The sequence below is a fragment of the Elaeis guineensis genome, chromosome 16 (genome assembly GCF_000442705.2).
Source record: "Elaeis guineensis isolate ETL-2024a chromosome 16, EG11, whole genome shotgun sequence".
NCBI classification, from domain to species: Eukaryota; Viridiplantae; Streptophyta; class Magnoliopsida; order Arecales; family Arecaceae; genus Elaeis; species Elaeis guineensis.
The window spans coordinates 43,216,749-43,356,765 of NC_026008.2; the positions used below are offsets into that span (position 1 = coordinate 43,216,749).

Below are 140,017 nucleotides of genomic sequence, written 5' to 3' on the forward strand. Positions count from 1 at the left end.
ATTTGATATGCGCTGTTCCAACTAATGATGGACGAGACACAGCAGAGATGTTATTGACATGATTTTGGTTAATGTTCTATATTATTAGTTTTCCATATATGGTCAACGTGCTTTCCTCTTTTTGATACTTCTGACATATCCTTGATAGTCAACTTCAATATCCACCAGCCTTGAATTTTGTGGTTGGTGGATATTTGAAAACTAATTTTACTTTTGATTTAACTAGTTTTGCTTGGGTTATCTGTAAAGATGTTGACTTCTAGAGTTCAGGTAATACAAGCAAAATTTCTGACCGGCTGGTATCAGTTTGAGAAAAGCTGATCCAAATCACTTATATTTTTCTTTGTAATGTTTGGCTTGAACATGATCTCAGTATCGGTGTTTCTGTATGCAAAATACTCCTAATGAAATCCCAAATTTACTTCTCTAAAATTTGTTCCTAGATAATTTTATGATCTGAATGAAACTGAGCCTCTTCTTTTCTTAAGCTCTATTTCACTTATAGTTGGTGTTCTTCTTCCCTTTGGATGTTTGAATAAATCCACATTAGACAGGATAACATGATGCTTGGTGAAGTTGAGTTGGAGTATAATGCCGACTCCTCACCTTGATTTAACATTTTTCAATAATAATTAGTTCGGTGTCTATCTATTATGGCATCTATTTTCATCTGAGTTGCAACTCAACTTATTATGTCATACTTTCGATTGAACCTAGATTATCTTTTTCCCCCTTTTGCTTTGTTTTGTGTTTTCCTTTTTTTTTTTGTTGGTGGGGGTGGGGGTGGGGGGTGGGGTTTGCATGTAAGAACATTGGCCTAAATCTTTTGTTTGAGTATATTGATAGAAGGTGATGGTAGCTCTCAGGTTGACTAGAAATTTTTTTTTAAAAAATCTCTGAGTTTAATACAAAATCATATTTAAATTGATCTCTTTGTAATTGCAGACAAGCTGATCTCCTGGAAAGGAAAAAGATGAAGAAACTTAGGCAGAAAGAGAAAAAGGCAAAGGACTTAACTAATGCAGACAATAGGGTTCATTCACCTGGTACTGTGGAGTATACATCTGGTTCCATAGGAACACCAAGTCCAAGGGCTCCATCTGAGTCTGACTTGTATGCTCAAGAGGCATCAATCGGTCAAGACCCACAACCTTTAGAGCCTACTGGATCACCAGATCCAGTTGCAGAAACAAACTTCGGATTGTTCGTGCCCACTGAGGATGCTGATCAAAATATGGATCTCCTAAAGCAAATGGAGAATTGCGGAGGACAGCGAACTGTGGCCCGATATCGACTATCTAAACCTTCAAGAAATTTTCGGAATGGTGTCTACTCAGGTCAGGTTCCAGTGGCAAAGTCTTCCATTTTGATGAACCATGGCAATCACATATATCCGAAGGCTGCTCCATCAGCCAATTGGCATAAAATTTGGACACGGAAATCCAAACCTGACAATGAAGCAAAGGGTTCGTCGGACAGATTAGACAGAGAACATAGAGATCTGCCAGTTATCATTGATAACTCTGAAGTTTTAATTGGTTCTATCAATGTCACACTTGGACAATCAAATGATTATTGCCAGGACTCGAGCTCCCCCTGCTGTAGTTGTTATCAAGAGAAGTTGGTTAAGCCTGTTTCCAGCATGAATGATGTTAACTGCTCCAGAGCAAAGTTGTGGAAACTAGTGACTAAGTCAAGATAATTGTGATTATGCCACCATAAGAAGTGATAAGAGAGAGAACAAAATGGTTGGACGGTCCGCTGGAACTACTAGCCAGATTTCACCTGATCAGGGCGGTCTTGCTTCCGGTGGAATGGATGGTACTGCTGGTTCTGAGAGGTGCAAGGATTTATTGGCACTGCACAGAAGTGAAAACTTGTCAGGACCTATGCTATTCTCTGTCAAAGATGCGGAGGCTTTTCTTGCTCATAGTAAGGATCTCTCTCATTGACGTTTCTCTTTCTGAAGTATGTGATAAGACTTCTCCTAGGTATTCTATTGCCGCCACCAGTCACTGCTTATCAATCTGAACCTTTTGGTCTGTTGGCCACCTGATGAGAGCTCTAACATGAAAATCTCAGTCCAATTGGTTTATCATGCCAGCTTGGTGAGTGGAGTGTTTGAAATTGTTAACTTGCATTCTTATGACTGCAGGTACCATGTTCATTTGATTTTCAGCTCTCACCTGTTCATTAGGTGACTGAAACATGATATGGTTCAGAGTGATAGAGCAGTTAATAGGTGCTACAAGGATGGTGTAACCTATGTGGGAGCCTAGGCTGTTCGCTGTTGATTGGATGGCCAAAAAGAAAGTTGCAAGCCGTTATGACGTCATTCAAAGCTTAATACTCTACCATGCAATGCGAATCTGACAAAACTTTCATGTTATGCAGAGTGGAAGGAAGCCATTGCATCTGATCATGTCCAGCTAGTTCTACCCCCTGAAACTGAAGCATTGGATTACTTCAGAAACCCCAGCTGTAATTGCACGGAGGCACCAATGCAGCCTTCCAATTCAATCGGATACAGCATACTTGGTAGTGCAGAGAACCAGATGGCTGCGGTAGGCTCAGCCGAGCTAGCATTTGGTGCTTCCAAGCCCAAATCCAGACCAAAGCCAGAAAAAGAACTGCAAGCTGCAGTATGTTCCCAAGCAGAGGAATGATGCTTTAGGAGAGTAGATTCAATGCATCTGAGTTTCCAACAGAGGTTCCAGTTTTATTGAGAGGTCTTCTGTGACCATAACGTTGCCCCTTTTGGTAGAATTTTTTTGATTTCTCTGTTTTTTCCTGCTCAGACCTCACAATCAGTCTCCTTAAAGTTTATATGTTATAATTTCTTTTCAGGTGTTATTGTTCTTGCCTTTTATGCATTTCACCTTTTTTCTCTTATTTTATCAGAAATTCTATCATCTTTCATGGCCTGGAAATTATGTGTATAACTTGTTTCTGGTTTGTGGTGCTTTTTTCTTTTCTTTTCTTTCTTTTTTTTAAGATTTTACTGTCTATCATAACTTGAATGAATCTTATACCTTGGCACAAGGTAGGTCAGTTTCATTTTTCAAGCTTCACTAGTTTCTGCAGCTATACAAATTTGGATATGAGGTATGGATATGTTATTCCAGAGGAACCACAGAACTTTGTGAGGAGTTGCATGGCAGCTGTGTTGATGCCAAATTGACATACCAATCTTCATTCACAAGGACCTCTATCGTCATTTTCGAGAATAGAATCTGTGGCTTATCTGAACTCACCATTTAAAATCCCTAAATCTTCCACTTCCTCTCAAGGAGGATCCTTATATTTTTATATCAAAAAGAAGTTGCATCCGATCGTGCTATGGGTTTTTGCACTGGAGCCTTGATTAATACTATCAATTTTTTAAATCTGCATCTATCGATATGATCATTAATATTTATTTCATCTGTATGACTCGGCTTATTTTCTAGATATCAGAAAATTGTATGACTTGGATTTCCACTTAAATCATCAAAACGAATGGTGACTAATATAAACTAATGTTTTGTTGAAGATATAGCATCACATTATTAAATGAAGAAAATATAATCTCTTCATTAGGATTTATGAGAGCTAGGTTTTTTTTTGGTGATAAAATATGAGAGCTAGAGGTTGCCGGACAGCTATGACTGAATGCAAGCGGCTCGTTCCGAGGCGCACATATATATTCACATGCTTGCACCCATGGATTTCTTTTTTAATAAGCTTAAGAACAAAAGTGGAAGATAATTTGACCAAGGTCGGCATGAAGGCAAGTTTACTCACCCAATGAGTTGACACCCTTAGTTATATATATGGATTATTTGATCTTTAGACTTGTAAGGTGTAATAAGACACTACAACAACGTAATATTTTAAGTTTAAATTATCCATCATAATAACTTCTTGTTGCGGCCAATCCTCTCGTCACCTGATCGCCGGAAACGAGTGCCTGCAAAAGAAAGTCCACACTGACCGTCGGAGGGTCCCACCGACCGACCCCGCTCATGCCGACTCATAATCGGGCATACCCGACCGACCGATCGACCGACCGACTGATCGTCGGGCGTCATTACCGACCGATTAACGGCTCTCTACTGACTGAGGATATGTCGGTCGGGCAGACCTTTTCCGCTCTCCGGACCGTCTGCACCAGAAAGACCGATGGCCGACTTCCGCAACGTGCCCGACTGACCGTCGGAGGGATCCGAATCTCCACCCAATGCCACTCAGCCGGCCACCGACCTAAGGTCGGTCGACTCCTCCGATCGCCGTACTACTGCCAGAGGCTGTCAGTCCTGACAGCAGCATGCGACACTGCCGCCTAAGGGCATCATCCCGCCTAGGGCATTGTCAACCCTAGTGATTTGACAGCCCCACGGCGATGTGACACCTTCACGGCGACTCTGACATTCTACAGTGAATTGACAATTCTCCAATTATCCGCGCCATTAATGACGGCACCATACCGTGCTCCACTATATATATCGGAAAAGGCAACAGTGTTAGGGGCCTTTCGAAAAAACTCTCAGACTTGCTCCCTTTCTCTCTCTCAATTAGGGCTCTCTGTCTTCACTTCACTGTTGCCCAGTCTCCTCTCTGACTTGACCGTCAGAGGGTCCCCGTCGGAGCCGCCTTCGGTCAGTGTGGACTTTTTTTTGTAAATACTCATTCCTGACGATCAGACGATGAGGAGATTGGCCGCAACACTTCTCTATTCACAGGCTTTGCGTTCAAATCCTCAAGTCAGGCTGCAACTCTAGTTTGTATGATACTTGGCGTATATAAGCATCTCTTGCCATTAATGGGCGATTAAATTTTCCAGGAAACTTAAACCCGACAAACAAGGAATCTGATAAAAAGTAACAGGATCCAAACTCCATCTTACGGACAGTTCTTAAATTCGAATTTAACCAATTTTTTCAGACAATTACATTGGATCATGAAGTATAATTTGTGACACCATTTACGCAACTGTCATCCCACCTGACCTTTCGGATCCAATTCAGAGAAATGATAAGGCCATCTACAGCCACCAAAATGTGCACCCATTCTTCTAAATCATTCTAAATGTATTATTCCCCCTTGGCTTAGTTTCACAGCACCGTCCAATTCTAGATCTAGACCAACCTTCCCCACAAGTTTCATACTCTTGAAACTCGTTAAGATCAAAGAATTACAAGAGAATTATGAATAATCGAACAAAAATTCTTTTATGAGCAAAAATAAATGAAGTGGATGAAGCACAGTGAATTGGAGATAGATTGCTCTTTATAAATTTGGCCCCTCTTCTTCAGTGATTTAGAGATTGATCACTTGATGACTGTAGATGTTATCTTGAAAGCTCGTTTAATCAATGCTTTTGAATGCTCTTTTCTAGACTTTTATAAAGGCATTTAGTGTATGTGCCCTGGTCTAATCCATTTTAATCTTTCTGAAGAACATAAATCATATGGGGCAGATGCTGGAGAAAAAATTATAGGATAGACTACATAGTTTGCCATATTTATTTTAATATTAATTTTAAAAAATAAACTTAAAAATTAAAGACTTTTCTATTAATGACGTTGTTAATCTTGTAATTAAAAAAAATGATATTCTCTTTCTTTCTTATTTTTAGCATATATTTTTTATCAATACATACTATATTACTATATGATACACACTAAATAAATTAATCATCAAGCAAGTTAATATATATCTTTGAATAAATCGATACATAATTTCTAAAATATGGAGTTCGTCAATATATAGTATATGGTCAAGTGATATATATATATATATAGCAAATTAATCATCTAGTAATTCAATAGACACATCCAATCATATTGATATATAGTTATTAGAATATTATGTTCACCAATACACACTATATAGCCTGATGATACACATTCATTGACTTTTTGATATATTTTACAAATTATTTTGATACACATCAAATAGTGATTCTATACATATCTCTAGATAAAAAGCATGTTTTAAAAACTATGTATTGATTTATCTGAGATGCGTATTACATCATTGTGAGATATACACTAAAGAAGCTTACAATATGCATCAAAAGTTGATGATACGTATCACCATACCATATATTGTGTATCAATGAACATAATATTCTGAAAACTGTGTATTGTATTAATTCATTTGGAAGTGTGCATTAATTTATTAGATAACTAATTTACTAAATACGTATCATCTAACTATAGACTATGAATTGGTGAATTCCATATTTTGGAAGCTATGTATCTATTTATTTAGATGTGTATATTATATTATTGTTAAGTATATTAAAGGAGCTTATAATATATATCAGGAAGTCAATGAGTATCCATCATAATACCATATAGTGTATATTGATGAACATAATATTTTAGAAATAGTATATCGATTGATCTGGAGGTATATATTTGATTATTAAATGACTAATTTACCAAACACGTATCATTTGATCGTGTATTATATATTGATAAATATTATGTTTCAAAAACTAGGTATCGATTTATCCGAAGATATATATTAATTTTTATGAAGTATATTATTTGACTATATAGTGCATCGATAAAAAATATATTATAATAAGTAAAAAAGAAAGTTGTATTATTTTTTTAATTTTTAATTTTTAAACTAATTCGCTTCATTTGTGGGAGGAAATTTTTTTTTTTTATATTTTTAAAATTAATATTAGAAAAAAAATATGATAAATTATAAAGTCCATCGCGTAATTATTTCTTTAGTACCCGCGCCACATGATTTTTTTTTCCTTTACCGCCTTGGGCCCACCACTTTTCCCCAGTCCGGACTGCGGCTGCCACCGCATCTCCAAGCCCCCGCATCGCGTCCAGTCAAACCTCTACAGCGACCGTCACAGATCGCCGGTGCAATACGCCTCCTTTCACCAGTCATTGACCGCCACATAGGATGGTGATTGGGTGGTGAGTGCCTCGGTGATCCATAGCAGAACTCGGCGTTCCGCAAGTCCCACAATCCGATCAACGAACTCTATGAAATCGGCAATCGAAATCAAACAAGCAACCCATCAGAGGGAACGCAAGATAAATAAATAAATAAATAAAACTAAGTGAATACGGCAGCCAGCGACCGAAACAGTGAGAAGGGAAGAAAATAGAGGAACGGAACTTCAACAAAGGAGCAGCCAGACCTATTCCTATTCTCCGTTCCCCTTCCTTCCTCCTCTTTCCTCTTTCCCTCTTCCTCCATTATGTGAGGAAAAGAAAAAAAAAAAAAAGAGAAAATTCCTTCCTTCTAGTTCTTGTTCTTCTTCTTATTATACTTTAATTCTGCCGAGAATAGTTGGATTTTTGATGGATTTGGGAAGGCGGTGGATGGCGCTGCGGGCACTGCTAGTGATATCGGTTCTTCCCGGCTTGGTTCTCGGAGGGGATATAGTCCACGAGGACGACGAGGCCCCGAAGCTGCCAGGATGCTCTAATAACTTCGTTCTGGTGAATTTCCTCTTCGATTCGTCTCGTTTCGTGAAAATTTTTGCTGTTCTGAGAAGTTCTTGATTCGTAGGAGCTATGAACTCCGCTAGGCGTGAAGGGTTTCTATGCTTTATGACGTTTGGTATTTCTGTCCGGAAAAGTTTCTATTTTTAGGTCGATGGGGGCGGTGGTCGTGGAAATCTAGAGAAAGGATAATCTTTAGGGTAAAAGGTTAAATCCTTTTTGGAGGGTAGGGTTGAACAAAATTAACCATTATTTCCTTTTTTTTCCGACTTAGTGGTGCCTGATTGATTGGAATCACTGGATCAGGTCGTTTCTTCTACATGCATAAAGTTGTGCTCAGTTGCGTTTTCGTTTTAAATATTTCCATGCTAATTTTTCGTGTTTCTTTGTTTGTGCGATCTTTATAAGGTTTTTCCTTTTTTGGTTGTTTTCTTCCATCTTTACAGGTTATGACTGGTGCTACTGTTCTTTCTTTCTTCTCCATAAATTTTGCTTGACATGAATGTTTTATTTTTAGCCGTGAAATGAGGTTATTGTGTGAAATTGAGTTTCTGTCTCCATTAGTCATTCTAGGGATGAGCATGTTTTTCTAATTAAAGATATCTTTTGTTGAATATTGTGTAGTCTGTCATGTGTGAATGAGGAACTCCAGGGGTACTGAACGCCATTGAACTATTGAATTATTCATTGTTGAGAAGCATGTTGCCTGCTTGCTATAGAAAATAGAAAGTATAGTTTCAAGCTGACAACTGTATTGCAGAAGTATTGAATTTCGGTGAGATTCACATGCAAAATCCTTCAAATAACTTAAGTCAAGGAACAATTTAACTTGACTTTGTGGAATTTTAGGATGCTAATGGACTCCTTCTACAGACATATTTGTTGACTTTCCTAAGATAGGGATTTTCATGTCGGCTTTCAGTTCAAAGGAAAATTTGGTGGAAAATTCCCTCAATTGGTAATCATCCGCATGCAACGAATCATGACATCTTCATTCTGAGACCTTTTTAATCTTGTTATCAGTTTAAGTAATTTGCATGTTTGGTGAGAAGTCCCTCGAGCAAATAAAAGGACAGGGAGAGAAATGGGGTCTGTGTTTTATTTTATTTTATTTTTTTAATTTTCTTTTTCCCTTTTGTTCAGCTTTAATAATTTTGCTCATCTCAACTCAGGATGACACATTTTGACATCTTTGGTGGGTCCTTTATCTCTAGGTGTTAGAATCTTGAACTGGTTCCTCTTTGATCCCCATCTTTGCCATGAGCAGAGTGATTTTGAGAAAGATCTTATGTCGAGTTTGTATATTCATTTGTCTGCTTAACCTGATGTGTTCCCCTTGTCAACTTTCTTGATTTTGTGGTGGCGGCAGCAGTGGCCCATATAAATGTTTGTTAGCGTCTCCTGATCTTGGCTCCATGTCTTATCTTCTTGGAGAAACCTGGTGTTTCATTGCTTGTTTTCTCTCCACATCATTATTGATGATGGTGAATTGTGGCTGGTCCCAATTTTCTTTTTCATTTGTAGAATTTTTGTCATATTCAAGGCACAGGGAAAGTAAATATTTGCTGTCTAAATTTGCTAGGATTCTATTCATGTTCTTGACCTTGGTTCATAGGGTTGATGGAGATTGATCTACACATGAGCCCTTGGCATCATTTCATTTCATAATAATTGCTCGTACTAAGTTATTATGTTAAAGTGTATCTATAGTTGAGTCTCTTTGCAGGGAATGTGTGTTTGTCTTTTAGCCAATATTCTAGGGATAGTTCTAGTAGATTCACACAAACTACTGTTTTAATGGTAATTAGTTTAGAGAAAGTAGTATTCCATCCATTTTTCTTTCAGATATGGTGTCAATGCATGGTCTTCCATTACATGAGCTCCTGATGTCCGAGTAGGTTGGTTGGTTGCATATTTTGTATGTCAAACACATTAAAGCATGTCCAGCTTGAAGGGAAACACCGATAATACCATGTAGGTTTTAGCATATCAAGAACTTGGTCATAATGCAGTAAGTTTCAAAAAGGTTCTTGAATTGCTAGCACTCAGGGAGGTCATCTTTGTTTGTTGCTTCTTTCTACCTGTTAGGTGATAAAATGTTCTCTAAGGTTACTTTGTCTTTGGAACTGGTTTATTCATCCTGTTTCCCTCGCAAGATTTTGTTGAAACCCTGAGCTCCATCATTCTGCAACAAAGTACTTGCCAGCTGTTAGATGCAATGAATCTTCATAACTGCAGTATGCTTGTCTTTGTAGTCAGAGGTACTCTAACAGCATGTGTTTTTCTCTTTGATGAGGGTTCATATCATGTATGGTTTTTGTCAGGTAAAAGTGCAAACCTGGATTAACAACAAAGAAGATGCTGAGTTTGTTGGTGTTGGTGCTCGATTTGGCACAACAATTGAATCAAAAGAAAAGCATGCTAACCGAACTCGGCTTTTGTTGTCAGATCCTCCTGATTGCTGTCGGACACTTAAGAAAAAGGTTATTTTCTATATTCCTTTCTTGCAGTATTTTTTAACAGGCACTACAGGTGTTTGAAACTTAAAATCTGTTCCTTTTGTTAGCTTGCTGGAGATGTCCTATTAGTGCAACGAGGAAACTGCACATTTACGACCAAGGCAAAGGTTGCAGAAGCAGCTGGTGCTTCTGCCATCCTTATTGTAAATAACCGTAAGGGTATGGACTTCCTGCTCAGCAGCCAGTGGTTATATATTCCTATTTGAAATTTAATCCTGCTAGGCTAACAGTATTAGAGTGATAATTGGCTACTGAACCAGTTAGATACCTATCTACATGCACGCACGCACGCACACACGCATTCATACAGGCATACGCATGCATGCGTGCATTCATACAAGCATACCTGCATACTGGCTTACATGTATACAAGCATACATACATGCATGCATATAAAGTATATATGTATATATTAAATAGGTAGGATTCAAATGTTTCAACTATAAGTTCTATGCATATAGGCATACATGTATAAATGTATATATTTAAAAGTTGGATTCAAATGTTTCATCTGTAAATTCTATGAACTAAATTTTGTGCTTTTTAACATAATACAACATATGCTGAAGGAAAAATGGTTCTGTACAGTAATCAGGGAAATTTTGCCATTAACTTATGGTGTTTTTCACATGGTCGACTACAAAGATAATAAACTCTATTCATACAAAACCTGTTCTCTCTCTCTCTCGTGCTGTGTTGCTCTTTATACTCGATGATTTAAATGGGATTGGAGTTCTTGAATAGCCAGACTAAGGCACTATCTTCAACATAGATTCCTGCCATTCTTTTTCTTTACCATTCCCTTTCATACCTACATGGAGTATCCCATTTCTTTCAAGGGGACTTAAATCCCAAAATCCTCTCTTGTTTCACCCCTTACTCATGAACAATCATGACTCCTTGATTTCTGTCATAGTCCTATCCAATTTTTTCGTTCCCTTCTTTGTCTGTCTTAGTCTTGTATTTTTACATCGAGCTTTAATAGATGCATTTTTCTCATTTTTTTATCTTCATTTTTGATCCCTTATGTTTGCTGAATATTTTAGCAAATATGATGAAACTTGTCACATGTCAGTAGATTTATGTCATCATTTTTTTAATGGATCGTAGTGTCTGACCATCATTTCTTTTTTTACAAAATTGGAGTATGTACACTCTTCAATGGCATCTTTCACAAGCAACTGGCCCCAGCTTTATGTTCAGTTAACTTGTCTTCTTTCTTGGCATTCCATCATAAACCTTATTAGATAATCACATTATTTTCTTTCCTTGTTTTGAAATTTCAAACATGAAACTTTTATTTTAATGAAGTTTTGATCTATGTAACCTTTTCATTAAACTGATTAAATATTGTCATTATTTTCATATTGTCATTATTTTCCCCATCTTTTCAGAATACATCTCTTAAAGAAAAAAAAGAATGTATGTGAGAACAAGGTAATTGGGACTTTTCTGAAGGATTCATCTTTCTCACTATATGATGGTTTTTTCATCAGGGCATCCACAGATGTCTCTGCACTGCCCCTTTCAGAAATGTGCATAATTTTCTATGTAGTTGTCTATATAAATCTCCATTCTGTTAAAATGTTGATTAGCTAATCCTTTCTGATGGTTATGAATTGCATGCTTCCAATTACAAGTTATGCTATCTGCTTCTTTAACTGCATGTGACCTTTCAATCTCGTCTCATTTTATCGAAGATTGTTTTATGTATGCCCCAGTTGTTCTGCCTGAAGTTATTGCTATCCTCGACTTCACAAACTTTGCATTTATATGTCATTCAAATTCAGCTAATTAAGCATCTTTTTTCTTTGTTTCTAATAACATGTTGAAGTATCCCATGGATTTAGTAAACCTCTTATTCCTTGTCTCTGTGTAGCGAGTGTGGTTCAACAAGCTGCTTGGTAGAGGCCCAATTTCTGATCTTCCCATGTAGAATGTTGATTCTTTCAGTTGTTTTCTGCTTGACTTTGTCACTATTTTTTATTTTAAACTGTTTCTATCCAGCAGAATTATACAAGATGGTCTGTGATCGCAATGAAACAAACTTGAAAATAAACATATCAGCAGTTATGCTGCCACACGATGCAGGTGTAAGCTTAGAGAGCAGCGTCAGAAGTGGTGCCTCGGGTGAGTCTTCTATTTCATTCATGGTATTTAAAGTGCATATTTTATTTTGCAACTATGATCTTTGCTTTTTCTAATATATTTATACTAGAGTGCAAGATTCTCTTGTTACATGTACTAGTATCAAGTAAGATGGGACCTTTTACTCCCTTCACGTTCCCTGTCTATATGGATTTTGCTGACTTGACCTCATTCTCTGTTTAGGGGATTTCGTATAACTTTGTGATTAGTAGGAACTCGTGGTTCATATCGGAGTTACTTTAAATGCAGAATATCTCTTTATGCTAATAATGGGCTTGATATATCTTAGACATCACAAATCATGAATAGTGAATGTTGGAAGCACTTGCTTCTTCTATGCGTCCATATAAGAGCAAAAGCCATTCCTGTGGTGGTTCACTGCCAAATTTAGTTGAGGGTAGTTGTCCTCAACAAATCAAAGCAACAACTTTCTGGCTGAGGTCCTATGTACTTGAAGAGTTTTTAAACATGACAAACATGGAATAAAAGGACAACTTTCATTGCTTTGTTGTAAACATGTCATTGTGCAAATTGGTCGTTGATACAAAGGGAATATCTGAGTGAAAATGGCTGCCTCTTAGGTTCTCAGATTGAAGCGAGTGATACTCTGACAGTTGGACACCTCAGCAGTAGTTGTCAGTATCTGAAATGAGGTTATACAGTGGGAACCAGGTTCTTGGATCTCTTATACTTGCTGGTGCATATAATTGATTACAATGGTAAAAAAGTCCATATGTTACTTGCAGTTGTGGAGCGCTTGGTGACATGAAGTTCTCCACCACTATGTCCTTATGTGCCAAGCATATTTTGGAATGTTCTGATGTTGCTTCCTTCCAAGCCTACTGTTCACAAACAAGCTATTTGATGGTACTAGAATTGATCAGGATTTGAATAAGTTCTAGATTTTTTTTCCTGGGCTTTTGCTATACAGTTGTAGCACTCTTGCTTTTTAAATTATATAAGCAACTTTACAAAATTCACTATGACATTATACATACATTCTAACCCTGCTATCGTCTCTACAGTTGGCTCTTAACCTGATACCTGCCCTCTCCTCCGCCTGCCCACACCTATCTTGAAAGAACATATGTAGTAGGTTCCAACCAGGTAATGTCAGATAAAAATCTTGGAAGGAAATTTTGAGAAAGGAATTAACAATATAAAGCTTTGTTGATTGAGAATTTAACCCATAGTAATGAATGACAATAAGATGACAGATTTATAATAGGATGCAACAATTGATAGATGATAAGTATTGATGGTTTAGAACTTTAGATCTTTGCATAATATGAAACAGTGCCTTTACACTAATGTGTTGACTTTCTGATCTTTGGTCTTTCTTTCAACTAGTGGTTGCTTTAAGACATATAATAAATGAATAAACATGTATCAGTCATGCTATAACCTTGGCTTTGAACATGCTTTAGATTTGTGTCCTAGTCAAAGTATTTTGGTAACCGCAAATGGTAACTATATAGTCATGTATAATCAGCTCAAGTCTAATTGAATTCTAGTGCTTACCCTATGCAAACAAACATGTTTTTGTATATGCTTGGACCATTTAACTCCATATATATATACCTGTTTCCGCTCATGTTATTTTGTACTTATGATGACATTCTAATGCTATATTGGTTTTTGATGATAAGAATGAGTCACGATACCTCCTTCTTGCCACCTTAGCTTTGAGCATTAAAGTTCCTTTACTGTGGAACTTTTAATTTGTGATTTAATTTTTTTTCTATCTTACAAAATGATGTCATCATGACAAATGTACTATGCACAGCATGAAATTTAGTGAGTCCAAGATCTACCTCATGTGCAAATCAGGTTTTTAGAAACTTCATTGGTTTTTTTTTTTCCAAAAGAAATTAACAAAATATTTTTGTTTGATCTAAATTCTTCTTACTAGGCAAAGAGGGTTGAAATTTGACCTTAAAATGCTTCTCTATCAGAGTTATATGCAGATCTGGACCTGACCTAGATTCAATGCGAACCCCTTGACCTGTGGATTGGGCATGGGTACAAAAGGTAGACCTGTAAAATTTTCAGGTCCCACTCTAGTTTACTTAGGTGTATTAGACATGGACCGACCCCACTTGATCATATCATACATTAGGTTACTTGACTGGCTTTTGGGAAACTGACCAGGACCTGATGGTTTACTCAAAATGTACAATAAATGCAACATATTTGTACAGATAAACTTTATTTTGTTTGCATTTTGTATAATGTTTATTAATTTATTTTGAAGATATGTTATACTTAATTGTTTGAGGGTATTAAGGGATTTGGTCTTACCAGACCAAACCCTATAAATTATGGGTAGATTATGACTCTTAAGCCTTAACATACCAGACCTAACCTGTAAACTGATGGTTCTTTTGAAATCTCGTCTCCCTGGACCTAGACTCAACTCGGTCCTTGGCTGGGTAAGGTCCCAAGACCTGACATGATAGGTCCCAGAGTGATACCTCCCCCCTCTTTCTCCTCCTCCCTTTGTGGATGGACTGCCTTTTTGTCTGACTTATTGAGATCGAAAGGGAGAGTTTGGAACTTGAGAATTGTACCAATAGCCTTTCTTAGGCCTGCATCTCTGCACTAACCATCCCATCCTTTATCTCAGTGTACAGGAAGCACCTGTCTTTTCCTCCCTCTCTCCCTCTCTCTCCTCCCCCCCCCTCCCCCCCACACAAAAAACACACACACATGCACGGGCATGCATGTGCACACTCAGGCACGCACACATGCAGCATGCCTGCCAACCTGCTTGCTTATCCCCTTCTCTTCAAGCTAAAATGTCATTCTGTGCTTACGCTTGTCTCATGGTGCATTTAATGGTCAATAATATGATTTCGTTGCTCATTTTAATAATTTTCTAATAGTTCACAACTTCAGTTGCAGTGCAGCTATACTCTCCAGATCGTCCTCTTGTTGATACAGCAGAGGTGTTTCTATGGCTTATGGCAGTTGGTACCATCTTATGTGCATCTTATTGGTCAGCATGGAGTGCTAGAGAAGCATCTATTGAATATGAAAAGTTAATAAAGGTCCTTGTTAACAATTTGCACCAAAGGGATTTCATTGTCTTTGCAGTATTGGAATATTACCAAAGTTTTTCATTGTAACTGACACATGGACTGATGCTCATAGGATGCCCCAGATGAGATACTCAACATGGAAGCCACAGGCACCGGTGGTGTGGTGGACGTAAACACAACATCAGCTGTTTTGTTTGTTGTACTTGCATCAGGCTTCTTGATCCTACTTTACAAATTTATGTCCCATTGGTTTGTGGAGCTTTTGGTGGTTCTATTTTGCATTGGTGGAGTAGAGGTAGAAATTCATTAACCTTTGCCTTTATTTGTCATGATGACTGCACATGATATTGCACCGCTTAATTTCAAATTATATGTGAATTGATAAATTGTATCAACAGATCTACAAATGTTGCTATGAGCTATGATTTTGACCAAGGAGAAGCGTAGGAGGTCTTGCTACATGCTTACGTTATAGTGGTTCTGAAGTATGTCTACTAGTGGTTAAGAACTTGATATAAGCTATCTTGCTGATATGGTTTGCTAGAAGAATTAGCAAGCAATAGTTTAGCAATATGTATCCTTATAGTGGAAGTAAAAAGCAATGTGATGTCCTTGTGTCTATCATTTTCTTAGCACGGACAATGTTTCCATATTAAAGGTTTTGTATAAATCTCATTTTGGGATCCATTTTGCTAGTACAAGAATTTATTACTTTTCTCACGAAAAAAGGTCTATTATGTGATACTTATATGAACCACAACTTGCGGTATAAAAGATTTTGCAATGATGCCTTTCTTTTATGCTTAACTATGTGAATAATTCAGCAAATGTTATTCTTTCAATAATTTTATTAATTATGCATTCTTCTTTTTCTTCAGGGCCTACAAACATGCTTGGTAGCTTTGTTATCACGGTATGGCGAGTGTTTCATTTTTATTTAGCTGTTGTGCATATTATTGATTGCATTATTTAATTTAGAAAATGGAAATGACTAGATAATTGTCACACTGTTTGAGACGATCATGTAGATCCCATCTTTATTGCATCAGTTACAAACTTGTTGACCCAACAATCTGTGAGTGGTAGTAACTCTAAATCCCCCTAACCCACATCTGCACCTGCTTCTATAAAGTCATCTGTTGAATGAAGCCTTTCTTTTAATTTTATGTACTTTCAGAGCCAACCTTCAGGTATATAAATAAAATATACCATGTCAACTTTTTCCTGTTGTTTTTTTGGGTGTTCATATTTAGATGCTTCATTGGTGATTGATTTCATAGGTTTGAATCTCTGATTCTTCACTCCTGTGCCTGCTTCTTTTTCAGGTTAAAAAGCTAAACATTCCACATTTATGAGATGTACGTTATGACAAACATAAAAGAATTTTTTGAGATGTATGAGAGCAGTGGCTAAATGTTTGATTGTCTTTCACCTCTAGTTCAAGATACATTACTAGACATGAAGGTGGAACTGGGTTCAGATGCTGATAACAATGATAACATGCTGATAACTATGATAATACGCAACCCTGCAAAAGTTCCTTCATCAATTTATTTGACTATGTTATTTCTGCTAACAAATAATGTTCATCTTGGTCGAATGCATTATGGCTTAGCATCAATACTGTTATCCATATCCTGCTAATTTCCATGTTTTCTATCACTGTTTCTCTGCTCTTCTACTAATTTCCATGTGTTCTATCCAAGGTTTTCTATATCAGTACCGGCGGCCGTTTCGGCCAGTCGGCGGTACGGTACAGTATAGTTTCGTATTGTATCGAATCGAGGCGAACCGATGAAGGAACCTGGAGCCGAATCGGGAGAAGAAAAAGAGAGAGAGAGGGAGGAAGAAAGAAAAAGAGGGAGGGGAAGGAGCCGGCGGGGCCGTCGGATAGCCTCCGACTGGCCGCCGTGGCCGCCGAAGGGCGCAGTCTACGCGCGCGGCGCCGCGGGCATGAAACAGGGGTGACGCCTATGTTTCACGATTTTTTTTTTTAAAAAATCGGGTTTTAAGTGAGAAGCCGGTCGGTTTTTTTTTTTAAAAAAAATCATGAAGTCGGCAATTGGGTTGCCGATTTCATGAGTTTAAAACCCAAAAAAAAAAAAAAAAAAGGCCGTCGTTTGTTTCGAAAAAGAACAGGGCGGAGTCGGCTCGTCGGCCGTCGGCTCGTCGGCCACTGGGGACCTCACGACTGGAGGTACCGTCCGTCCGGTACGTTGCCTCCCCCCAATCGAGCTCTCTCTCTCTCTCTCTCTCTCTCTCTCTTTCTCGCTCTTTCAAGTGCCCTATCGGGCGATAACAGGGCTCGGAAGCCCTCCGACAGCCGCGGCGGGCCACCGCCGGCTCCCGCCTCCCTCCCTCTCCTCCTCTCTCTCTCTCACACACTTTCTCTCTCTTTCCCTTCCGGTACCACCGGTATACCATTTGAACCGGCCGAACCGTGCCGGTTCTCCGTCGGTCTGGTACGGTGCGGGGTGTACCGGCCGATTCGGCACAGTACAGAAAACCCTGGTTCTATCAGTGCTTCCCTGCTCTTCGATGCTGCTTTGGTGATTTTTGTAATCCATGAGCGTTCAACTTGATTTTGAGCCTTTACAACAATGGATGTTAGTTCTGTTTACTTGCTTCCTGCCACTTATTCCAAGTTGGGAGGCAAACGTTTGGGTTGCCAGGGCCTTCTTTTATCTGATGTTTTCACTTCATGATCCCTGGTTATTCTGTTGAGTTTGGCCATAGTTTAAAACTACTTACCCCTTTCACCCTGGTTCCCATTTATGGAGCTTGCTTCTTGCTTGCTGCTATTCATGGACAATGCATGCTGAAAACTGAATAGATCATTACAACTGTTAGTTCAATATGTTCTAATTTATCTCATGTATGAATTTGCTCCTTGTTATATGCATTCCAAGCCGAAAATAGCTGATCTGTCAAAGCTTGAGAGTGCATAATACTTTTGGATTGTTACTAATTATTGATGTATGAATTTTGGCAGATGGTTTAAACGTGCTGGGGAATCTTTCATTAAAGTTCCCTTCTTTGGAGCTGTTTCATACCTTACACTGGCAGTCTCACCATTCTGCATTGCTTTTGCTGCTGTATGGGCTGTTTATCACACCTTGTCCTATGCCTGGATTGGCCAAGATATCCTGGTAAGAAAAATAATATTCTTATGTTTTATCTACTATTCAAGAAGCATCATATGTTCTAGATTTGTCCTGAAAAAATAATATTCGTGTTTTATCTACCATTCAAGAATCGTCATATGTTTTAGGTATGTCCTTTTAGGATTTGCACAAATTCTTTGAGCTGTAACTAAATTGTGCTTGAACTTCTTTGCGAAGATGCTATCTATTGTCATCTATCACTTTTGCAGAGGAAAAGTTGAAACTAATTTTCAAACTATGCACTTAAATGACAATATTTGAGTTATTTTAGTCCACTAAATTGAGTGAAAATTTTGTTTGATAAACAATATGGAGTTGTGTATTACATATTACTTTCTTGATAAAAAATTATTGTCCACTTCACCTTGGAATATATTACGTGTTACTTTCTCAATCAACAATTAGCATGCACCTCTACTTTAGTGGTCTCAATTAATATTGGTAATTGTTTCTTACATAAGACATTAGTTTGTCTTGACATCCACAATTACTGTTGTTTTTAGTTGATAAGGACCCTAAGACAATTTTAAGTGATCTTTAAGTTGGATATGATGGATGTGGTATCCATGTGCAAAAACATAACTTTTTGTTAAAAGAAACAATTGGAATGTTGGAGTTTAGGGAAATGCATCTAAAAAATGCAAACAGGTAAACCTTATGTTTGTGTACTATGCCAGGAAACATAAAAGTGAACTTTCCACTGCAACAAGATCAGATGCCTCAATAGTCTTCAATTACACATTTAAGATAAATGCTATCAATTGTGAAGTGACAACTTATGTGGCTTGTGAATAATTATTTAAGTGTCAAATCTTACTGCAATGTACTGGATACTCGTTAGCCATAAAACGATGACTTATCCATGTGAGCCCCCTTGAATTGGGAACACCGTCTGAAAAATTGAGAACCTGGTTGAGATACCCATTTCCAATAATGACAGCAAGAAGTCCCTCATCAAAAAATAGGTTAAGTCTAGTTAAGGAATTATTTTATCCTTTGAGGAGTCTTGAGTCGCATCATGTTCTCCATAGAGTAAGACATTGTTATCTCCTTTATAAATCACTTCTTTCTATCAGACAATTTGAGCAATATGGATTATTCTGCATGATTCAATTGAGCTAAATGTTGGCTTACCTGTTTCACACTTTTGCTTGGACAAAATTTGAAAAAGCTGGTGTATCATTCAGTAGATGTCATAAATAAACTAGCATGCTTGAGTGGATATTACTCCATTCTTTCTGTTGGTCTTGGTATTGTCAACCGCACATGCAATTCTTGTATCCTCGATTTTCTATTGATTAAGTTTTACCTATTATATTTTGTTTTGTCAACCATTAATTTTTTTTTCTTGTTTCATGCCTTTTGAATCAGGGTATTGCTTTGATTATTACGGTTCTCCAAATCGTTCGAGTACCGAATCTTAAGGTAAGATTTTTTGCTGTCCCAATTCTCCAAGAATTACATTATTGCTTGTTTCATAAGCTATTGGCTTATTCTCTTACCATGGACTAGAGTACTTTACCATACTGGTCCGTAATCTGTTATGATACCAGTAGTAGTATGCTTTTCAGTGCTGTGCTGTGCCTGCACATGATATCATCTCACTGAAAATAATGTTTTTCTTTTTTTTAAAAAAAAGAAAGTTGCATGATGTTTATTTCTGCATTGTCTGTATGAATATAAAGATTATATCCAGTAGTTTATATAGTCTGTTACTTTTCACAAATGTGATTCAAGCTGTAAACTTGTATTTCAAACTTTATATAATATCATGTCCTTTTTTCAGCATATACGAGTATACCGTATGTATGATTTCCCGGAGATTAATGGGAAAAGCTTCCCTTTTTTTTGGTTGAATAAATGCTTGTTAGTTAGTTTATTACAAACTTAGATGGAAATGCTAGGCAATGAATTTTCAATTAGTCGTTTGGGACTCTTAGCTTAGCTCCAAGTTCTTACTTAAATATGCTCATGAGTTATGTGGAACCAATACTTTTTATTATACAGCATATTGTGAATGTATAGGATTACTGAGTAACCATAGAGAAGAAAAAGGAAAAAAAAGCTTTAGTTTGGGTCTTTCCTAAAACTGAATATCCTATAATTTGCTGTGTCTTTGAAGAATTTTGCCAGTGTAGTGTGATTTCTAGTACATTAAATCCAAGAATTCTCATAGATTTGCAGGTGGCATGATGCATACCACACCATATTTTGCTAGCATACCATGCAGCATCATGGGGGGCATGCACCGGTAGAACACTAATTAAGATCATGCGATTAGCATGCTAAGATATGCCCGGAAATTGTATAGTTACCTGGCTTGGAGGATATGCAACTAGGATTCAAGTATTTTTCCTATATTATATGCATCTGGTTTTGTTATATTATACTTTTTTCTAGCTGGAAGCACATAGTTTGTGAATGCTCAGACATGATTTCTGGTCTGCCTGTATGCTATATGTGAAACCGTTTCATTACTTATTAGCCCATCCACAGTTACGTTGGTGATATTGTCATGTGAGCCTAAACTTTAAACTATGGATGCACCATGTAGTGTAATGTGAACAAATGCTTTGGTCGTAGATTAAATTTGCTCATGATGAAGCTAGTAGCAAAGAGAAGTGGTATAATGAGAAAGTATGAGTAAGACTTGATGAGAGGTTGGAATGATGCAGTTTTCATTGGATGAGTTGTAATGATGCTTAAAAAAGCATCATTGTTTATAGATGTGATGTTAGCGAGGAGGCATGTCAAGCATGCTGGTAACCAATGCATAATGAAGGTGACCTAATAGAGTATACCTCAAGTTACTTTCCACTGGCAATGATGGCTCTTTGGAGTGGGAACAAGGTATGAACATTGGTGCACTAATATATGTCACGCATAGCAAGAACTTGTAGTTAGGCCTCCTTGCTAGAAGTTGATGAGGAAGACATGGTAAGTCTTGATGCTATACGGGTCTTATGATTTAGTGAGTTACAGGTGTGGTTGCAGCGCACAGCATGCATTGAGCTTTATCATGGACTGGTTTGCCCTGGAAGTTTGAAAATCATTTGCCATGTAGGGTGTAAAATCTTGACCTGTTTAGAGAATGGACTGCCATTGGACTTGCAACAGCCGATTCATTTGGCTCTTCTATAATCATTGGTATTGCCATTATTTATTGTAGTTTCCAACTCAAAACCAGATTGCGTCTTAGACCTTAAAAATGCAAGCCTTACTTTATATTCCAAGAAGGGGGATAAGGATGCAAACAAATTGTGATATTCCTGGTTTAGGGTACTTAACATTCCAGTGGACTAGGTCTGATCAGGCCTTTTTAGATATGACTTTGATAAGGGATCCAGGCAGGGAAAAGCTCAGCTTGGCTCAAATACAGTCCATTGTATAAATGTGTAGCTGGATATTGGCTTGAGTATTCCATAATTTAATTTTACAAACATAAGCATGAGAATTTCAGAATCTAGAATTCTAGCCACAGTTATTTTTAGCTTAATTCTATTAGTATTGGTTGTTAGACATTAATATTATTGGTGAATGTTAAGAGAGATTGTTTATGTTCAAATAAGTAGGACAAGATTGGCGGACTCGATACCGGAGCTCATGTGGGCTGGCCGGTAGTACGGGTCATACCGGATCGGATTGGCGCGAACCGACACAGAGGAGAAGAGAACCAAGAGGAGGAAAAGAGAGAGAAGGAATGGGGAGGGAAGGGGAGGAAGGGAGAGTATGGTCAGAGGAGACGCCGATGGTGGCCACAGGTAGGCCATCGGCATGCTTGGAGAGCCACCAAGGCCTCCGTTTCATCCGCCAATCCTCGACTAAGAGATAGAGATAGATAGAGGGGTGGAGGGAAAGAAAAAGGGGGAGGGGAAGCCGCCGGAGGACCTCCGACGGCTGGCTGGTCGTCAGACGACGCAATTACAGCCTTCGATGCTGTGAGCATGAAATAGGAGCGATCAGCCGTCGGACGGTGCAAGCGCGGTCTCCGATGCCGTGCGCATGAAACAGATATGATCGTCCCTGTTTCACGAATTTTTTTTAAAAAACCCCGATTACTATGAAGCTAGCAAACCCATTGTCAGCTTCCACTATTTCTTGGTTTTTTTTTTTTAAAAAAAATTCTCAAACAGTGAAGCTAGCAATGGGTCTGTTGGCTTTACCTATTGCTGGCTTCATTATTCATCTTCATTTTTAAAAAAAACTGACGAGTGAACAAGGGCGGTCGCCTCTGTTCCGTGGTCGCGGCTCCGTCTGTGCGTTTTTTGCTGTCTGGTGGCCATCCAGCGCCCTCTGGCCACCTTTCCACTGACTGCGCCTCACTCCGGTACTGTCGCTCCCCCTTTTTCTTTCTTTCTCGCTCGATTAAATATCTTATTGGGCGACATCGAGCCGCGGAGGCCTCTGTGGCCCTTCGGCGGCCTCAGCGGGCCATCGTTGGCCTCCGATGGCAGCGTCCCTTGTCTCCCTCCCCCCCTCTCTCTTTCTCTTCCTCTCTTTCCGTCTCCCTCCTTCGGTGTGCTGTTTTGCTCGGCTGAACCATCCTGGTTTGTCGTCGGGATGGCTCGGAATGCCCTGAACCGTCCGGTTCGGGATAGTTCGGCGATCCTTGAAGCAGGACAACAGTTCTTATAACTTAGAGAATTATATTATTAAATACTTGAATTAATTGTTGCAGTTCCATGTATATGATGTTTCTATATTGTTGTTCATTGGCATGTATATGTCATACACATTTGCATTTTTTACTTCTTGGATGCATCAGGTGGGTACTGTGCTTCTCTGCTGCGCATTCCTGTACGACATCTTTTGGGTTTTTGCTTCAAAGAGGTGGTTTCATGAGAGTGTGATGATTGTGGTAAGTATTAGTATTGAGAGGCCTTATTTTTGTTGGACAGTGGCAACAACTTGAAGGGTAACATACTGCATATGCTCTATTTCATAGGTTGCACGTGGTGATAGGACTGACGAGGATGGTGTACCCATGTTACTCAAGATCCCACGCATGTTTGATCCATGGGGGGGTTTCAGCATTATTGGTTTTGGTGACATTATCCTGCCTGGGCTGCTAATTGTATTTTCATTAAGGTCAGAACCTCTATATTCTGACTTTGGTTGTCTTTTATACTTTCAATGCAGGTTTTTGATAGGTATACTTTTCTGTTTTGCGTGCATAGCATTAGCAAAATTCTAGTTTTTTTAAGCCAATGATAAAGATTTTCATTAAGCGTAATCTTTTGATTAAAATGTGAAAATGATGCAGTTGGATAAAGATGTAAGGGGCATGACTCATTGGGAAATATTGATAATATCACAATTGATTTCTGGATGAATTGTAACCACAAGTGTGTTGATGTTAGCTTATTGAATTCTTATATGCATTCATTGCTAAATCCTGTTGCAGAATAAGTGTTTAATAATTCCTTGATACAACTTCCCACTTATGCTGGGTATTCATCCTCTTTCCTGATCCTCTGGTACAAACCAAAGTGCTCTTCTTTACTGGAATTCCATCCAATCTTTGCATTACAATGCCTATACCATCCCTTACGGTGCTGTTTCTCCATCGCACTACATTTGATTTGTGAGCCTCCTAGAAATGCTCATTTCTTCCCCTATCCACCTTGTTTTTACCAAATCTTGACCTTAACATTCTCTACTGTATCGAATTGATCTTATGTGCCTAGATTGCAAGATATTCTGGTGCATATGTTAAAACAATGTTGCTTGGAGATTTTCCTTATAGGTATGTTACAGTCAGACCATATTCATAGGACAGCATTTTATCCCTCTTTTTCCAATGTAGCATGTAATGTTTTCCCTCTGGTAGGCCCACAGCTTCGTTGCATTTATCAATATTAAAGGTCTAAATGTCATAGCAAAATAGTATTAACAGATTGTTCGGCATGATTCTATGACTTCTGCTTGTGCATCTGTAGATTATCTAGTTTTCTAAGATATGAAATTTTCTTTTAAAGAGCACTGATTTGACCTGCTTATTGTCCTATTTTTGTAAACCTGTTCCTTGAAGAGCGGTGATTGTGTGACATTAGCTACCCAATTCAAAAGGCAACAACTTTTTCAATGTTATGTAATTGGACCAGTCTGTGTTATGTGTCTTTAGACTTCTCTTGCCAATTAATGACCGGTATGGTTACCATAGGATCAGCTAAAAACCCTTGGGATTTTATAACATGGGAATAGCTGTTTGGGCTGGCATAGCTTGGGATGAAAATATAATAAGGAGCAATTCTGTAGGAAACTAAAAAGTGGTCTCTAGCACGATTTTTTTTCATTCCATTGAAACTACACTTTTAGTGTACTGTATGCTTTGCCCCTCAATGATGCTTCTATCACCTCCCACTCATCATCATCTCTCTCTCTCTCTGTTATGTGTGTGTGCATGTGTATTTGTGTTTGTGTGTGTGTGTTGGGGGCCTGCATGTGCCGGCAAACCACCCTGGAGATGGATATTAAATAAAGAAAAGTCATCTAGAATGGATATTGCTTCTTAAGAGCTATTGTACTATTGAATAGGTGATGATTTTTCTGCTCATATGTATGATGGTAGCACTCAATATAAATAGGTTGAGTGGTCCTCTATTCCATGTTAAAATAGCAAAGGATATGGCGTTGCCATTCCCCTGTAATGCTGCCAGTTTCCTATTAATATGTCATTATAAGGATAATCAGCTTCTAATCTTCAGTTCTTTTTTGTACTATTCTGATAGATTTGTTTCTGATGTTAATCTTGACTTCTGAAAAGTAGTGCAACTTCTTGTTAGTCCTGTATAGTGTTATATTTTAATTTATTGGTTTAGTTGTCCAACCATACAGGACTAGATATCTCCATGAGGTATCAGGTTCAGTGTATCGGATGAGAATTGGGATTCCATGGCTTTTCTTTCCCTATCCAAACAGTTCCTGTATGCTGCTGTTCTCTAGTAGCAGGTTGCAGCTTAAGTGGGATTTAGGTGTCTTCCCCTGTGGACCCCTGTTTATGCTACTGCTGAAGCATATTTTAGTATCCCCTTTTGATTCTTGTTAAAAGTTATTATATACAATATTTTTTTGTAGCTCCATAAAAGTGCAAAATAGTTTAACAAAACTGCATGTTTGCAGATATGACTTTGCTGCAAAGAAAAATCTACGAGCTGGTTATTTCTTGTGGTCCATGGTGGCTTATGGTTCTGGTAAGACAAATTAGATCTTATTCTAGTCTTTTAAGATTACCATGGAATGTCAAAGCTAATGTGGAAGTAACCAGCGGAGAATCTCATTGTTGGAACAGTAGCTTAATGGCGCAGTTATGTTAATTCATTCATTTCTGTTTCTCTGTGCACCTATAATAAATATCATTGCACATTTATAAACTGATTTTATTGGTTCAACTCTTTGAAATTGAATAGAGAGAGATGGTCTTTGCAGATCTCTTTCCTTTCTTTTCTTTTCTTTTTTTTTTTTTTTGATAAGGTGGAACATTCATACAATCTTGGTATTAACAACACTTTCATATTATTCATTTGTGCAATAGAACAGCAAGGATGGTTGTTAGCGTTCACTAGTTAGAGTATCATGACTTAAGTGTATCGCTTCTGAAAGCTAGAGCTGCACTTTATAGTGACATAACATGCATGTTTTTAAGTACTCATGTGCAGATTACCAAGATCAGAACTTCCCCAACTTTCATCCACCATCATAAATGATGCAACCACTGAAATGGATATGTGGATAATAGAACTTCACATTTTTTTTGCTGCTATCAATCATGACTTAGCATCGTGCTTGAATTTGTTTCTGCAGGTCTTCTTATTACGTATGTTGCTCTGAATCTAATGGATGGACATGGTCAGCCAGCTCTTCTTTACATCGTCCCCTTCTTGCTGGGTAAGTCGTGATCTCATGAGCACAGAAAAGAGGATGGGAGAATGACATTACAGGAATATATAACTATGGGGGAAAAATTTGAAAAAAAGACTGTACAGAGTAAATAACCTGCCTTAAAAGGAGAGATTTTGGCTGAGCAGACGGCTCTTATCATCCAAAAGCATATTAGACAATCCCATATATTAAGCACTGGACTTTATCATGAATTTGAACCATGGCAGCTTTGCGAATTTTGTTGAAATAGTCTTTTGCTTAGAGAATGCATTTTTTTTGGCTTCTGATGTCGGCTGTCGATTTCTTTGCAGGCACCTTCTTGGCTTTGGGGCGGAAAAGAGGTGAACTTGGAAATTTATGGACAAGAGGAGAACCAGAGAGAATATGTCCTCATATTCAACCTGTTCAATAGATATCTATATTTTGACAGCAAAAAAATAGATTTCTCTGTTTATATGCAACACTAAACATGTAGCATTTAACCTATAACGGTACCTGTGTAATAGTCCAGAACTGGTGGTGACTTTGGAAAAGATTCTCGTATTGAGCTTTATTCAATGTTGTATTTTACCGCTGACTCGCGTTTCAAAATTTAACAAGTTGAATTGTTTCTAACTTTCTAGCCCAGAAAAAAAAAAAAAAGGAAAATAAAAATGGAGTTGGCATGCATACTGATATTTAAAGCATGTTTCTTTGGAATCTGAATCTGGTTGCTCCAATTGCCACGTAATATTGCTCAGATATAAAGCAGATGTTAAACAAAGTCGGTCGGTACTTGGTTTGCCAGAATTTAATTTGGAAATTTATATTTAGTTTGATGGGATTTGATTATATTTTTTACCTCGTAGCCGATAGCAAGTGCCTTGCTTACCCAAAGTGAAAGAAAGGAATGTCGATGTACAAGATGTTTGTAGGCAATTTGAATGATAAATGGAGATAGTGTTGTATCCTTAAATTTTTTTAATTCTACAAGCAATGGACCACTTCAGCCCCAACATTGTAGATTAGATGTTGTTATGTGCAAATCTGAACCGTCAGCTAAGTTACTTCTAAATATGCTGATATAGAGAATTTAGTTACTTGATTGTATAAAGATAGTTCGGGGGTGTTCCTATCTAAGCTTTACATTTTTAATTCACAGGAGAATTCTATTTTTTATACAATGCTTAAACTTATTAGTTGTCCAATTAATGTTTCTGCTATTTTTTTTAAATAAAATACTATCAACTTTTCTTTAAAGGCAAATGTTTTATGTTGGGAAGGCAATTAGATCGGATAGAGTTAGATATGGGTCAGATTAAAAAATTATCAATCTAAATTTAATTTAATTATTAAATAAATTAAAAATTTGAATAAACAGGTAAAAAATTCGAATATGAATTTGATCTGTTTATTAAGTAGGTAATCCGATCCAATTCATTTAATTTATTTATTAAATAAATTAAATTAGATTAAATTAGATTAAATAGATTAAATGGATCAAAAATCGGTTAAGCAAATTTTATAAATAGATTTTAAAAAGATCAAATAGTTTAAATGGGTTAAATTGGTTTATCTGGTTCAATTCAATCTAAATATTAAACAAATTAAATGAATCGAATATCTGAAATTTAAATCCGATCAAAATATTAAATGGATTAAATAAGTTGATCTGTTTATGATCCAAATATATTTTGCTTAAATTTAAATTTATTTATGATAGGTCGAATATAGGTTGAATTGATGGATCGGATTATATTTTATCGATCCAAATTATTTTAATATTTAATAGGAGCTAGTTTATTTCTGGATTAAATGGGATAAATAGACTAGAAGAAAAAAAATAAAGTATTTATAACATATAAATTTTTTTTAAGATATTAAGTTTATTATCTTTATGCAAATTGATTATTTCATATATATATATATATATATATATATATATATATATATATATATATATATATGGACTATGTGTCTCATGGTTTTATCTTTCAAAAGATGCTTCATGTGGAAAGGATGATGATCTCCTCTTTATAAGATCCCTGATGCATGAGGTATTGTCCGCTCAAATTCATGAGTCTCATGATTTTATCGTTCAAAAGATGTCTTATGTGGAAAGGATGACCTCTTCTTTATAAGTGTGAGTTTTATTTGACTCACAATGAATGTGGGATTATTTGTATCTTCTATATTATTAGAATTATAATAATATATATATTAAAATGATTGTTTAGTTGGAAGGAAGTGGAATGATGGGACCATTGCAAACCGTGCCAAGAAACAAAAACAAACCATGCTGCGTGTCGGCATAAAAAATCTTCTATGCTTCACAAGAGATGACATCGACTCGTCAAAAATTACTTAAAACCTCTAATAATAAAACGAACACCATGCGCTCCGTCACACTCTCGCGGTCCGAATGGAGTTGCTTGTCATTTGGTTATCGCAGCACTGGGTGTTTGAATTATTCATAGGCAGAATAAGCTCATGCACTAAAGAAAAGAAAAGAAAAGAAAAGAAAAAAAAAAGAGTGGCAAGCAAATAGGTGTCAATTACTGATTGGCCAATCCGCCATATTGAGATGTGGTGGTTACACGCGGCGAAGAATGAGGTGTTGGACGGTTGGACCTCGTTGTCTTGGTCCGGTCGGTGGAGATTTTTGGTGCTTCTTAGTTCTGTCGGCTGAGGTTGGCGTGCCCCCGGGAAAGTCTTGCGTCCAGGAGTAGAGCATCGGCGGACGGCGCTCGCAAGTGACTTGTTCTCTGTATGGAGGCTTATCTGGCCCGCAAAGATAGAGAATGGCCTCGTCTTCACCACCTTCCAATCATTTTAAGCCATTAAAAATGGTCGTATATGTGGACAAGTGCCAATCATCGTTGTCCTTGGCCATCAAAATGTGCATATGGATGACATACAATCAATTAGATAAAGTAATGGACTGGGCAACTTCTTGGGTAGCTATACTTGGATGGTTGATTTGGACCGGGATAAGTTCATTTTGTCGATGAATTTAATAGGATACGCTTGAGGTGATATAAGGTTGGATTTATATGGTGATTTTGGATTTTTAGCATGTTAATTTAGATCTGATTGGCCTTCTCTGACTGGTTGCAATGTGTAATAGCTGATCTAACTTGTTAAAAGTTTAGTCTGGTTGGACCAGAAAATGATCTTGTTGTTTTGAGTTATAAATCCTGCTATTGCAAGACTTCGATTTGAGACAGATGTAGCTGTGGAAGAAAGAGCAGGAGTAAAAGTAGAGTGGAGAGTACGCTAGTCAGTATGGCTGTGGTGATAGGATCATTGACAGGAGGTGGTGGAGTTGTGCACTCTCTTTTTTCTTTGATCAGCCAATGACTTTTTCTCTAGCATAATCTATTACGATCATAGATTTATGGCTCAGTACATTAGGTATTGTTCACTTTGATCCATGAATCTTACAGTTTTATCTCTCTAGATTTTGATTCAAAAGATGCTCACATGAAATGAATGATCCTTTTTTATATAAGCTAGAATCTTTCTTGATTTATAATTAATATAAAACTAATGATATCCTTTCTCTTACACCACAACAGATCTAATTATCGATCAATCTAAGCCAACTAATGTAAGGATATGATTGCTATATTGTTAGTCAATTAAGCCACTTTCAACTAGTTTAGATGAAATGTATGCCAAGATAATACCACATCAAAATTTATGACATGTAAAACCACACTTTTTCGTTAACCATCCTTAACACACAGTAAATCCATTTATTTGATATATATTTGTTAAAGAGGAGATTTATATGCATGATTGATCCTGATACACCACATTGTCTCAAAACAAAAAAACATTTGAAGAATCAAAGGGAGGACAAACTATGAAAGGGGCAGCCAGAAGATAGAAAGAAAGCTGACCTCTAATGTCATTTGCAGTGGATAATGGAAAAAACTCTTCATTCTCTTTGTCCAGTGCTTTAACATATAAATTATGTGGAATTTTTTGTGCACCATGGACGGTGTAAAAAATCAGACGTAAAGTATACTATTTTACGTGATTGATTCACATAGTCACTGCTTTTTCAGACACATTTAATGCTTGTAGTTCTACTTTTTTGTTTAAAAATTTTGCATGACGAAAATATCTCTATCTTTTGAAAAAAATTATGATATTCTGTGACATATTATAATTTTCTATGCACAGAATGTCTTAATATGGCCCAAAAAATTATAGCATCCTGTGCATATTATGATATCCTGCGTCAAATTATGAATTTCTATATACAGGATGTCATACAATGACCAAGATATTATAATATTGTTCAGGATATCGAGGTATTTTTATCCAATCATTTTTCAACACGTATTTAATATCTGTAGCTTTATTTTTTCATTTGAAAATTTTAAATAACGAAAATATCCTCATTCTTTAAAAAAAATTATGATATTCTGTGCATATTATAACATTCTATGCTATATTATGGCATTCTATGGATAAAAATTATGACTTTTTGGAATATGAACATAGGATGTCATAATTTTTTTCAAAAAATAGAGATATTTTCGTCATTCAAAATTTTAAATCAAAAATAAAGTTGCAGGCATTAAATACATATTGAAAAATGAAGACTATATGGATCAATCGGACAAAATGATGTACTCCATGTCAGAATTTTCTACATTGCCCGTGGTGCACAAAGAATTTCCCATAAATTATACTCATCTTCATTTCTGCCTTCATTGTAAAATATTGAATAAGGTAATACCATTTTCTCCATGCATGGATTCCAAATTATTGGTCTTCCTGCTAAATTACATATCCTAATGGACCTGATCTGATTATATATACAATATCATCAAATGCTAATCATAAGCTTTAAAAAAAACACAAGAACTATAAAATACACAAAATATGTATTGTTGTTGCGCCTCTCCAACAGTGTGGTGAGGTGACAGAATGGCTAGGAGATGCCTGCCAAGCTGGAGTAGTCGGGTTTCGATTTGGGATCTGAAATCCCGCGAAAAAGTCTGAACATGTTAGAGAAGAAGGTGGAGATTCTCCGACAGAAAACTCTCCGATGGTTAAGTCAGTAACAATCAGAGAGAGAGAACAGTAAAGGAAGAAGATCAATGTGAGAAGAGTCTAGAATCCTCCCTTTTTTCTCCTTATCTTTCTTTTTTAGAAAAAAGTCCATTAGACGGTTAGAATTTGTCAGAGTCGGAGTGGTGAATGTCGGTAAGTTGTTACAGGACCAGTTGTCTACGTCTGAAAAAATAGTGGGCCATTACAACAGACTGCCAACTCACCATCCTCCATGCACTAAGAGCTTTTTGGAGGTGTCTGATCTGGAGGATGGCCTGCAGAGAGTTGAGACGGAAATGAAAATGACCTTGGCCGAAGCCTGATAATATGGATCTTTTTAGGCTACTGATCTCTCCCAGGTGATCGGTTGGATGCCAGTGTCTGAAATATTGTTCAAATGGAATGATGTAGATTACCATATCACAATATTAGATGTCTGCCAGATCTTCAAAAATTGGACGTGTTCATGGAGGACCAAATATGATAAAACATGTATCGTCCCGGATGGCGATTTGGTACTTATCTTGCAACGCCAACAAAAATGTAGCCGTTGGCTGCGTGCAAGAGCGAACCGCAACTTTTTATCACGAGCGATTCGATTTCAAAACCGCTGCTTTCCGTAACGGAGATCCAATTCTGGGGACCGGTGGCCACTCAGTCCGGGCTGTCCTCACCAGCAGTGAGCTTAAGTGACCCTTGACCCCACGTTAAAGTAGCATTCTGGTGTTTTTGTGATGATTAATTGTCCACCTTCCGCTTTCGAGTTCTCTTGAATTGTTAGTGCTGTGGAAGGGCCCACTTGTAGCTGAAAAGCAAGTACGCAAACAGGAAGCTTCGGCCACTTTTTCTCCTCCCCCTTTGGTGGAAAATAAAGCCAACAACAAGAAAGAACAGCAAAGTTAAAGCAAGATGATGAGGAGTATGGGTGAAGCAAGTGGATTAATATGGTTGCTTCCCAAACAACTCCCGAGCATATCCGTGATTTTATAAAGAAAACCCAATGCTTCACCCTTTTGTTATTGCAAAAGAAATCCACTTAATATGATGTGCATTCATTTTAGAAGCATGATATTTGTGGCTTATTTCAACTTATAATCTCCCAACAAAGATAAACCACTAAGATTGAACCCTAAGTCAGATTAGAACAGCTGCCGACCTTCTCATACAAGGTTGGATTTGGGTTGTATCTTTTGTGTCAAAGAATGGTTGATGTTGCCCTTCATAGAAATCAAAGCACTCCAAACTTTTTCATTCATCCATATGCATGAATCTTGAAGCGACTATTATATGATTCACTGAAAAATTTTCACGAAGAAAGATAAATTCTTTTTCCCGCATGAAAGATACAACCCCAATCTACAAGGTTTAGTTATCAGTCCGTGTTACTTGGTCCACAACAACTTTGAAGTTGGGTGATAAGGCTGGCATCATGTTTACTAATTTTCATATGAAAGCATAGATAAGGATAAAATTCTATAGGGTTCCTGCATAATACATTAATCCTTCAAATCATAATCATTTAGATGACATTCGTTTGAGGATACAGCTAGTTGCTTAGTAAAGTCTTTTATTAATTCTTCGTTTGGGTTGGAAGGGTTTAGTACTGTGCATGTGTATCCAAAAATTGTCCCAGGGCCATCAAGTGAAACACGAAATATTCTTTTTTTATTCCCTTTTTAGTTTATGCAGTAAATACAGTGTTATCAGTGGTTTACAATAAATTTTTTTTTAAAAAAAAAAAGCTAGCAGACATGAGATACCTAAGAAAGAACAGGAGACAAACTCTGGAGTCTAGGCCCCGTGCTGGTCTGAGAAAAGATGAGGCCAACCCACCACCACCTCCATATGTTTACCAACTCCATAGTCGATATGCTTTTCAGAACCATCTCTAAGCCACCCACAGAAACCAGCTTGTATTTAATATTAACACATACTACCATTGATTAAAGTCCTTACAAAAAATATGAATAATAATGCATAAAAAATTTGAGCTCATTTCCTTTGTTTTTCCATCTCTACCTCTATAAAAGCCCCCACCCATCCTGTATTGCTTGCATTCTTTACTGCTCAAATTTTAAGAGGAGAGATTTCAGAGAGAGAGAGAGAGAGAGGGAGATGGAAGGGAAAGAGGAAGATGTTAGGCTGGGAGCCAACAAGTTCTCAGAGAGGCAGCCAATAGGGACGGCAGCCCCGAGCCAGGACAAGGACTACAAGGAGCCCCCACCAGCTCCCTTGTTTGAGCCAGGGGAGCTCCGGTCGTGGTCCTTCTACAGGGCTGGGATAGCAGAGTTCATGGCCACCTTTCTCTTCCTCTACATCACCATCCTTACTGTCATGGGTGTGGTCAAGTCCAAAAGCAAGTGCTCCACTGTGGGCATCCAAGGGATTGCTTGGGCCTTTGGTGGTATGATCTTTGCCCTGGTCTACTGCACTGCTGGGATCTCAGGTGAAGAAACTAGCTCCCTTATCCTTTTTCTGTTTTTCTTGCTCTGATCTGGGCCTTTTGATGTCATATTATCTATATCCTAGTTGGTATCATCTTTATAGCTTACATATATTGTTGGTTATATTTTCTTTGGATTAGATAGGCAGGTTTGTTTCTGTTTGGTGTGCTTCTTTCTGTTCTATGCTTTTATCTATTTCTTCTACAGTAGGTGAAGGTGTTGGATGGATTTAATTAATTTGTACGTTGTTCTAATTTTTTTTTTACAATTAACAGATGCAAGCTATTTTTTATAAAAAGTAAAATGCAAAATTTGGCTTTAATAAACACTACTTCTTAATTTTTAAATTATTTTTTCCCACAAATAAATTTTGCTTGCTTTCCCTGTCCTCTTTTTCTTTTCGCTCCTATTATTTATTTTTTTGCCAAAAATTAATTCTTAATCATTCATCAAAATTAAAACCCTGGAAACTTACTTCCACTCCGGAAACTCTGCAGCATATTTTGCTCTTACAATGAACGCTGGTTTTGATTTAAATATTTCCTTTTGCTAAATGGGCAGGTGGCCACATCAACCCGGCTGTGACCTTTGGGCTGCTGTTGGCTAGGAAGCTTTCCCTGACCAGGGCTCTGTTCTACATGGTGATGCAGTGCCTGGGAGCCATCTGTGGTGCTGGTGTGGTCAAGGGGTTCCAGAAGGGGATCTATGAGAGCAATGGTGGAGGAGCCAATGTTGTGGCTCCTGGCTACACTAAAGGTGATGGCTTGGGTGCGGAGATCATTGGCACCTTTGTCCTTGTCTACACTGTCTTCTCTGCCACTGATGCTAAGAGGAATGCCAGGGATTCTCATGTGCCTGTAAGTTATTTTGGAGTTGGCCTTCCTTTTTCTTTTTGAAGTCTTATCAATTTATCCATGCATTAGCTTTAACTTTGTGCTATTCTTCATGTTTTTATGGACAAATTTTGCTTATATGTATTTCCCTTTGTGGTGTTTCTTTGATTCTTTCCCAGAATATTGCTAAAAGGTGGTATTCTCGTTTTGTTTGCTGGGATTTTGTAGCCTCGGGACTGTTTCTAATAATTTGTAAATGATTTTTTTAGATGGTTTTTTACCTTAAACATTCAAAAAGTTTTTTTTTTCTTTTTTTTTTTTTTTAACCTTGAATTTAAGCTAATAAACTCTGGTGAAATTTCTGCAGATCCTTGCTCCCTTGCCTATTGGGTTTGCTGTTTTCCTTGTTCACCTGGCCACCATCCCCATCACTGGAACTGGTATCAATCCTGCCAGGAGCCTTGGGGCAGCCATCATCTACGACAAGGATCATGCTTGGGATGACCAGGTAAGCCTCTTTGAGTGTGATAATAAATTATCGTATACTTCTTTCAATAGCTTTGACAACCAATAACAATATTTAACATAGGTTTTCCTCTCTTTAATTCTCAGTGGATTTTCTGGGTGGGACCATTCATTGGAGCTGCACTTGCTGCGTTTTACCACCAGATAGTCATCAGGGCAATCCCATTCAAGAGCAGGCCTTGAGCCTTCATCACCTTTACTTCTCCTCTTATGGCTTGCAGTATCTCTCTCTCTCTCTCTCTCTTGTTTGTGGCCAATTCCCCCTCCCATGTATTCCAGCACTATGGCTGTTTACCAAGTGTGTAAATTAAGTAATGGTCTATCGCTATCATCTGGTCAACTATTCTGCAGCTTTTGGAGAATATGCTTCAGCCTTTGTCTATCTTCTTTCAATACATTAACAGATCCACCTCTTACATCATCATCCTATAATAGAGATAAACTAACTATAAGTAAGTTTGAAGAAAGATACAAACTAAAGAGATCAAGATTATTTAAAACTAAGGTGATGATGGAGGTGGGTGGTGTGGACAATGATGGCACAACTTTGGGTGCGTGGTTAGCGGTGGGAACCCACCATCACATGGAGACCAGTTTGCACTTGTTATGTTGTTTCCGCTTAAACGGGATGCTTGTTTTGGCTTTAGAACTCCTGTCCACAGGTCATGTGAACAAGATATCTCTTGTTTCCTGGTCGGCAACTTTTCTTTGTACGATGGGTTTTACTCCTGTCAGAAAATTTAGAATGTTGAGATTGAAGGTCCGAGCTATGTGTTTGTTAAGTTAGCCAACCTTTTTTTCTCTCACACTTCCACGAGAGGGACAAAAAGGTGGATGATAGGAGAAGGTTGGTAGTAGGAGAAAGTTAGAATTACTTGGCTTAAGATCTGGCAAAATGTGAATTTGGTTAGAAACAGAGCTTGGTTTCACATGAAAGACGCTTGTAGAAAGGATTCCATTTTTCTACTGTTTTCCTGAAGAGATGACAGCAGAGAACAATATCACGTCTGATTAGTGGTTGATGGATGATTGTGTCCTCAAGAAAAGTTTTATTTCGTGAAGTTACCTTCATGAAATGATAATGACATTTCATTCACCACAGCTTAGAAGCAATCGATCAAGCAATGCATCATATGTGAGGCATTATCGTCATTTAGAACCTTACGATTTTATCTTTTAAAAAATATCTCATTTGAGAGAGAAGATTCTAATCTATATAAGCCATACTCTCTCTTCATTCTAACTGATGTGGGATTAAAGAAGTCCTCTCTACACTACAACAGTATCAATTTGTGAATTTTTGAAGATGATGGTGACAGGGTAATTTTCGCCGTGATGTAAGGTTCCACGATATAATGCAATCCAACATTAAGTCTAGGATCGCTCAGAAACTTTGGTTGAGCTTTGAGAAGGGGGAAATCTCTGTTGCCTTTCAAGACCTGCTGGATTGGAAATAACTTCATATTTCTCTAGTTTTTGTATCTCAAGATCAACACGGGTATAAACATTATGTGAAAGATAATATATCATGATTTTTGCCATATAATCTACGAAAAGGAAAAAAAAAAAGAAGATTAAAGAGGATTTATGTTTGATTAAAGGAACTTGAATTTAAGGACTTCCAAGGAACACGAAGGGCAGAATACAGGGGCGCATGGTTCCATGCATCATAAAAGTTGGGACATTGACAATAAAGCGGCCGTAATTTCCATCGTTTGGCCCCATGAGGTGCTTATAATTATCAAATATATTCGAAAGAAATTATAAGAACTTTTTTTTTCCTTTATCCACACGGTAAAACCTAATTTTGCCCACATGCCATGCTAAACTACCATGGCTGGTGCCTATTTATACTACCCTTAGCTTCTCCTCTTTTATAGCTCTCTCTTGCATGGTGAGGCCCAAGGAGATGAGAAGAGGAATTTTACTTTCTTGGAGGAGAAAAGAGAGGAGTGGTTCCATCAAGGGAGAAGAGCCTCTTTCAACATTTGGTGCTGCAAAAACTTCACAAGCTAAAGAAGATTATTCCAGGGTGCAAGGATCATTGTGAGGAGGCAATGCTTCAGATGACCGCCCAAGTATGTTTCTTTTTCCAGAGCTGCAAGTGACTATTCTCAGAAGTCTCTCGTATATCTAATGGTGTGTAACACTTTCTCCCGATGCGTCTCCAATCAAAACCAACATCTGTTGGAATTGTATGTACATAAGAGAGAGAGAGAGAGAGAGAGAGAGAGAGAGAGAGAGAGAGAGAGAGAGATGTCTAATATTTCATGTGATGTCCTCCTCATCCTCTCTGTACAAGCTTGAAAGCATCTATATAATTGTCAACAAAATTCTTAAAAAACGAATGAATACTTTCACTATGTCGTGTTGTAGACATGAAAGCGAAAAATATATGCCTAAAATATCTAAGGATATCCATTGATCTCGTATATTGAATAGGTGCTCAAGATAAGTGTTGGACTCCAAAAGTGCTCTTTGATAAATGTATCTTGCCATTGCTTAAATTGCTTTAGAGAAATAAAAGCATTGATGTAACGGTGAAAATTATTTTTTAGTCTATTCTTTGTACTAAATAGAGCAATTAGACATCTTCCCATATTTTTCATGATATGTTCCTTGCAAAATCTATGGACAATATTGAGGAACACTTGCTCAATTGCCATTTTCATGGCCAAGTCTTAATTAGCTAAGATGCATTTGACGTGCTAATTATATGTTGCCCTTAGAAAGGTTTCGGAGACCTAAACAATTGATTTCATGCTTTCATCTTGTACTAGTGCACAAACAAATAAAATGGACTGCAAGTGATAATTAATGTAATAGATAGTGCAAAGATATGTTGTATTTATTCATCATATACATGTTGTCAGAAATAATCACATCATTAAAGTATCGGTAAAACATTCTAGACCTTCCATCAATTCAATAGATATTCTATACACTACTGTCAGCATCTAATTGCATGACATCAAAAAAATGGATTCTCAGTTTGTAAAAATCGAAAATAATTAACTGTTATTTGAAGGTCAATATTAGATAATTATTTTTGAAGATTTAATCTAAGATTGCTTGGATCTTTTTAATGGAGATGACATTGCATATGCCTATATACAATTGTGAGATAGCACATGTAATTTATTGAGTAAAAATATTTTGGTCATGCAATCCTCCTACATAATATCTATATCGAAGGAATCAAGTTTTAGATGGACTCTAAATTAGTTTGTGAATTCGAAGATCAGCAAACATCACACTACAGTGAAAATGATAAAAGATGACGCTATTAAAGTTATTTTACGACACTAATAAGCGTCGTCAATAACGTTTACGACGCTTCAAAAAGCATCGCGAAAACGTCACCTATGTAAGAGTGGAGACGAAAAGCGCCGACGCTTTTTAAAAACGTCGTTATTCTTTAACGACGCTTTAAAGCGTCGTAAAATTCAATTATAATGGTGCTTTTTAGCATCGTTAATGACAACGCGTCCTCCACTCTACCAAGACGCTTTTTGAAGCGTTGGCTGTTAAGTCTTTAGCGACGCTTATAAGCGTCGTTAAACTTATTTTAACAATGCTTATAAGCGTCGTTAAATATTATTTGTAACGATGCTTTAAAGCGTCGTAAAATTCAATTATAACGGCACTTTTTAGCGTCGTTAATGACAACGCATCCTCCACTCTACTAAGACGCTTTTCGAAGCATCGGCTTTTTTGTCTTTAACGACGCTTATAAGCGTCGTTAAAATTATTTTAATGATGATTATAAGCATCGTTAAAAGTTTTAAAAGAAAAAAAAAATATAAATTTTATATATAAAAAAAAAGAATACATATATTTCTGTACAAAATTATATCAATTATTCAAACATAAACCTGTACAATCACCACCATTCACACCAAAAGCAAACTTAAATAGCAAATTTAATCAAACCAAAAGACATTATTTTATATAAATAAAAATAAAGTACTAATCATCCATTACAATCAAGAATAATATAAATAAATATAAGAATACAATAAAAATAAAATAATGTCAATCCGCAGGCGAATGGTCGTCGCTGTCTCCACGTGACGTGCCGCTGTCTCGACGGGTGCCTGATGTGCCAGGAGCCTACAAGAAACATATCAAAAGCATGATTTGCATATCTATAAATAAAAATATATAAATCATTAAATTAATATAAAAATATATATTTAATAATATGTGTTTATCTGAGATGGGCCATACATCTCTAATAAAGATGTAAGCCGATTAATCTGTCCCCTCATGATCTGTATTTCGGTACGGTTCTGTCGCATCTCCTCTTACTTGTCAATTTATTTTTTATAATGTATATTTTTTGCTTTATTTCCGGTGCTGATGGTCCATACATTTTGGCACGGTATCGTAGATCTTACATGAGCTTCTATATCATCCGGTATCTTGATTTTAAACTTATATATCCCTTCTTTGTAACGTGCATATTCCTGCCTTGTGATTTCATTGCCCTTGAAATATTGATAAGATGTTCCTTTCAAAACGCCAAATCCTCTGTGATATATTTATACTGGTTGTATACTCCTGTTGCTTCTTTCCGACACTTGTATACATCTTTAGGAGAAATTATTGCATGCACCAGGTAGCAAGTGAACTAGTGTAAATTCCGGAAGATATGCATGGTGGATAGCGCGCAATTGGGAATTGGTGAAATACAAGGATAGCGTGGCGTATTATCCACCGTGGGATTTGACGGGGTCCAATTGCACCAGGAGCATGCAATACGGAGGCCTTCTTTAGAGCGTGCCTAACTATGCTTTGATATTAGAGAATGATATACTCCGTCCACAACCTAAAGATTCAACAAGAGAAATGAACCGAAAAAAGAGAACTTCTTTATTATTCGAAACTGTACGAAACCTCAGGAAACCCGTGTCAAGATCATAAAGAATTCAAGAAAAAAAGGACCTAACCTGCGAGGTAGGAGGAGATGCGATGGCAGCGGAAGGGAAGAATCCAAGCGGCGGCTAATCAATCCAAGGGGCGTACATGTAGGCATCGGAGACGAGGTCATCCGCCACTGCCATTGCGAATCCTCTGCTCCTCATCCTTCGCTTCATCGGCTTCCTTCGAACTCCCTCCTCCTCTATCCAGCTTGCGATCCCAAACCCTACACGGTCATTCTTCGAGTTCTTGGAGGGAGACAAGCCTCGAGCCCCGGGGGAAGCTTTTTGGGATTAGAAATTGAATTGAGGCGGTGCTGCCCTGGAGGCGTAATCCACGTGTGACCTAACGGTCGGCCCGCAAAGTGGGCTGTTAGCGGGCCGTCGACGCATAGCGATCCAATTCAACCCATTTATTGGGTTGGGTTGTATGGTGTGCGTTTGCATCCTTATTGAAATTTTTATGAGCATATATGCACGTGAGGTTTAAAGGGATGCACGCAGAAACAGATACCCCGCACAACAGTCCGCATATGTTTCTATGCGGATTTACTTCCACAGAGAAATATTGTGCATGCGTGTGCACGTGAGCGTGCCTTGCCCCACTTACGATGGATGCTTGGGACCAATAACTGGAATACTCTATCGGGGGTCTCTTTTCTGGTCACTTTATCAAGATCAAATATTTGAAGTTGCTCCAAAGGTTGCGTGACTGCAGACTATGTGCTAAAGGAACACAGGAGATCTCGGACCATACTTTTCATTCTTTTCAAAGCTTTCCTGATGAAAAAGGATCTGAGATCCAACGTCAATCTCCCATCGTACTCTCATCACCGCCGGACAACTGTCATTCGCCTCATCGTTACTCCGATCCCGGTGTTCGTCGCCGGCACCTCCACCGCCAACCTCCCCTCCCCCAACACACACTCGCCAGGAGGCTCTCTCCATCGCTGAGGTTTGGAGATTCGGATCAATTTGAATTATGGGTCCATGCAGTTGGGCCTGACCGGGCCCTGCTTGGCGTGGCGGCCCGCCCCTGGTCTTTGCCCAGATGGCCAGGTCAGCAACTCAGCAAATAATAACGGTCGTGGATTTTTTAACATTTTTATTTTTATTTTATTTTTTTTCCTTTTTGTCGGGTATCAAAAATGTTTCTTTCTCGTTAAATAGCAGATCTTTGGATAAATAATGATTTTTTTTTTTTGGCTCCATTGGAAAAGATTAATAAACGATGGAGCACTGCAGCAACATGACACGTTATAGCTTTTCAGGAATTCCCTGTTACTTGTAAACCATTGAGACTCCTCTTTTCCTATTTCTCTTGCACATTCCCCTTTCAACTATTCTGGATGTACATATAACTCTTCTTCTACCTTAATAAATTTCACAGTCACTCATGAGGCTACTGCCCATTAGTCTACATTATTGTCCAAAAAAAAAAAAAAAAAAAATCCTCATTTTTCTAGCAATAAAACATTACCATATGTGCGTATCAAAATTATTTTTTCTCAAATTCGAAAATTATTTTTCTTAATAAATAATATTATTTTTTCATTTTGGAATCAATGTAAGCGGATATAAGACATCGACAAGGTCCTATTTGTTGAAATCCAAGATGTCTCTCCTCATAAGGTATTATGAAGGGTGGTTGTCTCTATTAACAAAGTTGAAACATTGAGTTTTTATGTTTGATTATTTAAGTTAATATGAAAAATGAGTTGCTCAAGAAAAACAGGGCATAACTATGAATTTTGTTCTTTTTTAGTGTTACTATAGTTTAATTGACTACTCTAAGCAATGATCTGGATGTCTCAATAAGCATGGATCATAACCAAAATCCAGTCAGCATGTTGCATTCCTCTTCTGATATCAAACCCCGACGTTTGGGTTGTTGGTCTTTACCTAGTTAGGTTAACTAACTATCTCTAACAAGCCCAAAACTTCAACAAGAGGCAATAATTAAGAAGTCGAAAACCATTTTCGGAGATGTTATCAGGATATAAAATATTGAACAACAATATGAAGTCAATCATGTTAGTGGAATCAAAGAGTTGGAACATCTCGCAGGAGCTCCTCTCATTCTGAGGCAGAAGAAGCAGTAGGCATTAGATAGCAAACGTTCGGACTGGTTGGTGAACAGAAGAAAGACCGAGTTGAAACTACCACAAGTTAAGTTGAAGTAGCAAGATAGGCAAGCAGGATAAGCATGCGCGGAAGCAGGTGTTGGTTGATCCTTCACATCGACCACTTTCGAACAGACTAATTAAATCCACTCAACTACTCCAACCGATTTCCTTGAAAGATCCACCAATTTATTAAATAATATCACACATCACGCCATCTCTTTTGCTCAAACTTTGACACAAGACATCAAATGAGAAATATAGTGATGTTCACTCACCCTGCCAAGCATTCAATTGTCCCAACCAAAACCAACATAAGACATTGACATATATGTATATAAAATCTTACATTAGTAGAGCTGCTTGGATGTGAATTTTTTTTTTTTTTTTGGTATGATTGGATATGAAATCTTTGAAACCTCTTTTGACCCCTCCCCACGGAAAGGCCTTCCTACACGAGGTGAAGAGAGATGCCACGTGGTAAAATTATCAAAATATAAAACGATTGCTATGGTACGTACCACTGTGCACATAGCTGAGGATAAAATAGACGGCGGGTTTTCGATTGTGACCCAGTCTCCTAATCGGGCGGCTGCTTAAAAGCAGATTAAAAACTATATTAGAAAAATAAAAACTGAATAGCAAATATTAATTAGAATAAGGGCAATTAAGTAATTTTGTTTGTTCACAACTAAACCACCCTCCCCTCATTAATAAAACCCGTCCCTTGAAGAAAAGAAAACCGCAAGAAACTTGAAGCAGAGGGGGAATCCGAATCAAGAAATGGGAAGAAGAAAAATGCCTTCCGGTGCGCCGGCGGAGCACCGTAGCTTCCCGTCCGTCACCGAGTGCGACCCCTCCGGTCGGGAGTCCCATTCCGCTGCCGCCGATCTCGACGGCACTCTCCTCGTCTCCCGGAGCTCCTTCCCCTACTTCTTCCTCCTCGCCGTCGAGGCCGGCAGCATCCTCCGCGGCATCATCCTCCTCATCCTCTCGCCGCTCGTCCTCCTCGTCTATAAATTGGTCTCGGAGGCGGCGGGGATCCAGATCTTGATCTACGTGGCGGTGGCGGGACTCCGGATGCGGGACGTGGAGCTGGCGGCGCGGGCGGTGCTGCCGCGGTTCTACGCGGCCGACGTGCGGGCGGAGAGCTGGGCAGCGTTCCGCGCGTGCGGGCGGTGGCGGGTGCTGGTGACGGCGAACCCGACGGTGATGGTGGAGGCGTTCGCGAAGGAGTATTTGGGGGCGAACGCGGTTCTGGGGACGGAACTGGAGGTGGACAGGAAGACAGGGCGGGCGACGGGAAGGGTGGCGCCGCCCGGGGTGCTGGTGGGTCGGCGGAAGAGGGAGGCGGTGGAGAGGGCGTTCGGGGCGACGCCGCCGGATCTGGGGCTCGGGGATCGGGAGTCCGACCACGACTTCATGGCGCTCTGCAAGGTCCTCACTCCTCTTTCTTTTCTTGAAATTAATTTATTTGGACGGAATTGCTCCTCGCGCGTGCGCTTTGGGATATTTATTTATTTTTACTTCTTAAATCCAATTAATAATTACAAATTATTATTAAAAAAATATCAAAAATAATTATATTTTTTTATGGACCGAAAAATTATTAAAATACCGATCTCTGATACTGTAGTTCTCAAGAATGTATCATAACTGATGGGTGTGAAGAGATAGGAGTTAAGATGGTGTTTGGCATCCATGGAATTCCCATGGAGTTCCAACAGATTATTAAAAGCAAATCCCTCTCTGTGGCCGTGAAAGGGAAAGGTGTTAAAACTAACCTACCTACTTATTCGGTGGCTTATCATCGAATTTTGTTTCAAAACAGCATGAGAGGTGGGGTCACGAATCATTCATTACTATTGTTTCTTTAGCTTTAGTACATCACGTGCAATACACGCGCTTTGCAGTTTATATAACATAATGGTTTGTCTTAATAAATAAGGTTTACTTGACTGGTAGAACAAATACAAGTAGAATAAAATTTAGGGGGTGGTTTTAAGTCGCTCATACGTACATGCAGGAAGCCTTCATGGTGCATCCAGACCCGAAGGCGGCCCGGGTCCCGGCGGAGAGGCTGGATGCCCGGACCATCTTCCACGACGGCCGGCTGGTCCAGCGTCCGGACCCGGGGACTGCCCTGCTGACCCTCCTCTGGCTCCCATTGGGCTTCGCCCTCTCCGTCTTCCGCGTCTTCTTCAACCTCCCCGTCCCGTGCCCCTACGTCCGCCACACCTACCGCCTCACCGGCATCCGCCTCTCCATCCGCGGGTCCCCGCCTCCGCCACCCTCGCGGGGCTCTCCCGGGTCCCTCTTCGTCTGCAACCACCGCACCGCCCTCGACCCCATCCTCGTCAGCATCGCCCTCGGCCGCTCCGTTTCCTGCGTCACCTACAGCATCAGCCGCATCTCCGCCTCCATCTCCCCCATCCCGGCCGTCGCCCTCTCCCGCGACCGCGACGCCGACGCCGCCCGCATCGCCGCCCTGCTGAAGCACGGAGACCTGGTCATCTGCCCCGAGGGCACCACGTGTCGCGAGCCCTTCCTCCTCCGCTTCTCCGCGCTGTTCGCCGAGCTCAGCGACCGCATCGTGCCGGTGGCGATCGACACCAAGCAGAACGTGTTCTACGGGTCGACGGTGAGGGGGTGGAAGTTCTTGGATCCCTACTTCTTCTTCATGAATCCGAGGCCCGCATACGAGGTGACGTTCTTGGAACCGCTGAGGGAGGAGCAGACCTGCAAGGGTGGGAAGACCGCGATCGAGGTGGCGAACTACGTGCAGAAGGTCATTGCTGGAGCGCTGGGGTTCGAGTGCACCACGCTCACCAGGAAGGACAAGTACATAAAACTTGGAGGGAATGACGGTAAGTTGGAGTCCATCAAGTCCTTCAACAAGGAATCTTAATTGAGAGGTACCTAGGTTGGATGTTTAATATTATGGTTAGATACGAGGTTGGAGATCGACAAGGGTCTAGCAGTTGAGATGCATGGTGGTTTATTTCATTCGACGACTGACTACTTGATGGCTTGGTGCTGTATGTTTACGAAATCCGACTGTTTGTTCTAGGAGTGTGCAAGTGTCGCGCGCAATATTAATATTCTTGTATATCACCAGGATAATATCTTCGAAGTTTGATGATAACGAAGCGTTTAATTTTTAATAAAGTACATGCTCTATCGCCCCTAAAGATAAAGAAATAGACGGGAAGGAAGCAGCTGAGGCCTAGAAATAAAAGTATAAGAATTAAAATTACTATCATAATTGTTTGCTTTCTTTTCGTTTGGTAGGATAACCATCCGCCTTTTTATTTGGGGGGTTGGGGGGGATACAAAATTCTATCTGCTTTCTTTTCTCAGGTAGCATCATCGATGTTTTTATTTTCCAAAAGAAGAAGGAAAAAAAAAAAAAAGGGTTTTTGAAACCTATAGCTAATTCTTTAACTAATATTACAATTTGCATATAATAAAAATATTTAATAAGGTAAATGCTACTCTTTAGTGGGCAACAGCGGTGCTGAAGCAGATGTTTTAGTATTCCAGCTGTATGAAGATTTCTTACAATAAGAATGTATCGCTCGCTCAAAATATCAGACAGAAGTTGTAGATCTCGATTCTTCCACGCGTTGTAATCTAAATCAGGTGCTAGTCTTTACCAGTGTGACCTATCTCAGCTTGCTGGTTTCTTGTGGATCTTTACCAGTCCAAATGACTGAAAGTTCCCGACGTGGATCCCATAGGTTACGATCTGGGTTCTTCCACGACAGGAAGATGGATCCATACTCCTGCTGGTCCACAGGTCATCCATGGTGCTTGCCACAGGATGAATCAACAATATTTCTTCCAGACGCACATTGTGTGCTCGCATTTAATAAACGGATGGTTCACTACTTATAACCAACCGTAGCCAACCAACCGGGGGGAAGCAATAATAAAAAGGAAAAAGGTAGAGAGAAAGAATAGAAAACTTTAGATGGTTAACTACTTTATTTCATCCTCTCCCATGAAATTAAGTAAACTGGATCAAGCCACTCTTTAAGACTTTGACTGAATAATCAATCCTCAATTTTCGACTAGTTACACTGATAACCTGACCTTAACCAGCTGAAAACCAGCAGCCAAACATCATTACCATAAAAGAGAGAGCAACAATAGACCACATGATTCCCAGGATGAATCTAGTTCAGCTAACTTAGGACTACCAGATGGGTCTCTAATTCACCAGCCTTAGTTGCCAACATGGTAGTTCAATGGAAGAAGCCTAGCCAAGCTTTAGAAGACAGTATCGGGGTTGCTACCATGATGACAATAGTGGTCAATATCAGATCGTTTGGGTTGTGGGGTTGCGTAAGACCAAGGTCTGAACAAACCCCAATCTGAAAGGCTTTTATCTGGATATGAAATCTATGCCCACAGTCTTGCCCTAAATCTATTTAGTCACCCAAAATTTAGGCCTCAACTAAACTGTAGCATGATAAATGAATTAAGGATCAGCAGAAGTCAGAAATCCAATAACGATAAATGCATCTTAAAGCAGCAATAGATCATGCATGTAGGTCTTCCCTCGGCAGTTGGCTTGAACATTAATGATGTCCTGGCCCAGACTAGGGCACTTACGAACGAGAATCACAGGGTGGCTTTCAGCATATCATCCTCCAAATACATAACATGAAACAATTTCATTAGATACTTGTCTGTGAAATCAGTAACAAACATAGGATGCCATTTGTCACTCCACTCGAAACATGTCGATGTTCCAAGAACATTAAAGAACAATAGAGGCAATGAAAAAAAGAAAAAAAAACAAAAAAACAAATTATATAGCCAAAATGCAAGAACCCATTGAACAGTTCCCACCGACAAAACTTGAGGGCCCAGCAGCTTACGACCTTGTGTATTGTTGAATTTGTGTTATTTTACAGTATAGAATAGGCTCGGATCACCTCGATAATGGGTGCACGGCATAGTGGGCACTTGCCTCCACCTTGAACCAACTCATTAGCACATTTTGAACAAGTACACATGTGCCCACATCTGAGGCAGCAAAAGAGCATATATGAGTATCCCAGCAAAAATACAGGTGAAACTAGTAATGCATCTCAAGTAAGGAAATACACCTGTACAGAAGTGAATCAATATGACTGTCGCAGCAGACACAGCAGGTCCCTTTCCTCACTTGGCTCCATTTGGATCCATCCTGAGATAATTCCTCGCTCACGCCTGGAAAGAACAAGATAGCACCATGTTGACTTGTGAGCACTGGATGGGTTTAAGTCAAGCAGGTGTTCATCTTGAGCTACATAAAGTTTCTCACGTAACAATGATTAAAAAGAACAAAAAACGTCTGTAAATGAAGTCTTGTTCTTGCTCCTCACTAGAAGAAAATAATCCCATGAAATGAGGGCCCCAAGCAACCTCATTTTTTCAGTATGCATACGTGGAGACTGTGTGTTATCGAAATATAGAATTCTTTCCTTCCTGCAGGTGACTATGAAATGCAAATGTTTGAACAGACACTTTACCCTGATGCACATGCTTCAGCAGTCTCAACTCTCAACTGAAAGGTTAAAGCCAGTTGTAAAACACGGGCAAACATCAGGGGCTGCCACTAACCTCTTCAAGGTAAAGTAGCCTACACCTGAAAAGGCTACTTTACCTCATCAATAATCATTAAATAATGTCTTAATAGAGCTGCAGAATAGATAAGTATGCTGCCCTGGCACTCACAACTCAAGAAAAAATAACAAGGGACCTTTTAATCAACTGACAAACTATAGATAAAGTATATCAGTACAACAAAGGGTTTTATTATGGAGTTATGTATCGTGTACTATGAAATATGGCACTTCTTTCGGCATTGACGATAAGCATGATTACCGCCTTTGGGGTAAATTGGTATGGCATAACTACAGGGCGGTGGGCCTTTAAGACTTTAGTCTATTCTTGTGAACCAGTGGATGCAACATTTACTTATATGTTGTACCTTCCTAGAAGATTTGAGATTGCTCTATTCATGCATTCAATCAGCCAACCATTTCTAGAACATGTGAAAGGCATATTGGAACTATATGGATGCCCACCCTATGCATGAGGCATCTCCAATGCACATAGATTGCATTTGATGCATCGCCAGACAATCTTGGAAGGTAATCTGAATTGCCAGCAAGATAGATTGCCATCATTAAATTGCCAGTAATGTTGATTACTGTGTTTGATACACACAGGTAATGTTGCAGTAAAATTACGGAAAATCTTGATTGACATGTTTGGAATGACAATTAGATTACTCGTAATGTAAAATCAAATTTTCAAAATACTCCAAAGTCAAATCTATTAAAAGTCTATATATTATGACTTACACTCAAAATCATCCTAATAAGAAATTAAATTGAGCAAAATATTTATTCAAGTATTCAAAAATCTAGCAAAATATTTTAGCAAAAATATCCATTAAACTGCATGTTAAAATATGGAAACAAGTAAAAAATAAATTCATTATAACAAAAAAAAAGGGGGCTAGATTTTGTGATGCAAGAGGTTGAGGGGAGAAGAGGAGCAGCTTCACAAGAAGAAAAAGAGGGGTTTTATTTGATTTTTTTGATGAGAATAATTTTATCCAAAAATTGTATTGCAAAATTACCATAGAAGTGGTATGGATTGCCTTCTGGGAGGCAATCCAAATTACCACCCAAAAAGCATACCAAATACAGTAATCAGGTGGGCCCAGTTTATACTGCCGGCAATCTGGATAGATTGCCATCTACCAAATGCAACCATAAGGAGTTGCAAAGAGAAAGGGGTAAAAGAGAGATGTGGGAGGAATCAGTGGAGGCCATTGCTCCAACAATCTCATGTTTTTTGTATACCAGAGTTCACTTGAAAAAGGTTATTATCAAACCCACTTCTTCATCCTTCCATCTCATCTCTTCAAACCTTCCCAGCTATATGTCTAAGCTAATCCGTCATCCAAACATGGCCTAAGAGAAATTAGAAAAACAGAAAAGATAAGTTTGAGGTCTTAATTGACACAGCATGCAGTGCTATTGCAGCAAATGTAAAACAAACCATAATATTTAATAGTATCCATTGCAATTTCCACTTAAATGACCATATTTTTTTCATTACTTAAAACGTGAATAATATATTCCAAGACAAACTACTACTTACGTTGTCCTCCAGCAGAGCGATTCAAAGCTGCAGAAACTTCCTGCCTGATCGAACGTTGCAGTTCTAGTTGCATATCCAGGCAAGCCTCGAACATTCTCTGCATGTGACTCATCCCTTGCTGAAGCCTAGCCATGTCCGCCCTTAAATCATTAATAATATCCCATTCCTGCACCAAAACAATAATATCAGCTTTAAATGCCAAATCAACGGATGGGTTCCTGACACATGAACTAAAATTCTGACGACAGCCTCAGCAGCTTCATCAGGCATGGCATTCATAAACCAAAACATGCCAAGGTTCTGATTACTAAGGCAGGAGATCAAGTGATACATTCACAGGTCAATAAAGGAACAGCTTCATAAACTGGAAATAAAGAAAAGTACACATTCTACGTTGCTAATGAAACCAATAGAAAGAACTATGATAGATATTGAAAGCTATAGAAGACAGAGAGCTTTAAAGGGAAAAAAAGCAGAAAAGTAACTTCCATTCTGGCATGCCTAACACGTGTAGTACCATCAGATTATTTCTCCTTCATATTACAAAATCAAGCTTTATAGAGTATTAATCAAGAAGGGAAAGTAATAAGTTGTATTGCAATTTCAGGTGCCAAATTTAAACATTAAGGGAAAGATGTGTACAATTTCTGAACGATGCATGTTCTGTCTAGCCCAATTACTATGATGCAGTCCTGAGTGCCATAGTGGTTGTCGAGGTGGAAAAGGTGGAGGTAGTAGCACGGGAGGCGGCCTGGGAACAGAAACCTGAAGATCCTGATCTGCATCATCCCTGTGCTGGTCCTGAGCTTCCTCTGGTAAAGTGGGGCTAGGCAAAGTTCTATGCAGATCCCAATCAAGGGGAGAATGTGCCTGCTGTTGAACATACGATTGTATCAACTGGTCTAAGCTTTCACGAAACCCACTGTGAAGAAGATTAGAAACACTTCTCCTGCAAAACAAGCATAGGCATGTCAGCCCATAATAACTAAATAAACAAAATGACCATTAATGCTAGTAAATTAAAACCATTATCTTGCAGACAAGCAGCTACCTGCTTAAGAGTTCTCTTAGTTCCATGCTGTACACATTATCGTCATCAGGCAGATTAAATCTATTGACTCTTCTAATAGGAATGGACCGTTGACCTCTTGGAGGATCTGAAGGCTCATCATCTTCATGAGATTCATCCTCATGCCACTCCTCCTGTACTTCCAGGAGATGACTGTCTTCTCCATCTTCATCTTCTGGTGATTCACGTGACCATTCTTGTTCCATATTTTCATGCCAGTTCTCATCAGATTCTTCTCCAGTCTCTTCATGCCAATCACTGTAACCACCTTCAGTAGACTGTTGCCAGTCTCTTCTCTCATGTTCCGTATCTCCTTCTTGCCAATTCTCCACTTGATTCATTGATTCTTGCATGTCCACAATTTCAGTAAGCATGCTGTTTTCCAACCCAGCTGTTTCCTGTGTCTCTGTTGACTGATGAATATCAATATTCTCACTCCTAAGTTGCGATTGTTCAACGTTATCATGCAGTAGCTCCACCTGAGTGCTTAGTTGAGATCGATTATTTCTAGAAGCAGTCATGTTTTGACTAGCTGAAGTATCAGACTGGTTGATTGCTCGACCACGAGCAATATTCTCTAGCCTGAAGTGGAATCCCTCTCAAGTTACAATAGTGTTATTACTTGAACTAGTTCTGCACAGATTTCTATCCAAAAAAATGTACAACATATTCTAATATGTACAATTATGATGTTCATAAGAAGTATTCTTCAAAACCAGCTTGAGTTCACAACCAAAAAAAAAAAAAAGAAATTAATTAATTTTAAAGAAGTTAATCACCCCTCAAAATGTGTATGTTTGTGTGTGTGTGTGTGTGAGAGAGAGAGAGAGAGTACAACAATGACTACATGAACTAGTGAAACACAAAACAATTGATGCAGCATGTGTTAACACTAGATAATATAAACATAATATGGGTTTAATTAAGTATGGATGGTCGAGGTTAAGACATAACTAATGAAATAATCACATGGAAAGTCCAATTTTGCATGTCTAAAACAATGAATACGCTAGTTAATATTTAACATCCAATGTTACCTAGACTCTTGCATCCAGATTTAGTAAAAAAAAAATCCACATCCAAACATATCAACAAGTTAGATAGCCTAATTACATTTTAAATATCCACATAGTGGATTAATCAATTGTTGATCATTAGCACTTCCCAAATGCACTCTGTCAATTTTATATGAAAGCGCAAACACCTTATAGATGTCATCATCAGATATTTTTAAAAATCAACAAAAACAATTTAAATGTTAGAATTGATCTCCCCCCCAGCCCCCCACAAAGTGCATCCCAGTATCTTTTTATTTTCTCCTGCCAAACTGAAAACATGGATATGGATCTTGTTGTTGCAAGGCTCTAGAGGATAGATGGTGAGGTCGGTCTTAGACCAAGCTGGAATGCTCCTAAAGAAAATTTGGTGAAGTCCACAGTAAATTCTGTAAAAGAAGTCCTAAAATTAGTGGGATACCCTCTGATTTAGGATCCTCCAATGCTTAAGTCAGCCGAGGCCTTGAGAATAGATAGTGAAAAAATAAAAAAATAGAAAGCAAAAGAGAGAATAGATGAGGAAACTCAGATTCCTTTCGATGGAGGAGAGAGTTTGGCAGAGTCTAGACTCTGTGAGTTATGATTTAACTTACCTTCTGGAGAGTACCGTGCCTCCCTTTATATAGGGGAAGCCTGCTCAGATTGTTAGACGATTATTAATAACCATCTGGAGTTTGTTATAACAGAATATCCAGCTGTAGAGAGGTTATATGTCTCTCGAGCTGAGAAATGGTTGTATTATAGCTATAACACAACTGTAATATAGCTGGAAGATAACTAACTTGAGACTTTTCTGGTTAAGTGAGATCAACAGAGTACGATGAGATCGGCCAAATCTGATGTCCTCTGCTGGGAATAGAGTAATCTATCGACAGATCGATGGTAATCCGATCTGGCTTAAAACAGCTTTGGCGAATCTTCAGATAAGCTGATGTGAAATAGTGATGCTTCACCTGCAGGTCAACTAAAAATCGATGTCCCACGAACACAACTTTGAGTAGGTCACCCGCAAATTGGTGAGTTCAATGTTATCTGATGCTGCCACGTATCAAAGATTGGTCTTCTGATGAGGTCGGCCTTCTGATGAGGTCGCTCTCATGACGAGCTTAGCCTTCTGATGAGGTCGGAGCCTTCTGATGAGCTCGATCTTTTGATGAGGTCGGCTTTCTAATGAGGTCAGCCTCCTGATGAGATTGACCTCCTAATAAGGTCGGCTTTCTAAAGAGATCAGCCTCCTGAAGAGCTTGGTCTCCTAATGAAGTCAGCTTTCTGATAAGCTCGACCTCCTGATGAGATCGATCTTCTGATTAGATCGTCCTTCTGATGAGATCGACCACATGATGAGATCATCTTCCTGATGAGCTCGACCTCCTGATGAGGTCGTTTTTCTGATGAGCTCGACCTCCTGATGAGGTCGTTTTTCTGATGAGCTCGACCTGGATTGGCTTTCTGATGGATCCATAATCCAAGGCTCACATTGGTATTCTTGTCAATCTGAGAACTTTTAAGTATGAGTCCCGAGGACATCGCTTGAGATGGTATGACCCCCACAACAGATCTAAGTCCGACATTTTTGCCAATTTGTATGTAGAATTTGTTTTATCTTCAGCTGATGAATAATGAACTCCAAACATATCCATATTTTACCCTTTGTTAATTTAAATTAAAGAATTGCTTTGAGCTCACTATCACAATATACTCAATTGTATAAATGAGCTAAAAGTATCTATAGTGTCAATCACAAAATTTGCCTTGTCCTATTATTTTGGCTATGTTTAAAGTACCTAACTCCTAGATTATGTCTGATATAATGAAATGGGACTGATGAAATAAGATGATGGCTTCAAGTGATCCTCAGGTTATAATGAGAGTTATGAAATTTTTCAACAAAGTAGCATTAGACTTCAATGAATTTTAGGTCAGTGTGTTGGTAAGGCTTGTGCATCTAAGATATGCACACAGATGTAAGCTAGTAGGAAACCAAAGATGGGTATAAATAGAAGTAAAATAAATGGAGCAATAAGTTGCACTAATAGTTGAATACAATAAAGAATTGACTATGACGGCACAACCATGTTGAATGAAATCTTCAGGAGCCTCAATAAAGTAGGGGCATGCTAATCCTAAAGGTAGAGAGAGGAGGAGGAGGAGACAACAAAATCGGGATGAAAGCTGTCAAGTTTGGCATTCTGGAAAAATTCAGCAAGAGGCAAAGATCTGAAATCTGGAAAAAAAAATCTGGACAACCCATCAAAAGTTCAGCACAAATCCGGATGACTAAGGCTAAGAAATAGTTGTAACTTTTAACAGATATGAAGACCACTAAATAATCGACATGTTTAGATAGTGTAAAACAAGCACGCAATAGACAAAAACAAAATAAAGTAGCAAAAATAACACCACCAGCAGCAGCATGTGGCATCACTAATTTGTAACTCCAACATATTTCTTGAGTTAGTCTTGAACAATCAAATACTTCATGATTTATTCAATTATTTGAAGAAGGTACTCCTTGGCAAAGGAAAAAAAAATTTAAAATAAGTCAAGATTTCTCCAATACTTCGAAGAATAATGGGATTATGCTCACTTGGAATGAATGGCAAAAAAGGATTAAAGCCAACCAAATAGATGGAAGTGATGCAAGTATTTTATGGATGCATTTCATGTTTCATTGTCAACATGCAGTGGAATTGTTAAAAAACCCTATCATGTACCATATGCCATCAAATAGCACCTCATTTCATGAGTGTACATACCACCGTACATATATTTAACAAGTGACAAATGGAGGGATACTGCATATATCTACAAGTGGGCACCAAAATATGCGCAGCATGACCCCAACACATGTTTTCATCATTATAGAGAAGAAATTATATTGAATCATAGATATGTGCAGGTTCAGGAAGATAAAAACAAGTAACCTGACCAATGAATCACATATTGTGCAAGTATTTCTTCTTCTTCTTGTTTTTTTTTTCTTTTGGGGTATGTTTTTCGTGAGGTGATCAAGTATCTCTTTTGTTAATTAAGTCAACACTCTGCTAAACATGACTTGTGTGGTATCATATATTATTTTGTATAAAACCCGTGTCCTGTAACTTCCATAGGCATCTAATAGCAAGCTTTCCTTTAAATTATACCAATTTGCAAGGCTAATAATAAGCATTCATATAAATTATAGCAAATCCACAGCACTTCTTAAATAATTAGTTTTATTATCTTATCCTAAAATCAGAAAATTCTGTTGATATTTTCCACTCAAGCCATCCACCTACACATATTATCCTATGAGATTACTTATTTAGATATGGCAATATATGACACTTACAGCTGACTTTCAAAACCAAAAAGTGCTAGACTTATGCACAAAAATTTGAAGATGACAATAGAATTCTTGTATATCAAAGAATTTAGGATAGAGCCCATTGTTCAGCTACTAGATCAGGAGAACAACAATCTTTCTTGATTCTTAAACACCCAATAAACAGCATTAAATCATCAGGATATGTCGCTCTCCTCTTGGTTTTATCTCAGTTTAAAAAACAAGTCATCTGAAATGCATTACTTGTCTGACACTCTCCCTTGCCTTGACCCTCCAAATCTAAACCAGCCCCTTAGCAGATGACCTTGACCAATTTTTCACATGGCCAAGAATCTCAATTGGTTGATCCTTGTTTATATAGGAGCAGCTATAACCACCTAAAACAAGCATAAGAAATTGACCTTCAAATAGCCAACCATCAGGGTATCCATAAACTTGCAGTAAAAAATAAATAAATAAACAAATAAGATATACCTCAAACCAGAGACAGGATGGCGTTGTCTTAGCTGACCTAATTCTTGTGCTGCCACTGAATGTGGCCTCTCCTCACTAGGTCCTCCATTTCTTAAGAATCTACCTCTGAGTAGTGACTGTGAGATGAATAAATTAGTATGCAATACCATGGTCATAGAGACATATGCCTCATGATTTATTGGATGATGATAAACAAATGCAAATGCATTTATTTAAAAAAAAATGCCCTAATGATGAATGAAGTGGTAATAAATAATGCTAAAACATCATTTTTGAGAACCACGAATTCTTATTAGAAAATAAAATAGACGTAAACATTAATACAATATCATACTACAAAAGTACTGAATGTTGAATGAAACAGAATATAGTAATTTCATAACTTATCTCATTAAAATATGAAGCTTATTATCAAAAAGCAAGGAGATGTGTCAAGACAGATCTAGATCCTCGATGGAACATCACCAATATCCAAGGAGAGGCATGAAATTGAGAAGATTCTTTTGTTTACTGTGAATTTGTGATCCAAATTTGGAGAAGGCATCCAGCGTTACATTGGCAAAAAAATATAGTCTACACCAAAGAAGACTCCATCCCTAATATCAGAAAGGATGTTGACTTCCCATCTTCCAAATGCATTATCAACATCATTCACTTGACTAGACTTAGAACTAAAATGAAAGCATCAGCTGTTGGAAAATACTTCATCATGTTGTTCGTGATGCTCAACCTGACAGAACACCTACATCAAGATGTCTTAGTTCAAGAAACATTTTGTAGGTTTTATTGATATTTCTTCCACTATGTAAATAGAGTAAGTCAGATTTCAAATTTTACAAAAGATAAGTTTTCAACTAATCATTTAGTGGAGTCGCTTTTACAAAAGTTGCTACTATAGTTGTAGCATTGTTATCCCTTTCTTACATATCAAAAACATTAAATAATACATATATTGATGTTAACATGATCATCACAAGAAAATTGTGAAAAAACTAGATGTATATAATAGAGTTTCCTTTCCTTAGTGTCATACAAAAGTAAATATGTGCATAAAGTTTAAAACTCTGACCACAATTGATCTTTGTTGGATAAAATACACTTTTGGTATCTTATCTCAAATAAATGCATGCATCAAATGAAGCTTAAGCACTCAAACCCACATAGCAATGATTAACCGAACATGCGGCCCTACAATTAGTCGATCAAACTTATTGTCTCAATTTCAGATCCACTCCTATATTATAAAGCGCAGAATTAAAACTTACAAAAGCAAACAATCCAAAAAGATCGACCGCTAACCTGAATTCGATTGCGGTGAGCAAACTCTGAAACTACCCGATGCTCTGACAAGCTCTGAAGCTCCCTTTCCCTCTCCCTCGCCACCCTCATGATCAGTTCCAGGCGAGCTTGCCGGCCTCGAAGCCTCAGCAAGTCCCTCCTCAGATGCTCTGGCTGCCCTTCCTCCTGATCCGTGCCAGACCCATCACGATCCCTCTCCATCTCCCTTTCCCTCTCTACCGTCCTGGTAGCCCGGGCATCCCTCTGCTGGCTCGCCATCTGTACCCACTCTCTCACCAACCTCACTCTTTCCCTTTCGATCTCACCAAGCCATTCTGCCGTCGGGCTTTCATTCCTCAGAGAGACCCTCGACGCTGTGTCTCCCATCCCGTTCTCCGTCATCCACCCACGAACAATCTGTCTCACCCTCTCCCTCTCGCCGTCTCCAATGTCAGGGGACTGCTCCCTGCTAGACCCCGGATCCTCCTCTTCCTCCTCGCCCGGTCTTCCCATCGAACCAATAGTTCCACGAGCCCAACGATCGTAGCCAGTATAGTCGCTCTCGCTCGCATCCTCCGAGCTGCCGCGGAGCCCCCGCTCCCGCTCCCGAATCTCAGCCCGGTTTCGGCTGCCCGCCCCCAGGGCGGGGGCGGCGCTTCTCCGCTCCGTGGCGGCTGACATATCCTCGAGCTCCCTCCACATCTGGAGGATCGACGGCGCCCGCGCCGTCACCGGCCGCTCCACCGACGAGGGCGACAGCCGGGACTCTCGGAGGAAGGACGAATCAAGCATGGAAACCGTGTGGAGCCCCGCGAGGGCCATGAGCTCGGACTCCCGATTCCTTCGCTCGATGGTGGTGATCATCTCCTCCGCCTGGCGGGCGACCCAGCGGCTAAGGATCCGGGAGTGCCGCCGCGCGGCGGCAGAGGACTCAGCGAGGTCGTCACCCTCCAAATCCGAGCGCCGGCGACGGCGGACGAGCTGGTCTGGTCCTCCGTCGCCGAAGGCGTCTTCCTCCTCGACACCGCCGCGGGAAGAGGAGAAGGCGGTCATGCAGTCGTCGAAGTGGCCGCGCACCAGCTCCTCCAGGCCTCGCCGGAACTCCAGATCGGCATCCTTCTGCCGGAAATCCGCCATTTTTTCCGCTTCTTGGACGGTCTCCGGATCGAAATCCTAGAATAGGGGCATGGCCGATATCGAATCCTAGACCTATGGTGGCGTTCGATTTCTGGATGCTCAAGAAGAAGAAGAAACCCTATAATCGGAAAGAAAGAAGAATAGAAAGAGAGAGATTAGAAATAGAAGGGGAATTCTTTTACGGAGGGTTGAATTCGTTGCTGCTGCTGCGACTGCTGACGTTGTCTTGCGCTTGGGAGGGAGGGGGAGATGAGAGAGGAGGCAACGGCGATCCGGGTGTGGGTGAAGGGGGAAGAGAGCGCGAGGTGAGTGGAAGCGGTGATTAACAAAAAAGGAAAGGAGTAACAGGGACTGATATTTTCACTCCGCTCTTTATTACTTTTCCCTTCGTCGGACTTTTCGTTGTTCCAAGGACTTTTTTTGAAAAAAAAAAGTTTTGGGCTTTTCACGCTCCATATTTTGTCATTTACATACCCTCTTCGTTATCTTAAAAATATTTTAAAAAAAAAATTGAAAAATATGTTGCATGCATACACCTTTGGAACTTCTAATGTTGCGTACCCTCAATATTTTTTTAAAAAAAACTTTAGATTTTCATCTTCAATATTTTATCATTTGCATACTCTTTTTATTATGTTGAAAATATATATTCAAATTAGTTGAAAAAAATTTAAAATAAAATAAAAATATCATTTATCAAATTTGGATCAAAAACCTTCCCCCATATATCTAAGTGGTTGAGAATATATACATACATACACACATACATATATATACATACATATATATATATATTATTGATTTTAATCATTTTAGATTGAATGCTCCTCTAACTTCTTTAATAACTTTAAAAAGAGGAGCATGTTACAATTTTATTTCAACAATTTTTGTACACAAAAATTTTAGACAAAAAATATTTTTAAGAATTTCTCTATATATTTTTTGTTGATTTTTTGAAAAAAAAATTGAAAATCCAAGAATGATGATGGGCCATACAAATTTAAAAATAAAATAATTAAATATCATCTACATTATAAAAAATATCAAAAAGTTAAAGAAAAGCATATATATTCTTATAAATATTTAATTAAAAATAATATAATAAATAATATTATCAATGTAAACCTTTGTATTCATGATTTTAGAATGAATAGAAGTAAATACCAGTCATTTGAAATGAGCAAAGCCTATCATTCTTTAAATTTGTAAATGAGTATCTGAGTTTTGCTTTGTAAAATAATTTTTTTTTGAAGAATTGATTAATAATTTATTTTAGGTTTTTTTAGAAGATTTACATCTCACCGTTCGCGTGTATCATCATCGTGATTTCATGGATAGACGTAGTAGAAAGAATATGGGGAATCTCCGATGCCCAAATGCCCGAGAGGAGGACAGATGGGTAGGGCAACAGGTACGGACTTTTCGTCACTTTAAAAAAGGCGAAAGGATTGAGGGGTAATCTTATAAATAGAGGGGTAGAAATATCAACTTCGGCCCCAGGGTGGCGCGCGTTTGCGGTGTTGCGGGCTATTTATCTTGCCGACCACGTCATACATCTGGGCGGGAGGTGACACTGTGCCACGTGGAATTGTCGATATTATAACGTGAAATTAGTAAATTAACCCCTTTTGTGCAGATGAAAGCTGCGAGAAGGCAGTATTCTTTATTAAAAAATTTTTTATGCACCGCATGCGGTGCAATAACCATGCACTGCCCCTTCTCATTGATCCACGTAGTCACATTTTTCAACTTGATGCGCTTTTTAAATATTAATAATTTATTTTTTAATTTAAAATTTTAAATAATAAAAATATTTTTTATTTTAAAAAAATTATGATATTTTATAATCTATTTATAATATCTCATAATCTGACATCATAAAATATTTTATAATTTTTATTTTTATAAAAATTTTAAAAAAATATTTTTATCATTAAAAATTATCATAAAATATTATATTTCGTACAGACCAACCACATAAAACATTATGTTTTACATCTATTTTTTTACATCGTTTATGGGTATAATTAATTTCTCATCTTTATTTGAACAGTGATATTGGTGGCCAGTAACACTCGTCAAAATCTTTCTTTGTTCTATGATAAGTTAACGATAGAAAAAATATCATATTATTTATTTAATAAAAATTTATATTTGAGTCATAAAAATTTTTTAAATGATAAAAATATTATTTTACTAAGATAAATCATAAAATCACAATAAAAATCTTTTAAGCAGTGATAATTATTAAAATTTTAGTTAATATATAAAATATATTATTAAAATTTTTATTAATATATAAAATATAACAGCTCCTCATCAAAAAACATTACAATGGCACCATGCGCCTTATATTGAGGCAATTATTTTAAAACAGTATTAGTTAGATTTGCTACAAGGTGAATCTATAACAACAAGACTATATCATCAAAAGCATGGGCATTATTATAACTATGATGAATGAGTTGGGGTATTTTTTGTGATTGACGGTTGAGAAATTTAGGTATAAAGCACAAGCCATCCTCATAATATGAAAAGAGTCAACTTGACAGCTACCTATTTTGCAATACATGAATTGTGGTCTTCATGTAATTACAAGCCATTCCATAAATACATGGATTGCTACAATTTAGAACTAGACCGATCCAAACTCAACATCAAGATCTAGAACTGGTGATCACTTGGTTGCATGAACCATTAAAAACCAAAGAGCTCGTAATTTAGAATGTTGGTAGCGGTGATCTCCACTTGGTTGCATGGATCCATAAACAGGGATGGCGGTCAGGTAGGTTTTTCTGGAGACACTGACCCATTTCAAATTTTAATAGGATTCGTCTAGCAAAATCTTATAAAATTTAGAATAGATTTAAAATTTAAAATTTGATTATATATAAGTACCAACAGAATACTCTAGCCATCATCCAAGTCTCCCACTAGATTGAAACTCCTCAGAACCAAAAAGGAGGAGGAAATACCAAGAAAAACATAGGAAAAATTTATGAAATCAAAGAACAGATGCAAAAAAAATAAAAGGTAAGACCTTTTCCAACATAGATTTCTTTTTTGTTTTTTCATTTTTTTTTTCATTTTAATTTTTATTTTGGAGATTTGTAGGAAGGGAGAGCACCTGATAGAGATTGGAGAGATTTCTTATAAAATTTTTTGCATGTATATCCTTCTAAACATTCAAATTTGCGTGAATATCTTTTCAAAATTGATATTTATGTGTATACCTTTCTAAAATACTTATTTTGCATGTATATTTTTTTTGTTTCTTATTTTTTGCATGTGTCCATATTATTTAATATCATTAAAAAATTAATAATTTAAAATTTAAATGATTAAAATATTCTTATAGGTACATGTATAAAAAAAAAAGAGACATATATAAATAGTAATTTCATGAGGATATTCATGCAAACTTGAATATTTAGAAGGATATACACACCAAAAATTCTAATTTAATTTTTTCTATTTCATCTAGATAGATTCAGACACTCTTACTCTATAATGTAGTAATATATTATATAATATAACAACACTATGACAATATTATATAATATTTTATATATTAAAATATTATATTTTATTTTTATGCAAGATAGGACGATTATGTCCATCTTACAACAACATGATATACCTTATACACTTCACAAAGATATTTTTAATAAAAATTTTTAAAATAAAATATAATAAAATTATAAATTCTTATTGTTACATAATATCCAAATCCACATCCATTCTATGAAAATGTACAAGTTATTTATCTAATATCAGATTTAGATACTGTTGAGTATAAAATAACCCCAGCCGAAGTTCGTAAGAAGCCGACCCTCTCAGGGTTCTTCCGGCTTCTGACTTTGTATGGCGTCTTTCTGAACCTCCCCGACCGTCCGAGCTTTCATAATACCATCCGGACTCCTCCAGCGGTCGGCCTTCCACAGTGTCCTCCAGATTCCTCTAACAGACGAACTCCTATCGTGCCATCTGAACTTCTTCAATAATGAGCTCCTCTATTCATCTACCGGATAGCTCCAAACGCTCTCTGAGCTTCACTTTCAGCCGATTCTCTACAGTGATCGACTACTCTCCGAATCTCTTCCAGACTTCTCCTAGCCACGATCCACTTTACTCCAAACTTCTTCGAGACTTCGTCAATGTCCGAGCTTCTCCAGCAGCAGAACTTCTACAGTAGCCAGACTCCATTCAAGTTTCTACGGTAGTCGACCGCCTTCCGAATTTCATCCGAACTTCCATGACAACCGGTCTTCATCCGAACTTCTACAGGAAGCGGACGTCATCCGAGCTTCTACAACTAGTGGCCTTCATCTGAGCTTCTATTGTAAGCGAGTTCTATCCGAGCTTCTACTGTAAGCGAATTCCTTCCGAACTTCTATTGTAGGCGAACTTCAACCGAGCTTCTACAATAAGCGATCTCCATCCGAATTTCTACAGCAGATGGATTCCAGACGAACTTTTACAACAGACGGGCCCCAGCAGTCGAATTTCAACAATGACCGACCGTCTCCAGTGTCTTTCGTACCTCTCCAGCCATCAACCTTCAATAGCGCCAGTCGGACTTCAACAGTGCCAACCAGACTTCAACAACGCCAACCGGACTTCCACAGGATCCTCCAGACTCCTCCAGCGGACGAACTTCCACAACACCTTCCGGACTCTTCTATCGGCCGACCTTCAGTCGGATTCCTTGTGCAACCGGGCCTTCCCAACAGATAAATCTTCAAACAAGCTTCTACATCATAAAAATTCTAGACGGACTTCTCCAGCAATCGGACTCCTGCCGGACTTCTCCAACAGTCAGTTCTCGTCCGAGCTTCTACAGCAGATGACTTCCGTTTGTAGCACCAACGACACCCAACAACAGTTAACCCGTCAGCAACTTCGAAAACATCCGAGCTTCTCTGAGATTGTTGAGGCAAAGAGCTATTCCGCTCCAATAAATGTCCCAACCGAGCTTCAACCGTCCGGTCCGAACTCTCTGGCAAGTCGCGATAACGGACATCACTCCACTCTCTGTAACAAACTCCACGTGGCCCCACCACTCTCTAGCAAGTCGCGACAACGGACACTACTCCACTCTCCGTAACAAACTCCACGTGGCTCCGAACGGCCCACTAACACCACTACTCTCCGTAACAAACTCTGCGTGGCCCTGAACGGCCCACTACCATATGATTACGGACGTCGCTGTCAATCAGTTACGCTCTTCCGTCTATAAAAGAGACCCCCAGATACGTTCTTCTCTAAGCTCTAAACTCTATCTCAAAACTCTGCCAAATTTTCATTTGAGTACTCCATTTCTGTTGAAGCAGAGTACTGACTTGAGCGTCGGAGAATCTTTTCAGAGCACCCCCAACTCCGGTTTAAACTTCCCTTGCAGTTCCCGGCAGCGGTCGCGATCATCTCGACTCCAGCTTCTCCGGTATCGGCGGAATTCTGTACCAATAGATACTTTTCTCAGAAGCATATTATTATACATTAGAGAAAATATGGATGGCTATGATTTATTTATTTTTTAGATAAAAAAATTTTGATCTATCATTTAATAAAAAAATTATTTTATCTATATAAATTAATAAATTAAATAAATTTATTATTTTAATTATATATGTTAATTTTTTTCTATTAGAATAAGAGAAGAATTAACAAATTAAGAGAGATATATTTATGTTAAAGATGTTTTGCATATATATCATTCTAAATATTTAAATTTATATAAATATCGTCATAAAATTGATATTTACATATATATTCTTATAAATTTTTTTTTTTGTATACATCTATCCATAAGGATATTTTAGTCATTTTAATTTTAAATTATTAATTTTTGACGGTGTTAGATGATATGGATACATATGCAAAAAAAAAAGATATTTTACGAAGATATACATGCAGATATTAATTTTAAAAAAAATATTTATATAAATTTAAATATTTGACAAGGTATACATATAAAAATTTTTTCCTTATATTCTGGTTAGGATTTCCTGTATTTGGGATTTTGTGCAAGTTGTGGCTGTGTTAGTCCCTTGAGGTTTTAAGGGCTTAATCTTGGTAGAAGCATGACATTTTGTGGGGTTTGAAAAATTTTGATCGAAAGGATTCTACTTTGACTGAAATTTTTAATTTATGAAGTTCTATTCTCATGATATTTTGGTCAGGCAAATTCAAATATCTGAATAATCCAATCCAAATAAAGGATAATTGGACGGATTCTAACACCCGCCGGGAATACCAATTATAAAAGGGACAGGTTTGAAATTTTTGTTTAATTTTGTAATCGGTTTTGGGATAGAATCGGATAGGAAGATTTTAAACGGGTTTGGATAGAAATAGGGCAAATTTTATAGGCACCTTCTCCGTTGCCATCCGTACATATTAAAGACCTGGACGTGAGAGGCTAGAAGGAATTGCCAAAGGAGCATAGAAGGCCGAAATGGGAGAGTCGGATAGACACAAACTGAGCCAAAAGTGAGGGATGGTTGTTGGACTCGGAACACAGAAGGCCGAAAGTTAGGGTGAAAGCAGTCCACTCACCATCATATGTCAATGCTTTTGAGGGAGTTGAAGTGGCCTGACAGAGAAGATGTCGTTAAAGGTACGTATGTGTGCCAATAAAATTGGGGGAAGCACCTTACTTCCCCATTTTACCATAAAAAAAATATAGATACATACATATGCTTTTAGAGGTGATAATTTTAGATAACCTATCGAATATCCGATCCGATTCAATCCAAATTTAATGAGACTGATTTTACTTGATCCGATTAAAATCTGAAATGAATATAAATTCTAAAAAAAATATTCAAAATAGATTTAGATCGTATATAGATAATAGCATACCTCATTCTGAACATAATCTAACATAATATGAATATATATATATATATATTTTTAAATTATAATAATTTTATATTATTTATATATATCCAATCCAATCTGATCCAATACAATCCCTTTCATCTATCCAATCCGATCCGAGACATATAAGACCGATATGAGTATGAGATTTTTAATTATAGCATGGATATGGATATAGGACGATCCAACCCATATTTGATCCATTATCATCCGTGCTTTAAGATTATGATACAGAGATGATGTTTCTAATGCAACATGAGACAACAAGAGATAGTGGATGGTTGGCAAGTGTTGATCACAGTCATGTATGCATCATTGGTGGTGTATGGCCCTATTTGGTATTGTTCATCTTCATCTTGAGTTGATAGAAGAAAGAATGCTATGGAGCACCGGTCCAATCACTCCTCTACAGATATTAGTAAATGGTAGAACCCACAATATATGAGATAATTGATGGAGATAACCATTGTGGTTTGTGGGGAAGAAACTCTAACGAGAGAAGGAAAATACATAACTCTTCTTTTTTTTCTTTCTCTTTCTTTCTTTCTTTCTTCTTCTTTTTCTTCTTCTTCTTCTTCTTCTTCTTTTATGTGTTGTGGGTTGGGGGAGGGGGGATGGAGATGTTGTTACAAAAATATATTACTCTAACTGGACCCCAAGTGTCACAATTCCCCTATCCATATATCGTCATGGGTCTTATCGTTCCTTCTTCTATTAATCTTTAATCTTCGACTAGCTGTGATTCTGAGACTTGAAGGATCAGCCTCTCCGGAACCAAAGACTGAGCAATGCAAAAACTATAGAGTCAAGGCAGTTGGAGCTATGAAAGCTGCCATTGCTAAATTCATGTTGCCAAAGAGAAAGAAGAGGAGACAAATATTCCCCAAATATGGCATTACCACTGCATTCAATTTCTCATCAACTTCTTCTTAACTACATAAAAGTTCGGGAATAAAATTGAAATCCCCAAAAAATTCAGAGTTTTTCACATAATTAAATGAAAAGTATGCAAATAAAGAGAAGAGAATTACATGAAGAAATGAGGAGAGTTTTTTTTTTTTTTTGGTGGAGCCTCTTTGGTAGTGAGCCATCTTTGCGAGAGTGAGCCATCTTTGTGAGAGGGAGCTAACTTCATTATTTTTGCTTCTATTTTTTTTAAATAAATTTATTTTTCTTTCTTAATTTTTTTTTCTATTTATGCTTGATTTATTTGATGTTTGTTCTAGATTCTAGATCAACACAATCAATCTACATTCCCTAGCGTGCCGTTTATGGATTGTTTCTTATCTTTTCGCTATATACCGTTCCACAAGAAGTATTTGGTGCGCTTTGAAGTTTTATCTTGAAATTGAAGAGTGCCTTCTAGGATGTATAGACTTCTTGGAGATTTTTTTTTTAAAAAAAAAATCATGCATCTTCCAGAACAATATAATCAATTAATCGTTGCTCTTTACTAGCAAATTTAGCTTGAGAGAAGCTCAAGAATTTTTCAGAGGAAGATATCTTCAGCAGAATGGTTTTATGCAAAACTCTCCGGACATTCAAGATACAAGGCAACCTTTGTTCTCTCACGGATATTGACAGTAACAGCAAAATATATAGACTCTTATCTTCTCTCCGTTGTACTCCATCCACTTAAATATACACCTCTTACTTATTTATCTCAATTTGTAAATTTTTGCACATCTTTATAAATCATTCTATGTAGTAATCTCCTGTCATTTTGCATCACAAATTTGCCTGAATCCATGTAGTCAAAGCGAATTAACGGCTTGAGCCGAACCTTTTATGTTGGTTTTGGAGGGAATTTGAAAAATCAAAATTCTTTCCACCTATTTTCAATCGAATCTCTAGCTTTCATGAAATTTAGTCCTATATTGAAAAAAAAAAAATTATTTTGAAAGTCCTTCTCTTGAGCCTATGAACATGCACGCGTGGCCCAGCCTGGCCCAATCCGCACGCATGCGATTGCACCGCGCCTGCAACGTGACATCATTTTTCTTCACCTTAGGATAATGCATTGCACGCCTTCGGTCAATAAATTTTAGTTTGATTTAATATTAATTTTATATTTATATTAAATTAATTTAATATTAATATTTATTTGTTAGTTTAATTAGATTGCAATAGGCTCTTGTGGGAAACAATATTTTCATCATTCTAAGGCGAATCCCGTTCTGATTGTAATTTAATTGCTAATAGTCTATCAAATTTTTTGATATAATAATTATTTTATCTTGCATAATCAGTTCTGCTAGTTATAGTGTAATATTTATTTCATATTAAATTTTTCATTTTGCTATAATAAGTTTGAGTTAGTAATAATGTATATCTAGTGTTTATTTTTTTGCTAATAGCCTATTGAAAATTTAATTTTTTATTATAAAAAAATTTAAATTTCTGTTTATCAATTTTATTCTGCTTTAAAATTTATTTCTTAATGTCAGTGCAAAATAATAAAATTTTATAATGATATGGAATCACTAAAATATTTTGATATATGTTTTTTGCAGCTTTTTTCTCTTATAGTCTTGTTCCTTAGTTTTTTTTGAGATTTTTTCCTATGGGTCTTGAAGATTCTCTAGTCTCAAACCTAATAGATTCAATGAAAAAGATTTTTTTAGGTGGCAAAAATAATTAGAAGCTTGATTGATATCCTTAGATTTACTATCTGCTCTAGAAAAATCACTACTATTTAAATCATCATCCTCTTATATAGATTCTAAATTCTCTGAGAAAATAGATTATCATTGTAGATTTAAAATTCTAAGTTACCTATCTCATGAATTATATGAAATTTATAGAAAACATAAGACCTTTAAAGATCTTTGGTAAGCTTTAGAAGAAATCTATATCCAAGATAATGAGAAGGCTGTAAGGTTCACCATTTCTGACTTCTATGGTTTTAAAATGATGGATAATATACTTATCAATGATCAAATTCATCAATTTCAAAATCTAATCCAAGAGATTCATAGAGGAGAATCTAATCTGCATGAAAACTATCAGATATCATGCTTAATAGATAAATTTCTACCCTTTTGATCTCAATTTGCCCATGATCTTAGAAGACCACAGACTTCCCTCAACCTTAGGTATATTCTTCAATCTATTAGCATAAAAGATCAATTTAGAATTAGAAAAATCAAGAAAACCAGCTTAAAACTAATATTAATCTAACTGAATCTCAAAACCCAAGTCCAAATCCTATAGGTTAAATTTATAGAGGTCAAAATCCAAATTTCAAAGCTAAAGAAAAGAATTTAAAGGAAAGAGTAAAGCTAGGTTTCAAAATCAAAAGCCTACATCTAACAATCAATTAAAAAAACCTAAGGAATGAGATGGTGAGAGATTTTGTTTTGTTTGTGGTCGGGACAATCATCTTGCATCCAAATGTTTCTATCGAAAAAAGCAGAAGGTTATCTATAAAAAGAAGAATATGACGAATCAAAATCAAACTAAACCTCAGGTCAACATGATAGAAGGAGAACCATCTTCTTTTAGGTTAGTCTCTTTTACTCCATCTGTTAATTTAACCTACTTAAATTTAGAGTGGTGATTAGATACCAAAGCCACCATCTATGTCCGTTCTGATAAGTTTTGTTTTTCATCATATCAGGGATCAAGTGGAGGAAGTATAACCATGAGTGACAGAACAACTGTCAAAGTTCTTGGAAGTAGAATAGTTAACTTAAAGTTTACTTCAAAAAAAATTTTAACTCTTCGAAATATACAGCATATACCCACCATTAGAAGAAATTTGTTAAGTGATTCTCTACTTATTCAATTAGATTTTAAGGTTATTTTAAAGTCTAATAAAGTTATAATTTCTAAGGGAGATGTATAATTGGAAAGGGCTTTGTATCCAAAGGGTTGTTCAAGTTAAATGTATCCTCTCCTTCCAAAATTAATGAAAGTTCATTTAGTTCCTCTCCATCTCTTGTGCTAAACTCTGAATCTTGTGGAACATGACATAGAAGATTAGGTCATATCAATTTTAGATCAATCAATAGAATGTCTTGTCTTAATCTGATTCTAAAATTTAATATTGATCAAAATTCAAAATATGAAGTTTGTGTTCAAGCTAAATAGTTTAGAAAATCTTTCAACTTTGTAGCTTTTAGAGATACTCAAATTCTCGAACTTATTCATAATGATGTCTGTGATTCTAGTAGAGGTCCAATCTATGAAGATAGTCGTTATTTTGTAATTTTTATTGATGATTTTTTTAAATTTTATGATACCTATCTTTTAAAGACCAAGGATGAAGCCTTAAACAAGTTTAAGATTTATAAAATAGAAGCTGGAAACCAACTTGAAAAAAAAGTTAAAATCTTAAGGTTTGATCGAGGAGGTGAACATACTTTAAATGAATTGATCCTCTTTTACAAAAAAATAGGATAATTCATGAAGTCACTGCTCTGTTTTCTCCTTAATCGAATGGCGTGGTTGAGTGAAAGAATTGAACCCTGCTGGATATGGTCAATATCATGATTGTAAATTCTGATGTACCTCAGAACTTATAGGGAGAAACTCTTTTATCAACTTGCTGTATCCTAAATAGAGTTTAACCTAAGGATAAAGAAAAAACATCCCATGAACTTTGCAAAGGACATTCTCCTAGGCTTAGTTACTTCCGAGTTTAGAGGTACTTGGCTAAAGTTAGAATTTCTAAATCAAAAAGAGTTAAGATAGGATTTAAAACTGTTGATGCTATTTTTATTAGCTACTCTTTAGATAGTAATATCTATAGGTTTCTTGTTGTCAGTTCTGAAATACCTACAATATCAAATAATATCATCAATGAATCAAGATATGCCATCTTTTTTGAAAATATTTTTTTTTTTAAAATTTGAATTTTTAGATCAATCATTGATCAACCATTCTCTTCAGATTTACCACCACCATCATCATCTGCTTCTACTCTAGTAGAATTAATTTCAAAATCTAAACTTAAGAGAAGCAAGAGAACTAGAATTAAAAAATACTTTGGTGATGGCTTCATTACCTTTTTAATAGAAAATACCCCTACTTTTTTTCAAGAAACCATGAACTTTCCTGATGGTCCACTCTGGAAGGAGGCAATAAATAGTGAAATCGAATCTATTATTGAAAATAATATTTAGATTCTCACTGATTTATCTCCTGAAAATAAATCTTTAGGGTGCAAGTGGATCTTCAAAAAAAAAAGGATTGATGATATAATTGAAAAAATATAAGGCAAAACTTGTTGCTCAAGATTTTGGACAAAAAGTCAATATTGACTTCTTTGATACTTATTCGTCTGCAGTTCATATGACTACTATCCGAGTCCTATTTGTCTTGGCTTCTATTCATAAACTTGTGGTTTATCAAATGGATATTAAGACTGCCTTTCTGCATGGAGATCTTGAAGAAGAGATTTATATGCAGCAGCCTGAGGATTTTTCGGTGCCAGGCCAGAAGCATAAAGTTTATAGACTTATTTTATCTCTCTATGGGTTGAAGCAAGCTCCTAAATAATGGCATGAAAAGTTTGATCAAATAATCTTTTCCTATGAATTTCAAATCAATGAATCAGATAATTATCTTTATTATAAATAATTTGATGATCGATTCATTCTTTTTTGCCTCTATATTGATGATATTTTGATTCTTGCTCCTGATATTAACTTAATCAATAATATCAAGAACTTTCTATTAGATCATTTTGATATGAAAGATTTAGGTAAAGCTGATATAATTCTTGATATGAAGATTATTCGTACTTCTAATTTGATATATCTATCCCAATCTCAATATACTCAAATAGTTATTAATAAATTTAGATATTCTGATTATACTTCTATATCTACTCTTTATAATCTATCCATCCACCTCTTGAAGAACATAAAAAAATCTGTGAACCAAGAAAAATATACTCAAATTATTGGTTCATTAATGTATATATCTAATCAGAGTAGACCTGATATTGCTTATGCCTTTTCTAGATTCAACAGATATACTAGTAATCCTAGCCTAGTTCATTGGACTATTTTAAAGAGAGTATTCCGATATCTTAAAGATACTACAGATTATTTCTTACATTTTGTAGGTTATCCAGATGTATTTGAGAGTTTAGTGATTCAAATTGAATTTCTGATATATTAGATGTTAAATCAATTTCTAGCTATGTGTTTCTTCTAAAAAAAGGTATTGTTTCTTGGCAATCTTTCAAATAAATAATTTTAGCTAGAAGTACTATGAAAGCTAAACTTGTTGTCTTTGATTCCACCTATTCTGAAACTAAATGGCTCAAAGAACTTTTATCTGAGATTCTTTAGTATCTTCTCTTATTCACCTAATACCAGTTTATTGTGATTCAAAAGAGTTGCAATAGATTTTTGTAAAAAAAAATTTATGAATGCTAAAATAAACAGACATATTAGACTAAGACAAAAGTCTGTAAAAAAAAGAGAAACTTCAAATAATTTCTTCGAACCATGTTGTAACTAATCTTAGTTTAGCAGATTGCCTTATAAAAGGCTTAAATAAAACTAAGATCCTAAAGCCATCGAGGAGGATAGGGCTTAACCTATAAAGGATCTTTTAGCAGTGAGAATCCAACCTCTGTGATAGAAAATCCTTTGAAGAAGGTTCAATATGATAATAACAAGCTGATTGATTAGTCAGAGAGCACATGTAACTTATTTGATATAGAAGTCATAGACTCCAGCCCATTTTTATAGTGATTAGTGCTCCAATATAGTAATTAAGAATAGTCTATTTCTGAATAAGATCCAAGAGGTATTCCTCGAGATGTGATACTATACATATCCCTGGAGAGACTCATCTATTTGAGAGTATCTGTACTTAACCGCGACTAGAGATATAGGTAATCTCTAGAAATTCTCATAAAATAATCAAGATACCTGCACACGGCCATTAGTATGCAAATCTGCGAAATGGACTTCTATATTCTATGTGTAATAGTAGAAATATAAGTCAAAAAAACATAGTTCAAAAATCTGTTTCACTCCACTTCCTTCAAATTGATACTATTAACACTAAGTAAAGTTAAGTCATAAAAGACACTTTACCTATTGCATAATATTTATATCCAGTAAGAAATTATTTCACATTATTAATTATATTAAAAATTTTGAGTTTTGAGAGGGATTGTTAGTTTTGAAGGAAAATTGAAAACTCAAAATTCTCTTCATCTATTTCCAACCAAACTTCTAGCTTTCTGAAGTTTAGTCCCACATTAGAAAAAAAAAAAGAGAATGGGGTTTATTTTGAAGATCCTTCTTTTGGGCCTATGAACACGCGTGAACGCGATCGTGCCGCATCCGCATCTGCGGCATGGTGGGACCTATATTTTGCTCCTTCAATCTTTATTTTTTTTGTTTCATCTTTTTTCCATTATTTTCTACCTATTGAGATTTGTTAGGTTATTTCCATCCGTTTTGCCTATCCATTGAGATTTGTTGAATTGTTTCCGTCCATTTAGACTGGATAGTTATGAGATTAACATTTTCTAATATTGGACTAGCTAGTCCGTGGATCTATAAAATGGCCCTATAGTGGAGGGATTTCAAAATAGAAAAATATGCCTTCCTCCCCTCCTTCCGATCTCATTTTTCTTCTTGTTCTTCATCAGTATCTTTTTCTAATTTTTTTTTGATTCTATCATTTTCTCCACAGTCGTGCTCATAAGAGAGATCTTAGATTGTATCTGGAGATGAATTTCTCAAGTCTGATCCTACATGAAGGTCAGAAATCGCCTTAGGACAGTACATGGCATACCTCCAGTCTGTATATTTTAGTTTGATTTAATATTAATTTTATATTTATATTAAATTGATTTAATATTAATATTTGTTTGTTAGTTTAACTAGATTGCAATCGGGTCTAGTGGGAAATAATATTTTCATCATTTTATTTATGCACATCAAGCTGGAAGAACAATCAGGAAACATGCCAGAGATAATGGAAAGGAAACACTAAACTATCTGCTTATCAAAATTAGCTGGATAATTTAGAGAACATTCCACACATACTGGAATCAAGTCATCTTGCATCTGGTTTGAGACATGTAATACACATGAATAATGTGTGCAGCAAAATATCACCTCATCTTTTTATGGACAAATTAAGAAGATCATTTATTTGACAATATTATCTTCACTTAGATCTACCAAACAAATAATGCATGAAAAAAAGCTAAATTTTATTGAGAATTCCACAACAAAATTTTTAAGAAACACATTGTAATACCCCGGTTCCCATTCAGACTCAAGCCCAAAAGATATAATACGATCACTAAAGCACTGAAAAAAAAGCAAAAATTTTAAGCCAGCACATGCTGGGCTATGGACAACCAACTGAAACTCTCGAAGGAGTTCTTTCTTCCCTTCTTTCTGACTGAAAAGAGACTTAATTTGATTCAGATTCAACTTATTTTGATCTCCAATCCTCCCAATAGCATTTATTTAAAAGCTCTAATACTTCGCTAAGATCAATCGCCTGAGCCCAGCCTTTTTTCTTTCCTAATTTTTTCTAGAGCTGAGGACTTGATTCATAGTGGTGTTTGCCAGAAAAACTTTGCTAAAGGTGAGGTAAGAGTTCCCTAAAATACTAGCTGATCTTTCTCTCCACTGTTCCTAGCCCTTAGACCTTGATTCCTATCGAGAATCGTCGGATTTTTTTGTGAAAAAAACAAGCTCATGAATTTTCCTTATTTTTCCCATATTTGTTTTTATTTTCTTCACCGCCATCATCGTCATCAATCATCAGATCAGGGGCCTTGGGTCGCACCGCTGTGGTCTGCCCTTTCGGCCATGAGCACCATCAATTGGGGTATTCCCCCACTTCAAGAAATAAGAGGATGATGATCCCCTGTTTTGTAAAGAACCCACGAGAGAAAAGAAGAAGAAGAAGAAGAAAAGAAGAGAGAGTTTCTCTCTCTTTCCTCTCAATCTTTTCTGAGTTTGCATCCCCACTTTCTTTCTCTAGAAAGTTTTTCTTTTTTTCTCTATAGATTTTCTCTCTTTAGAATTAATTTTTTTCTCTATAAAATTATCTCTTTAAGATTGATCGAGTAAAAAGCCTTCTCTCAATGATTCTAATTTGACCTTAGTAAAGAAAGTCCTGATCCACGGCTGTCGGACAACGTGTCGACATCCATTTTGATCAGATCTAGATATCATTAGGTTCAATTATCTATAATTTTTATTAAATCATGTATATACTAATTCAATCATGATTTGATTAAATCATCTTGATTACACCAATCGAATTATCGGATAGTATCATCTGATTAGCTCTGTTCCATCTTATTAATTTATTTTTTTTTAAATATTTTTTCACTATGTGATTTATGAATCCAGTGAACCTGATCTATCACTTTAAATATGAGTTGATTTAAGTAGAGGGTTTCGAACTACTCTGTCAATTAGATAACATGCCCACACCATCTGAGTTTTTATCCAATATCACAAGATTTGATCCTTTTGATCTTTATTAGATCATTTTATTTTAAATGATCCTAATTAAATAAAGCTACTTGATCAAATTAATTCTTGACTCTCAATTGGTGTACTGACTTCTACTTTGACTTTTATTGGACACTAATAGATTTGATCACCCTTGATTTTTATTGGACCATCTGCTTCTTATTCTAAGCATGATCAGATAAAATTATTTTGATTGAACTAATTAAGACATTGGATGCTACCATTTTTGATCAGTTTTGTGAGGATATCGTAACTTAGGATTTTTTATTGATTATGGTTTAAGACTGATAAAAGAATATATTTTGAATAATTGATTCTGAATGATTCTCTCAAGATTGATTGAATCTGTTCGTTCAGTGTTCTGCAAAGATAAATAGTAAACCATCTTTTCGAGATATTTCATAATTTATTTTGAATGCAAATAATTGATCTTTGAAGCTATGCATGATTTAACAAACTATTTTTTGAATGAAAGTGATTGCAAAAATTTGAGATTTTTAAAATATTATGATTTATTGATTATTGTGGAATAAACATATGTTTAATAGAATTACAATACTTATATGTTTTGTTGCAAAAGTTTTTTTGATACGGATCGAATTTTGTGTTCTCAGCCTAATTATGTTTTGGACCCTATCAATAGAAGTTATACGTTGATTTTCGAATCTTACCAATCAAGGTTATACATTGATTTTTGCACTCTGCCAATGGAGTTATGTATTGATTTTTGGACTTTGCTAGTGGAAGTTATGTATTGATTTTTGGACCCTACCAGTGGGATTATATGTTATCACTTTATTCTGACCTTGCCATAGGAATAAGTATGGTCATAATTAAAGCTACTGAGTTATATATATTTTATTTCGAATTGAATTTATGATTATGTATGTATATGAGTATTTAAAAAGATTTGATTTATATTAATTAGCATAGAATATATATTCTTTTAATATTTATAGTATTTATTTTTGAGCATCATATCTCATGATAATATCTAAGATGTCTAGTTGAGATATTTATTACTTACTGGACTATCAAGTTTCTTATCTCTTCTTTTTTTTTCAGATTCAAATTCTTAATTATGGATGTGGATATTGCTTTGGGAGTGAGTTAGAAGCAAGACTTGATAGTATCAATCGAGTATCAAAGTAGACTTATTATTATATTCTACAAGATTATTATTCGAGGTTTAATTAATGAAAGACCTTTTGAATGTTATTCAAATTTTGTAAGAGATAAAAGTTGATTTTAGTTAGTTTAATTTTAAAATTAATTTATTATGAATTCTATTGTAATGCATTGATATCATGTTTAGAATGTCTTGCATGTTTGTAGAGAGAGTTCTCCATGAATATGTGGTGGTTGTCGCAACTCCGACTTACGATAACTGCCCCCATACTCCTAAAGAACTCTCTCCATAAGCATACAAGGTATTCCAAACCCAATATTAATGCATCACAGAGAAATTTATAATAAATTAAGTCCAAAATTTAGCTAACTAAAATCAATTTTTATCTCTAATAAAATTTTAATAATATTCAAGAGATCTTATATCAATTAAACTTCGAATAATAATCTTATAAAATATTATAATAAATCCTTATCTAAACTCCATTGATACTGTCGGCTTTTGCTTCTAACTCACTCCTAAAGTAGTATCAACATCCATAATTAAGAATCTGAATCTGAAAAGAAATGAGAGGTAATGAGCTTGATAGTCTAATAAGTAATAAATATCTCACTAGATATTTCAGATATTATTATAAGATATGATGTTCAAAAATAAATGTCATGAATATCATAAGAACTTGTATTCCATGTCAATTAATGCAAATCATATCTTTTCAAGTACTCATATGCATACATGATCATAAATTTAATTCAAAATAAAATATAGATAACTCAACAGTTTTAACTAGGGCTATACTTATCCTTATGACAAGGCTAGAATAGAGTGCCAATATATAATCCCCGTTGACAGAATCCAAAAATCAATGCATAACTCCCATTAGCATGATCTAAAAATCAATGCATAATATCCACTAGCAGTGTCCCAAAGTCAACGTATAACTCTTATTGGTGGAATCCAAAAACTAACATATAACCCCTATTGGTAGGGTCCAGAACATAATTAAGATGAGAGAACAAAATCAGATCTGTATCAAAGCACTTTTGCAACATAATATATAGGCATCATAATTCCATTGAATATATGTATATTCTATAATAAATTAATAAATCATAATATTCTAAAAATCTTAAAATTTTAAATTACTTTCATTCAAAAAATAATTTTTTAAATCATGCATAACTTCAGAGATCAATTATTTACTTTCAAAATAAATTATAAATATCTCGAAAGTTAGTTCATTACTTGCCTTTATAGAATACTGAATGAACAAATTCAATCAATCATGAGAGCATTCTTCAGAATCTATTATTCAAAATATATTCTTCTATCAGTCTTAAACCATAACTAATAAAAAATATTAAGTTTTGACATCCTCGCAAAGCTAACCAAAAGCGGAAGCATCTAACATCTTAGTCGGTGCAATTAAGATAATTTTACCTAATCATACTTAAAATAAAAAACTAGTAGTCCAATAGAGATCAAAGATGATCAAATCTATTAGTGTTTGACAAAAATTAAAGTAGATGCCGATACATTGATTGATAGTCAAGAATCAATTTGATTAAGTAGCTTCATCTAATCAGGATCACTTAAAATATAATGATCTAATAAAAATTAATAATGATCAAATCTTACGATACTTAATGAAGGCTCGAATGGTGTGGACATATTATCCGATTAACAGAGCAGTTTAAAATGTTCTACTGGAATCAACTCGGATTTAAAGTAATAAATTGAGTTCACTAGTTTCATAAATCACATAGAGAGAATACCAGAAGAATGATAAATTAACAAGATGAAATAAAGCTAATCAAACGACATTATTTGACAATCTGATCGGTCTAATCAAAATAATTTAATCAAGTCATAATTGAACTAGTGTATAAATGATTTAATAGAAATCATAAATAATCAAATTTAATGGTATCTGATCTAGTTAAGATGGATGGCAGCATGCTATCTGATGATTACCGATCAGGATTCTCTTTGCTAAGGTCATATCAAAATTATTGAGAGAAAGCTTTTATTTGATTATTTTTTTAGGGATAATTTTTTAGAAAAAAATAATTCTAGAAAGAGACAATTCGTAAAGAGAGAAAGTAGAAAGAGAAAGAAAAAAATTTTCTAAAAAGAAACTTTTTAGAGAGAGAAAGTGAAGATGCAAACTCAAAGAAGATCGAGAGGGAAGAGAGAGAAAAACTCTCTCTCTCTCCTTTCTTTTTCCTTATTTGTTTTATTCTTCTTTTTATTTCCTCCGATGGGTGCTTTACAAAATAGGGACCATCATCCTCTTATTTCTCGAAGGAGGGAAATACTCCAACTGATGGTGCCCATGGTCAGAAGGGCAAATCACCCCTGGTCCGATGACTGACGGCAACGACAGCGATGAAGAAAATAAAAACAAACATAGAAAAAAAAGAAAAAATTCAAAAGCTTTTTTTAAAAAAATAGAAAATTAGGTGATTGCCGATCGGAGTCAATGTCTAAGGGCCAGGAATGGTGGATAAAAAGATCAGCTAGTGCTTTAGAGAACTCTTATTTTACCTCCGGCAAAGTTTTTCTGCAAACACAACTGTAAATCAAGTCCTCTGCTTTAAATCATTTTGATTAGGCCGATGATTATCGGATAGTGCCGTCTGATTAACTCTGTTCCATCTTATTAATTTATTTTTCTTTTGATATTTTCTTCACTACGTGATTTATGAAACCAGTAAACCTGACCTGTTGCTTTAAATATGAGTTGATTCAAAAAGAGGATTTCGAACTACTTTTTCAATTAGACAACATGCCCACACCATCCAAGCCTTTATCTAGTATCACAAGTTTTGATCCTTGTTGATCTTTATTAGATAATCATATTTTAAATGATCCTGATTAAATAAAGCTACTTGATCAAATTAATTCCTGACTCTCAATTGGTGTACTGACCTCTACTTTGATTTTTATCGGACACTAATAGATTTGATCACCCTTGATCTTTATTGGACCATCTGCTTCTTATTCTAAGCATGATCGGATAAAATTATTTTGATTAGACTAACTAAGACGTTGGATGCTACCATTTCTGATCAATTTTGCGAGGATGTCGTAACTTAGGATTTTTTATTAATTACGGTTTAAGACTGATAGAAGAATATATTTTAAATAATTGGTTCTGAAAGATTCTCTCAAGATTGACTGAATCTAACCATTCAGTGATCTACAGAGATAAATAGTAAACTGTCTTTTCAAGATATTTCATAATTTATTTTGAAAGCAAATAATTGATCTTTGAAGTTATGCATGATTTAACAATAATTTTTTGAATGAAAGTGATCGTAAAATTTGAGATTTTTGAAATATTATGATTTATTGATTTATTATAGAATATGCATATGTTCAATAAAATTATGGTACTTATATATTCTGTTGCAAAAGTATTTTAATACGAATTGAATTTTGTATTCTTAACCTAATTATATTTTGGATCCTACCAATAGAGGTTATACGTTGGTTTTCGAATTTTGCCAATCGAGGTTATACATTGATTTTTTGCACTCTGCCAGTGGAGTTATGTATTGATTTTTGGACCTTGCTAGTGAAAGTTATATATTGATTTTTGGACCCTGCCAGTGGGATTGTATATTATCACTTTATTCTGACCCTGCCATAGAAATAAGTATGGTTGAGTTATATGTATTTTATTTTGAATTGGATTTATGATTATGTATGTATATGAGTACTTGAAAAGATTTAATTTATATTAATTGGCATGGAATATATGTTCTTATGATATTCATAGCACTTATTTTTAAGCATCATATCTTATGATAATATCTAAAATATCTAGTTGAGATATTTATTACTTACTAGACTATCAAGTTTATCACCTTTCCTTTTTTTGCAGATTCAGATTCTTAATTATGGACGTGGATATTACTTTGGGAGTGAGTTAGAAGCAAGAGTCGATAGTATCAATCGAGTATAAAAATAGACTTATTATTATATTTTACAAGATTATTATTCAAGATTTAATTAATGAAAGATCTTTTGAATGTTATTCAAATTTTGTGAGAGATAAAAATTGATTTTAGTTAGTTTAATTTTAAAATTAATTTATTATGAATTCTATTATGATATATTGATATCATGTTTGGAATGTCTTACATATTTGTGGAGAAAGTTCTCTATGAATATATGATGGTTGTCGTAACCCTGGCTTACGATAACCATCCGCATATTTCTGGAGAACTCTCTTCATAAGCATGCAAGGTATTCCAAACACGATATTAATACATCACAGTGAAATTTATAATAAATTAAGTCTAAAATTTAACTAACCAAAATTAACTTTTATCTCTAATAAAATTTTAATAATATTCAAAAGATCTTATATCAATTAAATTTTGAATAATAATCTTGTAAAATATTATAATAAATCTTTGTCTAAACTCTATTGATACTATCGGCTCTTGCTTCTAACTTACTCCAAAAATAGTATCAATATCCATAATTAAGAATCTGAATCTGAAAAGAAAGAAGAGGTAATGAGCTCGATAGTCTAGTAAATAATGAATATCTTATTAAATATTTCAGATATTATCATAAGATATGATGCTCAAAAACAAATGCCATGAATATCATAAGAATATGTATTCTATACTAATTAATGCAAATCAAATCTTTCAAATACTCATATGCATACATAATCATAAATCTAATTCAAAATAAAAAATATATAGCTTAACAGTCTTAACTACGACCATATTTATCCCTATGACAAGGCTAGAACAGAGTGCCAATATATAATCTCCATTAGTAGGATCCAAAAATTAATGCATAACTCCCATTGGCTGGATCCAAAAATCAATACATAACATCCACTAGCAGTATCCCAAAATCAATGTATAACCCCTATTGGTAGAATCTAAAAATCAATATATAACCTCTATTGGTAGGATCCAGAACCTAATTAAAGTGAGAGAATAAAATTCGATCTATATCAAAACACTTTTACAACATAATATATAAGTATCATAATTTCATTGAATATATGCATATTCCATAATAAATCAATAAATCATAATATTCTAAAAATCTTAAAATTTTCAATTACTTCCATTCAAAAAATAATTTTTAAATCATGCATAACTTCAGAGATCAATTATTTGCTTTCAAAATAAATTATAAATATCTTGAAAGTTGGTTCATTACTTATCTTTATAAAATACTGCACGAACATATTCAATCAATCATGAGAGCATCTTTCAAAATTTATTATTTAAAATATATTATTTTATCAGTCTTAAACTACAACTAATAAAAAATATTAAGTTCTGACATCCCCACAAAGCTAATCAGAAGCGGAAGCATCTAACGTTTTAGTCGATCTAATTAAGATAATTTTATCTAATCATATTTAAAATAGAAAATAGATAGTCCAATAGAGATCAAAGATGATCAAATCTATTAGTGTCTGACATAAATCAAAGTAGATATTGATACACTAATGGATAGTCAAGAATCAATTTGATTAAATAGCTTCATCTAATCAGAATCACTTAAAATATAATGATCTAATAAAGATTAATAATGATCAAATCTTATGATACTAGATGAAGGCTCGAATGGTGTTGGCATATTGTCTGATTAACAGAGTAGTTCAAAATCTCCTACTGAAATCAACTCAGATTTAAAGCAATAAATCAAGTTCACTAGTTTTATAAATCACATAGAGAGAATATCAGAAGAACAATAAATTAACAAGATGAAATAAAGTTAATCAAACAATATTATTCGACAATCCGATCAGTCTAATCAAGATGATTTAATAAAGTCATGTTTGAATTAGAGTATAAATGATTTAATAAAAATCATAAATAATCGAATCTAATGATATCTGATCTGGTTAAGATGGATGCCAGTATACTGTCTGGTGACCACCGATTAGGATTCTCTTTGCTAAAGTCATATCAAAATCATTGAGAGAAAATTTTTATCCAATTAATCTTAGAGAGATAATTTTTTAGAAAAAAATAATTTTAAAAAGAGAAAATTCGTAAAGAGAGAAAGTAGAGAGAAAAAAATTAAAAAAAAAAATTTTAGAGCAAGAAAGTAGAAAGAAAAAGGTTTTTTTTTTTTTTTTGCTTTCCTCTAGTGGGTTCTTTACAAAATAGAGACCATAATCCCCTTATTTTCTGAAGGAAGGGAATACCCCAACTGGTGGTGCCCATGGCCAGAAGGGAAAACCATAGCAGTGGCCTTGGTCCAATGACTAACGGCAACAATGGTGGTAAAAAAAATAAAAACAAACATTAAAAAAAAAAAATAGAAGCTTTAAAAAAAAAAAAGAAAATTCAACGATTGCCGATCGGAATCAAAGTCTAAAGGTCAAGAATGATGGATAGAAAGATCAGCTAGTGCTTTAGAGAACTCTTATCTGACCTCCGGCAAAGTTTTTCGACAAACACAACCGTAAATCAAGTAGGCTCCAGAGAAAATTAGGAAAAAAAAAGGTCCGACTCCAACAATTGATCTGAGAGGAGTGTCTGAGCTTTTAAATAGACGCTAGTAGGAAGATTGGAGTAAAAAAATAAATTGAATCCCAATCAAATTAGGTCTCTTTTCAATTGGGAAGAAGGGAAGAAAGAACTCCTTCGAGAGTTTTAGTTGGCTATCCATAGCTCAGCCCGTGCTGCTTAAAAAGTTTCTCTTTTTTTATTTTCAGTACTTTAAAGATCGTGCTATATCTTTTGGGCTTGAGTTTGAATGGGAACAGAGGTATTACACACATTATGCAAGAAACTACAAGACGAAATAACAAATCAAAACTCCAAAAATTTATTCCATCCTCCAAGAACCATCCCATCCTACATTCCTAAATTCCACTAGTATTTAACAATAAATACCCATCATAGCTAACACATCGATGCAACACATAATCACACTAAATTTAAATTACGACAACTTCAGATACAAATTATGATTGAACAAGACAATAAAAGATCAAGGAAAAAGAAAGAAAAAGAAAAAATACCAACAAAATCGTTTCTTAAAAGAAGATTACAGGACGTCAAGAATCGGGTGAAAAAAAGATCAATGAACCTGAAAACAGTGCAGCACGTGATCTCATGGAATTTTGATCTGCAGATTCCAACAAGAAATTAACGATAACTCAAAACAAGAAGGAAAGGGGAAACAAGAAAATATACCAACAGAACAGATCCACGAAGAAGATCAAGAATCGACAACCCAAAAAAAAAGTAATATCGAAGAACCTGATACCGATGCAGCATTTAATCGCGCAGAATTTTGATTTCACAAACTCCAACTAGAAGTTAATGATGGGAGAAACCAAGAAAAGAAAGAAAAATAAACAAGAAAAATTACCAACAGAACAGATGCTTGAAATGAGATGACAAGATGCCAAGAATCGATGACCAAGAAAAGCTTAAAAGAACCTGATACGAGAGGGGAGCTCAAGTTTCTGCCGGATACCATCCCATCGCCATCTCCGATACGATTCGACCTCTTGGAGAAAACCAAGAAGCCCCAATCCGCGAAGCCAAAGCACAAATTCAAGAAGGGAAAAAGAAAACTAAACCGCTCTCAAAGATCGGCTTCCACGCTTGCGCCGGTCTCCTCCGAAGGGGGCCGGGGGGGGGAGGAGGGGGAGGAGAAGAGGACAAACGGTGCGCTCTATTGGGCACCCATCGACTCTGGGTTCCAGAAGCGGGAAGACGGCGCCTCCTGTTAATTTAACAAAGCCCTGATGAGAAGTGGTGGACTAGTGCCACGTGGCGTTTCAGGTGCGCAACATAACGTCTGGTATTTTATGTCTTCATCTCGGAGCCGTTGGATCTGCTCTGGTACGGGAGTCTTTATATGGAACGAGAGGAATGATTGCACGTGTGACGGGGCTGGCGTCTTGATCCGATGGCCCCCGATTCCAGGTGCGGTTGAGAAGAAAGAAATTTTATATAAAATAAAAAAGAAATTTCTTTTTTATTTTTAATAACTTATAAAACTTGAGAAGAAATAAATTTTAGTGCAATCAATTTATTTTTGATTTTTCAAAAATTATTATTTTCATGACTTAAAAAAAAAAAAAAAAAAAAAAAAAAAAAAAAAAACTTAGATCTTTTACCGCCATTATTATAGATGCCATCTCTATTGTTATTGGCATTATTGACATTATTATGATCACTATTATCATTATTACTATCATCATTATTACTATCATCATTAGATCTTATTACTATCGTTACTATTATCATCATTATCACTATTATCGTTACTATTATCATCATTATCACTATTATCATTATTACTATCATCATTAGATCTTTTATTACTATCGTTACTATTATCATCGCCATCGTCGCTCCCCCACCAACTCTGTTATGGCCTCTACCGTATCTTCGCTGTCACTATTAACACCCCACCGCTACCACCACTACCATAGTCTGTTAGCTTCTCAGACACAAGATTGTCAGTTTGATTTATGGATTTGTGTTTGGTAAATGCTAAACAAAGCAGCGAAAGTGGTCAACAAGGACAGGAGTTGTGCATTTTTCTATCAACCTTCCATGGAATTATTTTGCACCTCTTCATAGGTTATCCACATCCTCTGTGACCGGGATTTCCTGACCCCAAGTCCACCCTCTCCTTGTAGGTTGCTGACACGTAAAATAAGCAAGCAGTCAGCTTTCACCCCCAGCTCACGCTCCTCCTGCATCCCTCCAATTCCAACGGAACCGAATTCAACATTCAACGGAACGGACACCGACATGGATCTGAGCGACTTGTTGACTTTACTCTCATCCTTCTGTTCGCGACCATCCTCCACGTCTTTGCCCTGCTTTGTGTGAAATCTTGCTACCCGAACTCGCACGCCACTTGTTTGAGAAGTTGCCTGACTGGGCATTTGCGCTAGCATGTCGGCACTAGACCATGTTAGCTCGTTGCTCTTGTTGTCACGTCAACGCTTCGTTTCAATTCCACTCTCAAAGAAATATTTATGGTGGACTGATCACTGATCTATATTCTATGCTTTACTATATGTACAACTGATCGCAAAATTTGCCCTTGGGCTTTGGATTTGTGGGCTATATAATAATATTGGGCTTAAGAATGCCAAGTACGAAAACGCCCCGTGCTTATATAGTTGTATTGACTAAGTAATACATAACATTTTAAATTTGAATCCTTTTCAAGTAATACATAATGGAAAGGAAACACTACTCAACTATCTGCTTATCAAAATTACCTGGATAATTTAGAGAACATTCCACATATACTAGAATCAAGTCATCTTGCATCTGGTTTGAGACATGTAATACACATGAACAATGTGTGCAGCAAAATATCACCTCATCTTTTTATGGACAAATTAAGAAGATCATTTATTTGACAATATTATCTTCACTTAGATCTACCAAACAAATAATGCACGAAAAAAAGCTAACTTTTACTGAGAATTCAATAACAAACTTTTCAAGAAACACATTGTAATACCCCGGTTCCCATTCAGACTCAAGCCCAAAAGATATAATACGATCTCTAAAGCACTGAAAAAAAGCAAAATTTTTAAGCCAGCACATGCTGGGCTATGGACAACCAACTGAAACTCTCGAAGGAGTTCTTTCTTCCTTTCTTTCTGACTGAAAGGAGGCTTAATTTGATTCAGATTCAACCTATTTTGATCTCCAATCCTCCCAGTAGCATCTATTTAAAGGCTCTAATACTCCACTAAGATCAATCGTCTGAGCCCAACCTTTTTTCTTTCCTAATTTTTTCTAGAGCCGAGGACTTGATTCATAGTGGTGTTTGCCAGAAAAACTTTGCTGAAGGTGAGGTAAGAGTTCTCTAAAATACTAGCTGATCTTTCTCTCCACTGTTCCTAGCCCTTAGACCTTGATTCCTACCGAGAATCGTCGGATTTTTTGTGAAAAAAAAACAAGCTTGTGAATTTTCCTTATTTTTTTCATATTTATTTTTATTTTCTTCACCGCCGCCATCGTCATCAATCATCGGACCAGGGGCCTTGGGTCGCACCATTGTGGTTTGCCCTTTCGACCATGAGCACCACCAATTGGGGTATTCCTCCACTTCAAGAAATAAGAGGATGACGGTCCCTATTTTGTAAAGAACCCACAAGAGAAAAGAAGAAGAAGAAGAAAAAAAGAAGAAGAGAGAGTTTCTCTCTCTTTCCTCTCAATCTTTTCTGAGTTTGCATCCCCACTTTTTTTCTCTAGAAAGTTTCTCTTTTTTTCTCTACAGATTTTCTCTCTATAAAATTATCTCTTTAAAATTGATCGAGTAAAAAGCCTTCTCTCAGTGATTCTAATTTGACCTTAATAAAGAAAGTCCTGATCCACGGCCGTCGGATAACGTACCGACATCCATCTTGGTTAGATCTAGATATCATTAGGTTCAATTATCTATAATTTTTATTGAATCATGTATATACTAATTCAATCATGATTTGATTAAATCATCTTGATTAGACCGATCGAATTATCGGATAGTATCATCTGATTAGCTCTGTTCCATCTTTTTAATTTATTTTTCTTTTGATATTTTCTTCACTATGTGATTTATGAATCCAGTGAACATGATCTATCACCTTAAATATGAGTTGATTCAAGTAGAGGGTTTCGAACTACTCTGTCAATTAGACAACATGCCCACACCATCTGAGTTTTTATCCAATATCACAAGATTTGGTCCTTTTGATCTTTATTAGATCATTTTATGTTAAATGATCCTGATTAAATAAAGCTACTTGATCAAATTAATTTTTGACTCTCAATTGGTGTACTGACTTCTACTTTGACTTTTATCAGACACTAATAGATTTGATCACCCTTGATCTTTATTAGACCATCTGCTTCTTATTCTAAAGCATGATCAGATAAAATTATTTTGATTGAACTAACTAAGACGTTGGATGCTACTATTTTTGATCAGTTTTGTGAGGATGTCGTAACTTAGAATTTTTTATTGATTATAGTTTAAGACTGATAGAAGAATATATTTTGAATAATTGATTCTAAAAGATTCTCTCAAGATTGACTGAATCTGTTCGTTCAGTGTTCTGCAGAGATAAATAGTAAACTATCTTTTCGAGATATTTCATAATTTATTTTGAATGCAAATAATTGGTCTTTGAAGCTATGCATGATTTAACAAACTATTTTTTGAATGAAAGTGATTGCAAAAATTTAAGATTTTTGAAATATTATGATTTACTGATTATTGTGGAATATACATATGTTTAATAGAATTATGATGCTTATATGTTCTGTTGCAAAAGTTTTTTTTGATACGGATCGGATTTTGTGTTCTCAGCCTAATTATGTTTTGGACCCTGTCAATAGAGGTTATACGTTGATTTTTGAATCTTACCAATCAAGATTATACATTGATTTTTGCACTCGGCCAATGGAGTTATGTATTGATTTTTGGACTTTGCTCGTGGAAGTCATGTATTGATTTTTGGACCCTGCCAGTGGGATTATATATTATCACTCTGTTCTGACCCTGCTATAGGAATAAGTATGGTCATAATTAAGGTTGTTGAGTTATATATATTTTATTTTGAATTGAATTTATGATTATGTATGTATATGAGTATTTAAAAATATTTGATTTGTATTAATTAGCATAGAATATATATTTTTATAATATTTATAGTATTTATTTTTGAGCATCATATCTTATGATAATATCTAAGATGTCTAGTTGAGATATTTATTACTTACTGGACTATCAAGTTCATTATCTCTTCTTCTTTTTTTTTTTAGATTCATATTCTTAATTATGGATGTGGATATTGCTTTGGGAGTGAGTTAGAAGCAAGAGTTGATAGTATCAATCGAGTATAAAAGTAGACTTATTACTATATTCTACAAGATTATTATTTGCGGTTTAATTAATGAAAGACCTTTTGAATGTTATTCAAATTTTGTGAGAGATAAAAGTTGATTTTAGTTAGTTTAATTTTAAAATTAATTTATTATGAATTCTATTGTAATGCATTGATATCATGTTTAGAATATCTTGCATATTTGTAGAGAGAGTTCTCCATGAATATGTGGTAGTTGTCGCAACCCTGATTTACGATAACTGCCTCCATACTCCTAAAGAACTCTCTCGATAAGCATACAAGATATTCCAAACCCAATATTAATGCATCACAGAGAAATTTATAATAAATTAAATCCAAAATTTAGCTAACTAAAATCAATTTTTATCTCTAATAAAATTTTAATAATATTCAAGAGATCTTATATCAATTAAACTTCGAATAATAATCTTGTAAAACATTATAATAAATCTTTGTCTAAACTCCATTGATACTGTCGGCTTTTGCTTCTAACTCACTCCTAAAGTAGTATCAACATCCATAATTAAGAATCTGGAAAGAAATAAGAGGTAATTATCATAAGATATGATGTTCAAAAATAAATGTCATGAATATCATAAGAACATGTATTCCATGTCAATTAATGCAAATCATATCTTTTCAAATACTCGTATGCATACATAATCATAAATTTAATTCAAAATATACATAATATCCACTAGCAGTGTCCCAAAGTCAATGTATAACTCCTATTAGTGGAATCCAAAAACTAACATATAACCCCTATTGGTAGGGTCCAGAACATAATTAACATGAGAGAACAAAATCTGATTTGTATCAAAGCATTTTTGCAACATAATATATAGGCATCATAATTCCATTGAATATATGTATATTCTATAATAAATTAATAAATCATAATATTCTAAAAATTTTAAATTTTTAAATTACTTTCATTCAAAAAATAATTTTTTAAATCATGCATAACTTCAGAGATCAATTATTTACTTTCAAAATAAATTATAAATATCTTGAAAGTTAGTTTATTACTTACTTTTATAGAATACTGAATGAACAGATTCAATCAATAATGAGAACATCCTTCAGAATCTATAATTCAAAATATATTATTTTATCAGTCTTAAACCATAACTAATAAAAAATATTTAGTTCTGACATCCTCGCAAAGCTAACCAAAAGCGGAAGCATCTAACATCTTAGTCGGTGCAATTAAGATAATTTTACCTAATCATACTTAAATAGGAAACTAATAGTCCAATAAAGATCAAAGATGATCAAATCTATTAGTGTTTGACAAAAATTAAAGTAGATGTCGATACATTGATTGATAGTCAAGAATCAATTTGATTAAGTAGCTTCATCTAATCAGGATCACTTAAAATATAATGATCTAATAGATTTTAATAATGATCAAATCTTACGATGCTTGATGAAAGTTCGAATGGTGTGGGCATATTATCCGATTAACAGAGCAGTTTAAAATGTTCTACTGGAATCAACTCAGATTTAAAGTAATAAATTGAGTTCGCTAGTTTCATAAATCACATAGGGAGAATACCAGAAGAATGATAAATTAACAAGATGGAATAAAGCTAATCAAACGACATTATTCGACAATCCGATCGATCTAATCAAGATAATTTAATCAAGTCATGATTGAATTAGTGTATAAATGATTAAATCATAAATAATTGAATCTAATGGTATCTAATCTAGTTAAGATAGATGCCAGCATGCTATATAGTGACCACCGATCAGGATTCTCTTTGCTAAGGTCATATCAAAATCATTGAGAGAAAATTTTTATTCGATTAATTTTAGAGGAATAATTTTTTAGAAAAAAATAATTCTAGAAAGAGATAATTCGTAAAGAGAGAAAGTAGAAAGAGAAAGAAAAAAATTTTCTAAAAAGAAACTTTTTAGAGAGAGAAAGTGGAGATGCAAACTCAAAGAAGATTGAGAGGGAAGAGAGAGAAAAACTTTCTCTCTCCTTTCTTTTTCCTTCTTTGTTTTATTCTTCTTCTTATTTCCTCTGATGGGTGCTTTACAAAATAGGGACCATCATCCACTTATTTCTCGAAGGAGGGAAATACCCCAACTGATGGTGCCTATGGTCAGAAGGGCAAATCACCCCTGGTCCGATGACTGACGACAATGACGGTGGTGAAGAAAATAAAAACAAACATAGAAAAAAAGAAAAAATTCAAAAGTTTTTTTTAAAAAAAATAGAAAATTTGGTGATTGCCGATCGGAGTCAAAGTCTAAGGGCCAGAAATGGTGGATAAAAAGATTAGCTAGTGCTTTAAAGAACTCTTATTTTACCTCCGGCAAAGTTTTTCTGCAAACACAATCGTAAATCAAGTCCTCGATTTTAAATCATTTTGATTAGACCGATGATTATCGGATAGTATCGTCTGATTAGCTCTGTTCCATCTTGTTAATTTATTTTTCTTTTGATATTTTCTTCACTACGTGATTTATGAAATTAGTGAACCTGACCTATTGCTTTAAATATGAGTTGATTCAAAAAGAGGATTTCGAACTACTTTGTCAATTAGATAACATGCCCACACCATCCGAGCCTTTATTTAGTATCACAAGATTTGATCCTTATTGATCTTTATTAGATCATCATATTTTAAATGATCTTGATTAAATAAAGCTACTTGATCAAATTAATTCCTGACTCTCAATTGGTGTACTGACCTCTACTTTGATTTTTATCGGACACTAATAGATTTGATCACCCTTGATCTTTATTAGACCATCTGCTTCTTATTCTAAGCATGATCAGATAAAATTATTTTGATTAGACTAACTAAGACGTTGGAGGCTACCATTTCTGATCAGTTTTGCGAGGATGTCGTAACTTAGGATTTTTTATTGATTACGGTTTAAGACTGATAGAAGAATATATTTTGAATAATTAGTTCTGAAAGATTCTCTCAAGATTGACTGAATCTGACCATTCAGTGATCCACAGAGATAAATAGTAAACTATCTTTTCGAGATATTTCATAATTTATTTTGAAAGTAAATAATTGATATTTGAAGTTATGCATGATTTAACAATAATTTTTTGAATGAAAGTGATTGTAAAATTTGAGATTTTTAAAATATTATGATTTATTGATTTATTATAGAATTTGCATATGTTCAATAGAATTATGGTACTTATATGTTCTGTTGCAAAAGTATTTTGATACGAATCGAATTTTATGTTTTTAGCCTAATTATATTTTGGAGCCTGCCAATAGAGGTTATACATTGGTTTTCGAATTTTGCCAATCGAGGTTATATATTGATTTTTTACACTCTGCCAGTGGAGTTATGTATTGATTTTTGGACCTTGCTAGTGAAAGTTATATATTGATTTTTGGACCCTGCCAGTGGGATTGTATGTTATCACTCTATTCTGACCTTGCCATAGAAATAAGTATGGTTGAGTTATATGTATTTTATTTTGAATTGGATTTATGATTATGTATGTATATGAGTACTTGAAAAGATTTGATTTGTATTAATTGGCATGGAATATATGTTCTTATGATATTCATAGCACTTATTTTCGAGCATCATATCTTATGATAATATCTAAAATATCTAGTTGAGATATTTATTACTTACTGGACTATCAAGTTTATTACCTCTCCTTTTTTTGCGGATTCAGATTCTTAATTATGGATGTGGATATTATTTTGGGAGTGAATTAAAAGCAAGAGTCGATAGTGTCAATCAAGTATAAAAATAGACTTATTATTATATTTTACAAGATTATTATTCAAGATTTAATTAATGAAAGATCTTTTAAATGTTATTCAAATTTTGTGAGAGATAAAAATTGATTTTAGTTAGTTTAATTTTAAAATTAATTTATTATTAATTCTATTGTGATACATTGATATCATGTTTGGAATGTCTTGCATGTTTGTGGAGAGAGTTCTCTATGAATATGTGATGGTTGTCGTAACCCTGACTTACGATAACCATCCGCATATTCCTGGAGAACTCTCTCCATAAGCATGCAAGGTATTCCAAACACGATATTAATATATCACAGTGAAATTTATAATAAATTAAGTCCAAAAAATTAACTAACTAAAATCAACTTTTATCTCTAATAAAATTTTAATAATATTCAAAAGATCATATATCAATTAAACTTTGCATAATAATCCTGTAAAATATTATAATAAATCCTTATCTAAACTCTGTTGATACTATCAGCTCTTGCTTCTAACTTACTCCAAAAATAGTATCAATATCCATAATTAAGAATCTGAATCTGAAAAGAAAGAAGAGGTAATGAGCTCGATAGTCTAGTAAGTAAATGAATATCTTATTAAATATTTCAGATATTATCATAAGATATGATGTTCAAAAACAAATGCCATGAATATCATAATAATATGTATTCTAAGCTAATTAATGCAAATCAAATCTTTTCAAATACTCATATGCATACATAATCATAAATCTAATTCAAAATAAAATATATATAACTCAACAGTCTTAACTACGACCACATTTATCCCTATGACAAGGCTAGAATAGAGTGCCAATATATAATCTCCATTAATAAGATCCAAAAATCAATGCATAACTCCCATTGACAGGATCCAAAAATCAATACATAACATCCACTAGCAGTATCCAAAAGTCAACGTATAACTCCTATTGGTAGAATCTAAAAATCAATATATAACCCCTATTGGTAGGATCTAAAACCTAATTAAAGTGAGAGAACAAAATTCGATCTGTATCAAAATACTTTTGCAACATAATATATAAGTATCATAATTCCATTGAATATATGCATATTCCATAATAAATCAATAAATCATAATATTCTAAAAATCTTAAAATTTTAAATTACTTCCATTCAAAAAATAATTTTTAAATCATGCATAACTTCAGAGATCAATTATTTGCTTTCAAAATAAATTATAAATATCTTGAAAGTTGGTTCATTACTTACCTTTATAAAATACTGAACGAACAGATTCAATCAATCATGAGAGCATCCTTCAGAATCTATTATTTAAAATATATTCTTCTATCAGTCTTAAACTATAACTAATAAAAAATATTAAGTTTTGACATCCTCGCAAAGCTAACCAGAAGCGGAAGCATCTAACATCTTAGTTGATCTAATTAAAATAATTTTATCTAATCATACTTAAAATAGGAAATAGATAGTCCAATAGAGATCAAAGATGATCAAATCTATTAGTGTCTGACATAAATCAAAGTAGATGTTGATACACTAATTGATAGTCAAGAATCAATTTGATTAAATAGCTTCATTTAATCAGAATCACTTAAAATATAATGATCTAATAAAGATTAATAATGATCAAATCTTACGATGCTAGATGAAGGCTCGAATGGTGTGGGTATATTGTCTGATTAACAGAGCAATTCAAAATCTCCTATTGAAATCAACTCAGATTTAAAGCAATAAATCAAGTTCACTAGTTTCATAAATCACATAGAGAGAATATCAGAAGAACGATAAATTAACATGATGGAATAAAGCTAATCAAATAATATTATTCGACAATCCGATCGATCTAATCAAGATGATTTAATCAAGTCATGTTTGAATTAGTGTATAAATGATTTAATAAAAATCATAAATAATCGAATCTAATGGTATCTGATCTGGTTAAGATGGATGCCAGCATACTATCTGGTGACCACCGATTAGGATTTTCCTTGCTAAAGTCATATCAAAATCATTAAGAGAAAATTTTTATTCAATTAATCTTAGGGAGATAATTTTTCAAAAAAAAATAATTCTAAAAAGAGTAAATTCGTAAAGAGAGAAATTAGAGAGAGAAAAAAAATTAAAAAAAAATTAGAGAGAGAAAGTAGAAAGAAAAAGAATTTTTTTTTCTTGCTTTTCTCTGGTGGATTCTTTACAAAATTGGGACCATCATCCCCTTATTTCCTGAAGGAGGGGAATACCCAACCGGTGGTGCCCATGGCCAGAAGGGTAAACCATATCAGTGCGATCCAAGGCCCCTGGTCCAGTGACTAACGACAACGACAGCGGTAAAGAAAATAAAAACAAACAAAGAAAAAAAGAAAAACTTCAGAAGCTTTAAAAAAAAAAAAAGAGAAAATTCAACGATTGTCGATCGAAATCAAAGTCTAAGGGTCAGGAATGGTGGATCGAAAGATCAGCTAGTGCTTTAGAGAACTCTTATCTGACCTCCGGCAAAGTTTTTCGACAAACACAACCGTAAATCAAGTCGGCTCCAGAGAAAATTAGGAAAAAAAAAAGGTCCAACGCGAACAATTGATCTGAGAGGAGTGTCTGAGCTTTTAAATAGACGCTAGTAGGAAGATTGGAGATTAAAAATAAACTGAATCCCAATCAAATTAGGTCTCTTTTCAATTGGGAAGAAGGGAAGAAAGAACTCCTTCGAGAGTTTTAGTTGGCTGTCCATAACCCAATCCATGCTGCTTAAAAAGTTTCTCTTTTTTTTTTTCAGTATTTTAAAGATCATGCTATATCTTTTGGGCTTGAGTCTGAATGGGAACAGAGGTATTACACACATTATGCAAGAAACTACGAGACGAAATAACAGATCAAAACTCCAAAAATTTATTCCATCCTCCAAGAACCATCCCATCCTACGTTCCTAAATTCCACTAGTATTTAACAATAAATACCCATCATAGCTAACACATCGATGCAACACATAATCACACTAAATTTAAATTACGACAACTTCAGATAGAAATTATGATTGAACAAGATAATAAAAGATCAAGGAAAAAGAAAGAAAAAGATAAAATACCAACAAAATCGTTTCTTAAAAGAAGATTACAAGACGTCAAGAATCGGGTGAAAAAAAGATCAATGAACCTGAAAACGGTGCAGCACGTGATCTCACGGAATTTTGATCTGCAGATTCCAACAAGAAATTAACGATAACTGAAAACAAGAAGGAAAGGGGAAACAAGAAAATATACCAACAGAACAGATCCACGAAGAAGATCAAGAATCGACAACCAAAAAAAAAAGTAATATCGAAGAACCTGATACCGATGCAGCATTTAATCGCGCAGAATTTTGATTTCACAAACTCCAACTAGAAGTTAATGATGGGAGAAACCAAGAAAAGAAAGAAAAATAAACAAGAAAAATTACCAACAGAACAGATGCTTGAAATGAGATGACAAGATGCCAAGAATCGATGACCAAGAAAAGCTTAAAAGAACCTGATACGAGAGGGGAGCTCAAGTTTATGCCGGATACCACAGCTCCCATCGCCATCTCCGATCCGATTCGACCTCTTGGAGAAAACCAAGAAGCCCCAATCCGTGAAGCCAAAGAACAAATTCAAGAAGGGAAAAAGAAAACTAAACCGCTCTCAAAGATCGTCTTCCACGCTCGCACCGGGCTCCTCCGAAGGGGTCCCGGGGGGGGGGGTGGGGGAGGAGAAGAGGACAAATGGTGCGCTCTATTGGGCACCCATCGACTCTGGGTTCCAGAAGCGGGAAGAAGGCGCCTCCCGTTAATTTAACAAAGCCTTGATGAGAAGTGGTGGACTAGTGCCACGTGGCGTTTCAGGTGCGCAACATAACGCCTGGTATTTTATGTCTTCATCTCGGAGCCGTTGGATCTGCACAGGTACGGGAGTCTTTATATGGAACGAGAGGAATGATCGCACATGTGACGGGGCGGCGTCTTGATCCGATGGCCCCCGATTCCAGGTGTGGTTGCCATCTTGAGGCGACCCCAGCCATTTAAAGGTGGGGAGGATGGGATTCACGTGCAGCTTCCCTTGATCAGTTGCCGGTCTGAATCAATTGACCGGTTTGTTCCAGTATAACGGAAGGCTAGCTCAGTAGATCACCATTCCTGTAGTTCTTGAGTGAAGGAGTCAATGATTTGCGGATAGTAGTTTTGCTCATTTGTCCGATAGGGCAAGCGTTCATTTCGTTCTTGTTTGCTTTCCTTATGTTGTAAGAGAGATTCGTTATTTGATGAATGAGTTTCTTAGAGATAAAATTTTTATAATTGGATCGATCATAAAAAAAATTATGATCGGATATACTTCGAAAACATCCATCAAAAGATGGATGGTCACGTGCACTTACTCATGCATTAAAATACTAAGAAAAGATGAATGAGTAAACCCTAGCGGTATATAAACATCATATAACTGCCTTTTTTTTATGGATGTTTCAATATATGCACGACGATGATGGTTCGAACATAATTTCTTTCATGGTTGGCCCATTATAGAAGTTTATTCCATTCCATCGCATAGAGTACAGATAGCTAGAAAGTTTATTAATTTCAAAAAAATAAAAAAAATATTTTTTATTTCTATTAAAAAGTTTAAAAATATAAATATGTATGGCATGTTTAATTTTTTAAAGATATAAATAGTAGCTGAGATGATATCAATAGTAATAGCGGTATTGGAGACGATGCTGGTGGTGGTGGTGATAATATTAATACTATAGCAACAAAAGTGTAGTGATGAAGGTCATGACGTAACATGCTAGAATCTATCAATAATAGTCATGATGTAATATTATATATATAATGGTGAAGACCATGTTAGCTATAATGGTACAGCAAAAATAATAAAAGTGGTGGTGATGAAGATGATAGTAACAATGATGATAGTTGTGATAATGGTAATTATGGTTGTAGGGATTATTATGGTCGTTATAATAGTTAAAAAATATAATTTTTTTAGTTTCAAAAATAAAAATTAAAGATTTATTTGAGATCATTTTTATTTCTTTTTTATTTTTAATAACTTATAAAAATTGAGGAGAAAGAAATTTTAGTGCGATCAATTTGTTTTTGATTTTTCAAAACTCATATTTATTATGTCTAAAAAAAAAAATGAATTAAAAAATTATTGCTTTCATGACTTAAAAAAAAAATAAGGAACTTAGATCTTTTACCGTCACTGTTATAGGTGCCATCTTTATTGTTATTGGCATTATTGACATTATTATGATCAGCCTTGCCTCTATTATCATTATTATCATCATCATATGGTCTTTTATTACTATCATTACTATTATCATCACCATGGTCGCTCCCCCACCAACTCTGCTATGGCCTCTACCGTATCTTCGCTGCCACTATTAACACCCCACCGCTACCACCACCACCATATTCTTTTAGCTTCTCAGACACAAGATTGTCGGTTTGATTTATGGATTTGTGTTTGGTAAATGCTAAACAAAGCAGCGAAAGTGGTCAACCAGGACAGGAGTTGTGCATTTTTCTATCAACCTTCCATGGAATTATTTTGCACCTCTTCATAGGTTATCCACATCCTCTGTGACCGGGATTTCCTGACCCCAAGTCCACCCTATCCTTGTAGGTTGCTGACACGTAAAATAAGCAAGCAGTCAGCTTTCACCCCCAGCTCACGCTCCTTCTGCATCCCTCCAATTCCAACGGAACCGAATTCAACATTAACGGAACGGACACCGACATGGATCTGAGCGACTTGTTGACTTTACTCTCATCCTTCTGTTCGCGACTATCCTCCACGTCTTTGCCCTGCTTTGTGTGAAATCTTGCTACCCGAACTCGCACGCCACTTGTTTGAGAAGTTGCCTGACTGGGCATTTGCGCTAGCATGTCGGCACTAGACCATGTTAGCTCGTTGCTCTTGTTGTCACGTCAAAGCTTCGTTTCAATTCCACTCTCAAAGAAATATTTATAGTGGACTGATCACTGATCTATATTCTATGCTTTACTATATGTACAACTGATCGCAAAATTTGCCCTTGGGCTTTGGATTTGTGGGCTATATAATAATATTGGGCTTAAGAATGCCAAGTACTCAAACGCCCCGTGCTTATATAGTTGTATTGACCAAGTAATACATAACATTTTAAATTTGAATCCTTTTCAAGTATATTATTTTTAAGAGAGACGTGCCGACCAACCAGGATAACAGTTGTTTGTCAGTTCTGCTGACTTACCAAGATTTTGAGACAAAGCCTAAAATGAGAAAATGAGGGTGTGTGAGGGAGGGAGGGAGAGAGAGAATCCAAGTAGATATTGGGCATTGAAAATGGAAAACCTGCAGGACTTAAATTATTCGGTGGTTGATGTTGATTCGAGCCAATGCAACGAATGGGGAGCAAAGGACAAAGGCATCCCACGGAGCGTACTGTTCACCAGCCCCGGCCCCGTGATGTATTGACCCAAAGTCTTTCTATTGGAATACTTTATACTTCTACTCGTGCTGGTGGAATACTTCCAAGGAGCCAAAACCTGCGCCTCTCAGCTCACAGGAAATTTTAGTTTAGGGAACAAGACAAGCCCGTGCCGCTGTCATAAGATTGATATTCTAATGGGTCAAGCGTGCCTCTTGATCCCGCAACTGTTGAAAAGTTCATTGTACTTATCTCGACCATATAATTAATCAACTGTACATCTGAAAGATTTATGATAGTGCCAACAGAGAAAGGGATCTAACTAAAGAAAAATGGAAAAAACAAAGCCATTACAAAGATCTACCAGGGTTAGGGGTTTTCAGGACAGCTTATGCAATGTATTTGGGCCAACCGGATTTGATGTAAGGGAGGCAATGCCACCCAATTTATTGCTAACTTTAAAATTTACAAAATAGTGATGGTATTAGTGACAATAGCGATGATAATAAATGACCAACTTAAAAAGCCATCATTAATACATTGGTGATTCGAATATTAGTAATAATGAATAATAATTTAAAATAATATTATTAAAAATATTACTGGCGATATTTCATATTTTCAATGGTAATTTTTATTATCACTAAAATTTTAATTTCTTGTAGTGGGGTCAAAATATTAAGAAAGCAAAATGAGGACTCTTTGCACCGTAACTCAGAGAAGCATAGTGGCTGCTGGTGATTGTGAAGTAGGGACTAGTTGTTGAGAAAAACTATGGCTATAACCTAGCAATGATCGGCTTATCTACAGGTATTCCATTCTTTCCAACATGATCAGATAACAACGACAAGATTATTAAACAATGGATGGATGGTTTTCGGGACATGGTTCTTCCACCAAGATATTCAGAATGCCATGAGGGATGAGGGGTAAGAGTGAATACCATGCACACCTATAAGAACTGATCAGATATTTTTTTGGTAAACTGGCGGTTCGAAATAATAGTCAAGCATTTCATACTTTTCACCATATTTAAAGAAATTTGAGTCTTTTAATCCTCCTAGCGAAGAGGGAACTATTGGTCTAATACTTCATGAATGCTCAAAGCGAAGCACATGCAAGCTCTACTACTGCCACCACAATGGAATGAAACTCTAAAGTGCACGGTGTTTGTGGCAATAATGTACATTTGCTTCTTTGCTGATATTTTAGAAAATAAATGAATTTTTTTTTCAAGTGCCACTCTTGAAGATTTCACAATGTTACTTGATAATAGTATGCCAAATAAATAGCTGCTAGGACTCGAGATATATATAAAATAATGTACATTTGCTTCTTTGCTGATATTTTAGAAAATAAATGAACTTTTTTTTCAAGTGCCACTCTTGAAGATTTCACAATGTTACTTGATAATAGTATGCCAAATAAATAGCTGCTAGGACTCGAGATATATATATATATATATATATATATTTGTTCGACTTAAATGACTAAATGGCAATGGCTAGTATCGGTAATTTTCATAGCCGCTGGTCAAAAGTTGTAAGCAATGTGAAGTAATGTCTCTTACAGGCAAATTATCAGAAGGAAGGAAAAAAATGCAAGCATGTATTTTAATTTTTAAAATTGAAAATCTAATTTTTGAATTTTGAGTAAGGAAAAGTAATAGAACTTCTTTAATTACTACAAAGAGAAGATTTTGAAAAAAAAGAGTATCATGTGAGACGATTGGGGGGAAAAGTGAGAATTTTGAATGGAAGCTTTTAGGTTCGAATCCAAAATCTCTCTCGAAGTTGTGTTGCTAATTGCACTTGGTGAATGGTAGATAGAAGAATTTCTCACCCAACAATTGTAAGCTCAATTGATTGGCACCTTCCTCCCAAAATAAAAGATCTCAGGTTTAACAATGATTAGTGGTGAATGACCATCACATTTTCTAATTCAAGATATCAAGTTTTTTATTTTATATCCTCTCATATTTTCTTTTAATAGATGATTGCAGTCCAACATGCGACACTGACAAGTACAATCAAGAAAGTCTATATTGGTGCATCTAGTAGTTGAAAATATAGATCATACTGATAATACTAGTTTGTTTGCATGCACAATTTTTTTATTTTTTTATTTTATTGGATATATCAAACGAGACTTGTTAACATGCATGACACAATGCTACTTAAATTAAAAACTATACACTAGACCATTATGTAAATATCCTAGAAATAGAGTTTGATATTTAAATCATGGCATAACATCATACGTACCATTAAAATGGTCTAATCTTTACACTCATTTGATGCATAATGATCTTCAAAACAATGACTCCACTATATTTTATTTGTCCACTTGCTCCATCAAAAACCAACATTGCGTAGGCCCTCAAATAACCTTTTTTGTAATGTTGTTTAGAAGGTGACAAATGTGGGATGAATTCTGTGAACGGACAGAGGACGAGTCAAGAAATATCCTTGTCGATTGGTCTGGAATATGAGCTATCATCAGAACCCGCTAATCCCTCGAAGCCAAAACCAGCGAACTCAAAGGGTGGAATCCGATCTCTGTCACCAAGTTCTGTTCCTCATTTCGTCGTCTCCCATCAGCACAGTAAAATACCAAATATTCCAGAGAATTAACCCAAGAGTAACTGCACCCTAGCCTAGCTCAAAGATGCCAAAAGATCACCACATCCATGGGTCCACCACCTCACTTCCCCTAACAAGGATCCCACGTCGATATGGTGCGTCTCCTACCATATCTCTCAAGTGATCATAGCTAAGGAGGCCAAAGTCCCTCGTGAAACAAATTAAAGCAGACAACAAAATTTGGTAGATGATGAAAGCTAGTGATTTTGTTCCATTAGAGCAACACTGATGGGAAAGTGAAACAGTTACTTGATGCCCATATCTTTGAGGTATATTGGCTTCTTATACCCAAGGATCCGAGACCATCTTGCATCACGGTGGATATGTATCGTTCTCTATTTGGTAACAGTCCTAACACGGACGCTGCGGGCCAGTAGGATGGGCTCTTGGTTGAGGACGTACACCATGGTTTAATTTTTTTGTCCAAGTGATTGGGAACCGAAGACACAGTGCCTTGAAAACTTTTGGAAGCCAGTTGGGGCAGACCAGAGCTAGTTGCTGCAGGGCACACGGAGGTAAGTGCCGTGGTTGAAGAAGGTCATTACCCTAAAGATCGATATAGGACTTGTTAGGGATTTGCTGTTCAAACCCTTCGAATTATGCAAAGATCTGCATACCTAACTGATAATTGATTACGTACATGCTAGCTAGCATCTTCAAGGATTGTTTGGTTGCTAGCTTCTATGCTTAAATATTGGCATTAATATTTAGCATGGAGGTATTTATTTCCACTCTTATATATAATCTATCTATCCTTCTTTCTCTCTCTGGAATGTGATCCTGTGGTAATCAAAAAGTATCGTACGGTGCTGTCCATTAAAAAAAAGACGGTTATGTGATGTTTATCTAGATTATTCAAATATCTCTGGGGTTTATTCATTTCTCTTTTCTTAGTATTTTAACGCACGCACGCGGCCACTCATTTTTTATGGATATTTTCAAAGCATACACAGTACTCTACAATACCTTTAGGTACAACAGAAGATCCATTTCCATCTCTCTCTCTCTGATATGGAGGTATTTATTTCCATTATTTTCCTGATATATATATATATATATATATATAATCTACCTACCCTTCTCTCTCTCTCTCACTGCTGTCTCTCCAACTCCAACTAATAATAATATTAGATTAGGAATAATGAGTTGGCTCAAAATCCGGATGAGCATGACCAAGAATATGACCCAACCAGCTTTGAGTTTCTAAGCTTCACATCTGAATTAAACTTGCTTAAATGAAGAGGCTTTAATGGAGTTGGGTTTGTTTCAAAGCTCACATGGACCAAATACGACATCTGAAATAGTTTGAATCCGGTCTCTTGAGTTGGCTCCGCTTTCAGTAGTGTATCGAGACATTAACTTGGATATGATATATTTTACGTGTATGATTTGAGTTAATTAGGAAGTCAATTCCGTTGCGAAAAAAGTCTAAGCAGACAATGTCATATCTGATTATTGGCATGCACCGTGCAGGGAGCAACTAAGTTGGTTGTCATCTCTAGCTAGATCTCAATAGTGTCCTTAAGACTATAAATGCATGACGACTTTTGGTTTGGAAAAAAAAAAAAAACTATAAGCTAACCCGAGAATATAGCAAAACCTGTATATATATATATATATATATATATATATATATATATATATATATTAAAATTGCCTTGAAAGATAGGCACGGTGGAATGCCCGACTAAGATGGGCAAGCGGATATGATCTAGTCTAAATATGCTCTGCTGTATTATAAGAAATTATCAGGTCAAAACAATTAATGAACAAATGAAGCCTAAGCTTCGGGCACACCCAACCTGTTTATTTTAAAATCTAGGATCTAACTTAGCCAGAAAGTTTGATCAGATCAGGATGGAATCCATGACACATCTGCGCACCTTAGGGGGAAAGAGGCACAGGTTCAACCATTCATTTTTTATTTTTATTTTTTTGATGAAATAACCTCAACCATTCATTATATTAATAGTTATCCTATTCTTCAAAAACTTCTCAAAAGAAAAAAAAAAAAAAAGTTTTACTTGATCCACACCCTTCCAATTTGCGTGGGGTTGAAAGGTAATGATCCTCCTCCTACTTTATACACAATTTACCCCTTCAATCGCTGACGAGCATAGCGGCGGTGGGCTGAAATATTATTCCAGGATCCTCCAGCCAATTCAAGCGCTAGGGAGGAATAAAACATATCCAACGTGAATAATTCCTTTTGTTAAAATACCAGTGCAGTCAACTCTCTTAGCTTCTGCCCACAGGCCTTGCAAGAGTGGTAGAGACTCAAAAAGAAAAAAAAGAAAGTTACTAAAAGCTCCCCAGCGAACTCTATTCTATGCAGAGTATTTGAATCCATATCAGCGAATCTATGACGTAGAGGCACTGTCAAGAAAAATTTCTTCAATATGACGTGTCGGCCACAAGATCAAATCAAAGTACCGAGTGCTGTTTCATATCAAACAGGATATCTTCTGGCCCCACCAAGCCTGGTCGCAAATTTATTCGAAGTCATCCCTTGTAGGGGGGGGGGCTCATGGTCTGACCCAAATACCGGTCAATAATAATAATAAAAAAAAAAATACTTGTCAACGGATTAACGACACCCCGGGAAACCGTCTGCTGCATTCTCACAAAACCTCCCTGTTTTGTAATAGTTTTTCTTCTCTCCTCTACCTATATATACCTCACCCCTTTACCACTTCCTCCCCATCTCCTCACCCACATCATTTCTTCTCATTTCCTTCACTTGTTTCCTTCTCCCTTTCTATCCCAAGGAAATGGTAATGGACCTAGAGATCGACGGCCAGGAGTCAGCAGAGAGCACATACATGAAGGGAGTAAGGCACCTTTGTGAGAGTGGCATCACAAAAGTCCCTAGAAAATATATCTTGCCGGTCTCCGAACGGCCTCAATTAATCATGAAAAAAGAAAGGACCAGCACTTGTCTCAACCTTAAGCTGCCCATCATCGATCTTGCTCGCCTGCATACATCCGATCGCTCCCAAGTTCTGGAATCCCTGGCCGAAGCTTGCAAGGTGTATGGCTTCTTTCAGGTAGTTGTCATGTGTCTTTTTCTTCTTCGAGAATGAATACTACTACCTAGTGATGATTTGATTTTGCTTTGTATATATATATATATAGGTTGTGAACCATAATATTTCTTGCAATGCTATGCGGAGAATGATTGATGTTGGAAGGAGGTTCTTCAAGCTGCCTTTCGAGGAGAGAGTGAAGCACATGTCTACCGACATAAGGAGTCCGGTGAGGTATGGGACCAGCTTCAATCAGACCAAGGATGGTGTTTTCTGTTGGAGAGACTTTTTGAAGCTATACTGCCATCCATTGGACACCGTTATTCCATTCTGGCCCTCCTCTCCAAGCGACTTAAGGTCAGAACTTAACTTTATCTCTAGCCTTTCTAATAATTAAATCTTAACAGTGTGGAATATTTATCAACTTTAGTGATGACGTACATCCCCACCAACATTATTTTTCTACTAAAAAAACAAACAAACAGTACATTAATTAGAAACCATAGGACTATATATAGATAATGCATATATACACTGTATATGTTTGTATCGGCTGCATACCATCTATCTCTTTCACATTAACACAAATATATGTATTTTTGTATGCTTCTAGAATCGAAAGATGTTAGATCTTAATTAATATCCAATAACACCATTAGTAATCCAAAGAAAGCATTGGACACTCTGAACACCTCTATAGATTTTAAAGTGGCTATTGCACGATTCAATAATAAATTTGTGTGGAGAAAGATAAATCTTTCTTTCGCTGCAGGGATACCATAACCATCAACCTAACCTACTAGTGGTAGGATAAAGCCCACACGTTGACAAGCACGTGAAAAGGCTGACGATGGTACGATAATCTTCTGTGCATAAATTAACTCGTTACCACTACGGGAAAAGGGACACGCACACTTTTTGGGTACAGACTGCACATATAACTTTGCTGCATCGAATGCTTTGACGCACGTGAGAATTAGGCGTGCAGGCTACCAATTCCTTTGTCTGGAGAACGTACGACAACCAATTAATTAATTAACCTCTAATCGAAATCTAAGAGCTAATCCTATTATTATTCTTTCCTTGCAGGGAGGAGGTCACGTCATATGCCATGCAAGCGAAATCCCTTTTCTTAGCCCTCATGGAGGCGATCCTTGAAACGTTGGGGGTAAACACCAGCATTCTCCGGGAATTTGACGATGATGGCTCGCACCTACTGGTCGTAAACTGCTATCCGGCCTGCCCTGAGCCCCATCTTACACTCGGAATGCCGCCCCATTCCGACTATGGCTTCCTCACCCTCCTCCTCCAAGACGATGTTGAGGGCCTCCAGGTCCAATGTGAGGGAGAATGGGTCACTGTAGAGCCCGTCCCCAACTCCCTAGTAGTAAACATTGGTGATCATTTTGAGGTTGGTATATTGATTAAAATGCTTTTATGATTTTTAAGCAAAATTATTTCGAGGTCGGTATATTGATTAAAATGCTTTTATGATTTTTAAGCAAAATTATTTTAGTATATGAATACTGTAGTGTAATAAGTCAGCATGATAAACTATATTAATTGCATGTTGCTTTCACATGAAATAAATTATCTGAGTGATAGGTCCCTTTCTATAAAATTTTTTATCTTTCAAGCATGATAATAATTAAATATAGTCATGACCTTTTGTATTTCCATGGGACATGACTTGGTTTTTAGAATTTTAAGGGGTTATATATTTGTAATTTGATGTATATACTGTAGAAAATTGAGGGATGCGGGAGATCCGCCCCAGCTAGGTCTTGTTATTTTGTTAAATTTCATAAACTGTATCTCTTTATTTCCTCTCCTCTTCTAGAGAGTAATTAGTAGATGGACTAGATAGCCGCTGGACCAGTCCAATCACAAAGCAATATAGCCAAATATGGATAAAGAAAAAGAAAGAAGGAAAAAGAGAACCAGAGCCATGTTGCTTTATGATTGGACCGATCCATCAACTCAATAGTGGATTTGATCCAATTAAAAATTTCACTCAGACAAGGCACCACATCACAAGGGTCATTTCATCTAAAATTTACAGGCGTTGCACCAAATAGCTAATCCTTTTGTACTCCTCTTCAACTTTCTTTCTTTAGATTCTCAAAATTTGGCTTACTTCTTTGTCCAATTCTTGTTCTTTGGACCTACCGAGCAGATGGTTCCATCTAAATCTTTATTGGCTCAGATATTCAGCAATGGAATGTACAAGAGTGTGCTGCATCGGGTGCTTGTCAACTCCTCAACGTCTAGGATGTCGGTCGCATCCCTCCACAGCCTCCCACCCGACAAAATGGTCAGCCCCTCGCCCGAGCTTGTCAACAAGAAGAACCCAAGGCTATACAAGGACACCAACTTCGCTGCCTTCCTCGACTACATGTCCTCCTGTGACACCAAGCACAAGAACTTCCTTGAGTCCAGGAAGCTGACCCAGGGAAAGGACGAGGCCAAAAGTCAATGACTGCTGACTTTTTTTGCAGGGTATGCCAATTTCTAGTGGTTTGGAAAAAAAAAAAGAAAAAAGACAAAAAAAAAGTTTACAGGTATAAAAGTGGCTGGTGGCGATTGAAATAAGCCTCACCACCTCATTCTCTTACATAATTCTGCCTCTCATTCTACATGATAACGTTTACAGAAAGGAAGAGGAAGAAGAGTCCTTGGGATTATCTAGGTTGGCAGCAACTTTTGTATTCGTATGTCTACATAAAAAAAAATAGAAACTTTTTGTATTTGTATGTGTATGTGATAAAATAAAGATGAGAGATTGATGCTAGACGAGGCTTGTTCATCATGCATGAAATTTGTTTGACCTTACAGTGAATCGATCGAAGTCCTGTGGTTTCCAGCTAGGTGTGGTTTGTGTGAACAGAGTTCTTGCCGACCTGGGTTTGTCGGCTTCTGTCATCCATATTCTCAAGAAGAAGAAACGAGAATGACTGTTTCTTTCAGGGAGGTGACTACATTTATTCACCCAATCTCAAGCACACATACCCATACTAGCGTAAAACCAGATAAGAAACAATCACCACTCCCATACCTCATCTATAGTCTATGTGGACCAGAGAGTATTGAGCACGAGCTCGTTAATGAAATGGCTACAAATCGATTGTGATGTGTTGGAATATACCGATCGATCTCTCTCATGCCGACTCATCATCGGATCTACCTAATCGACGTCCGACTCTACCGACCGCACCGACTGACGACTGCCGACACCGTCCGACCGAAGGTATGTCGGTCGGGAAGATCCCTTCTGTTCCCGACTGATCGAACGACGAGACCTGACCTCCGACTTTCGCAACGCATCAGACAGACCGTCGGGGGGAGGTCCCTGGATCTTCACCCGACATCCCAGCCAATCGGCTCCAAACACCGTACGACTGCTGAAGGCCGTCGCCCTAAAAAAGGCATGCGGCATAGCCGCCCTGGGACCTTATCCTGTCAAGGACATAGATTAATCCCAAGCGATTTGACAACCCACGGTGACTTGACAGTCCGCAACGACTCTGACAGCCTCCGACGATTTGACAACTCTCCTAGTTGTCTGCGCCATTAATGACGGCACCATGCCGCGCTCTACTATAAAATGGGGAAGGCAACAGTGCTGCACAGGTTCTTTTGAAGCCCCTGAACTCCCCCTCTCTAGTTCTCTCTCTCTCCCGCTGAGCTCCCCTGATTCTTTTCTACTGTTGCCTAGTCTCCTCTCTGACTTGACCGTCGGAGGGTCCCTACCGGAGGTATCTCCGATTAGTGTAGACTTCCCTTGCAGGTGCTCGTTCCCGGCGACCAGACGACGAGGGGATTGGCCGCAACAGGTTTTGGCACTCCAGGTAAGGGGAGACCGTCGTGTGCTGGTCCGACCTACCGGATAGCTTGAAAAAATCCTTTCGGAATGACAAAAATCCGGACTCAGCGATCGAGGGCCACTGGATCGGCGAGGCACTCTTTCCGTCGGGAAGAGACCTCTCCTCCACCCTCCATGACGGAGCCTAGCTCTCCGCATCCTGTGGTGACCATGGAGGCGCAAATTACGGTGATTGTGAGGTAGATGACTGTGCTGACGGATACAGTCAAGAGCCTTCAACAACAACCAACCCGGTTGCCGCACTCGCCGGTGGAGCAACCGGCGGCACACCTGATGCCCTCCAGAAGCAGCCGTCGACGCCCGCGTCGGTCTTCGTCTCCTCCTCTGGAGCAGCTGTCACAGCACTCCCACCAAGAGGAGGAAAGGTGGCCATGGCATGACACCCATCGGTCCCGACGATCGTCTCCTTCCCAGCTGGAACGAGCGAGGAAGGAGAAGCAGCCGCGAACACCGTTTGCCTCCCTCTCAGATTCATCGGGAGACTCCACCCCCGAGGTCTCCCAGCGCCGATGGGCCGACGACTACGAACGCAGGTTCGAGAAAATCGACCGTCGGCTCACCCAGCTTCAGGTGGACGGGCAGAAGTCTTCGAACGACGTCGACTTCCAGACCGCCCAACCTCTCTCCCGACTCATCCTCGACAGGCCGATCCCTAGTCGGTTCAAGATACCTCATGTGGAGCCCTATGACAGCTCCACCGACCCAATTGACCATTTGGAGAGCTATAAGGCTCTCATAACGATCCAAGGGGCAACCGATGTCCTTCTCTGCATCGACTTCCCGCCACACTTCGTAAGGCCGCCATGGCCTGGTACTCCGACCTCCGCTCAGGAAGCATCCACTCCTTCGGACAGCTCGAGCATACTTTCGTGGCCCACTTCAGCACCAGCCGGAAGTCCCCAAGAACCTCGGACAACCTTTTTTCTCTCAAGCAGGGAAAAAATGAGACACTCCGACACTTCGTGATGCGATTCAACGTGGCCACGCTCGAGGTTCGGGACCTCAATGAAGACATGGCTATCTCAGCCATGAAGAGGGGGCTAAGGGGGTCCCGATTTACATACTCCTTGGACAAGACCCTCCTCCGGACATACGCTGAACTACTGGAGCGCGCATATAAATACATATGCGTAGACGAAGGAGCTTCCGACCGGCATCTGACTGAGGCCAAGGGTCCGAAGGAGAAGCGAAGGAAAGGTCGGGCCCCTGCCGAGCTTAGCAGGCCTTCGACCGACAAACAGGTCTCACCCCAGCGACAGAGCCCGAGATCGCCTCGATGGTGAAGTCCGAGGCCGATCCATCCCCGGTATGACTCCTACACTCCCCTCTCTGCTCCTCGTGTGCAGATTTTGATGGAGATCGAAGGGGAAGAATATTTGCGATGGCCTCCGCCTTTGAAGGCAAAAGGCCTCGACCGATGAAAGTACTGTCGATTTCATCGGGACCACGGTCACAACACCGAGCAGTGCATCCAACTCAAGGATGAGATTGAGGCCCTCATACGTCGGGGGTATCTCGAAAAATTTCGAAGGAAACCGCCGACTCGACCCGTCTCCGACCGACGACCCCAACCGACTGTAGAGGTAGCGAACAATCAGGCCACAGCCGGGGTCATCAACATGATCTCTAAATGACTGGACCCAGGGATGACTGATGGAGGAGAGCCGATGAAGAAGCTACGCCAAGACAATGTAATTACTTTTACAGATGAGGATGCTCGGGGAATCCAAACTCTCTATGACGACGCTGTTGTTGTTTCGGCAACAATAGCAAATTATGATGTAAGAAGGATCTTTGTTGATAATGGAAGTTCGACTAATGTTTTGTTTTACTCGACCTTCTCCCGAATGCGACTGTCGGCTGATCGGCTCGAAAGAGTCTCAACGCCCCTGGTGGGTTTTGCCGGGAAAACCATCACGGTGGAAGGAGAAGTTACTCTTCTCGTGACGGTCGGAACCGAACCACGACAAAGCACCGTCCACCTGACCTTTGCAATCGTCCGAGTACCTTCGGCCTACAACACCATATTTGGAAGATCCGGACTAAATGTCCTCAAAGCTATAGTCTCGACTTACCACCTGCTGGTTCGGTTTCCGATCAAAAATAGAGTCGGGGAGATGCACGGGGATCAACAGCTCGCTCGGCGATACTTTCAAATCTTTGCTCGAAGTAACGAAGTGAAGGACTCCCTAACGGCCGACAAGTTGGACCAGCGGGGGGAGAAAGAACGGGGCGAACCGGCCGAACAGTTGGTTTCCGTCCCGATAGCGGGGAATCCCGAATGAGTGGTCTGGGTCGGATCTCAGTTATCCGACCCTGAGCAACGGTAGCTAGTAGAGCTACTGAAGGCCAACACCAACGTATTCGTTTGGTCGGCAGCGGATATGTCCGACATCCTCTCGGAGATGATGACTCACCGACTCAACATCAATCCTGAAATGAGACCGGTGAGGCAAAAGAAGCGGTCTTTCGCTCCTGAAAGACAGAAGGCCATCGATGAGGAAGTGGACAAACTACTCGAGGCGGGCTTCATTAGAGAAACCACGTACCCCGATTGGCTCGCCAATGTTGTCATGGTGAAAAAAGCCAACGGGAGGTGGAGGATCTGCATCGACTATACCGACCTAAATCGCGTCTACCCGAAGGACAGCTTTCCAATTTCAAAAATTGATCAGCTGGTAGACGCGACGTCCGGCCATCGACTGCTCAGCTTCATGGATGCCTTTGCCGGATATAATCAGATCCGGATGGCGCCCGAAGACGAGGAGCACATGGCCTTTGTGACCGCCAAGGGCCTTTACTGCTACAGGATAATGCCCTTCGGACTGAAAAATATTGGGGCCACCTACCAGCAACTCATCAATAAGGTCTTCAAAGGCCAAATCGGGCGCAACATGAAGATGTACGTGGATGACATACTTGTGAAAAGTACACAGGCCTCAGATCATGTCCAAAATCTCGAAGAAACTTTTCACACTCTTCGACGACATCGGATGAAGTTAAATCCGACTAAATGCCCCTTCGGGGTGACTTCGGAGAAGTTTTTCGGATTTCTCGTTTCTCAGCGAGGAATTGAGGCTAACCCTGAGAAGATAAAGGCAATCATCGACATGCGGCACCCGGACACCAAAAGAAAGGTACAGCAGCTTAACGGAAGGATCATCACGCTCAGTCAATTCATCTCTCGGTCGGTAGAGAGATGCCTCCCGTTCTTCAAGACCCTGAGACAGGTGAAGGACTTCTCTTGGTCGGATGAATGCCGGCAGGCCTTCGAAGATCTGAAAAGGTACCTGGCCTCTCCACCACTGCTTGTAAAGTCGGAAGTTGGAGAAATACTGTACCTCTATTTGGCAACCTCCCCAAAGACGGTTAGCTCAGTGCTCGTCCGGGAGAACGAAAATCGAATTCACCAATCCATATACTACACCAGCAAAGTGCTCCACGAAGCTGAAGTTCGATACTCAAAGACGGAGAAAATGATATTCGCCCTGATCGTGTCTGCGCAACGACTCCGTCCGTATTTTCAAGCGCACGCTATCGTGGTCCTCACTGACCAGCCCCTGAGGGCGATATTGCGTCGCCCCGACACATCAGGATGACTGACGAAATGGGCAATAAAGCTAAGTGAGTTTGACATTCAGTACCGACCATGACCAGTCTTGAAAGCCCAGGTCTTGACCGACTTTATTGCAAAGTGCTCGAGGACCGACCAAGGATCGGAAGGCGGGAGCCTCAGAGAAGTTGCAATCTCCGAACCTGACCCCGGGTCTACCTGGGTGTTGAACATCGATGGAGCTTCCAACGCTCGAGGGAGCGGCGCCAGGTTCCTGCTCACCAACTCAGAGAGAGTGGTTACCGAGTACACCCTCCGGTTCGACTTCAAAGCCTCCAATAATCAAGCCGAGTATGAAGCGCTCCTCGCTAGCTTGAGAGTAGTGAAGGAGCTCGGGATCGACAGCCTCAGAGTCTTCTCCGACTCCCAGCTGATCGTGGGGCAAGTTTAAGGTGACTTTGAGGTGCGAGACCCGACCATGGCAAAATACCTTCAGAAGGTGAGAGATCTCGTGACACACCTCAAGTATTTTGAGATCTCGCACATTCCCAGGTCAGAGAATACTTGGGCCGATGCACTCTCCAGGCTTGCAACATCAGCCTACGACGCCTTGGGTCGGATATTAGTGGAGAGTCTTGAGCAACCGAGCATCGACAGGGCCGAGGAGGTGCTGCAACTAGCGGTCGAACCAAGCTGGATGGATCCGATCGTTCGGTATTTAACCGACGGAACCAGCCCTGGAGACCCCACGGAAGCCAAACGACTCCGATGGGTGGCCTCCCAATACGTGATAATAGATAGCCGACTCTACAAAAGATCGTTCTCCCTTTCCTTGCTCAGGTGCTTGGGACCGACCGATGCGGACTACGCACTCAGAGAAGTGCATGAAGGGATCTGCGAAAATCACTTGGGGGGCAAATCTTTGACCTACAAAGTCCTACGATAGGATTATTACTGGCCCACCATGAGAAAAGATGTGGCCGAGTTGGTTTGGAGGTGTGAGTCATGTCAAAGGTACGCTAACCCACAACACCGACCGGCCAACCAAATCACTCCTATTATCGCCCCATGGCCCTTCGCCCAGTGGGGGCTCGACATACTCGGTCATTTCCCTCCGACATCCAGTCAAAGGAAGTTTATAGTCGTCGCAATTGACTACTTCACTAAATGGGTGGAAGTCGAACCTCTGGCACAGATCACTAAGTGGAAGATGGAAGACTTCATCCAGAAGTCTATCATCTTCAGGTTCAGACTACCGCATACCATTATCACTGACAATGGATGATAATTCGACAATCGAGCTTTCGAAAGTTCTGCACGAGATTTCATATCGCGCGCTGACTGACCTCGGTCAGGCACCCACAGTCCAATGGCGAGGTCGAGGTAACCAACCGGACTATTCTACATGGACTCAAGACCCGACTGAATGAAGCCAAAGGCCTTTGGGTCGAAGAATTGAATTTCGTCCTATGGGTGTACCGAACGACATCCTGTGTCCTGATCGGAGAATCTTCTTTCAGCTTGGCCTATGGGACGGAGGTGATGATCCCGCTCGAGATCGAGCTACCATCGACTAGAGTCGAGCAGTACCGAGAGCCGGGCAACTCCGAGTGTCGGAGAGTCGACTTGGACCTCCTACCCAACTCTGGTGCGAGGCTAAACTCCGAATGGCTTCTTACCGACAGAGAGTGGCCCGATACTATAACACCAAGGTTAAGCCGAAGCTTTTCTGGTCCGGGGACCTGGTCTTAAGAAAGGCCAAAGTTTCGAAGCCTCTAGAGCAGAAAAAGTTGGCTCCGAACTGGGAAGGACCCTACAAGATAGCGGAAACCTATGGGCCGAGAGCTTACCGACTGGAGACTCTAGAAGAAAGCGTCATTCTTCGGACTTGAAATGCCGACAATCTAAAGTTGTACTACCAGTAAACCTTGTGTGCCCTTGTTCGAAATACAAACTCAGCTTCAAAACTTCAGAATTTAGAATCTCAGCCCTCCGACGGTGCGTCGGTGCTTGCTAGTAGTACGAACCCCGATGCCATGGCTTGGGCCCAGCATTCCATTGGAAATCTGTGACGCAATCGTCGATGGCGCATCGAACTCTTGCGACGACCGACATATCTACGTTGGTGGAAGGCCGGTGATGGCGATGAAACCTCCCTGAGTTGAAGCCACGCCCCTTCCACAGCCAGCTCCTGAGCAAGGCGACTGACTAACTTGTCGACTTGGCTCCGGCCAAGAAAGGCAAAATGCCAACGCGACCAACATCGCGTTCATGACATGCCGACTAGGTCACGATCGATCGAAGGGTATTCGACTTACCACCGTTTACCACACACGTCCGATAAAGAATCGGGCAATAGATGATCGACCTGTCATCAACTAAATACGCTGGACACTTTTTAACTACCGGACTCTACAAGTTGATCGGGTCAAAGAGCTATGCCCGAAGGACGGGCGACGCCCGACTCGACGAATATGCCCGACTAAGATCTGGGCAACGAACGCTCGACTTAAGCTCTCGACTGTCGGGTCATACGACAGTCGGGAGGCCGATCTAAAGTTGGAACTCGCTCTGCCTTTACCATGGCGTATGCTACCAACTGACCCGGCTAGCTACCTGGGATCTTACCGAACATCCTAGCTAGTACATCAGGCCTACGACTTATACGTTTGAAAGCGTTTCGGCAAGGCATACACGAAATATCTCAAGATACATAAAGATAGAGAAAAAGTTGAAAAGATTTTGATTTCATTCAAACTTGAATTAAGTTTACAAAATTGGGCCGAAGCCCGATTATAAGTACAATAAACAAAAATAAAAGGACAGAACAAGCTCCGACTACTCGTTGGAGTCGGCTTCCTCTACTGGGAGTAGTCTGGGGGCGGTCGGCGTGTCCGCTCGGGCCGAGGTAGCGTCGGGGTTCGGAGCCGCATCGCCTTCGACAGCTTGGTCTACGTCGGCCTCCTCCACGATGGTGCGATCTCCCGGTGACGGGTTGGCCACCTTTCCCGTGGCTTGGCCCTACGACTCTGGAGGGACGATGCTGTCGAGATCCAGCTCCGGATACAGGCTTCGGATGGCTTTTCGAGCATCCTCGTACCCCACTCGATACGAGAGGAAGCCGCTCTCTAGAAGTTCTTTTCGGTATTCATCGGAGCCGCGGAAGTCCTCCACGGCCCGACCTATGGCCTCTCTCACTGACTCTGCCTCCGCCCTCGCTATGTCTGCGTCGGCCTGGGCGGAGGATAAATTTTCTTCGACCTTGGCGAGATTCCCCAAACTTGTCCGGAGCTGCTCGCGTTCGGCCTTGAGTTCCTCGACGGAGTCGTCCCGCTCGCGACGCAGCCGGCGAATAGTACGGGACTTTCGCTTGGCGTCCTCGCGAGCCAATTGCAACTCGATCCCCGAAGCGGCCAGAGTGCCGTTAAGTCGGGAGACCTCCTCGGTGAGGCGGGAGATCTCCTCTTCAAGCTAGGCCTCCCGGTCGACCGACTGCCTCAGCTTGTCGACCATTACTGCCTTGTCGGCCTCGACGGCCATGGCCTTATCTTTCCAGACCGCCCGGAGATCGCCGAATCTCCGATATCCGACCTCCAGCTTGGATATGTTATAAATCATCTGCAAACAACAAGACCAACCATCAAAAGACCGAACTTATAAAAGATAACGACGAAAATGAAAAGTAAAGGAGAAAGACTTACCCAGATCATGGTCAGGTAAAAGGAGGAAAGCATGTCAGATACCCGCTGGTTCTTCATGACCTCATGGTCGGCTGGAAGGATGATCGCCTGGCACAGCCTCCTGGCCAAGTCGTGGTTGGCCCGGGTCGACGCTCCTTCGAAAAGTGGGGCATCGGACAACGTGCCATGATCGATCGACCTCCTGTTGTCATCGGGGCCTTCCCTCATTCAGACACCCAGGCCCTGACGTCAGAAAGGGAGGGCAGACTCGAGCCCGACTGGGTCTCTTCCGAGGGCACAGCGGCCGCCGATGCAGGTTGATCGGGCTCGTGTGCCTCTGCCCGAACCTCTTCCGCCGGCTGAGCGGCCGGCACTTCCTCGACTATCTCCTCGGCCGCCCGTCCCTCTGGTGAGGCTGCTCCCTCGACTGATCGTTCCTCAGACGGGACTTCGGTGTGCACTGTCGGCACTGACAGTGCGATGATCGGCTCCCGATCCGACGCTCGTTCAGAGCCGGGCTTCGCTCCCACTGCCGCCGGCTTGCTTGGCGGTGCTACTTGTGGCCTCTTGGGAGGCCATGATGGTTCGGCTCCATGCGCCGGCTTCTTCCGTGTCGTATGTTGTCGAACATCGGCCTCCGTTAACCTCACCCTTTGCAGCATATCTGCAATGTCAACAGAGGATCAGCACCAAAAAAAAAAAGAAAAAGGAGAGAAGAAAAACAGACCTAGGCGAGGAACCGAGCTGAGATCGATGTCATACAGGGCTTGCTCGGTGACGAGCTCCTTCTGCTTCGGCACCGAGATGTCCTTCAGATGGTGAAAGTCTTCTCAATCCCCGGCCTCCATCCGACTGTTCTCATTTGGTTGGGTTCGGGGGTCCCCCCAGCGGAAAAGGAACCCCCAAGGAACGGGAGAAGAGACAAAGAAGAACTGGTTCTTCCATCCATGAATCGATGATGGAAGATTAGTGATGAAGGAAAGACCCTTTCGAGGGTTGAAATACCACCACCCTCGGGCTTTAGGGTGGGGTCGGAGAACAAAAAAAGCTCGGAAGAGGAAAATATGAGGATTGGTTGGCAAAAGCCGACACAGCAAAGCAAAGCTGACTATCAGTCGGACTGAGTTCGGTGCCAGCTGCGCCGAACACAGTCCGTAGTAGTCCAGCACGTTTCGGACAAACTTCGAAACCGAAAAGCGAAGACCGGTCCGGAGGTCCTCGATGTAGAAAGCCACCTGGCCCGCGGGCAGGTTGTTAATCCGACCATCGGCTCAGGGGCGAACAGCCGAAACTGCTCCGTGATGCAGTACTGCTCTCGGAGCCGATCGACGTTCGACCCCGAAAGTGAAGAGACCTCCACCTCCGGGGTCCACCGAGAATCGTCAGTCAGGTTCCCCGACTAACTTTCTCGTGGAGAGGTTCTGACCATGGCGCTAGAACCGAAGTCAAAGAATGAGGAGAAGAACGAAGAACTTTTCAAGGAAGCAAGGAAAAAACAAAAGACAACGGAGGCTCCTAGAAAACTCTCTAAGGGAGAAAGCAGAGGCAACTACCTGAAGCAAGGGATCACTCGGCTAGAGTCTTGACAACAGGTTTGAAAAGTAGGATTTTGGATGCAGGTGACCTTGTATATATAGTGCCCCTCGACGGTCGGGATAAGAGCACGCCCAACGAAGATCTCTCCGATCGTGACACGTGGCAGCATCTGGGCCTTCCCTCGGTTCGACGATTCGATGCACCTACCCCAGATCGGGTCACGTCGCCTCCATCCGCCTGAACGGATCCGGCCCAATGGCCCCCCGCCACATGGCGAAAAAGCTGTGGCGGTTCACGTTCCCGAAGAGACAGCAGAAACGACAGTTTCTATTCCCGATAGGATGCCTGACATCGGTGAGACGTCTGACGTCTGGCGTCGGACCGATTAATGGTACGGTCGTTAGAGTCCGATCAACGGTACGATCGTCAGAGTCGGAGTTTAATGCGATGGATATTCACTCCTTTCGCCCGAAGCCGCCGCCCACACAAGGACGCTGGCTAGCATGACATCCGACTCAGGAGTGGGGAGGGAGGCAACTGTTGGGATATACCGACCGGTCCCTCTCACACCGACTCACCATCGGACCCGCCTAACCAACGTCCGACTCTACTGACCACATTGACTGCACCGACCGACGACTGCCGACACCGTCCGACCGAAGGTATGTCGGTCGGGAAGACCCTTTCCGTTCCCGACTAGCCGAACGACGAGGCCCGACCTCCGACTTTCGCAACGCATCAGACAGACCGTCGGGGGGGAGGTCCCTGGGTCTTCACCCGACATTCCAGCCGATCGGCTCCTCCAAATGCCGTACGACTGCTGAAGGTCGCCGCCCTAACAAAGGCATGCGGCATAGCCGCCCTGGGACCTTATCCTGTCAAGGATATAGATTAATCCCAAGTGATTTGACAATCCACAGCGACTTGACAGCCCACGGCGACTCTGACAGCCTCCAGCGATTTGACAACTCTCCTAGTTGTCTGCGCCATTAATGACGGCACCATGCCGCGTTCTACTATAAAACAGGGAAGGCAACATTGCTGTACAGGTTCTTTCAAAGCCCCTGAACTCTCCCTCTCTAGTTCTCTCTCTTTCCTGTTGAGCTCCCCTGATTCTTTTCTAGTGTTGCCTAGTCTCCTCTCTGACTTAACTGTCGGAGGATCTCCACCGGAGGTATCTCTGGTTAGTGTGGACTTTCCTTGCAGGTGCTCATTCCCGGCGATCAGACGACGAGGGGATTGGCCGCAGCATGATGTTTATAAATGGGTTTGTATGAATTTAAATCTTTAATTTAATAAAAATATTAAAATTTAAATGAGAAAAATATATAAAAATCTGTATGGTATATATTTAGTCTCTTGCCGTAATTCATCCAAATAATATCAGCTTAAACTTTTTGTGACAGATTCGAAACTTTTCCTTTAGCTAAAAGGTTCTCATCACTTTTTTATCCATAAAAAAAAAGGATTCCCATCACTTTTTGTGCATCTTGCGCCTAATAATGCCATGCATTTTCTCTATCAAATGAGCACATAATCAAAATTTTATTTTATTCTTGCATCAACAACATATAGTATATGCGACATGCACATTGCAAAAAAAGTTGGACGGTGACAAAAGTATTCCCCTAATGGGAATATCAAAACTGATATTTTTGAAATATAAATTAACCTTCTAGAATGTTTTTCAGCTGTGTATACAATCGTTTAGTTTAGAAGGTTATAGGCTTGCATGACATGCTATCTGGACGGTGCTCAAAAAATTTTTGGACATTAGTGCAGCTTTTTCTAGCGTAGAAGTCTCTAATGTCTTGAATTTGATTTTATACATCCTCTCTCAAATAATTCCTAACCAACCTAAGTACAACTTAATCAAACTATAACCCTCAGATAACCTAATCCACTACTCTTATTTAAGCCCATCCTAAAACTCAATTGGATCAAGGATATGTAATCCATGTTATATTAATTGGATATTAGAAAATTAATCTGCTCTAGATTTTTTTTTTTCTTTTGACTATTCATTTTGTACGGTAACCCTTGCATCCCACCAGCTTCTGACGTTATCTCTTGAATGAGCCAAAGTAATATTTTACTGAGCCATCTATATTAGGAATGACAATTAGATCGGATCAGATATAAATAGATCTGATCAGATACGAATCGAATAAAAAAATTTTAAATTCGGACCCAATCTATTTAAATAAATGAGTTAGATTTTAAAATCCAAATCCGACCTATTTAATAAATGGATTACCTAATCCAACCTGTTTACAACCCAATTATAACCTAGTCAAAAAAATAATAAAATCCAACCTGTTTACAATCTATTTTAAAAAAATAATAAAAAAAACCATCCGGCCTCTGCTCGACCGCCTTCAAAACATCTCTGCCCGATCGCCCTCTCGCTGCCTTCGGCTCCGCCTAACTGGATCTCTCTTGGCTGCCTCTGACTTTGACGTTCTGTTCCAAACTCCGTCGCAATCCCCTCCATCGGACTCCCGGCCGCCACCACATGGGCGTAGTGGACCACAACGGCACTGTCCACTGGGTGCTGGTCATTGGAGCAAGAGCAGGGGAAGCGGATGACATGCATGGCGGCAGAGCGGGTGGAGAGGAAAAGGCCGTTGTCATCGAGAAGAGAGAGGAGGGAGCAAACTTGGAAGAAGGATTTGACAGTGGCATAGGTGGTGGCGTTGGGAGCACCTCCGGTCGACGCCCCACCACCTCCTTCGCCTCTAGTTCCTTCACCTCTGGTAAGCGACAAGTCCGGCCAAAGTGTCGAACTTGGCAGTCTCCAAAACAGTGACGACAGAGAAGAAAGAAAAGGAGAGAAAGAACGCGGAAAATCCTAATCATGGAACCTAGAATATTGGCTAGATATCAGGGGTAGTCGGAGGAGACAGAGACACGGATGGGAGAGATCGGATGACGAAGCCGCACTCTGCCACGGTGTGTTGGATGGTGCGGTGGGCCGCCGGAGGAGGCAGAGGCATGCTATGGGAGGGATTTGGGGAAGGAGGAGCATAGGGAGGGATTTTGGAGAGACTGGAGGTAGCTTTTAGGATTCTTGATGGCCGCACCTAAAATTTGTGGGGCATCGTAGATCTGAATTCAAATGGACGGCTTAAATTTTATCACAGACTATATCTCAAATAATTTAAATAAAAATTATAAATAGATTAAACATGTTGGACATGTTGAAAAATTTAAATCCAAACTCGATCTATTTAATAAATGAATTAAATAGGTTGATCCATTTATGATCTGAATCTATTTAATCTAAATCCAAACTTGCTTATGATGGATCGAATATAAATCGGATTAGTGGATCGGATCATATTTTGTCACTCTTAATCTATATCCATTATTTTATATATACCTCTCATTCATAAAGGCACAGAGAAAAATGGCCTCAATGCCACTCAAGGCTTGGCATTCGTTCCCTACTCTCTATTAACTTAATATTCTCTTTATATCTTTAGAAATGTTAAAATCTTTGCCCCCCTGCCACTAAAATATTACCTTACCATGCAGCTATAGAGCCTCAAGATACATAGGCCCTCTGCCACTCCTCCTCATGAAAATTTTGGCAATGCTTCCTCAAATTATAATTCATCAAGAGAAATAAGTAGAAGTTACTGAAACTTGTAGAAATCTTGCCTCTTTCTTATGCCTTTGGGTCGAGAAGACAGTAAAATCAATTTTGGTTAAGAAAATGTAAGGAGTTAACATAAGGATTTTGTTATCTTAATATGTTGCAATTCCTTTTGTTCTGCATTCTCGAGATATGGCTCAGAGTCACTCCCATAAAGCCTGTTCCAACCCCTATACGTCAGGCTCATTCCATATCCACCAATAACTTTGGGCCAAAGACCCTTCACCTTGTGGAGGCCTGTCGAGCAATTCTAGGCCTTGGGCCTGACTGGAAACCAATCCTTGGTTCGAGAATCTGTAGAAACGCACTGTTTAGAGTTGATCCAGCCCAACAAAAACATCAGTTCAATACAATTCAAAACTGGATCATCAAATAAGCCCCACCCAAAGTATAAAATTAGGCTGGAGGATTAGCAAATAGACATCACTAAATACAATTAGGTGCAAGGGTGCTTGGTCCACTGTTGGCTAAACGATTAAGGGCAATTAACATCTCAAGGCTTACCTCACTCATTGCTTTGGGTATTTAATTTTATCAAATCTAAAAACAAAAACGAACTCTGGTCTCTATTGGCTATAAAAGCCACTTAAATGGAGGTCTATGAACAGTATTAGTCCCTTGGACTAGTTATCTCTATTTCCACCTATCAAATGAACTGCTAGTCCAAAGTTTAAGTTGACATACTCTCTATTAACATGTGCGTTCCTTATTACAGTGAAGGACTCATAGCTCAGATTGATCGATTTCCGCTACCGTATATATGAGATATTATCTACTTCGACCTCTGGCATTATGGTACGGGGCCTTACGATTTTATCTTTTAAAAAATATCTCACTTGGAAGAGAATATTTAATTCTATATAAGCCAAAGTTCCTCTTGACTCATAACTAATGTGGGACTATGGATGTCCTCTCACTTATACCACAACATTGCCCCTAGTCAAGAGGACTCTGAGCAATGCTATGAGAGGTGCATCATAAGCCGTCAGAGGTACATCGGTCTCAAGCTAGGTGTAAATGTTGCAATCAAGGACTTGACATGTTATATGGACGATGCTCAAAAAGTTTTTGGACATTAGTGCAGCTTTTTCTAGTATAGAATATCATAAAGATTAGCCTCTAGTGTCCAGAATTTGATTTTATACATTCTCTCTCAAGTAATTCCTAACCAACCTAAGTACAACTTAATCAAACTATAACCCTCAGATCACCTAATCCACTACTCTTATTTAAGCCCATCCTAAAACTCAATTGGATCAAGCATATGTAATCCATGTTATGTTAATTGGATATTAGAAAATTAATCTGCTCTAGATATTTTTTTGTTCCTTTTGACTATTCAATTTTGTATGGTAATCCATACATCCCACCTATTTCTAACATCATCTCTTGAATGAGCCCAACTAACATTTTGCTGAGCCATCTATATAAGGGGTGGCAATTGAGCCAGATCGGATATAAACGGATTGGATCAGATATGGATCGAATAAAAAAACTCTGAATCCGGATCGATCTGTTTAAATAAACAGATCGGACTTTAAAATCCGAACCCAATCTATTTAATAAACGAGTTATCTGATCTGAACTGTTTACAATCTGATTATAATCTAATTAAAAAAATAAAATCTAAACTGTTTACAATTTATTTAAAAAAAATTAAAAAAATAAAAACCTGCTGGCCTCCACCCAACCACCCTTGTCACATCTCCGTCCGACCGCACTCTCATCGCCTCCGGCTCCACCCGTCTGGAGCTCTCTTGGCCGCCTTCGACTTCGGTGCACTGTTCCGAACTCCATCGTAATCCCCTCCACCGAACTTCTGGCTGCCACCACGTGGGCGTAGTGGACCACGACAGCGCCATCCACTAGACGCTGGTCATTGGAGCAGGAGCAAGAGAAGCGGATGGCGTGCACGACAGCAGAGTGGGTGGAGAGGGGAAGGCCCTTATCACCGAGAAGGGAGACGAGGGAGCAAACCTAGAAGAGGAAGAGGGATTTGACGGTGCCATAGGTGGTGACGTTAGGGAGCACCTTCGGTCGATGCCCACTGCCTCTGGTTTTTTCACCTCCGATAAGCGGCAAGCTCGGCCGAAGTGTCAAACTCGGATTTGGCAATCTCCGAAACAGCAGCGGTAGAGAAGAAAGGGAGAGGAAGAACGTGGAAAACCCTAGCCACGAAATCTAGGATATTGGCGAGATACAAGGGATAGCCAGAGGAGGCGGAGGCATGGATGGGGGAGATCAGATGGCGAAGCCGCACCCTATCATGACATGTTGGATGGTGTGGTGGGCCGTCGGAGGAGATGGAGGCGCGTTATGGGAGGGATTTGGGGAAGGAAGAGCATAGGGAGGGATTTTGGGGAGACAAGAGGTAATTTTTGAGACTCTCAGTGGCCATGCCTAAAATTTATGGAGCATCGTGGATCTAAATTCAAATAAATGACTTAAATTTTTATCACATATCATATCTCAAATATTTTAAATAAAAATTATAAATGAGTTAAATAGGTTGGGCAGGTTGAAAAATTTAAATCCAAACCCGGGTTAAATAGGTCGATCCATTTATGATTTGAACCCATTTAATCCAAATCCAAATCTGCTTATGATGGATCGAGCGTAGATCGGATTGATGGGTGAGATCATATTTTACCATCTCTAATCTATATCCATCATTCTACATATACCTCATATTCATAAAGGCACAGAGAAAAATGGCCTCAATGCCATTCAAGGCGTAGCATTCGAGATCCTTCTCTCTATTAACTTAATATTCTCTTTATATCTTTAGAAATGTTAAAATTCTTTTTCCCCTATCTGAAGAAAATATGCAGTAGTGCAGTACATGCAATTTTAAAATTTTACGCAGCAGAAACAGTAGATTAAACAATTTAATCCTAATCACATGTGTAAAATCCTATCTTAGATTACCACATCATGATCTTTGATATCAAAATATGCATTTTAGATCTAAAAATAAAAAATTGCATCAATCTCATCGATGTTGAAATTTTAGATCTAATTATTAGATCTACCATAAGAATCAAAATAAGTTAGAGATCGTTACCAAACAAATTTGATCTTAATCTCCTTTAGTCCAATGGTTGGAGAAGGTGTTCTTCAGATCACTCACAGCCACACGAAGTCATCTGACTTCTACAGAAAGATCATGCAAAGACATGCATAGATTTGAGACTTGGAGGTGCTAGCCTACAAGTAATTTCGACAGCTGATTTGTTCCTCCTTCTTCAAGTACCTTGGACACTCCAAAGCAAGAGAGGATCAAGAGGAGGAATAGAGGAGGAGGAGGAGAAGCTCTGAAAATAAAAAACATCAAGAAAATAATCATGGGACGTCCAAGAGAGAGGACCCGTTTTTATAGACTAGGAATTAAGACTTTTTAAGGAAGGGCACCAAGAGTCAATGCCAAAACCTCCTTTTGGCATCCCAAAAAATTTTAAAAAAATTATTAGAATGTGGAGAAGGATTCAAGAGTCTCACACACTAAATAATTCTCCAAAAAAATAAGAAAAAAATTAATATGATGTCAATAATATTTTATATATGAAAAATCTCTTTCCTAATTTACCTCTTATCTCTAATTCGGATCGCATTTGAATTAAGTAAGAGATAATATTATGACTCATCAGCTATAGCCATCCACTCTTATTGGATCCTCTATCATGATGCCAAAAATCATAATCCAAATCTAATTATGCATTGAGAAATTGGTATGGATCCAAGTATGGCGCAAAAGATAAAGATAGAGTCCTAGTTGACAAGGACTCTTCATTTTCAATTCTGATTCTAATCCAAATCAAATTTGGATTGAACCCACTAATAGAAATAAATCTAATCCAATTAGGAATCCAAATATCTCATCAAATTTCTAACCCAATTAGGAATTAGCCGAGTCAAAATTCTGATCGAATCAGGATCAAATTTTTCTGGTTCGATCATATCAAATCCAATCAGAGTCGAACTGATCTAATTCAATTAGACTTGATCCAAAGCTCTTTGCTCAATCAAATTGAGTCAATTAGTAATCTAATTACTAATTAATTCTTCAAAAATAATAGAGTCCCAGTCCTAGTGGGACCTCTCCCAGATTTTTAGTCCGAGTAGGACTCTTCACCAGAGTCACAATCTAATTAGACTCTTCAGCCATCAGATCTGATCAAATCTTCTAATACGTGTGATCCCATAGGTTCGAACCTAAGTCGATAGCATAAGAATAACTTTCTATACTAATCGATGTAACCATCTAGCAATGATGACCCGACCGATAGGTCGAAGTATTGCAAAGCAACCTTCTAGAACCTACTGGTGTGTGGTTACCATATAATTCATCTTTTTGACCAAAATGCTCAGGATGACCTAGGATTTAACTGTCAACCCTAATTTAGTCGACCATATTATATTTTAACTTTTTAAATCCATCTCATAGATTATTCTGATCAAGATTTTACTGAATTGAAATATATTGATGCATATCTCCTACTAATTTAGAGGGGTCAATTCCATCTTGACTCACATACTGACTTGATAAGTACTTGACTGCACTCAGTAGCCTTCCATCACTGTGTTAGAAACTCAGATGGTCTGGTACTAAAATACAGTGAGTTGCTTACAAGTCACCATGGTGGTCTTAGATCGGAGGAACACTTATATCCATACCCTTCACGAGCTACTCTTGACAGCAGAGTGCTCGATACATAATCACATTCGATACGAATGTACTCTTACATTCTATCTGTATGTCATAACAGTATCTCCATACTCCTTAGTTAAGAGGACAACTAACTCATATGGTACGCAACGATCTATACTCGATAATGCTATCGTCTTATTAATAGCATATCATTTGGTTGCGACATTTTTAAGAACTTAACGATAAATCTTTCTTTGTCGATTAATTATAGTCCTAAAGACTTCATTACAACACAGAAGTTTAAAGATGGATAATTTATAATAAAAATATTAAATAATTTTTATTAATAAAAATTTATATACAATTTATAAGATGAGTACAATCATCTAACGATTGACTTTAGGACAAATGATTGACTTTAGGACACATTTTTCAACAACTTTCACTTAGATTAAAGCCAATCAGTACAGTATCGAATATTCATCTTCGATTTGTGGTCATCGAACTCCTTGATTTTGAGAGCTTTAGTAAATGGATCGATCATATTTTTTTTTTCATCGATCTTCGGAAGGTTGATGTCACCTCGATCCATGATCTCTCAGATAAGGTGATAGTGGTGCAGAATATGTTTAGTGTGCTGATGTGATCTCGGCTCCTTGACTTGAGCAATAGCTCTAGTATTATCGTAGTATAACAAGACATGACCATCAACGGAAGTTGCCACTCTGAGCTCGCTGATGAATTTTTGCAATCATATAGCTTCTTTCGCAGCATCGGATGCCGCGATATACTCTGCTTCGCAAACAGAATCTGTCACAGTGTGCTGCTTGAAATTTTTTCAGTAGATTGCTCCACTATTTAGGATAAAAATATAACCTGATATGCTCTTACTATCGTCAAGGTCTGACTTAAAGCTAAAGTCGGTGAACCCCGTCAGTTTCAAGTCAGTTTTACCATATACAAGCCACTGATCCTTAGTATTTCTCAAATACTTAAGAATGATCTTTACAACTTTTCAGTGATTTTCTCCTGGATCAAACTGGTATCTGCTCACTACCTCTATTGAGTATGCTACGTCTGATCTCATACATATCATGATGTACATAATAGAACCCACTGTCGAAGTATATGAAACTCTACTCATATGCTCTCTCTCTTGAGGGGTTGTCAGACAATCTCTTTTCAAAAAAAAATTTTTTTGACCTATCAGAAGATAGTCTTTCTTGAAATTCTCCATGCTGAACCATTTCAGCATGATATCTATGCATGTAGATTGTGAGAGCCCAAGCAGTCTCTTAGATCTATTCCTATAGATCTTTATCCTTAAGATGTAGGCTGCTTCTCCCAGATCCTTCATGGAGAATTATGACGACAGCCACACTTTTATTTTCTGTAATGCAGGGACATCATTTTTGATTAAGAGAATATCATCCACATACAATACAAGAAATATAATTATTAAATTATTTATCCACTTATATATGCAGGATTCCTCTCCGTTCCTAATGAAGCCATAGGTTCTGATCACCTTATCAAAATGCATGTTCCAACTCCGAGATGCTTGCTTCAATCCATAAATAGATCTCTGAAGCTTGCACACCTTGGACTCATCTGTGAATGTGAATTCTTCAGATTGTATCATATACACCTCTTCATTCAGCTCTCCATTTATGAAAGCTGTCTTCACATCCATCTGTCAGACTTCAAAGTCCAGATATGCTGCTATTGCAAGCATAATCCGAATGGATTTGAGCATTGCCACAAGAGAAAATATCTCATCATAGTCAATACCATAATGTTGACGATAATCTTTGGCAACCAAACGAGCTTTATAGGTCTCCATCTTATCGTCTGTGCCCCTCTTCTTCTTGAAGACTTACTTACACCCTATAGGTTTAATCCCTTTAGATGGGTCAACCAATGTCCATACATCATTGACCCTCATGGACTCTATTTCGGATTTTATGACTTTAAGCCGTTTGTCAGAGTTAGACCTCTGCATCGCATCCATGTAGGTGATTGGATCCTCATTGTTCTCATCAAGTTCAACAAGATCTCCGTCTCGGATCAAGAAACTTAAGTATCTGTCCGACTGATGCGATATTCTATCGGATCGCCTTAAGGATGTTTGTGCATTGGGATCTGGATTTGATCTCATTAAATCTGATTCAGATTCAATCATTGGTGTCGGTTCTGCTACCTATCGAGCTTCATCAAGTTTGATTTTAGAAGCACTTATTCCTTCACTAAAATTATTTTTTTTTCAAAAAGTGTGCCTTACTACTGACAAACATCTTTTATTCAGCAGGCAGATAAAAATAATATCTCCTCATTTTCTTGGGGTACCCTATGAAATTATACTTATTGGACCTAGGACTGAGCTTGTCAATTTGTAATTGTTTAACATAAGCCGGATACCCCCAGACCCTAAAGTAAGAGAGGATCGACCTACGTCTTGACCATATCTCATATAGTATCTTACTAACTGACTTGCTCAGAATATTATTGAGTACAAGATAGGCTGTTTCACGTGTATATCCCCAAAAGGAGATTGATAGAGTTGTAAATCCTATCATGGACCGAACCATATCCAACAAGGTTTGATTTCTCCTTTCTGAGACGTCATTATGCTGTGGTGTCCCTAGAGAGATCCATTAGGAAAGAATTTCATTCTCTCCTAGATATGTCAAAAATTTATTGGAGAGGTATTCACCTCCTCGATCAGATCGAAGAATTTTAATATTTTTTTCAGTTTATTTTTCTACTTCATTACGGAACTGTTTGAAGATTTCAAACGATTAAGACTTATATTTCATTAAGTAAATGTATCCATACCTAGATAGGTCATCTATGAACGTAATAAAATAGCTATACCCTCCTCTGGCACATGTGCTCATGGGATCCACATACATCAGTATATATCAGACCTAGCACATCACTGGCTCGTTCATTTTTTTCAGTAAAAGGTGTCTTGATCATCTTTCCAAGCAAACAAGACTCACAGATAGATAATGATTCATAATCATCTTTATCAAGAATTTTTTTTTGAGCTAACCTGTTTATCCTGTTCTTGTTGATATGACTTAGCCTATAATGTCAAAGGTAGGCATCCATGATATTATCTATTTTAGGATGTTTATTTGAAATGTACATTATATTAGGTCTCGATACAATATGAATATCATTGCTCAACTGTCCACGCAAAATTGTAACACCATTCAAAATGATGTTACAAAAATTTTTCTTTATTGATATTTCATAATTGGAATTAGCCAAAAGATCTACACAAATAACATTTAAAAGAATACTAAAATAGTAATGACACTCATCAAGCATAATGTACTGAGATTCGAATACAAGCTTGATAATTCCTAAAGCTAGAATTAGAACTGATCTTCCATATCCAACGTTCAGAAATCTCTCGCTATCTCTAAATCTCTTAGCGACCTAAAGACCTTGCAACAAATTGTAAATGTGAATAGGACTGCCGGTATCTAATACCCAGGTCATTGTATCAAAAAGAGAGAAGTTACAAGATGTTATCACATAAGTATCTTGTCCAGCAACTGATTATTTTTTTCTTGTGTTGACCGGTTCGGATCAAGGGAAGCGATATACTGAGGATAATTTCTCTTCCGGTGATCCTGCTTCTTGCAAAAGAAGCACTCATCTGACTTTGATCAGCCTTGAACTTAGATTTCTGGGACTGACTCCCAGCACCAGGCACCTTTTTATTATTCTTCTTTTTTTCTTTCTTAAAGGGACGACGACTATCCGAAGAAGATCCTCCCACTAGATTCACTGTCTTCTTGTTGAGCTTGTGATCTTTCTCAAAAGTCTGTAGCAACCCCAACAGACTGTGGTAGTTGACTACAGGCTTCATTATTCTGAAATGACTGAGAAACAACAGGTAGGATTTGGATAGGGAGTTCAGGATCGCATCTTTCCCCAGCTGTTCGTGCAAGCAAAAGTCAAGTTTGCTCAGTTTTTCAATCTACTCGATTATGTACAATACATGATCGGTAACAGATGCACCCTCCCTCATCCGGACGTTGAAAATGATGCAATTAGTCTTGTGCGACTCAACATCGTCAGGAGTACCAAAGGAATCCCTCAACACTTGAAGCATTTTCTCTGGTTAAGCTTCTTCAAATTTTCGGCTGAACTCATCGTTCATAGAGGCCCACATAATACAACGAACCGTGGTGCAGTCATTGAGCCACTTCAAATAAGTGTCTCAGATTGTATCTCGGATGTTGGGAGCAAGCTCCTCAAGTGCCAGATCCGTTACACATAAAGGATCTTATCGTGCTTCAGGACTATCTTTAATTTTTGATATCAATTATCGAAATTCAGTCTGGTAAGCTTTTCACTATTCAACAGTGATCAGAGCGATAAGTTTGAAGCCATATCTGCACACACAAAGAAAATACAAAACTTAATTAGTATATAAATTTGTTGATCCTAAAGACATAGACTTTAGTTTAAAGGTCCTCTCACTATTTTATATGAATTGATAGTCTCTACCTCCAATTTGAAAAATTATCTTAATTCTTTAGCGGGTACTAAAATCTACACAGATTACATATAGGTCTGAAGATGGCTTGATCAGTCCATATGTACTTATAGGTAGGTTCTCAACTAATTATTTCTCCAAATAACTTCTAGTATTTAATTTAGTCTCAGATTTTATTTCAGTAGACGATGGGCCTCCATTAAAAATTTCGGTTAGGTCAAACCATTAATATGAACCTACTCAATGATTTTACTTAATGAGTGATCAAGTCCGAGGATGGCTCGGTCAACCTAACCATCATTAGATAGTTCAAAGAATCATCATATGATGAATGATAATTCTATTATTCAGAGTGAACACCAGACAAATGGTGCCTGCAATGTCAATTATAAATAATAGATCCATTACTATTCACCTTAATGGGAGGCTATGATCTAGTTATTACCATAACTAGCTCATTTTAGAGACCTAATAATTTAGAAGATTTAATCGATTTAGAGAAAAAGAGAAAAGAAAAGATCAATCAGTAGACCATAATCCTCCCACTGACTTTATCAAGTCGCTGAATCGAGTTAGATCATGCTGATTGAATTGGCATCTAGATCAGTCACACTGATCAACCTTAATGATATGGACTAACTCAAATCACTTAGCGATCTAATCAAACTCCAGTTTACCAAATTAGTTAGGTAAGTGAGATCGGTAGAAGGGTCTGCTAAGCTTGCCTTAACACCATCGAAATGATCAGGTAAGCCGCTCCCAATTAAAAATCATCGGTCGAAATGCCAAAATTATCTTAGACACCAATTGGTTAACTAGTTTTGATTTGATCAACCTAATGATTCGGATTCATCCACTGAGCCACAATCAAAGTCTATTTGATCTAATCAAAGACATGAACTTGACCATCTACAACTATTGTATTAAAAAATTTTTGATTAATCTAATTCAATATTTGATTAGACTTAATCAATTTCTCTACATAGTCAATCAATTCTTTGATTCTAACCTTAGGTCTAATCCAATTAAAGAAAAGAACTTTATTTGAGCTAATTCATACCCCATATTTTATGCAATGTCATTAGATCTAAATTACAATTCTAGATCTATTGGGTTTAACACTTAATTCTTAATTAAGTTTTGCATAAACATGGTTAAGATTTTGAAAATAATTTTTTCATGTAAATCTTTTACATCAAATCATAAAATTTTTTAGATCAAATCTAAATTTTTATGATTTTAAATTAAAATAATTTTAATTAATCAAGATTAGATGTAACTAGTTTCTTTGCAACTTGCATTACATACAATAATATCTAGGATTTTAAGATCTAAGATTTTGCAAGAAAGTAAATTTTTTCTTTTCACTTTCTTTTTCATGGGACCTCATAGTGGCATCCCTATATGCCATGAAGAACACCCCATTGAATGGGAGGAGAGGATCATGAAACCCTACTTGTTCCTATGATCGGATGGTCTGGTGATTATCCAATCCGAGTACTTTAACTACTCAGAATATCTAATCAAAACAGATGATAATCAGATCTAAAAATAAACTAATTTAGATCTAATCTAAATCATAAATAATCAGATCAAATAAAAAAAAATCAGATCTAAAGTCATATTAATTCATTTCAAAATAACCTTGCTCTAATACCAATTGAAGAAAATATACGATAGTGTAGTACATGCAATTTTAAAATTTTATACAGTAAAAATAATAAATTAAATAATTTAATCCTAATCACATATATAAGATTCTATCTTAAACTACCATATCATGATCTTTGATATGAAAATATGTACTTTAGATCTGAAAAATAAAAAATTGCATCGATCTCATCGATACTGAAATTCTAGATCTAACTATTAGATCTACTATAGGAATCAAAATAAGTTAGAGATCGTTAGCAAACAAATTTGATCTTGATCTTCTCTGATCCAATAGTTGGAGAAGGTGTTCTTTAGGTCGCTCATAGCTACACGGAGTCATCTGACCTCTACAGGAAGATCCACGTGAAGACAGGTGCAGATCAGGGACTTGGAGGTGCTAGCTTGCAAGCAACTTTGACAGCTAATTTATTTTTCCTTCTTCAAGTACCTTGGATACTTCAAAGCAAGAGAAGATTAAGAGGAGGAATAGATGAGGAGGAGAAGAGGCTCTAAAAATAAAAAAACACTAAGGGAATGATCATGGGACGCTCAAGAGAGAGGGCCCCTTTTTACAGACTAGGAATTAGGGCTTTCCAAGGAAGGGCACCAAGAGTCAACATCAAAACCTTCTTTTGGCATCTTAAAAAATTTTTAAAAAATCATTAGAATATGGAGAAGAATTCTGGAGTCTCACACATCAAAAAATTTTTTAAGAAAAATAAGAAAAAAATTAATATGATGCTAACAATATTTTATATATGAAAAATCTCTTTCCTAGTTTACCTCTTATCTCTAATTTGAATTGCATTCGAATTAGGCAAGAGATAATATTATAAAGCATCAATTATAGCCACCTACCCTTATTGGATCCTCTATCATGATTTTAAAAATCACAACTCAAATCCAATTAGACGTGGAGAAATTGGCATGGATCCAAGTGTGGCACAAAAGATAAGGATAGAGTCTTAGTTGATAAGGACTCTTCATTTTCAATTCTAATTCTAATCCAAATCAAATTTGAATTGAACCCACTAATAGAAATGAACCTAATCCAATTAGAAATTCAAATATCTCATCAAATTTCTAACTCAATTAAGAATTAGTCGAGTCAAAATCCTGATCGAATCAGGATCAAATTTCTCTTGTAATCGGATTCGATCATATCAAACCCAATCAGAGTCGAACTGAATCTAATTCAATTAAACTTAATCCAAAGCTCTTTGTTCAATCAAATTGAATCAATTAGTAATCTAATTACTAATTAATTCTTCAAAAATAGTAAAGTCCCAGTCCCAGTGGGACTCTCTCCTAGAGTCCTAGTCTGAGTATGACTCTTCACTAGAGTCATAATCCAATTGGACTCTTCAGCCATCAGATCTGATTAAATCTTCTAATATGTGTGACCCCATAGGTTTGAACCTAAGCCAGTAGCATAAAAATAACTTCCTATACCAATCGATGTAACCATCTAGCAATGATAATCCGACGACCGGATAGGTCGAAGATTGCAAAGCAACCTTCTAGAACGTACTGGTGTATGGTTACCGTATAATTTATCCTTTTGATCCAAATGCTCAAGGTGACTTAGGATTTAACTGTCAATCCTAATTTGGTCGACCATGTTGTATTTCAACCTTTCAAATCCATCTCAAGGATTATCCTGGTCAAGATTTTACTGAATTGAAATACACTGATGCATATCTCCTACCAATTCAAAGGGGTCAATTCCATCTTGACTCACACACCGACTTGATAAGTACTTGACTGCATCCAGTAGTCTTCCGTCACTGAGTTAGAAACTCAGATGGTCCGATACTAAAGTACAGTGAGTTGCTTACAAGTTATCGTGATGGTCGCAGATCGGAGGGATACTTATATCCATACCCTTCACGAGCTACTCTTGACAGCAAAGTGCTTGGTACATGATCACGTTCGATGTGAATGTATGCCTACATTTTATCTGCATACCATTACAGTATCTCCACACTTCTTGATTAAGAGGACAATCAACTCATATGGTACGCAACGATCGATACTCGATAATGCTATCGTCCTATTAATAACATATCATTTGATCACAAATATTTTTAAGAACTTAACGACAAATCCTCCTTTATCTATTAATTATAGTCCCAAGGACTTCATTACAACACAGGAGTTTAAAGATGGATAATTTGTAATGAAAATATCAAATAACTTTTATTAATAAAAATTCATATACAATTTACAAGATGAATACAATCGTCTAACGATTGGCTTTGAAACATATTTTCCAATACTGCCATGAAAATATTATCTTACCATGCGACCATAGAACCTCAAGATATGTAGGCCCTCTTCTGCTACTCCTTATGAAGATTTTGGCAATGCTTCCTCAAATTATGATTCATTAAGAGAAATAAGTAGAAGTTACTGAAACTTGTACAAATCTTGCCTCTTTCTTATGCCTTTGGGTCGAGAAGAGAGTAAAATCAATTTTGGTTAAGAAAATGTAAGGAGTTAACATGAGAATTTTGTTATCTTAATATGTTGCAATTCCTTTTGTTCTGCATTCTCTAGATATGGCTCAGAGTCACTCCCATAAAGCCTGCTCCAACCCCTATACGTCAGGCTCAGTCCATATCCACCAATAACTTTATAACCCTCCAAGTCATCTGGGCCAATGAACCTTAACCTTGTGCAGGCCTGTCGACCAAATTCTAGGCCTTGGGCCTGACTGGATACCAATCCTTGGTTCGAGAAACTGTAGAAAACGTACTGTTTAGAGTTGATCCAGCCAACAAAAACATCAGTTGAATACAATTCAAAACTGGATCATCAAATAAGCCCCACCCAAAGTATAAAATTAGGCCGAAGGATTAGCAATCGACATCACTAAATACAATTAGGTGCAAGGGTGCTTGGTCCACTGTTGGCTAATCGGTTAAGGGCAATTAACATCTCAAGGCTTAACTTACTCATTGCTTTGGGTATTCAATTTTATCAATTCTAAAAACAAAAACGAACTCTGGTCTCTATTGGCTATAAAAGCCACCTAAATGGAGGTCTATGAACAGTATTAGTCCCTTGGACTAGTTATCTCTATTCCCACCTATCATCTGAACTTCGAGTCCAAAGTTTAAGTTGACATACTCTCTATGAACATGTATATTTCTTATTGCAGTGAAGGACTCATGGCTTCGATGGATCGATTTTAGCTGTCGTATACATGAAGTATTGTCTACTTCGATCTCTGGCACTATGACACGGGGCCTCATGTTTTTATCTTTTAAAAAGTGCTTCACTTAGAAGAGAATATTAAATTTTATATAAGCGAAAGTCTTTCTTGACTCACAATCAATGAGGGAGTATTAAAGTCCTTCAACCTATACCACAACATAGCCCCTAGTCAAGAGGACTCTGAGCAAGACTGCAGGAGGTGCATCATAAACCGTTGGAGGTACGTCGGTCTCAAATTAAGTGTAAATATTGCGATCAAGGACTTGTAACTCGGATGGATCGTTCTCCGCTCTGTGTATATGAGGTATTGTCCACTTCGTATCTATAGTAACAGTTTTGTTCTTTAAAAAGTATCTCACTTGTGAGAGAATATTTTATCTCATATAAATTAGAGTTTTTATTGACTCACAACTAATATAAAATTATTGATACTCTCCCATCCGCGCCCTAACACTCTCTTATCAAAAAAACAAAAAAAAAGGTAAAATGGGGCAACATGCATGCTTCCAAAAAGAATCCCCACTCCTCACTGTCACAGCTATATATATCATCATGTTTTTGGCCGGAACACTTCTGAACTCTGTACCTGGTCATATATCACTTTGGTGCTGTGGCTCTAATCATTTCCGTGGAACAACCTTTTCCCATGCTCGGCTTCCGAAGGGAACAAAGGCTCGTGGTGCGTCCCTCTCCCTCTCTCCGGATAACTGTGGAGATAATTTTTACTTGGAATGAGCCGTGACCCGCACCTGAGGGAGAAGGATGCCGAGTGGTGGGAGAATGTTGCAGCCACCCCCATGACGCAACTCTGGGCCATGGCCGCATTGGCCAGGCATTTCTTGTGACACCGACCTTTATATCTCCATCACATCCTTTCTTAATTTCCTTTTGAAAATTTGAATCTGGTAAAACTAGTGATTGCATGCCTTCATATTCAAACAAAAACAAGGGTGCCTTCTCTGCTAGGACAATGTCTCATCTGTCAAGTCGTCCCATAACATAATTCACCAATGAAATGGAGTCATAATCTACCATGGATGTGATTCCAAAATTGAAAAACAAGCATTTTATCTTTTTTGAGAAACTATACAATCGAATAATATGATAAAAAATTTATACATCATCCATCAAATAAAGTATGTGAAAATCTGTGCAGATGTATATTCAATCTCATACTAGATATGTACTGAATAGATATTGAATATTTATACAAAACCAACGAATCTAAATAATATCTTCTAATTAATTTTTCTAGATGAAGCTTTAAGTCGTTATGTATTAGATGTCTATCGAGGAGAATATATCCCTGATCCTTCCCTTTAAGGTTATATAAATGAAATGGATGGGTTTTGCGATCTCTCTGGGCCACTCCCTAATTGGAGGAGATTATTAGATTCAATGTTTATCGGATAACATGATTGCCTACCGTAAAATCAGCCAAGTAATATAGGTCCAAAATACAAAATTCGTGGCACTCAACATAACCATGTCTTGTCATAAGGAAAGAAAGATGTTGATGTAAACATTGTATGGTTTGTCATTTTGAATTGATAAGTCACCTCTAATAGAAGTTTGCTGAAGACTAATGCTAGCCATCAATGCTGTATTCTAGTCTTTGCTGGATGAAGAGTCAAAATAATTATTTTTAAATTTTTGAATAATATTTTTTTTAAATAATTGTAAGTGTACCCATGTCTATCTATATATTTTTTAATGTCTATATGATGCACTTACAGTTTAAAAAAAATATGTTAGCCAAATGTCACCATCCTAAACTTTATAGCATTCTTATAAGAAAATATGCTCATTATTTGATATTTTTACTTCATGCAACGATGTAGTGACCTTCCACTAATTAATGACGCTTTGATAGGATTGTAAATGCCCAGCCCATATGAATAAACATAAGCTATATCATGGAGTCACATGCAAGCTCGGAGTTTAGTTAGAGATACTTATTAATCAAATCATATAGAATATTTTGAATTTGGCACCTGAGTAGTCTACCTAATTGATCGAATTAAATTGATTTTAGACAGAATCTTCATTTGGCGTACCCCGAACTTAAATCCTAAAATTCCAAACACAAACCCAAAGACTAGAGATTCTAATCACACCTAAGCAGCATTCATCCTTACCTCCATTCCTTTTTTTTTTTTTTTATTTGTCTGTTTATTCATTAATTTGCTGAAAACCTCCATTTTCTTGTTATTATTACCATCAGGTGAACGCAATCGACATTTTACCTGAGATTGAGGACCAAATAATCCAAAATTTTGTCAGGACTTCTCAAATTGCATGTGCTGAGGTGCATCGAATGTGGTATCCCCCCGTAATTTTTAAAACGGTAAAAATTATAAACTGGTCCACGGTTGGCATTTTAACCGTCACCCCACCCTCCCTCCCCAAACGGCATCCTATGCGGGTCGGTTCCCCCATGGGCCCCACCCCGTTCCAATCGGACGGCTGTACGCCCCCCCCTGTGCCGTTCCCTATCCGCATGGCTCTTAAAGGCGCCAAAAGGTATCCTATGAAACCTGTCGGAAAGAATAAAGAGGAAACCCTCTTGGATACGCACATCCATAGAGCTTACTTAGCTAACCTATACCCAATGCAACTTTGGGTCATGACCTACCCCTTGGATGACCACTACTTGGTGGAGGATGATAGGCCCAAGTTGATAGGGATACAAGTTATCACGTATATTCCCATTATTCTATGAGAATAAAGAGTATTATATAAAAGAGTATGGAGTGGTGGAAGAGTGAGGATAAGACAGCTTCCATAGGGCCCATACAAGAAAGTAAAAAGTTGAGGAGATCATCTTGGAAGAAAGCATTGGAAGGGAGAGGATGGTAAGGGATAAGGTGGAAAAGAATTGTATAAACATATAAGAAGGGTAGGATACCAACCACCGACCCTCCCCAAACCCTCCCTTCTCTAGCAAGTATTCCCATTTCTTTTCACACAGTCATATATCTAGCCTATATATACTTCCATTTTTGTGATCTCTTCCTGAGTCCTCACCATGTCGACCTCCTCCGAGCTAACCTCATGTGTAACACCTGAGTTTGTCCTTAGGCCTGTCGACTTGACGGTCCGGTCAGCAGAAGGCTGTGGAGAGAGTCATGAAGATGAGTGCCATACGCCAACCTCCAAAGAGAGCAAGCTACCTTCTATTCCCGGGAGCTGCCCGCCGCCGGCACCGAGGAAGGCCAGAAGGGTGGTCTCATGCAAGAGGAGACTAGTAGAAGAGTTAGAGGTAATCATGGTTGGAGCTGAGGAACTTGAGAGGTTGTTCCGGAGGAGGGATGAGCCAAATGTAATTGCTTCAGGGAGACCTGCAAAGAAGCGAAGATGTCGTCATGCCGATGACGAATGATCGGTCGAACAATTAGGTTTTTCTCTATTATCCAGTATGCAGTCAGAGAAATATAGGGTTACTTAATTACTTGTTGTAAGATACTTCTATTTTATTTTCCTCTTCATTTTTTCTTCTCCTTATCCTTTTGTTTTTTTGGGTTTCCCTTGGGTTATAGATATGTATAAGATTTTATTTTGAAGATAGTCGATAGGGTTGTCTGGTGGTTGGGATAGGTGGTGTCTTTGTTGTTACTTTGTCATATGGTTTATTAGATTTTATTATGATAGTATTGGAGCACCTCGCTCTGAGCTATATTTCAGTGTTTATTGGTGCTGTACACATGAAGAGATCTCTTGTAATTAAGTGCAACAAATAGCCAGCGTACGTTCTTCTCTTGCCAGTGCTAATATTATCATGAACCTTTGTTGCACTGAGTTTGCCAGCAGGGAGAGAGGAGAAAAGAGGGGGAGAGATGAGGAGAGAGAGAGGAGGGGGAGGAGGAAGGAGAGGGAGCTGTCATTCCTCGCTGGTCGAAGGTGATGGAAAGGTGAGTGGTTTTGGCTGTATCCCAAAATGTTTGACATTTTATGTTTGGTTTAGAAATTAATGGAGTTGGAGTGAATGACACGCTTCTTTGATTTCTTTCTCTTTTTTTTGTTCTTTTTATTCCGTAGAACAATTCACCTCTTTGAGTCGTTTTAGAGAACAGCACATCCATGTCCTGAAAACAAGGTAATTAGTTCTCAATTCAGATCCCAGTAGCCCCTCGGTGAATACATGTATATATCTTTTTCTTCTGACTGTTGTTTAATTGGCAGGGCGCATAAGGTTAGTTGTATACTAGGTGAGATACAGTACAAGTAATAGGTTAAAATTATAGTAAGACCATATCACTTCATTTCTTTAATTGAACAATTGGCAGCATTCCCACGGTCAATACCTGAGAAGATATAAAGAAGTTTATCTTTCAACTATATATATATATATATATATATATATATATATATATATATATATATATTTGGTAAAGTGGTAACCTCGGTATACACTACTGTTTGGCATGCGCTCCTTCACCATCAGCCCGTTAGAGTTTATCTGTGAGATAAAGAATTAACCTTCTAGAAAGAAGTAAAGAAAATATGAATTTTCTCATCTGTTTGTAGGCCCTTATATCTAATATTAAAATTAATTTTTGTTGCCATTTAGACTGGGCCGACCAAGGTATTGAGCTAACAAGGTTGCTGGAGAGACTGACAGGTTTGCTATTCCGACCGGAGAGGTTAGCCTAAAGACTATTGCATATCTCTGAGGTGAAGTGGGTACTTGGATGATAGCTCTGGTGCCACACTCCAACTTAAAATGCTACAGTAAAAGAAAGTTATCTTACTAGAAATTGTCCGATTGATGACCTTCTGATATTTAATTAAGTCAATCTTAATTTTTAAGAAACAATAGAGATGCTGTGAGAGTGATAAAATGATAATATAATAGTATGAAAAGAGCTTAGGAGTACTTTGAAAGCTCAAGAGCATTTACCTAGAGAATTCCTGGAAGTGGTTTATACAGAAAAGGATCGACATCTATCATCAAGAAAATTGAGCATGTCGAGTAGCCATTTTTGGTAATTGATCATATGTATCTCGAAGATTAGTTTTAGATATTTCACACATGCATCTCGCCGAGGCATCTTGCATATTCATCATAGGATTATGAAAATTGTTCATGATTGCGGCCGAACTATTGTCGGTTAGAAGAAAAGTTTAAATTTTGAAAGACTCTCTATACACCTCTAGGGTCTACCAATGTGAATGGCTTTTATTGGTCGGCTTGCCACATTTGCGGTGGTTGGTTTTGAGATGTATCAAATATAACAGGATAAGTCAAAAAATGATTCACAATTAATTATATGGAGATGATCATATTGTAGAACTAATCTAAATGGATCAAACACATTTTTTCAGTTTGATGCTTGATTAAACTAATGACACTAACAAAAGGAAGTTGAGTTAGATATGCCTTGAAACAAGTCATACGGTGCTGCTCCATAGCCCTTCCACTTGGGTTATTTTTACCATTTCAAAAATAGAAAGAGACATGTAAGAGTATTCATCCCAATATCTCAAACATGCCCCACCCTGATGAAGGCTGGATACAAGACTTGGTCATTGGTCCAAACATCAAGATATATAGTTGGTCCTTTCTAATTAAAATCGTATGCTTCATGCTACCATGTTGTTCAAATTTGGAACTCTAGACATGAACGTTAACTATAAAATTTAATTTCTTGCTTCAAGAAGATGATCTTTCACATGCGTCATTCAATTAATTAATGTCCTCTTCAAGATGATTTTTATAAGCTGCCTTGATTTAATTCATTGATTCATCTTCCAAGTTATGTGCAATATAGGCACCCAAAAAGCATTGTCATAGAAGAAATCCTACTAGACTATCAAATCATATATATCTCATCGATCTCTTTATATAAATTTAGAGATTAATCATGGATTGATATAAGACTTTAAAGTTTTAACAACTAGTAATCCAATGGGTGCTGATTCTTGCCCACAATTAGAAGCCTCCCTTCTTATAAGTCACAAATGGTAGCTTGCATTATCAGAATAGGCGAGGGAATCCAACATGCGTTGGGTCATTTATTAATCCAACATCATGTGTGACAAAAATATCCCATCCTTGGAATGTACAAACTTGGTCAGTACATGTATGCATGCAATTATGTGTTCCAATCACCTAGCACCAATCAGACATGCCATAGACTAAATCACATTAACCATCTCTTCTCTCACCAGGATATGTGGGGGGGGGGGGGGTGGGGGGGGAGGAAATGGTCCAGCCTGCAGAACAAAGTCCCAATAACTCGGTTCTTTCACGGTTCATCCAGCGAATTTGGAGGGATGCTTTGATGATCGTGCTCTCCGGAAGCATGGCTCGGTGAAACCGAGGAGGAACGGTCGGTAGTTTGGAAGATTCGCTGTTCCCGAGGTGATCACCGGGCGCAGCAGCGGGTCGCAAGTCGTGTCCATGCGGACACGGGAACGCGGATCGGGCCGGATCCGAGACGGTGGCCGTAAATGACGCAAGCCACGGGGAAAACGGGGTGTGGGCCAGGAGCTGCCGCGCTTCTTCTTCTGGCGTTTGGAACCCGACAGCGACACGTGCGCGTGTCCGAATACCCGTGGATCGCATCCACCGTCCGTCCCATGGAATCCGAGGAACGGGTGGTTAAACAAACAAAAGAAAATAAAAATAAAAAAAAAAAGGTCTTTGAATTGCTGCATCGTGCAAGTAGAACCTACATTAATGGAAAAGTCCAACCCTGGCAACCGAATTTTTTTTTTCTTTCTTTGGGTAGCAAGGAAACCCAGTTTGAAAGAAACCATTGTTGTTATTAGGAGCTGTAGTTGTTCATGTGACCATGGTTTCTCATTAAGCTTAAAAATTTACGAGAAAATTTTCTGAAAGTTAATTGAATTCTTGTCACTACTTGTCG

The 140,017-nt window shown here is 37.7% G+C and overlaps 5 protein-coding genes, 3 long non-coding RNA genes and 1 pseudogene across 10 annotated transcripts; 6 read left to right on the forward strand and 3 right to left on the reverse strand.

Moving 5' to 3' along the window:
* LOC105059223 (uncharacterized) overlaps positions 1–2,682 on the forward strand; it is an 11,716-nt pseudogene extending 9,034 nt beyond the window's left edge.
* A 4,416-nt stretch (positions 2,683–7,098) lies between these two features.
* LOC105059046 (signal peptide peptidase-like 4) lies at positions 7,099–26,793 on the forward strand. The gene is made up of 14 exons (XM_010942189.4): positions 7,099–7,460; positions 9,788–9,946; positions 10,030–10,141; positions 11,993–12,112; positions 15,029–15,180; positions 15,284–15,466; positions 16,050–16,084; positions 18,164–18,320; positions 19,707–19,760; positions 23,101–23,193; positions 23,281–23,423; positions 25,458–25,528; positions 26,139–26,222; positions 26,528–26,793. The coding sequence occupies exons 1-14, from the start codon at positions 7,320–7,322 to the stop codon at positions 26,626–26,628; spliced, it is 1,605 nt and encodes a 534-aa protein (XP_010940491.1). The 5' UTR covers positions 7,099–7,319; the 3' UTR covers positions 26,629–26,793.
* On the forward strand, positions 12,682–13,237 carry LOC140854377 (uncharacterized). Its single transcript, XR_012137583.1, has 3 exons — positions 12,682–12,783; positions 12,877–12,997; positions 13,156–13,237. It is a non-coding gene; the product is annotated as an uncharacterized lncRNA (long non-coding RNA).
* A 6,492-nt stretch (positions 26,794–33,285) lies between the features above and the next one.
* On the forward strand, positions 33,286–35,429 carry LOC105059047 (aquaporin PIP1-2). The gene is made up of 4 exons (XM_010942190.4): positions 33,286–33,711; positions 34,271–34,566; positions 34,910–35,050; positions 35,155–35,429. Exons 1-4 carry the CDS (start codon positions 33,381–33,383, stop codon positions 35,248–35,250), a joined length of 864 nt encoding a protein of 287 aa, XP_010940492.1. The 5' UTR covers positions 33,286–33,380; the 3' UTR covers positions 35,251–35,429.
* Positions 35,430–42,850: 7,421 nt separating this feature from the next.
* On the forward strand, positions 42,851–45,257 carry LOC105059048 (glycerol-3-phosphate 2-O-acyltransferase 4). Its single transcript, XM_010942191.4, has 2 exons — positions 42,851–43,549; positions 44,139–45,257. Exons 1-2 carry the CDS (start codon positions 42,896–42,898, stop codon positions 45,018–45,020), a joined length of 1,536 nt encoding a protein of 511 aa, XP_010940493.1. The 5' UTR covers positions 42,851–42,895; the 3' UTR covers positions 45,021–45,257.
* A 1,515-nt stretch (positions 45,258–46,772) lies between these two features.
* On the reverse strand, positions 46,773–57,942 carry LOC105059049 (uncharacterized). Of its 2 annotated transcripts, XM_073249785.1 has the most exons (8): positions 57,800–57,942; positions 56,502–57,708; positions 55,203–55,318; positions 50,331–50,930; positions 49,922–50,228; positions 49,280–49,445; positions 47,230–47,332; positions 46,773–47,146 (listed from the first exon to the last, which is right to left on the reverse strand). In XM_073249785.1, the coding sequence occupies exons 2-8, from the start codon at positions 57,615–57,617 to the stop codon at positions 47,029–47,031; spliced, it is 2,526 nt and encodes an 841-aa protein (XP_073105886.1). In that variant the 5' UTR covers positions 57,618–57,708; positions 57,800–57,942; the 3' UTR covers positions 46,773–47,028. The 2 variants fall into 2 exon arrangements, with proteins under 2 accessions (XP_073105886.1, XP_010940495.1); XM_010942193.4 differs by having other exon boundaries at positions 56,502–57,940.
* Positions 57,943–81,234: 23,292 nt separating this feature from the next.
* Positions 81,235–83,211, reverse strand: LOC140854334 (uncharacterized). Its single transcript, XR_012137541.1, has 3 exons — positions 82,547–83,211; positions 82,364–82,416; positions 81,235–82,229 (listed from the first exon to the last, which is right to left on the reverse strand). It is a non-coding gene; the product is annotated as an uncharacterized lncRNA (long non-coding RNA).
* Positions 83,212–86,021: 2,810 nt separating this feature from the next.
* Positions 86,022–94,603, reverse strand: LOC114912645 (uncharacterized). The gene is made up of 3 exons (XR_003798321.2): positions 94,210–94,603; positions 94,027–94,079; positions 86,022–93,892 (listed from the first exon to the last, which is right to left on the reverse strand). It is a non-coding gene; the product is annotated as an uncharacterized lncRNA (long non-coding RNA).
* A 7,856-nt stretch (positions 94,604–102,459) lies between these two features.
* Positions 102,460–105,590, forward strand: LOC105059051 (probable 2-oxoglutarate-dependent dioxygenase SLC1). 2 transcript variants are annotated; one of them, XM_019855307.3, is made up of 4 exons: positions 102,460–102,820; positions 102,909–103,156; positions 103,889–104,210; positions 104,976–105,590. In XM_019855307.3, exons 1-4 carry the CDS (start codon positions 102,545–102,547, stop codon positions 105,276–105,278), a joined length of 1,149 nt encoding a protein of 382 aa, XP_019710866.1. In that variant the 5' UTR covers positions 102,460–102,544; the 3' UTR covers positions 105,279–105,590. The 2 variants fall into 2 exon arrangements, with proteins under 2 accessions (XP_019710866.1, XP_010940496.1); XM_010942194.4 differs by having other exon boundaries at positions 102,463–102,820; positions 105,006–105,590.
* Positions 105,591–140,017: the final 34,427 nt, after the last annotated feature.

What these genes read in the sequence shown, in the direction of transcription:
- LOC105059046 (XM_010942189.4), top strand. Translation starts at nt 7,320, where the DNA reads ATGGATTTGGGAAGGCGGTGGATGGCGCTGCGGGCACTGCTAGTGATA. An exon ending in AATATGAAAAGTTAATAAAG is followed by an intron (nt 15,181 to 15,283) that starts GTCCTTGTTAAC and finishes TGATGCTCATAG; the next exon opens with GATGCCCCAGATGAGATACT. An exon ending in CATGGTGGCTTATGGTTCTG is followed by an intron (nt 25,529 to 26,138) that starts GTAAGACAAATT and finishes TTGTTTCTGCAG; the next exon opens with GTCTTCTTATTACGTATGTT.
- LOC105059047 (XM_010942190.4), top strand. Translation starts at nt 33,381, where the DNA reads ATGGAAGGGAAAGAGGAAGATGTTAGGCTGGGAGCCAACAAGTTCTCA. An exon ending in CTGCACTGCTGGGATCTCAG is followed by an intron (nt 33,712 to 34,270) that starts GTGAAGAAACTA and finishes CTAAATGGGCAG; the next exon opens with GTGGCCACATCAACCCGGCT. An exon ending in CCAGGGATTCTCATGTGCCT is followed by an intron (nt 34,567 to 34,909) that starts GTAAGTTATTTT and finishes AAATTTCTGCAG; the next exon opens with ATCCTTGCTCCCTTGCCTAT.
- LOC105059048 (XM_010942191.4), top strand. Translation starts at nt 42,896, where the DNA reads ATGGGAAGAAGAAAAATGCCTTCCGGTGCGCCGGCGGAGCACCGTAGC. An exon ending in ACTTCATGGCGCTCTGCAAG is followed by an intron (nt 43,550 to 44,138) that starts GTCCTCACTCCT and finishes ACGTACATGCAG; the next exon opens with GAAGCCTTCATGGTGCATCC.
- LOC105059049 (XM_073249785.1), bottom strand. Translation starts at nt 57,617, where the DNA reads ATGGCGGATTTCCGGCAGAAGGATGCCGATCTGGAGTTCCGGCGAGGC. An exon ending in TCGCTCTGCTGGAGGACAAC is followed by an intron (nt 47,333 to 49,279) that starts GTAAGTAGTAGT and finishes TGTTCTTTCCAG; the next exon opens with GCGTGAGCGAGGAATTATCT. An exon ending in ATTGATTCACTTCTGTACAG is followed by an intron (nt 47,147 to 47,229) that starts GTGTATTTCCTT and finishes TTGCTGCCTCAG; the next exon opens with ATGTGGGCACATGTGTACTT.
- LOC105059051 (XM_019855307.3), top strand. Translation starts at nt 102,545, where the DNA reads ATGGTAATGGACCTAGAGATCGACGGCCAGGAGTCAGCAGAGAGCACA. An exon ending in AGGTGTATGGCTTCTTTCAG is followed by an intron (nt 102,821 to 102,908) that starts GTAGTTGTCATG and finishes ATATATATATAG; the next exon opens with GTTGTGAACCATAATATTTC. An exon ending in TCCTCTCCAAGCGACTTAAG is followed by an intron (nt 103,157 to 103,888) that starts GTCAGAACTTAA and finishes CTTTCCTTGCAG; the next exon opens with GGAGGAGGTCACGTCATATG.